The sequence below is a fragment of the Bactrocera dorsalis genome, chromosome 5, assembly GCF_023373825.1.
Source record: "Bactrocera dorsalis isolate Fly_Bdor chromosome 5, ASM2337382v1, whole genome shotgun sequence".
Lineage (NCBI taxonomy): Eukaryota > Metazoa > Arthropoda > Insecta > Diptera > Tephritidae > Bactrocera > Bactrocera dorsalis.
Genome location: NC_064307.1, coordinates 11,106,359 through 11,209,279, shown reverse-complemented (window position 1 = coordinate 11,209,279; position 102,921 = coordinate 11,106,359). Strand labels below are relative to the sequence as shown.

The 102,921-nt window shown below is 34.4% G+C and overlaps 10 protein-coding genes across 22 annotated transcripts; 5 read left to right on the top strand and 5 right to left on the bottom strand.

Annotated features, from left to right (window-relative positions):
• Positions 1 to 2,703: 2,703 nt before the first annotated feature.
• Positions 2,704 to 37,645, top strand: LOC105231440 (cuticlin-4). Its single transcript, XM_011212744.4, has 3 exons — positions 2,704 to 3,245; positions 28,288 to 28,505; positions 35,038 to 37,645. Exons 2-3 carry the CDS (start codon positions 28,443 to 28,445, stop codon positions 36,766 to 36,768), a joined length of 1,794 nt encoding a protein of 597 aa, XP_011211046.1. The 5' UTR covers positions 2,704 to 3,245; positions 28,288 to 28,442; the 3' UTR covers positions 36,769 to 37,645.
• LOC105231439 (adrenodoxin-like protein 2, mitochondrial) lies at positions 37,568 to 41,753 on the bottom strand. The gene is made up of 2 exons (XM_029552421.2): positions 41,361 to 41,753; positions 37,568 to 41,300 (listed from the first exon to the last, which is right to left on the bottom strand). Exons 1-2 carry the CDS (start codon positions 41,537 to 41,539, stop codon positions 40,961 to 40,963), a joined length of 519 nt encoding a protein of 172 aa, XP_029408281.2. The 5' UTR covers positions 41,540 to 41,753; the 3' UTR covers positions 37,568 to 40,960.
• A 277-nt stretch (positions 41,754 to 42,030) lies between these two features.
• On the top strand, positions 42,031 to 43,416 carry LOC105231437 (hypothetical protein). Its single transcript, XM_011212739.4, has 2 exons — positions 42,031 to 42,234; positions 42,291 to 43,416. Exons 1-2 carry the CDS (start codon positions 42,153 to 42,155, stop codon positions 43,250 to 43,252), a joined length of 1,044 nt encoding a protein of 347 aa, XP_011211041.2. The 5' UTR covers positions 42,031 to 42,152; the 3' UTR covers positions 43,253 to 43,416.
• LOC105231438 (nibrin) lies at positions 43,211 to 45,877 on the bottom strand. Its single transcript, XM_011212741.4, has 4 exons — positions 45,738 to 45,877; positions 44,851 to 45,684; positions 43,408 to 44,783; positions 43,211 to 43,337 (listed from the first exon to the last, which is right to left on the bottom strand). Exons 1-4 carry the CDS (start codon positions 45,763 to 45,765, stop codon positions 43,269 to 43,271), a joined length of 2,307 nt encoding a protein of 768 aa, XP_011211043.2. The 5' UTR covers positions 45,766 to 45,877; the 3' UTR covers positions 43,211 to 43,268.
• Positions 45,878 to 45,986: 109 nt separating this feature from the next.
• On the top strand, positions 45,987 to 49,628 carry LOC105231436 (integrator complex subunit 7). Its single transcript, XM_011212738.4, has 2 exons — positions 45,987 to 47,813; positions 47,874 to 49,628. The coding sequence occupies exons 1-2, from the start codon at positions 46,278 to 46,280 to the stop codon at positions 49,452 to 49,454; spliced, it is 3,117 nt and encodes a 1,038-aa protein (XP_011211040.2). The 5' UTR covers positions 45,987 to 46,277; the 3' UTR covers positions 49,455 to 49,628.
• LOC105231435 (probable 28S ribosomal protein S6, mitochondrial) lies at positions 49,499 to 50,246 on the bottom strand. The gene is made up of 2 exons (XM_011212737.3): positions 50,107 to 50,246; positions 49,499 to 50,037 (listed from the first exon to the last, which is right to left on the bottom strand). Exons 1-2 carry the CDS (start codon positions 50,149 to 50,151, stop codon positions 49,639 to 49,641), a joined length of 444 nt encoding a protein of 147 aa, XP_011211039.1. The 5' UTR covers positions 50,152 to 50,246; the 3' UTR covers positions 49,499 to 49,638.
• A 913-nt stretch (positions 50,247 to 51,159) lies between these two features.
• LOC105231433 (myophilin) lies at positions 51,160 to 69,033 on the bottom strand. 2 transcript variants are annotated; one of them, XM_011212735.3, is made up of 4 exons: positions 68,656 to 69,033; positions 52,795 to 53,014; positions 52,287 to 52,408; positions 51,160 to 52,191 (listed from the first exon to the last, which is right to left on the bottom strand). In XM_011212735.3, exons 1-4 carry the CDS (start codon positions 68,707 to 68,709, stop codon positions 52,021 to 52,023), a joined length of 567 nt encoding a protein of 188 aa, XP_011211037.1. In that variant the 5' UTR covers positions 68,710 to 69,033; the 3' UTR covers positions 51,160 to 52,020. The 2 variants fall into 2 exon arrangements, with proteins under 2 accessions (XP_011211037.1, XP_011211038.1); XM_011212736.4 differs by lacking the exon at positions 68,656 to 69,033 and adding an exon at positions 53,141 to 53,299.
• Positions 69,034 to 71,145: 2,112 nt separating this feature from the next.
• Positions 71,146 to 94,178, bottom strand: LOC105231432 (ensconsin). 12 transcript variants are annotated; one of them, XM_011212722.4, is made up of 15 exons: positions 93,968 to 94,176; positions 92,159 to 92,209; positions 87,446 to 87,702; positions 87,172 to 87,305; positions 86,441 to 86,562; positions 84,819 to 85,181; positions 83,237 to 83,380; positions 80,603 to 81,184; positions 78,555 to 78,728; positions 78,142 to 78,317; positions 77,212 to 78,060; positions 76,882 to 77,136; positions 76,303 to 76,814; positions 74,791 to 74,957; positions 71,146 to 74,711 (listed from the first exon to the last, which is right to left on the bottom strand). In XM_011212722.4, the coding sequence occupies exons 1-15, from the start codon at positions 94,014 to 94,016 to the stop codon at positions 74,695 to 74,697; spliced, it is 3,852 nt and encodes a 1,283-aa protein (XP_011211024.2). In that variant the 5' UTR covers positions 94,017 to 94,176; the 3' UTR covers positions 71,146 to 74,694. The 12 variants fall into 12 exon arrangements, with proteins under 12 accessions (XP_011211024.2, XP_011211026.2, XP_011211028.2 ...); XM_011212724.4 differs by having other exon boundaries at positions 80,831 to 81,184; positions 93,968 to 94,174; XM_011212726.4 differs by lacking the exon at positions 84,819 to 85,181 and having other exon boundaries at positions 93,968 to 94,172.
• Positions 94,179 to 94,726: 548 nt separating this feature from the next.
• On the top strand, positions 94,727 to 98,767 carry LOC105231430 (ras-like protein 2). Its single transcript, XM_011212720.4, has 3 exons — positions 94,727 to 94,976; positions 96,421 to 96,508; positions 96,570 to 98,767. Exons 1-3 carry the CDS (start codon positions 94,863 to 94,865, stop codon positions 96,977 to 96,979), a joined length of 612 nt encoding a protein of 203 aa, XP_011211022.1. The 5' UTR covers positions 94,727 to 94,862; the 3' UTR covers positions 96,980 to 98,767.
• Positions 98,768 to 100,588: 1,821 nt separating this feature from the next.
• Positions 100,589 to 101,328, top strand: LOC105231429 (adipokinetic hormone). Its single transcript, XM_011212719.4, has 3 exons — positions 100,589 to 100,743; positions 100,811 to 100,951; positions 101,035 to 101,328. Exons 1-3 carry the CDS (start codon positions 100,675 to 100,677, stop codon positions 101,074 to 101,076), a joined length of 252 nt encoding a protein of 83 aa, XP_011211021.1. The 5' UTR covers positions 100,589 to 100,674; the 3' UTR covers positions 101,077 to 101,328.
• The last annotated feature ends 1,593 nt before the right edge of the window (positions 101,329 to 102,921 follow it).

The window sequence follows — 102,921 nt, the reverse complement described above, 5'->3', positions numbered from 1 at the left end:
GAGAAATATTGACTGTCATAACAAGAAAAAGAAATATTTCTGAAATTACTAAATACCCGAAGATTCAGGGTGATTTATAGGTTTACAGTAAGCCTCTTAATACCATTTTCGAAGTTGTAAGTCTAAGATTTACAAAAAATCAGTTAATGAAATTTTAAATTTAAAAAATTGGGAGAAGATGGTAATCAGATCTTTTTTGAAATTTTAGCAGTAATTTAGGAATAAAAATATCTAAACAAAAACTGTTTGGGATCTCAGTGAAATTATATATTCCTGTGAAAGTTCATGATCCCCACGAGCACGCTTGCTGAAGGCCAGACGCTGAACACAATTTTCGACGGTTTTCAAGCATAAATCGGCCAATACTGCTGCAATATTACGTTCGATACTCGTACAAAGTTCGTCAATTTTCGCTGGCTTGTTGGCATAAATAGACTAGAGACTTGACGTAGCCCCCCAGAAAAAAGTCTAACGGCGTCAAATCGCACGACCCAGGCGGCCAATTTACTGGGCCATATTGTGAGATAACACGTTCACCAAACTCGGTTTTCAATAAATCGATTGTGGCATTTTCTGTGGGCTTGTAGCGCCGTCCTGTTCCTGAATCACATATTATTCAAGTCCGTATCATCCAATTCGAGCCATATGACAAGAAGAAATACGGCCCAATGACGCCACCGGCTCACAAACCGCACGTAATTTTTTCGGGATGCAATAGTGACTCAGGGAATACGTGTTGATTGCTGAATGATCAATAACGAAGATTTTGCTTATTGACGAAGCCATTCAGTCAAAAATTAACCTCATTGCTGTAGATGGTTTTTCAATTATTTTTGGAGTTTCAGAATTTTAAAGTTCAATCGGCTCCACCAGTTAAGCTATATTTAAAGGTATTTTTCTCAAAGCTACATTTTTCATATTAGCAGATTTTGTAAGTAGAAAATAAATCATACTATGGCTTTCCAGTTTTTTAATTGTATGTATTTAGAATTTAAAGTGGCATGCCCAAAACCATTTAAGGGTTCAGCAAATCGCAACATTTTTGCCAGCGTCTACTAATTTATTAAATTTCAATATTTTGCAAATTTAATTGGAATTTTAGAAAATAGCGCATAACTCTCCAAAAATTAAATTTTCCTAAAATTCATTGTGTTTATTCATTATGTGGTTATAGATATATAGTAACTCAAAATCAAAAAAAAAAATAATAATAATAAATTAAAAAAATGTCATGCCGTAGTTTTAGAAAAATAAATTAGAAAAATGGAATTTTTTTTAGACAGTTACACTACTAGGTGTGGCCCTTTAATAAACCTTTTGCATTTAGAATGGCACCTGTGGCTGTATTAGCATATAACTTTACATAAAGGTCAGAAAAAAAATTGGAATTTGAATTATCAACTAAATTAGCCATAAGGGTTTAACAATGTTGATAAATTCTACAAATTTATATGTCTGAAGATTTGAGATGAGCTCACGATAAAATTATTTAGGTCAAATCTGACTAGCTGAAAGCTTTCTAATCAGAAATACACTTCTTCTTCTTTCCTTCTTTATAACAATAAACAAAATATGTACCCTCAAGGACGGGTATTCATGTGGTCATCATATTTAGCTCTAATAAGCCACGAAGCTTACTAACCGAGGTGCAAAAATCAAAAATATCAATACTATTACTAAATTTTTACATTAGTAAGCAATTCGTCATATGAATATTGCATAAATGGTCGAAATAAACCAAAGAATACCCTTACATACATTTGCACTTAGGACTGAGTCAACATACGGCCATAAGTAGCAGAAAGGTAAATATTGAGTGCCTCTACGTCACAAGTTACCTTGAAAGTATGTATAACCCAACGATGTTGACTGAATGGATGCGATTTCGGCGAATTTCGTGATCGGCACACCCAACGAGCAACGTGTAATGAAAGCGAAAAGCTCAGCAACTGGCAAGGACGGCAAACATTGAGGAGTATTATGGGCACAAAGTTGAATAGCGGCTTATGTATGAATGAGTAAGCCGAGTGGTATTTAGGGCTAGGGTAACTTCCGATAGCTTAGTGGCTTAAACTAATGGTTGCTTTGTTTTTACCTAGGAAAAGACATGTGGGCACATCGAATCTTATTGAAAAAGCTACAAAAGAAAACCAAATAAAATATTAAATTTGAGAAAGACTGCACTCACGAATAGAGTGAAGGGAGAGGCGTGCCATCATGCGACTAATTTTAACTCTCACTTACAACAATTGCTAGCTAAAGTACACGCGTATCGCATTAGTGAGAATTGGTGAATGTCATTTCGACTCTCTGCCACAAATATGCCTCTCCGTTGGAGCTGGTGTTGAACTGTTGAAAGATAGTGTGCTCGCATCGCCGCCAATCGAGCGTCATAAGCTCTAGTTGAGGGGTTGTGCAACAAATGAGCATATGAGAGGGCTCGTACAAGCCAGCAAGACAAGGTCTGTTCGCTGGCGAGCTTAGCGCTTTTGCAACACTCGCGCAACAATAGTGCGATCACGAGTTGTGCTCTCTCGATTGCAAAACGGCGCGCGAAGCTCGTTGCGCTCCAAGTGGCGCTCAGACAGAGAAAGCAAACGCGAGATTGTAAAGTGAAGAAAGAAAGGGGGTCACAACTTTCACGCGATATAAAAATCATGATACCAATTCGGCCGGACCGCATTTTCACGTCAACGCTGCGCCTAATGAGAGGTCGTCTGTGTTTTTGGTTTCTATTCGCTTGCTGAAACTTGTGCAACCGAGTCAAAGTGTAAATTAAAAGCGCTTGTGAATTTTTGACGTCCTTCTAGTGACATTAGACGAAAAGTTAATTAAAAAAAAATTATTACAAAATTATAAAATTCATTTGACTACCAAAAATAACGGTTATTCAAAATTTAAAACCAAAAGTGCAAAGTGCAAAATTTCGCTGCTAATTTCCAAAACTACCAAATGCAATAAATATTGTGCGTGCGAAAAAATACAGTGTTTTTGATAACGAAAAATTTTGAAAATTTAGAACCAATTTAAAACAGTTATTTGAATTATTCGAAACGAAAGTGATTTGAAAAAACACGATACGAAAATTGAAGCAGTTGAAAAACAAATCAAAAACGCTAACGTGCCATTTGGATTTAACGAAACACACAGTTCGATAGTAAAGGAGTAAACCAGCAGCGCGAAGAGCAAATCTATTGCAAATCCAGAAAACAGCACTTAAAGGATTACAGCAACTGCCCGAGCAGGTGAGTTGTTCTATGCAAATCGTGACGTTTGCGAAAAAGTTTAGTTTTATATATAATAATTTATTTTTATAAAAAACAGTAATTTAGTGAAAAAAATTTGGTGTTAATAATTGAACCAAAGGAAAAGAAACTTGAAACATTGTGGTTACGACAAATTTGGATCACAATATTTACTCAAAAAGCAATATAAATAAATAACATTTAAAAAAAATCTAAATTTCATAAGCCTTTGAAACCAACCAATGAAAGGAAACATCGAGGTTTTTGGGAAAATTTTGTTTACTTGATTGCCACAGCCGATAATTGCAGACTTGTTGTATTATACAACAAAAAATAAAAATATTTATAAGCAAGTGGTATTATATGGTCAAAATTTTCAGATTTAAAACTTGTTTTACTACTGCAAAATAAATTATTCTTATCTGATGTGTGGAAAAAATTTTAAAAATTTAACTATAGCTTTTCAAAATTTTGAACCTATTCATTCTGTAACTCTTGCTCTTGTTTTAAAACTCTATCTAAAGTTGAACAGTTTTTATTTTTTTTTCTTAAAAATTCAAACTTAAGGTTTTATGTAAACCAGTTAACTTCAATTTTGTATGAAAAATATACTTACACAAATATATTTATACATTTAAAAACAATTCGAATAGTTTGGTATTTTTGTATAATTTCATCTTTGTTTAAAGATCAAATCTGATACGCTATCGTATTGAATTTAAAGATTAACAGATTTATAATTAATAACGAATTTTTGAACTATTCACATATAGGATATTTAAATAATTGATTGCTGTATATGTCCTGATATTTATTCCCTGATTTAATTATTGTTTGTTAACGTCAAATATTCTTAGAAAAATCGTATTAAAAATTTTCAAAAAATTTTTTGTAAAATATTTGAACATTCTTTAGTCTAAAAGTTTGCGTAACATATAATGGTTGGGATCACTCGAATATGGGATTGAAATGCTCAATAAACATATGCCTTCTTAAGTAAATATTTCTTATAACCTCAAATAGATGAAACAGACGAAAACAACATTGATGACTTCAGTCCAATTTAGCAAAATTTCAGAAGACTGTAAGCAAAGGCTGTAGTATTTAAGGATACTTGCACTCTCTGAAGATCTTCTAATGTCACAATTGCTACGATATGACACTCTGATAGGAAATATCTGGTGTTTAAAAGCACCACTGTTTTTATATATAACGTAATTGAAGGAAAAACATTAATTTCTCGAACAAATAAAATACAAATTTTTATTACAAATGTTTGAAAGCAACGATTCGAAACATAATAAGATTTAATCCTATCTCATAATTAATGTTCAGTGCGTTCAATCTTTAGGACTGTCTTTCAATTGATTTAACTACCGTTTAAAGCAGATATTTTTATGAAACATTGAAGACTGTTCATTTTAACTGGTATTCAAAGTTTTGTTTTTGAAAAAAAGTGGGTTTCCTACCATCGTACATACCTACCAAGTTCAAAACCACCCCAACAAGTACAACTAAGGCAACTTTTAACGAGAACTATTACAGTTATTATGCGACGCATAGAGCTTCGCGCAAAAGTTGCAACGCATCTGCTGTCTTACAAATATAACCACATTCATACATACATATGTATATGCAAGTGTATAGTTGAAAATTTTCGCTGCAGTAGCAATATGTTAGTGCGAGCGTTTGCGTTTTGCTCTTAGTTGTGGTGAAATTTCTCCACAACTTTAATACGCGCGCGTGCTTTCGTGCGAATGAATGAAAGTATGGAATTATCCATCGCTCATTGTGGCTAAAAGACTGATTGTGCTGTTTTTTTCTCGTTCGTTTTTTATTTTTTCTTTGCATTTATATCTTACTTGCTTTTTTTGTTTTTGTCTTTCTTGCTTTGCTGCGTTTTGTTTCAACAACGTGGCCATAAGATGCCTGAATGGTGGGTTATATTGACGGTGTGGTTTATGCCAATTTTCTCTACTAGTTTTCAGCACTGATGGCAAGACTGCCGACATTGTCAATAACAACAACAAGAATAATCGCAGCGACAACAACAATACACAGCTGCAGCATCAATTTTCTTAGCTAAATCGCCTTGCTGTATTGTGGTAGTTGTTGGCTGGTTGGCTTGAAAAAGTTGCTTGGTTGTTTTTGTTTTAAGTTGAGCCCCCACTGTTGCCACAATTGCTGCAGCGATTAAAAATCGTCGACACAATCTCGCGAAATGAGTTTTGTTTGCAATTTTGCTCCACTTTGTGTGGCAATTCAATACGTTTCTATGTATGTATGTAGTTATGTATGTGCGATTGCGCGCGTGCGCTACTACAGGTGTGTGCGTTGCAAAGGCAGAAAATTTTAAATATACTCGTTCGTTGGCATGTATGCGACGCTACTTTGTGCCGTGTTGCGTTACAATTCACATTACGATCCAATTGTCGGCACTATACTGCCGTTTGCTGCTGCTGCTATCAAGCGCCAGTTGGCAACTTTCATCGCCAAGTCGGTTAAATAGTGCTTGTGTGATGATGAGCGCGCCACCAATTGTTGCTGCTGCTGCTGGTGATTTTGCTGCTGTGGGCAACCTGAAATCGTGCACCAAAGTGACAGAACAAGTGCAAGTTACCAACGTCTCGCACAAACCAATAGCATCGTGGACATACGAGCGCGGTGATATGTCCATAAGGTATATTTGTAGCTACAAACAGGGTTGTATGTGGCACCAAGTAAAAGAAAGTAAATGCAATACCGGCTGGCGCCACTGCATGCATTAGATTCATAAAATTTAATGCGTCTATGCCGCATATGAGGACACAAACAATGCGCGCAAAGCGCATCGCAAAAACCACACGCATGCGCACACGCGCACTGATTTTTCCACAGCAGGTGTCATCTGACTGTGTGTAAGGCATGAGTTGCCTCCGGACGGCCCTTCATTTCGTCGGCTCATTGTTTCATTTGACTGCGCATTACCGTTACAAATTTACAACATTTGAGCGCCAGCTTATTGCTGCAACATTTTTGTGCAGTCAAGTGTTGCGGTGCTTTGTTGCAATGAAAATGGAGAAATACTCTTGTTGTCTATCAGTCGTGGGCTGTTCGGGTACATAGATCTGCCATTGTTTGAGAAATCGAGCACAAATATCTTAATAATATTAATTAAGCCTTGAGAATTGTTTACATACTTACACATACATGTGCATATGTGCATGTTAGGTATCTCCGGCTGAGTTGCAATCAAATATAATTATGTTATGAATAAGTAAAATGTATATTATAGTTAAAGAAGTCGGTCAAGGCTGTGAAAACGCTCTTTTATTTCAACTTATTGTAGATAATATTCAAATAAAAGTGAAATTGTAGGTATTGTTTTAGAATATAAATAGGGCTTAGAAAGTTAATATCGAGTTGTAGGATTGAAATAAAGTATAATTTTATGTAGTTTTTCTTAAAAATTATATTAAAATTATTATATTTTATTCAGTTTAGAAGCAAAATTATAATTTATTCAACTTAAAGTTTATAGTGTATGTTTTTTCAGACAACAACAAGCAAAATTTTTGTTAAAAAACTTGGATTGAAAATTTAATTTACAATTTTTAATTATACTATATAGTAAAACAATGTTGGAATTAAAAATTAATTTTCAAATAAATCATAAACAATTAAAAAATTTAAAATATAACTTTAAACTGCCAAATCGGAATAAAATATTAAAAATTTAATTTTTATTCCCAAAATCAGAAATAAAATTAACAATTCATAAATCGTTTGAAAATGTCTAAAAATTGTTAATTTATAATAAATTTCTTTTTTCATTTTTATTTATAAACTTGCTATTAAAAATTTTTTCAGTCCGTTATTTGTGGTTCAAAATGTTTTTTTTTAGCTTTTCAATACGGCATTTATACTTAGAAATTTTAAAAGTATTTTTAATTAAGATTTTCGGATTTTTAAATAAATAAAAAATTATTTAAATGTTAAATCAAATGAAAAAAATAATGACGACAATATAAAAGTGAATAAATTGCTCTGGAACCATTTTTTTGAATTTATAATAATTGTTTTTTTTTTTTTTATAAGAAAGTATGGATTTCCAGAACACACCTTACAAGGAACCTTATTATCAACATTTGAGCAAGTGTAGAGCAGTGCGGAGCTAAGTAACTGTATTTTTGTAAAAGTATTATCAATTTGTGGTCACATAAAGAACACTTACTTCAGTTTTGGATCTCTGGCAACACTTTTTTAAACGTTTTCTCACATATGTATATACTATTCATTTATAATTTTTGTTGAATTATATGAAGAATTTTTAAATGTTTTGACAATAATTCTGATATATTTATTCTTAATTTTTTTTTAATTTTTCTTATACAATTAAGAAAAGTTTCAGACAATATTAAAATTATTTTCCATGCAACACATCCTTTAACGGATCCAAATAAAAATATCTTACTTCGTTCTTTTTTCAAATAATATTTCTTTGAACGAATATATTTACTTACAAACTTTTTAAGAAAGACTAGATGAAAGACTATACTCGTATAATGCCTTGAAACAAAATTGAGAAATTATTTCAATTGGAAATAGTGGAAGTTGTAAAAAATGTTGTGAGAAAGAAGCATGCGCCACCGGAATAAGCACATTATTTTGACATTTCCTACGCATTACTGCCACTCTGTCTCAAACGGCAATAATTATACAGACATACCACTATATATTACCTTTATTTATATATGTATGTGTGGCAATTGAAAGTGCGAAATTACTAGTTGATAGTTGGTGGGCTACACGCTTAGCTGGTTAAGCTTATTGTTGTTTGCTAAAAATTTCTTTTTTGCATTCTTTCATTTGGTGGTGGCTGTTGAGCACTTGCCACAGCACCACACAAACACAAAGCTAGCGAAAAAAGCAACCGAGAGCAAGTAAGATTCATATACGTCGGCATAGTAATTGCACTTACTGTATACATACACACACACAAACACATACATATACAAGTATGAGCCATTCAAGTATGTAGTATGCAGAAATGCGCCAGCACTTAAAGCCAGACCAACAACGCCTTCGACTTTATCACCCGTCGGCGTACGTTCGCTCGCTGCCATCATCGCCAACATGGACGACTTGCTTGTCTTTTTGTAATTTAATAATAAAAATGAAAACCACTTTCTTCGCATGCCTGACAAACGATCCGAGGAAAACCTGAGCACTGCAGCGGCACTGTCACTGACTATATTGTTGTTGTTGTTGCTGTTGCACCGGCTATTGCTGCAGTGTTGTTGCACTTGTTTTTTTGCAGTTGATGCGCTGCATGCGCATCTGGTGCACAATGACGGCCAACAAAAGCAGCAACCACACACATACTTACAGACGAGAGTATAAAAATAGTAGCAACACGAGTAATAAATTTCAACAGCCGAGCACATAACAGCAAGAACAACAAACAGGCACAATGGACACAACAACAACAATACAATAGTTCGCTCTAAGGCCGGTTGCAAATATGCAGCAAATGCCAGCAACAATACCGATGTTCAGATGCCCGTGCTGCATGTGCATGCCATACAAGAAACGGAACCAACAACAACAACAGCAATTGCTGAAATTGGGTCAATAATTAGTGCGATGAAATGCAGTGGCATGTTGTTGTTGCTGTTTTTTTTTTTGCATGCAACGAACGTAAAAATAACGGCAATTGCCTGCTACCGTATGCCGAAGACAGCACAATAATCAACCGGTTTGCCATGCAGCCGTTGCTTCCCTGCCACCTCGGCTGCCGCCATTGTCGCGGCCGTTGCTGCGTAACGAAGCATTGCAGCGCCGCCTGTGGTGTCGACACTCGCCAGTTACGGCCGGTGACTAGCAACAGCAGAGGATGCATGAAAAAAAAACTAAAAAAAATACTAAAAATAAAGCACATAATCAATACCGTTAACATTGGCGAAGTAGAAATAGTGGTAGCAAGGGGTGAAGGGAATTGCTTGCATTGAAATTTAATGCCATGCCTGTTTGGCACCGTGTGGCAGCCGTCCATGTGGAAGTGGCAGAAAAAGTGCAACGAGCCCTTGAGTTTTTACTTTCATTTATTCATGAACCGGTTTCTGGGTTCGTTAGCTTTACTACGAATGGCCAACAGTAACAGCAACAATAACAAAAGCGACAACAACCACCATTGCTTGCAACATTTGCCCAAGCTGCTATTGAAACAGAAAGTATTGTCCGTAAATGGTGAAGTGATTGCCTTTTATCGGGTTACTTTTTTCCATTTATTATTTATAACTAACGTTGCTGATGTGTTGCTGTGGTTGTTGTGTTCATATCATACAATTGACTATCACTGCCATTTCACACACTTTCTTAATATAACTGTAAAGCGTAAACACTTCACATTGGCAAGTCAGGTTGCGCGCTTAAGTCTTTTGTTAGTTGGAAAAGTGATTGCGAACTTTAATTAACGGTGTTAAAGGGTTATGCATAACTGCACAAGAAAGGCACGTATTTAACTATTTTGATATATTTGACTTTGATTGCGCGGTTCACTGCATAAACTATAATTGTTAATAAAAAATAAACAATTTTAAGGGTTTTTGTTGGTTTTTTTTATCAATTATTAGTATATTTTCGAACTCTAAATTCAAGAAAATATTTAGTTTATTATATTTATAATAATAATTTGAAGTTATTTTATTATTATTTAGTTTATATATTAATTTACGTTGGCTATATGAATATAGCAAATATAAAACAAAACAATATAAAGAAAAATATGAAAAATATTTGTCAAAATTTAAGAAGTGAAAGAAAATAAACATTGAAAAATATAGTTTAAGTAACAAAATGAACCAACCAAATACTTACATTATGAACATGAATTTAAATCCAAAATTCTGAAAGAGTTTTAATATTTTTTTTTACTTTTAAGCTATGAAGTTATAAACTTCTTACTGGCGTATATCTCATAGCAGAAACGGGTATAAAACGACCTTCGTCTACATATTATTGTTATTTATTGATCAGTATGAATATCAGCTATATACTTTATTTATCTGATCTGAACAAATTATTCGAAGTGTCTTTAGCACTAAAATCGGCTAAATTTCGTGAAGATAATAAGTCTATTAAAAAAGTTTTCCATACAAGAACTTGGGTTTGATCGGTCTGTAGTAGGGCAGCTATACGCTGTAATTGTTCGATATAAACAATTTCTTCAGAGCGATGTTGGGATGCCTTGGATAAAATTTGGTGCCAATAGTTGTGAAGACAGTTTGTTAGATAAAAATCAAGGCAATGACTTGAATTTGATCGTCCAGTTTGTAAGGCAGCTACATGCTGTAGTTGTCCGTCATCTACGGTTATTAAGGAGAAAAGAACGTCAGATCGGTATCTTAAAAACTAAATAACTAGTCGAATTTATGGACAGATGAACATGGTTAAATCGACACAACTCATCATGATGATCATTTATACAAGGTGTGTTCCAAAGTAAACAGGACTTTTTCAATCTAGCGCTGGTGCGTTAGAATCTGCTATCTTTATCGATTATCCAGTGAGAATTTCATGACATTTCATTGATTGGAAGTGAAGTTATTGCGTTTTAAGTGTCAGTATGTTTGTGTTATCGGTGCGAAAATGAGCTTCGAACAAAGAGCCAACATTAAATTTTGTTTTGAAATTGGTAAAACTTTTACCAAAACGTTTCAATTGATGAAACAAGTTTATGGCGATGATTGCCTATCCCGTAGCAGAGTGCACGAGTGGTTTCAACGTTTTCAAAGTGGTCGTGAGGACATAAATGACGATCAACATGTGGGCCAATCAAAATCCGTGATCACCGGAAATTCCATCGAAACTGTGCGTGAATTCATCAAAAATCAGCCGAAATCATCATTGAAATTCATGGAAATAGAATTGAACATCTCCAAAACATCGATTTATCGCATTTTGACCGAACATTTGGGCTTACGAAAGGTGTGTGCACGGTTTGTTCCGCACAAATTGACTGACGACCAAAAATTGCTCAGAATCCAACATTCGAAGAAAGATTATTTGATCAAAAATCACATTTTAACCATTAACCACTCCTCGTATTCACCTGATATGGCACCGTGCGACTTCTTCCTTTTCGGAAAAATACATTTGCCCATGAAAGGAAAGCGTTATGCAGACGTAGAGGCCATTCGAAAGGCTTGCATCAGCATACTGGCGGCCATACCGGCCAACGAGCTAAAATAGTCGTCCGACATGCTTTTGGACCATGCAAAAAGCTGTATTGAAGCAAAAGGAGACTTTGAATAAAATAAATTGATTTTGCCGAAGAAACCATTGGTTCTTTTTTTAAAAATCCTGTTTACTTTGGGACATACCTTGTATATATACCTTTTACGGTCTTCGACAACTTGTAACGTCAAGAAAAAACTTCGTGACAAACATAATGTTCAGGGTATAGACATTAAAACAAAAATTCTTCGGAGCTACCTTATGTACCATACATATAACTATGAAACTCTATAATATGGTCAGCTAAAATGCAAAACAACGTATCATCAAAAAAGAAAAACCAAAAATGCTGTACGATATAATAACCATTTTATAACCAAAACTGCTGGTTTCAAAACCTTATAGAATACATTTTTTCGAAATATTTTAGTAAAATAAACCACTAATTTGGCTTTTCTAATTGTTGAAAATATAGTCTAGTAATCTTTAAAGATCTCCTTAGTGTTGTTAAAATAATTAAAATTTAATCGATGTAAAATATGATATAAAACAACATTTGCATTTACACGAAACACTAATCGCTTATGTATGAGTGTTTGGATGTGCTTGGCTAGTGCAGGATTTTTCACTTTCCCTATCGAAATAAATGAATAGCACCGTTTTGTAAATAGGCGCAAGCGCCAACGCTAACAGAGCACGCCACGCCTCGCCTCACAGGGGGCGACTGTCTCTGGATAACTGCGCATGCATATTTATGAGGCGTCTCTAAACATACCAGCCGCTGTGTACATACTACATACTTATGTGCGCACGTGTGTGTGTGTGAATTGAAAGGCAGTAAAAGTAGATTTTATTTGGGCTTTGCGGCAATTCGTCTGCTTTAACTGCAACTGATTCGCTTTTCATCGTTAGTCTGTGGCTCACCTGTGTGCGTGCATACAATTGTGTATTCACTGGTGCACTGACGACACTTGTTGCATACAACTCACACGCAAATACATATATGTTCACAAGTTAACTTGAGTGTGTGCGTATTATCTTTTTAACGACAATGTTGCAGTAATTGTTGGCCGTTTCGTTGTTGTTGACAAAACTGGAGCAAAGAAAATTAATTGTCGTCATGTCTATTTTACATAATTCAAATGCTTATCGGGTGGCATAAGCGCAAGTACACCAATCCATGGGAGTCACACAGCACCTTGCCATGCTCCAATACCCCGGCACGCCGTGCTCAGTCGCGCCGAGTTGAGTGATATCAGCTGCCAACGGCCAGGCAATAACAATGGCTCAAAACTTACAGCTTGGCTTAAATGCTCCTGCGCCAGTGGCAGTGGTTACTCGTGTTGTTGTAGTTGCTGCTGTCAGTGTGACTGCGTTTGCTGTGCTTTGCATTTCGCCGATCGCATAGACGATAGCAACAAGCGATTAGGCGTTCTTCGCTCGACGCTCGATGTTGGCTTAATGGCCGACTGCTGGTTTGGCCTTTGCTTTGGTGCGAAAACGGGTTTACAACGCCACCGGGTCTCTCTGGTGCTAGTGAATGCAAAAATTACTGGCAATTAGTATGAAAGTTTTCAACTATATTTGCTATTAAAATGTTGTAAATTTCCAAAATAAGTTGACTGACTGGCTGTTGGCCTAACTCTGACCGTCTGGCCGGTGTTGCCTATTGCCTATAGCCTGTTGCCTGCATAACAGCACATGCAGCATGTCAGCGCTTACATATTTACAACACTTTTATTTAAATATGTGCACATAAATATGCTGCATATACATAGATACATATAGAGTACAACAATAAGACGTAACCTGTGTACGTGTGCGCACGCTCGAAGATGTAGATAGTGAGATGTGTGTAAAAATGCACAGTTATCAAAAATGTTTTGAATTACTTTCACGAGTTATTAAAAACTAAATGTCTAACACTTGCACAGGTGCAGCGCAAATGGCTTAATTGATGTTGTCTTGTTTTTGCCTCTTTATTGGCACAACTTTATAATTGTATGCGCACAAGAGGCGCATGTTCACACAGTGGGATATTGTGCACGGCTTTTAAACTCCACGCTAACTAACCAAAACAGTTTACTATGTTTTGCTATGTTAAACGCTAAGTATTATGTTCACATTATGGTGCTAGTAAAAGTGGTTCATATACATACATACATATTTTAATTAGATCTGATTCACTCATTTTTTCCTTTTTATGCATCAAAATAAAAATGCTTGAATAAACATTTCTCCTTTTTATGTGATATTGGGTAGTCGAAAAGGTTTTTTCGTATTTCTAATCAAAGTTCAACTTATTTTTTTTTTCATATTTATAATGAACTTTAATGAACCAAATATGTACCATTTTGGTCAACCACTTTTTGGCATTTTTTCGCTAAAGACATTATTCCATTAGTGTAAAACTATTCTGGTTTCTCGGTGATAAACTGCGACAAGTAATTTTTACAGGGTTCTCTTGAAGCCAACTTTACTCCATTAAAGGAGTTCTGCATTGACCGAAACAAATGGTAGTCCGATGGTACAAGGTCAGGGCTATATGATGGATGCATTAAAACTTCCCAGCCAAGCTCTTCCAGTTTTTGCCGAGTCTTCAAAGATGTGTGTTTTCCTGATGGAAGACGAAGCCCTTTTTGTTGATTAGTTCTGGTCGTTTTTTTTCGATTGCTTGCTTCAATCTCATCAGGTGTTGACAGTAAAATGTAGAGTCTATCGTTCGACCAGGCTGGAGCAGCTCATAGTGGTCGATTCTTTTCCAATCCCACCAAACACTCAGCATAACCTTTCGAGGCGCCAATCCTGGCTTTGCAACCATTTGTTGAGCTTCACCACTCTTGTACCATGATCTTTTTTGCACATTACTATCGTATTGATCCACTTTTCGTCTCCTGTTAGCATTCGCTTTAGAAATAGTTCGATTTCATTTCGTTTCAGCAAAGGTTCAACGATTGGTCGTCCAGAGCGAGGTGCATCTTTTACATCGAAATTTCCGGAACGGAGGCGAGCGAACCATTGTTGTGCTACACGAACTGATACAGCATCGTCTCCGTAAAGTTCACAAATTTCATTGGTGGCTTGCGTGGCATTCATCCCTTTTCATACAAAATTTTCAAAATATAGCGATTCGTTATTTTCACTCATTTTTGAAGAGCTTCTCCAACTATTTAAGGTTTATCCAAAGGGATTCCTGTTTGATAATAACTTCAGGTATCAAATCGCTTTTTCTTGAAATTTTGGGTCTCCAATTGAATCGCTTCTACGAAATCGTTGAAAATGTGGTAGAAGTGTTCTGAGAAGGCTACTTCATTAAGAACACAAATATTTGTGTGCTCTAAAAGATCAAAGTTGAGGGTCGGGAAATCAATGAAAACAGTGCTTTAAAATCGTCTGGTTAGCAACATAGACATATCACAGGGTCTCAACATCTTTTATGGATTGACTCAAAATATTTTTGTTAATGTTATATGCAATATATTAGTATAAAAATAGAATAGCATAATTACATTACTAGACTCATACCCAAAGACCTCAATCTTTTGCAAAAATAACAAGTAAATGGTAAAATTGGAATGCTTGATTAACTCAAAAGGGGCCGGTTAGGAAGGCGGTAGTTCGATTTGTATTAAAATGCGTAAAACAATTTTTTTTTGGCAGTTCGTATCATTTTTGGCCTGCTGTTGTACCTGGAACTGTATATGATATCAGAAAAAAATCGAAGTCAGTAAAATTAAAAAAAAATCGACTTATGAGCAATTTCAGCTGCCTCTTTTTCATCTCATTAGCATAAAAAACGTTTAAGCTTAAGCTTATTATTTTTACTAATTAATACTAAAATAGTGAACAGATTAAACTAATAGATACCAACTGAAATATTTTCCACGAAACGCATATCAGCCGTTTATTGACCTATGCGAATAAACCGTTAATATACTTGGAGATAATTATATACAATATGTAGACATATTTAAAAGCAGCAAATGGCAAGCAACAATTTTAACAAAGTCAAAAAGACATTCCAAGCATTCTCCAACAAAATAGCAATTTCACTTTCACAGCAACCAAATGACGCGTAACCACACATCATTATCCACCTGCATACATACATACAGACCGGCATACAAATAAACACACATGCATATATACATATTTGTTTGCACATTTCCACAAAGAAACAAACAAATAAATATGAATTTCTTCTAAAAGCATTTCAAGCGCTGTTTGTACGCAACTGTATGTGTGTGCGTGTGTATGTTGCCAATGTCAAAGCGACATTGCTGTGTGCAGCAGGCGCGCGCAAAAATTTCTAAGCATCGATCGACAATGAATGATAACTACGAAATGACGCGAACGAGCAGCAAAGAAAAAAAACGAATTTGACAAATTCAAAAGAGCAAGTTTATTGGCAGCATCCATTCGAAAGTAAACAACAACAAACACATGTGCACGTATGTGAGTGTGTATTTAGCAGAAAAATAACAATAACGATTAACTGACTTTAACCAAAATTGGATTGGCATCGATTGGCTGCGACTGTGGCTGTGGCTGCCTCCAGTGACATAGTGGCATTTTTCGCTGCCGCCGGTTGCTTTGGTCTCGCATGTACGAGTATATTGAAAATCAGTGGCAACAAGTGGCACGTTCGAACAAGCAATCATTGCCTTTTATTGTTGTCCGTCCGCATGTAAGATAAATCGTATCGGCATGGTTATCTACGCGCTGTGATCAGCTAGATCGGTCGTGATGGCGACAGCATCGTAGTTGTAAACTCGGACGGTTGGTGATTCAGCTAACTGTTGTTGTATACATATGTATAATATTATGTATGTTGATACATTTATGTATAACAAGTGCGGAGAAATTTGTGTATACATATTATCTTATATATCATATACATCATACATACATACATATATATACGAGTATATACGTACATATCTAGCGTTTGTATGTGCACCTGTTTATGCATGGATTATGAATTTGAAACTCGCGTAAAAATGAAATGTTGTATAATGTATGCGTGGCTAAACCGTTATTTCATTTGACAGCCACAATACAAATGCGAAAAATAAAATAAATAAAAATGCCCAAATACATTCAATGAAACATCGCTTTGGGCAATAATCGACGGCTGGCGCAAGCTATGACGAGAAGAAATTCCGCACTCCTCTATGCTATTAACGTTGTTTCTTTTCTCTTTTTATACGTCGCTCATTGTTTCACATGGCTTTAAAAGTGCCTTTGCAGACATTTCCATAAAAACGAAACGGCACCCGAGGCGCCTATTTTATTTGCTTTGAAACAATTAGCAAACTTACGCACTTTAGCGAAACTAGGCGTAAACCAAAAGAGACAAAAACAAAAACGAGCAACAAATTTACGTTGAAACTATTTTTAGAATAATTAAAAATAAAATGGAAAGTATGTATACAAATTGTCAAATTAGCAACATTAGAGCAGGTGCTTTTGGGGTGGCAATCAAATGCTTAAGCTGTAAAGTAAGAGTTTGAAAATAAAAGAAAAATTACTAAAGTAAAAAAAAGTATATAATTATTTTAAACTGATATAACTCCTTAATTTATTTTTGTTAATAAAGATTTTTATTTAGTTCAAATATATGTACATTGTCTAAAGAGTTTAGAGACGAATTTAAAAAAATAATTTTTATAGTTTTGCAACATGTATAATAGCTCTGTTCACCTAACGGTTGTACATATCACCTAATCGGGATATATAAATAATAGGGTTATACGTATATATATAAATGATCAGGATGACGAGAAAAATTCGGGTGACATTAAATTTTACGAGATGCCGTGCGAGAGCTTTATGGAAGCTGCTGTGAAAATTGAACGATGGGCGTGGCACCGCCCACTTTTTGGCGAAATCATATAACTTACCGATTTCGACTAAATTTAGTTTGTAGCATACTTCTTTGTCACAGTGTGACAACAGATGAAGAGGGACTACACCCACGCCTACTTCCCATATGACAAATTCTTAAATTCCATTTGATTCTTTCATTTTTCAGTACATAAATCAAGAAGTAATAAATATGACGGGATACAATTTCGTAGTAATAATTTTTGTAAAGTATCCCACTTATGACAAAAAATTGTCCAAATCCAACCAAAACTGTTCAAGCTCCTAGGTACCGAATATGTGGAGTATCTATTCGTATAGTTTAATTTTGATCGAAATATGTGAGATATACATTTGAAATTCAGACAGAATTCTTTCCTGACAACAGAAATGTTGTGTATCAAAAATAAGTTAAATCAGGTCAAAATGATATGTCAGTATAAAGGTTTTCGAACTTCCAGTGGACTTTATGCTGGATATATCGTCCAATATTTGAGTTATCTTCATTAAACTTTATCTGCGTATAATAATTTTCGTTTTTCTAACAAACCTTAAGCCGAATATGTGGGTGAGTGTATGAGTTATATAGATTATATATATAAAATTGCTTACATTCCGATCCTCTTGTTGACGTTTTATATTTAAAGGTATTTCCCTTTGACCTTTTAAGCTACTCAGAAATGTAATTTGTTTGCCAACAATATTGTCAAAATCAATCCTTCTAACCTTAACTGTATTCTATATTCCATCTATAGTATTATAATTTTGTCTGGTTTCCGCATTTTAAGCCGATAACTCTTCCTCACCCACAGACACCGCCTTTTTGAGTTTCTCCTAGAGATCGGAATCCAAAACTTTTCAAAAATTAATAGCCGACTATTAGAGTACATTATATTCTAAAAATATGCATTATTCTTATTTATTTAAGAAACAAAATTACAATAATGTTTTATAAATTACAAAGTGAAAATATCGACCGCGTGACAACAGCAACCTGAAAATAAAACTAATTTTCTCTCTCTCGTATCCGGATTGGCCACTTCCAATGGCAGATAAACTAACCGTTTTAAGAAAAAAGCGAACAATGAGCGCGAGCAAAGAATAAATAAGCGAATGTGAATTATTTTAGTATTCTTTGTCACAAAGCTACTGCTTGCGGTAGCTCAGCCAGCTCACTCTGTCATACATTTTCTAATAATAAATCAGTTGAAGAAATTATTGGTACTGGCTCACCTAGTTTGACTCGAATGGCGCCTGCTGCTTAGTTGATGTTGATATGTTTGTGCGTGTGTTTGAGTTCGCTTGATTAACCGATGCGTTAAGCCATTTGGTTGACAGATTTAGGGGACTAAACATGGATGAACGTTATAACATATATATGTGAAATATGTAGAAATAAAAAGTTGGTTGAACATTCATGATATCGATTATACGAGGGTGTTTATGAGAGGAAATGAAGATAAATATTAATGTTTCAGTCTTAAAATTTTTTGGAGTTTAGAATTAGAAAAAGCAAAATCTATACATATATATATTTATTTATAGTAAAAATATTACTTTAATATTATTTCTATAATTTTTCAGATTTTTTAAATTTCTATCGAATATAATTAAATAATTTATATTTTATCTTTAATTGTTTTTGCTTGCTTAATTTGTTCAGCCATGCACTAAAACCGAAATTTATTAACCCCGCTAAGCTTAGAAAGCAATAAAATATATAGACAGCCAAGATAAGCATGAAAAATAGTAGACAGCTAATTAACCAAAACTCATCGCAACGCTGCACCAAGCACATACACAACAACAAATTGCAAATGAGAAGGAAAAAACAAGCAATAAATCGCCAACGCATGAAAATTAAAGCTACAACGACACACATACATATATATTTTTGTACATACTTATAAACATATTGTTTATATAAATTTCTTAGCAAAAAAGAAACGGCGGAAAATCGTTGCAACGAAGTGGCGAACAACAATGGCTGACAACAAGAAAACGAAAGACTTAAGAAAGAAACTTGCGCTAAGAAAAATTAGTTTTTCCACTTCTTCTTGAGAAAATTGTTATTGTTGCTGTTGCTGTTGTTTTGGTGTCGTGTGTTGTTTGCATTGTTTTTGAATGTTGCAAGTAGTTAACTTGTTAATGATTGCACATTTAGGTGAATACTGATTTCAAACTGTGTTTGCCTAAAAGTTGTTGCTCTTATTATTGTTGTTGTAGTTGTGATGTTAAACTCAATGCCGTTTTCACATTGAAAATTGAGCGAAATTTAAACTGTGCACCAATTTGCCCCACATCGCCTCATACCGGCTGTGGCAATTCAAATCAATAAGTGAAATTAAATTCGCCTGGCGCTTGATGATGAAGTAGAGTGAAATTTCAGCTGGCGAATGTGGGTGCTGGAAAAAAGTTTTATAAAAAAAAATTGTAAAAAAAAATTACAAGATTTATGAGGCATGCTATGAAGTATTTGAGTGAAATATTTTGAAGAATAATTTAAAAAAATAAAAAATAAAATCTCCAATCTAGCCTCTGTGACGTAGTGTTCCGTGTTTTCAGGGTTGCAATTGAAGGAAAAGAAAATTTCATATACGCAGCTTCTCTAAAGCTTAGAACTACCTAGCTTCGCCCTCACTACTACTCTGTTCCAGTGACTTCTCTTTGTCCACAATTGGACCAATGTAACATAACGTACTTGTGTAGTATAAAAGGATATAAAAAGATATTTATATAGATTTTGATCGATCTGTTTGAATAGCAGCTACTTGCTATAGTCGTAGCGTGATATTTTGGCAAATAAAAAAGTTTTCCATACAAGAACTGAATTTTTATCGATTTATCGGTATGGTATAGTCATCCGATATCTGCGGTTCCGACAAAAAATCAACTTCTTACGGGGAAAGAAACGTGTGCAAAATATCAGCCTGATGTCTCTAAAACTAAGTGAATAATTCGTGGACAGACGGACTTTGCTAAATCGACTCAGCTTGTCACGCCATTAATGGCGATATTGAATTTGTGTATATATCAAATATACCCATTATATTTATATTATATGTATGTACGTATATATGTATGTATGACCTTCAAATAGAAGATTCATTAAGCTCACAGAGAAATGAGTAAAAGTGAAATTTCCTTTAAAAGCCAAACTGAACAAAATGCTAAGTGCTTGTACGTGAAATGCCAATCTGTCTAAACAATTTAGAACATCATCAGCCGAATATCCCAAAAGCACGTATATTCTCAGTCACACGCATGCTCAAAAGCAATAAAATGTGCGCAGGTGTAAAGCTACACACAAACTACATTCTTACATACCTAGAAATGCAGCCACTAATTACTATGCAAAGCACAGAGGAAGATTCTCACGTACAGCGGAGAGTGTCTATGGAATATTGCTGCACCGAAATTGCCATAATTAAAGAGATGCGCGTTGGATATAAAACCTACAGATAACCTTATCTGCACGCAAATTAAGATACACACTCACGCAATAATCAGCATTGCCGCCACATATACACACATACATTTACAATAAATGTACACACACAACAGCGTTAGTGCTTCGGCAACTCTGCCTTCAACCGTTTCGAACAACTTTCACTTACGACAAACAAGCAAATAAAACTTAAAGACATGCCGCGAGAAAAAACCTCACACAAACTATAACAACAACAACAACGACCACACGATCGACGTCTAAATTTACAAAAAAAATGCTGTGAATGTGAAAGAATAAAAAAAATTGTTGAAAAATGAGAAAGGTAAACAGTAAATAAAAAGCAGCAGCAGCGTGGTATAAACCCCAAGACGAAGAAGAATAGTGAAAAACAAAGTATAAAATAATAAATATAACTGCACAAATGTGGCCGTTACGAGCACACACATACACATACCAAATGGCATGGAGGCAGCGCGCAATATTTGCTAATGTTATCATCAAATTGTAATCGTGAGAGCCAACCAACTCAACAATCGGCGGCTCTCTATCTTAAAATTCAAGCGCAGTGCAAAGCAGATGAGTGCAATTGTGTTTAAAATACAGTTATGTTTTGTGCTCGCTCTCTTCGAAGCATAAGATTATGGCGCTTTAACGGCTTGTAAACTTGGATCAGCTTGAAAGAGCGAGTGCATGCTTTATGGAGATGTCGGGAGAGCTTTTCTGCCATTTCTTGCTTATTAGCCTCACTTAAGTGTCACATCTGACAGATTGTGTGGCAGCTGCGAGTTAGTGGCTTAGCGAAAATATGTAGTTTGTTAATGCATACAAATATAAAATAATATGTACATTAGCTCGAAATATAAGAAAATAATAATTAAATTTTAAATTTTTTAAAGAATAATTAACGAAAAAGGTTAGAAATTGAGAATTTTAATCAAATTTTAATATATTAAAAATTTTATTTATTTGAAATGTATGACTAAAATATTAGGTTGTAAGATCATGTCAGACTAAAAGCTGCTATCGTGCCATGAGATGCTATGTTATGTTTCAAAAAGAATAGATAAAATAAATATAAATATAAAAGTTTTATTATTTTTCGGCTATAAAATCGCGTAAGCGGTTTCTACGCCAGTAAAGAAGAGGAAAGAAATTCTTTGATGTATTGCTGTTTCATGAAAATGCTAGAATGGTTATGCGATGAGAACCCACGTTGATCTCAAATTACCTCAGACAAGTGCTCAATGCCCAGCTTAGCTGATAATAATCCTTTTTATTTAAAACCTTTTTAAACTTCGCTTTCGATCTCTATTTAATTAAAGAAATGACAAAATTAATTTAAGGCACAACTGAGGAACTCAAATCTGGAAGTATGTAATCTAAAATATGGAATAACATATGTATATCAACTCGAACAAAGTTTTTATAAAAAAAATTTATTTATATATACTACTTCAAAACATACTACATAACCTCAATATGTTTCAGACAAAAAGTGACATTTAAATGAACTAAATTTTTTCAAGCGCCCTCATAAGTTACTTAAAAGAATATACATCAGTGAAATTTAGCAGTATAGCTCATCATAAAGGTGTAACTATCGAAAAAAAAAATGAAAACGCTGTCCACAACATTGAGCATAATTACACTCATTACAAGCTTTGCAATCATCACACCAAGTCTTCAAAGGCACAGACGCCAGCCGCAATGTGGTCAGTCAGTCACATTACTTGCCGAGTTCGTCGGCTAGCTTGTACTGTTTACCATTTCAGTAGGTTACTAGCACAGTTGCTCAACAGCGCCAACAGCTGGTGTCTCAGTGGCCTCATCAAGCGTGCATATATGTATGTGCATGTGTTTGTATGCTTGCCAGTATGCATGTGGTATTTGGTTATCATTTGAAGATGTCGCTCCTAAGGAACTGGTTATGAGTATTCACATGATTTACTAAATGTATGTACATATGTATGTATGTATGAACATCAAGTAGATATGTTTCAGCGTAAATGTAGAGTGACATTGTCTGCTTGTAAGAGTACATTACCCGGATTTTGTTAATTTTTTCTCACTCTTCGAGTAATTTTGCATACGAATCGACTTTTCATAGCATTATCTGTAAAAATTTGGATAACCAAGAAGTGATTATTTTACTTTACAAGGGTTTAAGGGGTTCAAAACAATCGATCGTTTTTCTCGAAACTAGTTTTAAAGTCGGTTGGCAAGATTTCTCTTGAACTATTCAACCGATCGTCATGAAACAGGTCTTTGAGATACAATTCTTAAGGACTTGGACGAAGGAATTATTTTTTTTAATTGGAACTATTTGAAAAAAAAAAAAATCTCGCGAAATTTTTCCCGAAATTTTAATTATTTTGCAAAAATGTCCAAAATCCAATTTTCATTTTTTTATACCTTCGTCCAAGTTCTAAGTTAAGGGTTTAACTAAAGCAGGTATTTTTTTGCTTTAAATGATTCTGTAAAGAGTTATCCTGCCAACGCGGGCGCATTTTTTTTCGAGGAGTCGTTGGAAATGACGTCACAATGCCTTAGTTTAAAATTCTTTTTCAAAAATTTCAGAATTTCTTTGGTAATAGTGTATGTTTTTAACAATAAAAAATTCTAATATGATATTTAATTTTTTTTTATAATTTTTTTGTAATAAACTGTTGAAAAAATGCTGTTTTTACCCGAAGAAATCCATGTAACCTCTTAATTTAATTAACCACACCAAAATATTAACCAAACTGTATTGAGTCGATCAATAAGAGATGTTGAGAGATCCTCTGCTATCTCGCTGATGCCAAAAATGTCACGACGATGTTACAGCACTGTTACAGTGATTTTTGTAGTACACTGCAGCCCGAAAATATTGGTTCCAACGATTCCCTATTATTTACATGAGTTTATTATTATAAACAACAATAATATTTGTATCATGTTAGCCACATTGTTTTCCCTTAATTTTTGTGAAAAAATAAACTAATTTTCATAAAGTATAAATCTGTGACGAGTGAGTACTTGATCCCTTATTTTTTCTTTGTCCCGTGCGACTACTACGTACCTAAAACTTTTTTATACTATTCTCTTTCGTTATTCTAAAAATAGTTAGCATCTGGTTTTAATGGTGACATTAAAATTTTATGTTGCAAGGCATACAAGCGTAACTTTTGTACATAAATGAAGCATAATGACACATAACTCACTGCGCATGCTTCTCGATGTATTAGCCGCATGCCGGTCGGTCATTGCTGCTACAAAACAATTCCAACATAAACATATGTGCGCTGACTGACCACCAAATAGTCGCGGTAATTAAATTTCCTTTCAAATAAACAACCAAAAGGTGAATGAATAAACAACAGCTTTCGTTGCTAAAAGTTTGTAAGAAGAAAAATCATAAAGCGCATAAAATAAAACAAAAATTACAATAAAAGTACGCCTGCCGAAAGCTGTTATGTTTGGATATACATATATGTATATATGTATATAATTGTGTGTGTATGTGTTTGAATCCGCTCATAGTTTGCTTTTTACATTTTTTCGACTTTCTTTATTTATTTTGTTGACAATAGCGCATGCATATATGAGCGTCTAATACACACATTTACAAAACAGGTTGGCACAACATTACCCATACGCCATGTACTACACATATAAGCTACCCACTAGCGGCGCGATGAATCTGCAACCGGCTGACTAGCTGGTTGGCCAAAGCAGATGCGTCGCATCTCACCGATTTTCGCAAGTGGAAAGTGACATTCCTCTCACTCAGCATGCACAGCGCACACACACATACACTATAATATACAAAATTATATTTAAATAAATTCAGTTGCACACACACATACTGAAAAATGCATATTTAAATACATGGCTGCTTATCATTAACGGTATGTATGTGTGTCGTTGCGTATAAGAAGTGCTATATGTGGCTCGGGGCCAAGTAAGCTTTGCGGCATATGCTTCTTTTATGAATTTTATTTATTTTTTCTTTTCTATTTACATGCATCTTCTTTCGTGCCTTACTGCGCTTTTTCATGCGTCTTCATATTTACATGCATATATTACGTAGATTTGTATATGCTCTTGTCTATTTAAGCGCCTTCAGTTGCACATCTGCATTTGCTACAGATTTATTGAATTTTCTTCGTGTTTTATTTTGCTCGCGTACGCAGCATCGCTAGTTCAATATCGCATCGGATCGGTCGGTCGGTCGGTCGGTCGGTCAGTGGGTAGAGTTGTAGCCTGTAGCCGTAACTAACTGTGCGTATCCAGTTAGTCATTCCGTGACTGTTAGCATTGTGTCGTCGTGATCGTGGCATGTTGCACGCGCTTAGCGGATGGATTGTCATTATTTGTGCACACACATACCTATCTCAGACAATAAAATGTTGATTTGATTAGATTTGATTGCTCTGTGTCACGTGTTGTCAAAAAAAAAAGAAAATACCGCTTGATTTATTAATAAATAAATGCCGCTTAATACTCAAATGTAAAGTGAAAACAATAAAATTGTAATTACTATAATATATATATGACTGATTCCTAAGAGTGAGTTTGTGTGTTGGTTGTAATAAAAATAAAAATATATGTATATTAAGTGTTATATTTAAACTCAACGCAATTACTCGCATTTCGTGACGCTTAGCACCAATTTTCAAACAAAATATTTTATTTTTGTTGTACAGTGTAACTAACTTGAATGTTTTGCCATAGAAGTTTAATTAACGAACTACGATTTGTTTAGATCTTTAACCTTTTGGAATTTAAAATTGTTTTGGCGATTCAAGAAACAATAATAATAGGACATTTTATGACAGAATCGAAGACTAAGCTAATTTTTAACTAGATTTTTTGTTTTTACCAGTTTACCATATACCATCTGTTCAAATTTGATCCGGACTTGTCAAAAAGTATTTTAATACAAATCTTTAACATTTCCTTAAAAAAAAGATTTTTTTTAGTCAATAGAAAGCTAATAGAAACAACACACACAAAAATTGACATAAGGAGATCAAATATCTCGCGTTAAAAATAAAAAAAAATTGTGCCAATCTATTTAAGATATACAAGTATATACAATTTCGAAATTTTTTTAACGATTCGGTTTGCGCGCGCAGTTTAAAAGGACTAGTCCGAGTCATATTTGATCAGAAGTTGTAAAGTGATCGTTCAAGAAAATTATTTCGAAAATATAACAAAAATATGATAAAAAGGCAACCACATCTTGAGAAAGTCAGAAAATGCCTTTTTTGCATTATTCAAGACGACATTTAAGGGGTTATATACAGTTAACGAGGTCGAAAAAAAGCATTTTCAAGAATTTTTTCTAAGCAAACTATTTGGTTTATTGATTTGAAACTTGGCAGGTATATTATGACAACCTTATACTATATTCACATATTTTTTATTGCCAAAAATAATTATCGGTAACGTTGATATTGCCAATTTTGCAGAGGTCCGCAAAAAAAGGCCTCTTGCGGTGAGCACGATATCTCTGGACTGGATAATCTAAAATGCAAAAACCAAATAAATTTCATTATAGTAATAAATAATCTTATGTTTGATCGAAGGAATTAGCAAAAAAATTTTTTTTGACAAAATGGCGGCTACTCAAAGCAAAAGGTTCGATTTTCGACCAAAATTCGGGTCTTTAATTGTTTATAAAAATAAGAAATTTTGGTCGGATGGGGAAATCCTTCGATTAATTACTAAAAAATATAGTTAAGAAGCTTGTGTAAAAATTTCAGACCGATCGGTTCAGCCGTTTCTGAGAAATCTTGCTCACCGACTTTGAAAACACTGTTTCGAGAAAAACGAGTTTAAAGTTTTGAAAGCTCTTTACATGTAGTCGGCGCGCCTTCACTAATGTGTCTATAACTTCGAAAATATTCGTCGGATCGACTTGAAATTTTGTGTGTTTATACTCAGATGTATATACATTAAGAAAATGCAAAAAAACAAAAATCGATTTTTTGAAAATCCTAACTGTATATAACCCCTTAAAAAAGCCAACACATAACTATAATCGCTATTTTATTTTAAAACACAATGAAAAATAGCAGAGAGCAACATTAATTAACAGTTCATACAGAAAAAATCGAAAACTAATCATACCAAATCACAACTGTAACTTCTCCTTACAAGATTGATAACATTACGATTTTTGAAAAATTAGGCCATTACTTCCATAGAATACCCATAATTTGACAAAATTCGTTGCCTACATTTAGGGTGATATGGCATGAGTTTGATGTTGATGACAAAAACAAGCTTCTTGGTGCATAATTAACTTTATCTTTGTATATAAATTTTTGTACACATCTACACACGCATAGGGCTTATAGTGATCCACGCATACCCACAACAAGTCAACGCTCATTAATGCGTCAGCTATGCAACTTGATGTGTAAGCTCATTCATTCAAGCTCTTCTTGACATTCGCGTTGGCGTTAATGTTTAGCAGTGGCTAATTTTTTTCTTTTGTTGTTGTGAGTGTTACATTGTTGAGACCTTATCTCTGCATCTATTCACAGACACTCTTGGCTTCACGAGCGTTGAATATGCATGTACATATGTACGTATGCATGTGCCAGCGACTGGCTTGTTTGTATTATCAATTGCCTACAAACTAAATTGCTCAGTTCGTGTTTTGTTTGTTGTATTTAGCTTAAGTCGTCTACCATTCAGTTAGTCGAAGGCCATAGAATACGCTGCATACTTATACATAAATATACACTCGTACATTGTATTGTTTTTGTAGTGAAAATAGAAAGTGGTCCATAGTGCTCTCACTTTGTCGCTATAACGCGCATTTGATTTGTGCAACGGTAAATTTTTCAACGTATTCACAATGTGAATGCCAAACCGCAAATCGTGATTTCAGCCAAGAAAAATATTCGCAATTGATTACATATTTTATATGTATGGTATACATACATATGTACCTGTTTATGTATGCATCCATATAAAAATTTAGCTGGGCTATATGGTATTTACGAATATATGAAAAAAGAGATTTTCAAATATTTGAAGTTAAACGCATTTTTAGTTGAAGCCTAAATGAGCAAATCTTATCGAAACAAAAAATTCGAAAATGTGACCTTAGCAACTCAGTTATTATTTTGTGAACTTAAATTGTTTGAATTCAATAGAAAATATATTTTTGTTGCATTTACTTTTCTTTTCGCCTTATAATACTTTATCAAAATTGGAATCTGATCTCTTTATATTTCAAAAAACCTCTTTTTTTAAATACTACTCAATCAGTGTAAGATTTCCAGGCCTTTACCTCTCTATTTGCTACTGTTTGGGAATAATAAAAAAATTTTAAAATTTTTTTCTTTAAAACAAAAAGAGTTTTTTATGTAATAATATTGAACTAAATTTCTTGAACATTTTTATTTGTACCTAGTTTAGCAGCTAACTTTTCTTTTTATTCAACTGTCAACAATTTTTATTTGAAATTTAACATTTTTATTAACATTTATTTGTTATTTCTCATTTCAGTTAACTCTTTAAACGGTGTGGTGGTTTCCTTCCGCCTCGCTGTCGGGTATATGTGCATGTCGGAGAAGTACAGCTAAAACTTGAACAAAGCCTACAATTACACCCAAAAATAATAATCAATCTCAACAAAACCAAAACACAGTAAAACCAACAAAATGGGGCGACAATTGCGGCCTTCTGTGCTCGCAACTTTATTCTGTTTAGTGTTCATAGCTAAGGTGAGTATAATATTTATTAACACATTTATCTATCCGATGACAATTCAGAGGAAATATTTCAAGATGGAATACAAATTTACGAAAATAATTATGATTTGAAAATCTTCACAATACATTTTCCCTAAAAACACTTAAAAAATAGGCTCTAAGAGTTCAATATTGAACTTTTTTTTGCTGTGAGTTGCTAGGGCTTCATCTACTTTATCTTCCTCCATCGAAGCACCATGTGAAAAACTACTTGGACCGAAGGCATGCAGTATCTTCAGAAAATTCAGAAAATTTTGGTTTATTCGGTTTCGATTAATTTTTGGAGTGCCATTTGCTAGGTTGTTGGACAACCTCATACTTATGCAAGGTGCGTTCCAAAGTAAACAGAACTTAAAAAAAAATTGGCAAAATCAATTTATTTTATTCAAAATAGTCTCCTTCTGCTTCAATACAGCTTTTTGCACGGTTCAAAAGCATGTCGAACGAGTTTTTTAACTCGTTGGCCGGTATGGCCGCAAATATGCCGGTGCAAGTCTTTTGAATGGCCTCTACGTCTGCATAACGCTTCCCTTTCGTGGGCAAATGTATTTTTCCGAGAAGGAAGAAGTTGCTCGGTGCCATATCAGGCAAATACGGGGAGTGATTAATGGTTAAAATATGATTTTTGGTAAAATAATCGTTCTTCGAATATTGGATTCTGAGCAATTTTTGGTCGCCAGTCAATTCGTGCGGAACAAACCGTGCACACACCTTTCGTAAGCCCAAATATTCGGTACAAATGCGATAAATCGATGTTTTGGAGATGTTCAATTCCTTTTCGTTGAATTTCAATGATGATTCCGGCTGATTTTTGATGAATTCACGTACAGTTTCGATGAAATTTCCGGTGATCACGGATTTTGATTGACCCACATAACACAAACATACTGACACTTAAAACGCAATAACATCACTTCCAATATGTAAAATGTCATGAAAACCTCACTGGATAATCGATAAAGATAGCAGTTTCTAACGCACCAGTCGACATATAGATGGCGTTAGCCGGGGGCGCTAGATTCAAAAAGTCCTGTTTACTTTGGAACACTTCTTGTAAGCCCATTATTCGTCATCACTGGTCTTGCATTTGATGAATGTAGGGTAGCTGTGTGGTAAAGCATCTCTTTTGCGTCCTACATTCGAGGTCACTTCTGCAAAAGATTCAGGTATTTTGGTACTAGTCTGGCATTGACAAGATCCATAAGCAAAAGATGAATCAAAATGTGTTGAGTCGATCCATATCAATATCTCTTTGAGATCCTCTGCCAAAAATGTGTTTAGTCGATCCATAAGATATGTTGAGATACATAGCTTCGGTTAGCGCCCGGGGTTTAAATGGACTAGTCCGTGTCAAATTTATTTGCATGGCCAATAGAGGTCATCTGCTTTATTCATCTTTTCATTCAATCAACCTTCTGTGTATACAGAGGTACAGTCTTACACACTTAACTACTTACATATGTACAATAGGGTGAGTTATGCTGTAGTGGCGAACAGAGATTGCTGGTTATGGCCGGCATGAAGATGAATATTTTTACATACATATGTATGTATATATATGCTAGTCTGCCGTGTTTCATAATGTTCTAATGCAAACAAGTTCGGTTTTCTATGTGTTCCAACTCCGTCAAATGGCCAAGAATAACGGCAAATGTTAGAAGCTGCAAAATGAGATTGTTCTGTGATATATTATCATATACATTGTATGTATGTATATCATACACATTTGTGTGTGTGCTTGCTCATATGCAAATAAGCAGTAAAGAATAAAGAAGATTAAAGTAATAGGGGCTCAATATCTATCCATAAACATGCAAAAAGTTCATCTGTAATTCAGTAGACACGAAAATCGCTTTGTGGGTAATTATTATTCTAATTGGTAACACACAAATACAAGAAAGTTTACATTTACGCTTGGGATAATATTTATGTATTTTATTTTATTTCTTTTTATTAAGTTTTTTTTATTTTTCATGAAATGTATTTATACACACAATGCCATTTTGTATGTGCAGACAAAGGCATGTGGAAATTCGCATACATCACTTGCCGGTTTTGCCATTCGTTGATTCGTTGAGTTGCTTAGCGCCACAGCGCAGTTATGCTCTAATTTTTACAAGTTTTGACTTTCTTCTGCAGATATTTTTCGCGCTTTATTAATCACAAGAGGAGCTCAGACTCTTTCAGTAGCTCAGCTCAGCTTGCGATTTTATTGTATATGTATATTTACATGCACCAGCATATATGTGCATTTGTATGTGTGTAAGTATATATATATGTATGTGTTTTTGTGCTTAATTTGCTAATTATAATTTAAGCACGCAAGCGGAAATTCATAAATTCATAAATTTAAGAAATTTTCTGTTTTCTTTTACAATGTTCATTGATTTATGTTGGTATTAGAGCCCGTTCAGTTATTTGCCGCGGTGCATTATGGTTGGTATATGCGCTTCTGCACTTACATTTTCTTCTATTTATTTTTTTGTTGTTTTTTTAGTATATTTCATGGTCAACGTGTTCTACAACATGCTACGCAAATTAAAACGTTACGATAAAGAACTTTTTTTACTTATAACAGCAGTTAAATTTTATAGTGCTTCGATCCGAACCATATGTTCGAAAATTGCACCTTTGCCTTGGAGAATATTCGATGTCAAGTTTTGGAAGATAGCTTGTCAAATAAAATAGGTTTTCCCTACACGAACTGGATTTTGCTCGTTCAGCTTGCTTGACAGCTATAGGTTATAGTGGTCCGATACCGGCGGTTCCGACAATTAATCAACTTCTTTATGAGAAAATTACGTATACAAAATTTCATATGGATCTCTCCGAAGCTGAGGGACTAGTTCGTGTATATTCAGACAGACATAACTAAATCGATTCATTTCGGACTCATAGCAAAAATAAACGAACTGTAAAAAGTGTCTTAGTAGATTTAAACGTAATTGTTTTTATTTGAAGGTGCCTCTTACCGTTTCTATTATTTTCCTTAACCGACCACACTGATATGAACTCCGTTCCCATGACAGTCGGGTCTACGTAATCGGTACGGACCTGGATTTTGTATTCGCTCAATTCTGCCGCTACAACAACAACAACACAGAGTCTTACTCAAACATCCTCTTATCTGCCTGAGAAGTTTATTCGAAAGCCTACACAAAATTTTTAATATTACAGCGACCATCATTTTGTTTCCAATAATACTTTCCATTTACGCAAATTAGGTGCATTTTTATGCATATGTATACACTCAGGGGTGTGCTTATTGGATTCGTATGCTTATGTAACGAGTTCTGCCGAATTTGACTTTCGAAACTCACACCAAAGCACAACTGAACTCACAGCTTCCATTATTTCGGCTTTTTTTCTCATAAATTTTCATCTTTCTTCGCTTTGTTTTTTCAATTATCTTTAGAGCGCTTTTTCGCTCTAAACAACTTTCGATTTTAACATTCCGACATTAAGACCGAAAATTTGTAACGCCAACCACAATTTATGCGCACCCATACCACCAAAACGACAAGGTATTTTACGAGTTGTGCGACTCACTTGTGCCTACATAGATATGTATTGTATGTATGTACATATGTAGGTGCCCAAACGCCCGTACGTATGGGTGTAAGTATGTGTGCGTTTAAGCCAAGATGCAAAAGTCACAACATCCGCTTCATTCGTACATTCCAGTAAAATTGTAACCGATTTCTTAACAAAATGTTCGGCGGAAATTTTCACAGTCAAAACAACAATGAACAACATCTCAGTCGACTTGCTACATACATATGAAATTGTATGATTGTAACTGCACACTTAAGCATGTATTGTTGTTGTTGTTAACCCAGCGCCAGTCACTTCGAATTGCACCATAACCGTATTTTTTGGGATAGCCATAAAGGGCTGAAGTAAATGTTGTATAATACTTTTGTGTATTAAGGCGGGTCGTCGTTGAAACCAACACGTGAATAATATCAATAAAATGTGGTTAAAACTTAATTCTTCGGATTTTTTTTAATATGAAAGAAATAATATTTAAATTTGTAATTTAATAAAGCATTATAAAAGGTTAGAAAAATACGCTATATTTGTATAAAATTGTTGTTGTCGAATATTTTAGATAGGTAGTTAGGATAAATCTAATATTTTCATTGCTGATTAAGATTACAGTAAGCGCGTATACCAAAACTTTGACCATTTTGTTATACTCATATTTCAAAACATCAACCCACCCTAATGTTTACTTTTAGTTGCATCTACTCATGCCTGCATGTACACTATACGCATGTATGTACATACATATGTATGTACATACTTGTATGACAAAAATACCTTTTGGGTTTTTACACCGCGTTATTTTTGTCGGTGTTCGCCTCTTTCGCTTTAATTTGTTGATTGTTGTACCCACAAAAAAAAGCTCGCAAGCGTCCGTTAATCTTTTTTCTCGGTAGGAAGATTACCTGAAGCCTACAAAACACAGCTGCGTACACACACATACACATACAAAAATATGTACCAATGCACTTAAAATCGTTTTTATTTATGGCGTATTTAAAATCCAACTCAGCAAAATTAGTGTAGCTTGAAGCTTTTCGTTTCGTTGGCTGTTATGCAACCGAAAAAGGCGATTACAGCGCCTTTGTGCACCTAAAGTTTGGACTAAACGTATGTGATGTTGTGTTCGAGTCATAACTTTTTTGTTTTCTTTTGGTGTTTTGTAACCCTTTCGTCAGCGAGGTGTAGCGAATTTGCCCCAAAGTAGCACCAAAATGCTGTGCTAAAAGTATGGGATATGTACCTACGGTATTAACATGTATATAGGTATGTATGTATCCATACGTATGTATACATACTCACATGCATGTTTTAATATGTCTCGATGTTATGGTGATTTAATCAAAAAATTATAACCATTTTCACAGTCAGCAAATTTTGATTTATGAATAACTCTTCTTCAATGTATGTACATATACAAGTAAATACATAACCACATATAGATATGTATGTACACATGGTTACGCAACCATAATGATTTTGTCGAAATGTTGACGTGTATTCGCTCCGAATATTTCCCTTTGAAACATTCAAATTCGGTATTTGTGCAATGAGTTGCTTTCAACGGCTGTCAACGCTGCCTTAACAGCTTAATCGTATGAATTTCCATTGTAAATGCCTTGCATTAAGTAATTTTCATAAGATTTGCCAACAATTGTTAATCCAATTACATATTTATAAACAGATGTTTTTTAATTCTATGGAGAGCAAGATATACATACATACATTACTGTTTATGGTGCTGTTTAATATCAATCATCATATGAGGCATCAGACTATTGCTGGCTGGCTTACAGCGCATATGTGGGCCTTCAACCTCTTTCTAGCCTTTATTAATGTTTTTCTATATAGTATGCATACTATTTAAGAAGGATATTGTAAAATGTCTACTTTTAAATAAGAACCCAGGAACTAAAAAAGAAATTTTCGGACGAGAGAAGGAATAAAACAGATGAAGAGATCAAAGAGAAGTTTTTTAATCTTTATGTTAAATTATAATTTGGAATAGACTTAACAACTATTGAGGAAAATAAAGCCAAAATAATAAAAAAAAAATTTTTATAATCATGAATTAAAAAAGAAAGCACGTTGTCTTCGAATGCACCGGAGTTAAATATATTTCACAAATAAAAAAGTTTTCATACTTCATTTTGATCGATCACTTTATATGTCAATTATATGCTATAGTCGTCCGATGGCAAGTTTTTTTCGGTAGCGATGCCTTGGATAAGGTTAGGTTAGGTTACGTTGGCTGGCTTTTATCCCATACGTATGTACTTATAGATCTAAAGTTTCTTTGTAACGCTAGATGTAGGCTTATTATTAATACGAGCTGAAGTTTACGTTGTACAAGACGTTGTTTTCCAAGTTTAGTAGAGACTCTGATAGTTCCTCCAGTCCCTTGAACTGTGAAGCTCATAGAAATCTAAGCCATGTTCTAGATAAGGTCGGACAAAAAAAGTGGAGGTGGTTCAGCGTCTCTCCCAAGCCTGCTTCTCTGCACTTGCAACGCCCTTGTGGCCTGGAACTCAGGTTATATTCAGCCGCTTTCCGGCAACTACTATATCTACTGCCTTCCAGCTTTTAAGGACATCCTTTGACTAAATGCGATGTGCGATTATTGCTTTAATTGCCGTTCGGCCATCGACGTAACAGGACATATTCAAAGCTTCAGCTCTTGCAGCAATGACAAACATTTCGCAATAGTTTTTTCTGGAATAATTCAGTATATAATTAAGTTCATGATGGGTCTGATAGTCTTTTAATTAGTTTTTTATAACGCTGGAAACTAGAGAGATAAATTTTGATCTCTTAAGGCCACTTTCGAGCTGACTTTTCCCAACAAATTCTCCAGCTTAGCAATAAATTATTTCTCTTTTCCATTGTCATTCCATTTCATCCTAACTATCTAATAATCACTATTATATACTATATTTATTTTATTTTTTACTTCATTTAGGACGTTGTCTGCGAGGGACCACACGTCGATTCAGCATCCTTACCACTGGAACACAGATCCGTTTACGGCCCACCTGCACCATCGCCTGTCTACGGCGCTCAGCAAGGTCCAGTACCCGCCGGTGTTAGCAATGAAATCTCCGACGAAGCCTGGCCACTCTCCGCCACCAATGATAGTCCGCAAATTAAACATTTGCAGGTGCAATGCGAAAAGACACACATGCGTGTTAACATCGAATTCGATCGGCCCTTCTATGGTATGATCTTTTCAAAGGGCTTCTATAGCGATCCACATTGTGTGCATCTGAAACCTGGTACTGGTCATTTGAGCGCCACTTTTGAGATCTTCCTGAATAGTTGCGGCATGACAAGTTCGGCTAATCACAATGCGGCCGGTTATGGTGCGCCAACGCCTTCGGGTAGTTATGTGGAGAATACGATTATCATACAATATGATCCTTATGTGCAAGAGGTGTGGGATCAGGCCAGGAAATTGCGTTGCACATGGTACGATTTTTACGAAAAGGCCGTCACATTCCGCCCATTCCAAGTTGATATGCTGCATGCGGTTACTGCCAATTTCCTCGGCGATAATCTACAGTGTTGGATGCAAATTCAAGTAGGCAAAGGTCCATGGGCTTCTGAAGTATCAGGCATTGTGAAAATTGGCCAGACTATGACGATGGTTTTGGCTATTAAGGATGACGAGAACAAATTCGATATGTTGGTACGCAACTGTGTAGCTCACGATGGCAAACGCGCACCCATACAATTGGTGGATCAAAATGGTTGTGTTGTACGTCCAAAGATTATGAGCAAATTCCAGAAGATTAAGAATTTCGGACCATCAGCGTCGGTTGTCAGTTTCGCCTACTTCCAAGCATTCAAATTCCCAGACTCTATGAATGTACACTTCCAGTGCGTAATACAAGTATGCCGCTACAACTGTCCCGAACCCAAGTGTGGACCAGGACTGCCAGGTGGTGAATACGGTGTACCACAAATTGGCAATAATGCGCTCTCGGCAGAATATGGCGCACCAGAACCATATGATCGCAATGATTACCAATTAGGTGGTCTGCCACCAGCCGCCTATCCAGATCCACGTCACCAAGCTGCCGATGCCACCGGTGCCTACTCTGAAAATCAACCCGATGTGGTGCCCTCACCTCAAGCACAAACTGCCGGCGTCACCACACCCGAGGCTGGATTACAAAGCTCACAAGCCACACCACAAAGCTCCAACGAATTGCATATGCCACCACCACCATTACCTGGTCAACCTGGTCTATATAGTACTGTGAAGCGTAAAGACGATATCGAGGGTGGTAATCTAGTGTCACTAGGTGGACGTCCACGTTCGGTTGAAGGACTTGACGATTTGCGTGGCGTACGCAGACGACGTGATACTATAGATATTGTGGTGAAACCACGTATCTACAAGCGCGATACGCAGGAAATGACCGACGTGAACACAAGCCGAACCATTCAAGTGGTGGCGCCTGGCGATGTCAACTTTGCGCTCAACAATAACTCCAACAATGAGACCGTAGTCATACAATCGGCACGATCAGCTGATCCTGAAACGATTTGTATGTCAGTGCCGAGCTTCGTCGGTGGCCTAGTAATGTTGTTGTTGGTGCTAGCTGTAGCATCTCTAGTCGCTGCATTCCTATTCGTGCGAGTACGGCATTTCGATCGGAAGGGTGCCTCCATGGCGTATGTTAACTAATTGAGGAAAATGTTCGATGCCCAAAGCGAAAAATTTAACCACAACCACTGTCTGCTACACTCACACTGCCCAACGGAAAGAAAGACGGTGGGGTTGCCAGTCGGAAGTGGTTGGAGCAGACGAACTGACGCTTATACAGACACGATATTTGTCATCACACATCAAATAACATAAAACCACATAAAAAAGTAAACCATACACACAAATGTGCACAATCGAACGGTAAACAAATCAGATATCCGCTAAAACGTTCCTTTTGGAGATCGTGCGGTCGTATGTCTGTGTGTGTGTATGGTACGTGGACGCAATCACGATTACACCTGTTTCTATTTGCACGACTGCCTGTGGAGGCGGAAACCGAATCGAACATGCAAATCGGGGTGGTTGTAAAGTCGTTGCGGCCCATTCTGCATCCCATCACCAAATCCGACAAACCTTATTTATATATATTTCACTGCTTCTAATTTATTTAATTTATTTATTTATTCTATCTACATATTGTACGAAACGCGTGAAATAAACACTTTTTAAAGACACAGTCTCTTTAATATTATGTTGTTAGGCTTCCCTAATAAATGCTTGAATAATTTCGACTCAACGCCTGGGGTGTGACGTACGTGGGTACGATGCTCCAGCTCAAATCAGTCGTTTAACCTAAGGTTCAACTTTAAAATAAAATATAAATATATAAATATTAATCAGCAATTGATGAATTATACGATACGAAATAGGAAAGAGATAAGTGAAAAAAGAAAAGAGAGGAGAGAAGAGCAAAAACAAAATCAAAAAATCTTACAAATAAGTTAACGTAGCAACTTGTGTATATATTAAATTATTTTTATTTAATAGACCTGAATAAATTTGTATTTGACATGAATGTGTTGTTGTTGTTGCTTTTTTCGTTGTTTGTAATGAAGATATGCCATCTGATCCAATTTATCCCGGACTGACAAAAAAAACTATATTTTCACGTATTCTAACACAAATATTTGTTATCGCCTTCAAACACTTGTTATAAGCCTCGGCTGTGTCCTCAGCAAATTTTGCTTTTTATCCGGGTTCGGCTCATTTTAGGAGCGCCTTTCACTAGAGCCACTGTAAGCTCAAGAAGCTCTAAATTAATATGGTCCTAGCTTCTTGTACAAATTGCCGGTTCTGCGACTTACATAGAGTCTGAAACACCGGAACACCTGCTAATGGACTGAACAGCAGTCTGTAGACGCAGAATTAAGGCCCTTTGAGCCATTTTTCCAAACAGGCATCACATCGCCTCAATAGCACTTAGTAAGTATATTGAAACTTATCAATGTGCTGGGGCTAGTTGAAATGTTGTGACTTAGGAGAGGGCACAATAGACCCTAGCTCGCCCTGCAGTCCTCACTTGCTTATGAAATTTAATCTAACTTGACCCACGTCTCTTCACCAGCAATGATGCGTTTGTTGTAATAGATGAATGCAGGTTTCTCAACTTCGTTGTCAAGCAACTTTTTGCAAGCTCTACTCGATGTAGGTTTTGCAAAACATTCGGGTCTTTAGGTACGAGTTTAGCATTGTCACGCTTCATATCCAAATGTGGTGAGTTTCATTAACTTTTTCGATATTTTCGTCGTTAACAGAAGATGGACGATATGCGAGCCTAAACTTCATACCGAAAACAGTAAAAAATGTGTTGAGTCGATCCATAAGAGATTCTGAGATACTGTTGTTTATCTTTTTCGTTACCGTTCCCAAGACAGTCGCTTCTACGTAGCCGGAATGGACCCGGATTTTTTATCCAGTCAAGGACTGTCAAATCGGCAGATTTTTTATGTTACAACAACAACAACAGTGGATGGACGACTCGCATGACACAATTCATCGATGACTTCGGAACCCTTTCTGAATGCTTTTTTTCACTCAAATACTCGTGTCGTGCCAAAGTAGACCCTCAAAACACTTCCATAACTACTACTTAGTCGAGATTCCATTAGAAACACAAAATTTCAAGGCGCTCCTAAATCAATGTTTTCTTCCCATGGTACAAGTCGGTAGACAAACTTTTCGCGTCACTAAGAAACAGTTGTCAAACACACAATAAATGACATATCGATATTAAACTTCACACGAACAAAACAGGCAGTACAAGCGAATAGCAAATAGATCTTCCATCAGCTATGTGAGGTGTTTCGAATGGATCGTAGTTGTAATTAGAGCTGTTTAGATCAGCTTTGAAATCCAACGCAGAATAACTCTTGCCAATAGGTGTTACTTCGGACTGAGTAGGCAATTGAGAAGTAAAGTTCTCTCTCGACGAACAAAGACCAAACTCTACAAGTCACTCATTATTCCCGTCCTGCTATATTGTGCAGAGGCATGGACGATGACATCATCTGACGAGTTTTCGAGAGAAAGGTTCTGCGGAAGATTTATGGTTCTTAACGTATTGGCAACGGCGAATACTGAATGATGGAACGATGAGTTGTACGAAATATACGACGATATTGACATATGTAACTAGTTCAGCGAATTAAGAAGGTTATATCTTCCGAATGGATGAAAACGCTCCAGCTCTGAAAGTATTCGACGCGGTACCCGTCGAATGAAGCAGAGGAAGAGGAAGACTTCCACACCGTTGTAGAGATCAGGTGGAGAAGGACCTAGCTACACTTGGTATCTCGAATTGGCACCAAATTCCGAAAAGAAGAAACGACTGGCGCGCTGTTGTTAACTCGACTATAACCACGTAGAGGTGTCTAAGCCGGTAAAGAAGAAAAATAGACAAATAATTGATTAAAAAATCTGGTAAAGTGAACAAATGTTTCACCCGACCTTAGCACTTCTTACTTGTTTACTATCAGAAACTGTTGTTTATTATTATTATAATTAATGTACAATTAATCTGTAAAAAATAGTAGGCAATTAACTTAATTTGTTTTTGCAAGGAAGTAATATGTGCATGTTCATTTTCAATTAAAATCTCAACAAACATATGAATGTACATACATATACATATAATATCACTTACATTTGTATGTACATATGTACATATATATACATTCACAATTTACATAAATATACTCAAATGTCAATATGTATGCAAATTTTAAAGCATTCCAGGCCCCTGGCTTATTTATTAACAATAAATAACACCTTAATGTGGCAGTGAAGAACTCTTAATCAGTATACATAAGTACATATGTACATACATGTATGATTAAGAAATTGCATGAACAACAAATACATTTATTTAGATAAGCTTGCATTTGAAAGTGATTGTTCACAATGATGTTGCGATTTCCTAATGCATGCCTTGTAGGAAAAATATCGTTTATCTTGTTTTCATAAATTACAACATATTTGATCACCTTTTTAGCAAATTTAACTTAATTATTCCGACTTAATTTTGATAAGAATCGCCGAGCGCAGAGACTTCTTACAGTATAATATTTTGCTACAATGTTGAAATTATGTTATCTCACAAATTTCTTTATCTCCGCCTGATAACGTATTACAACTTGTGTATACATTAACCATAATTTCCTATATACCACTTGTAGGAACCAAAATGAAAAAATAAAAACTTCTACATATAGTAGATTCATTAATAACATGAATATACAATTCAAATGAGACGGAATTTATATGTATCTAAGAAATCAAAATTAGTACATGCGGCCTTTGGGATATGCAGTAAATGCATATAAAACATACACCATTTAGGCATGTAAATATGTATAGGAATTTTGGAAATCACTCACCATGTGCTGTAACAAAGGTTGAAATGCAGAAAACAAACAATTTTTTGTTTAATTTTCGCTTAAAGCAGACATTTATTTTATAAAAATAAGCAGTTAAAATTATTATACATACATTTTTGTTTGCACTTACGTTGTTTTGTTCTTACTGGTTTAGTTTTCATTGGGATTGGAAAGATTTAAACTACTATTTATAAGTATACATATATACATACGTATATTCGGAGACTTTAACAATATGCATTGGTTTATATACAAATATTATATTCATTTATGCAAGCAACATCCGGGCCATCCGTCAATTTATTTGACGTAAAAGTGGCGAACACATTTTGCTGATCTTATCACAATGCTATATTACAATTGGTTTTATATATAACATAAAAAGTGTTTCTATGTTTGTGTAGTTAATTTGTTTCGTCAAGTGTGCAATTAGTTTAACAAGTGCTTAACCTTGGTTACGCACTGCGCGCGTCATTTATTGTTGCAGGCACACTTACAACCAGCCCATCCATATCCTTTGTAAGAGTTATTTGACAACCTAGCCGTGAAGTTTCAGTAAGTTCATAAGCTAAGTCCAACATATCTAATTCTTCATCACTAGCTTTATCTGGCAGTTTCTCGAAATCTGCTGTTTTGAAGATTAAATGACATGTGGAACAGGTTAGTGTGCCTTCACATGCGCCAAAACCGTCCAAATCGATGTGATTATTAACCACCACATCCAATAAGGTATCACCAACTTTTCCCTTTGTTTGTATTTTCTGTCCATTTGCGCGTAAAAATGTAACGTTCACACTAAACAAAATTCAATATTTATTACAATAAACATCTAATGTAATCATAAACGTAACTTACTCTTGGTGAAGTTGTGTGCCAACAGAAAATGTTCGCAAACAATGTTGATTCGTTATCGGTTTAAGATTAATACATCTTTGTAGTAAGCTAAAGTTACTTGCATTTTTCGATAAGCTTCTGGCACTTTTGACTACGGCAGCATTGATGGTGCACCTGACTAAATTTTGGGCGAATGCCATAATATCACTTCGGTGGTGTGTGAAAGACTTACGCGGTATACTCGTTCGATATTGTAATCAAGCTCGGGTGTTGGCTGTTTTGCTGCGTTTTTTATCAATATAGCGCCTATATATAAATATTATTGAACAAAACACACTCGTTGAAGTGGGAGTACAACCAACTTATTTTGGAATCAAGTGCACGATACCTGATTACAGCAGCAAATTAAACAGAAACACACATTTGCACATTTGTACATCGAAATTTACCAGTGACATTTATTTGACAGTACAGCATATGTTGAAAAGGTTACCAGAAATAAATTTTGGCTTACATCATGTCTTCATCCTAAAAATATACTATTACACAAAAATTACCATGCTTTATTATATATATGTATATTGGAGTATTTTTAAACGCAAATATTAGATTCGTATTGGTTTTTGATATAAAATAGTTCGGAGATATTATAATATATGCCAGCACGTTAATGATTTGTGTATAATATTTAATTATGAATGGGCAACTCTAAATAATTCCTGTAGTTCTCCAACACAGCTGTTAAGTTTGTAAATTTGTAGTTTCAAGACTTTTATACAAATTATCTTGTTTACATATTTCTTAATTTTAAAAATGTCTGATCTCTGGAACGAATTTGAATTAAAGAAGCCTCCCCAACTCACAGTGACTGTTCCAAATAAGAATGCACCAAGTGGTAAACCATGCGACAATCTCATTTTATAATATATAATAATAAGGAATTTTTTGCAGCACGTCGTTTGCAGTCGGCAATTCAGCAATATTTTCGACGACATCGTCCTCAAGAAGTAGAGTTCGCCGAGACCTCTGCTTTGTTGGGAAGATTAATGGCACGTCGAAAGAATTCATTTCATGGCATGAAGGGTTTTCGAGCGGTTGCAAAATGTAATGCTGCTACATGTCGACTGCTCCGCATTGATATCACGCGAGAACTTGAGCTTTTTCATGGATCTTTGCCTGACTTCGTGCTCAACTCCGCCGAAACGGTGGAGATGCCAACACAAAATATCTTCGATTATGTGCTAATACGTTTACTCAATACTCATGGTGTGTATGGGCGCATTCGCGAGTGTTGCCTACAAGCTGCTGAATACTTCGCCAAATTGATTCGTAATAACTTCTTTATGGATACAATCATACTCCTATTGGCAGTGCTAGGAAAACTATATAGCCTGAGCGCATTGTTGGGTAATAAGTGTGTTGAACTTTACAATCAGTTGCGACCGATGCGCGAGAAATTTCCACTATCAGAAAAAAGTGTGCACTATGATATAAATATGCCGGAGAAATTAGAAAATTTCTCAGAAAACCAAACACTGGATGCACCTAATGCAGAGAGTACCTTCGTAAACACTCCAACAACAAATCCGCAGATAGTAGTTCGATCTTTGAAGCCGACGAAAGTGCGAAAATCCCTTGATGTGGGCACAGAGGTGAGCAGACCTACCAATACCTCTACACAAACGAAAACTTTCAATGCGGATGTAGAATTAGCAAATGTTGAATCGACGAAACGTTTTATTGTAAACGAAAATGTATCACGGAAACAGTCTCTAAAACAGAGCTTAACTAAAGATATATTGCCTCATGAGTGGATTGGAGCAACGCGTCTATTCGAAAGGAAATTATTAGCAAATGATCACAAGAAAGCCTTAAGCATATTTAGAAAATTTATTGTAAACAAAATTTCATAACATATATAAACATATTTCAAACAAATTTACCGCATACAGTGGACGATATAGTCGCAATCACTTTATGATTTTGTGGACGAAATTTCTGCAAATAATTTTTGTTTAAAACAATTGCATAATAAAATGTTGTATAAGGTATAAAAAGTCGTACTTACTTTAACAAACTTTTTAAAGTTTTTGGTTGTGGAATATACATTAGAATCCTCTTTTCGAGAAATAGTCATATTTCTGCTCCACTCGCTCTCTCGATTTTTTGTTTTTACGTCCAGCGTAGTCACCACGCATCCTCCTTTACAAAGCTCAACATTCTCTTTACTATCACCTTCTACACCAGAATCATTGTTCTCTTTTAAACCCGCGTCCACTTCATCTTTCATTTGATCGGGTTTGATACTTAAAGCACTTAATGAACTTCCAAGCCAATTGGCCACGCAAATTTTCGCTGGCAATGGTTTAGGTTTTGGCATAACTATTGACTTTGAATTATTTTTCTGAGCTTGTGATTGCTTATTTAAATCGACGTCTATAACATCTTCTCGATTATTAAGATCTTCGGATTTAGACCCGCCAAAATTAAATAGATCCTCCTCTGAATCGTCCCCGTTATCATCAGCCCGCGCTCGTTTGGCAAGATTTGATTCTTCTTTTGTATTACTTTTTCCGCCAAAGCAAAATAAGTCATCATCATCGCTGTTATCTAAGACAGCAATACGGGGGCGTTTAGTTCCATGCTTTGACTTATCATTGTCAGTTGGTATATCGTGGGTCTCTGCAACTGTTTTCTGCAAATTTAAATTGGGGGCTTCTGCCTTTTCTAGGAATCCAGACATATTAATCAACGTACGTCTAGTTGACCTCTTATTTATTGCTATAGGCAATTGCTTATCGCAGGATTTAGGGGTTTCCTTTGCAGCGGCTGCAACAGATGTTGATGCACCCTCGTCAAGTGGTGAACTTGTCGATTTTCTTTGTTGCCTCGTTACACGCCCAACTGGTGAGGTCCTTTTATCTTCTAAATGGACCTTCTTAGCCGCAAAGTTGAATAGATCATCTTCATCACTATTCATTGCAGAGCTATCTTTATCGACAATTTGTTTAGTTCCTCTTGTACGCTTTCGTTTATTAACTTCTTGTACACTTTCGGTAACTTGAAGCGAAGACATCACCACATCACTTGGCAATGAATCTTTTTGCTCAAATGTTTGTGATTCTATGGTTACTGAATCGGTTTGATCTGCTCCGGTCGCAGGGATTTCAATAGCGGATTTATCTGTCAAATGTGTACTAGCGGTGCTTTTGTTATCAGTTTCCGGTATAAACACTTCTGTTTCATCGCCTACTAAAGGATTCGAGCAATCGGTTTGTTTACCAGAACTCTGCAACACACCAGATCCAATTGATTCTGATTCAAAATCTAAGTTTTCCGCTTCTTTGTAGCTTGGATTGCAATACATTTGTGTTGAGCAATGTATAATTGCGAAACCGATTTCATATTCAGGTACAGTACGTCGAGAATGTTGTTTAAGATAATCTTAAAAAAGAAGGTAGCATTATTCAATTTCCATTTATATGTATCCATATGAATTATTTTTTCTTACCTTCGATAGTGCTAACGGTCTGTGAACTTTGTGACTCTGTGGATGGCACGTATTGAATAACAACGACATCTTTTCTGACCAGAAATGATTTTTGTATTCCTACATTTAAATGTTTGCTCTTACCACCGGTCTTCTCCACAATCGGAGCATAAATATTAAAGTGACGAGCATTTAAAAATACAAATGTCATATTTTTAAAAATACTTTTTCTTTCCTCACGATAGCTCAAATCTAAATTCCTAGGATTTGGTGGCACATACGAGGCAGCATTAGGCAACGATCGCCGTCCACGGCGTGCAGCCTGCACCACACTACACCAGTAATCACAAGTTACAATAGGCTTCTTATCTATTATGGCATGCAATAACTTGGGGATTAGTTTAATCTCTGCTAAAGTTAAGTGCGTATATGTATCTTTCCAGCCTGTTAAAATGCTGCCTCCAAGAACTTGAATATATTGTTGTAGTTGTTTGGCAATTTCAACAGGTAATGCGGATACCGCAATAGTGGGTGTAATTTTTGAAACTAACCATATGCTCTTTAAAACACCAAAACGTATGCGATCACCCTCTGATAAAGGGATACGTTTTTGTTTAGGTACACCAACATTTTTCTCAATACCATTATTATGGAAGGTACCATATTTAGAGCCAGCATCTTCAAGCTCTAACAACTCCATGGATTTATGATCTTCGTTATCTATAGTCATATTTTGCGTTATATGTAGAAAGGCATGTGTACGACTAATTGAAGAGTCGTCGCATATCACTAAATCTGCACCAACTCGGCCAACAGCATATTTAGACTTTTCATTGATGATAATGAGTGCATTACCTATTTAGAAACCTTAATTTAATATATTTTCCAAAGAGTGTTTAAGGACTTACCGGTTGCAACATTTGTTAAAAGCCACATTTTGTTGTGAAATTTTTACACATTTGCAAAAAAATATCAAACAAACATTTATGAATGCATTTCAAACACAAAACACAAACATAAAAATTTAAGACAGAAACAGTAATGCCAACTTTTCAGTAGAGGGGGTTGAAAACTATTTTCGAGCCTAACAATTTTTTTTAATTTGTCAATTTTTTAAAAATGTTCGAAAATTATTTAATCATTTGTAGTAACATTTTAGTTAAATTATGTTGTGAAAAAAAAACATTGAAACCAAAACGTTCATTGTGCCATACCATTGTATTTTGCGCTTCGTTGTTTCAGTATAAACTGTCACGTGAAAGTTGTATGTGGATAGGCCTTTAGTGCGGAAAGGAATATGAAAAGAAGACACATTGTTTGTTTTGCCGGCTGTGACAATAAAGCAAGTGCTTTTGTTTATTAATTTAGAAGTTGTTGCAAGTCAAGCAAATTTTGCAATTATTTTGAATTTGTGTAGTGATTTTTATCAATTCGAATAGAAATAGAAAATGTCCTCTTTATCGGGCGTTCGAGTGAATCTCTTCAACGAGAATTTTCTCAATGAATCCGAACAGGATGCCAATTCCGTGTTGACCGAACTGGATAAAGGATTACGTTCTGCAAAGTTAGGTGTGCAGTGCGAAGCCATAGTGCGTTTTCCTAGACTGTTCGAAAAGTATCCTTTTCCAATATTAATAAACTCTTCGTTTCTGAAACTGGCAGAGTTCTTTTGGAACGGTTCGAATCTCTTGCGCTTTTGGGTATTACGAGTATGCCAACAAAGTGAAAATCATTTAGATAAAATTTTGAATATAGAAGCGTTCGTTAAACGTATATTTATGGTAATACACTCGAACGATCCTGTTGCGCGTGCATTAACTTTACGCACATTGGGCGCTGTGTCACGTGTGATACCGGAAAAACAGCAAGTACATCATGCTATACGTCGGGCATTAGACAGCCATGATACAGTAGAAGTAGAAGCAGCAATATATGCAAGTGGTCAGTTCGCCGCACAATCCCGTTCGTTTGCTATTTGTATGTGCGCTAAAATTTCCGACATGATTGAATCATTACAAATACCAGTTCCGATGAAGCTACAGCTCATACCAGTTTTAAGGCACATGCATCACGACTCGAATACATCATCATTGGTGAAAGATCTTTGTCTCAATTTGTTACCGAAGTACCCCGCTGAAAGCTTCGTGGTGGCTATACTTGATTCACTGACTCAACTTTCTATCCGTACATTAACCGGAGTACCAGATCAAGTAAAATTGTTGCTTGACTTTTTGCAAGATAAACGAAAACCTGTCCGAGCGCAAGTATTGAAATCACTCACCCAACTGGCCGATCCACAGTGTGTACATGCTTGGCCAAAGAAGGCAATGAGAGAACTTTTAGTAAAGGCACAAGGTTGTGAGGATTCTCGCGAACAATATCTTTACTTAAATATACTACTTAAACTATGTGATTGCCCACTAACTTGTCATGCATTGTTAAACGAAGAGCAAGAATCAGTGACGGAGTTGTGTCTTACGTGTATTTGCTTAGATGACTATGCCACCGCCAGTCAAGCCATGTCAATCTTAGCCGCTCTTCTGACTTATTCGGGCGGCGACAAACAAATTACATCCAATATTATGGAAATAGTAAATATACACATGGAAGGTTTAATTTTCTGTATGGTAGGCGAAAAAGAAAATGAACGTGAATTGAAGAAAATACTTTGTTGTGGTATTAAAATTGCCAGTGTAAACAACGAATTCGGCACAGATTTTGTTAACATGTTGGCTGACTTAATTACCGAAGAAATAGAATATCCACCACGGAATGCTGAAATGATGTGCGATGCGCTAGGCGCTCTTGGTTCGCATTTTCAACTGCAAAAATTTGCAGCGAAAAACTTGAGCACAGAAGAACCCATGGACATTGATGACGTGCAGCCATCAACATCGGCACAGGTTGCATTGTCAGCGCAAGCAAAGATTGAAGCGGCGAGTGAAGAAGCGGACAAATCGGTAGTAGCAGGTGGAGAGCCAAGCGTAAGTGTGTGTGTGCATTGTTTTTTTTAACCTAATTTTAAAAATGTATTTACTTTACAGGATAATCCAGTGTTAAATCGTCTGCTTTTTATTTTACATAAACTTAATGCCATTATGGATGCTGGCGCAAAAGAAGATCAATTGCATACAGTTGAAATTCTAGCTTCCGTCGCTCTGCAGTCTATGATTGGCTGCTTCATACCCAAGCAAGTGATGGAATGCTTTGAACGTTGTTGTAGCAAAGTAAATTGTTGGAATCAATATCGCATAGCAAGATCGGCAAGCCGATTTGGTCAGCACTATCTTGCTGCACATATGTTTTCTAAAATATCCCAGATCACTGTTGTGGACAAACTACATTTCTTTTTGATGGGCTTAGCACAAATGGGAAAAGCCGAATGTATATTAAATTATGGTGTGGAGTATGAATATATGCGCGACAACTATGAGCAGTGTGCGCCTTTACCCCCCAGCGTAAAGTCTGAAGATAAATCGTCTAAAACATCCACATCTGTGCTAAAACAGATGCCGCTCATGCAACGTTTAGAATCTGCAATCAATTTGTACTGGCAAGCGCTCGCAAGTCTGCGTGCTAGTTCATCGCCAGCCAATCCACTTACATTTCAGCTAGAGTATCTAAAGTTACGTGCACAATTTTTGCAGACACTTTATATGGCAGTTACAGTGAAAAATGCACAGATTATTGTACCACCACCGGCAATTGCAGGAAGTTTAGCGCAAAACTCTCGTGATTATTTGCAAAAGTTTGGGCATGTTACCAATCAGTTGCGCAAACTAGTGAAGGCGTTGAAAAGTTGTGAAGAATCATACTCACGGCTCTATAAATCTGCTTTCGATGCCGATCCAGTAACATTAGAGTTTTTGGAAATCGCCGAATATCAATGTGCTTTGTTTGCACACATTGTTGAGACGATTTGTTTTGCTACTCCCTCAGACCCTCCGGCATTTTTGACTAATGGCCAGTGTCCAGAAACTCGCTACTTTGCATCTTGCTGCCACCGCATGGAGCAAATGCAACGCAATTTGCCACAAGAACCATCGAATGCGAAGACTATAAGTAATCGACACTTAGAAATTATACTAAGTGAAATTGACTTGATCACTAAAACTCCACTATGCTTACCACGTTACTTCTTTCAAGTATTACAATCTACGCAGATTAAATTGTCTGTTAGCCCGCAGCCACGTAGTCCAGGTGAACCAGTGCTTGTACAATCGGGCAGTAATTTAGTAATTAAAGTAGAAGGTGTCATTCAGCACTATGGTAAGCGACGTTCCATGTATCGTAGTGTAGATGCCGTACAATTGACGCTAACATCACAATTGGTTACACCTCGTCCCGCAAGTGAAACACCTAAATCTGCAACTTCTGATACAGTTACGCTGACACAAACAGTTAAACCACAACGTGACTTCTTGACTGGCAGCTTTCTCTTGCCAATTTCAAGTGGGGGCCAATGGCAGGTTACCTTGGAGACATATGTGATCGATGAGAATGGCATCACTTGGTGTACGGGGCCTAAAAACTCGATGCTCGTGCGCTTGTTAGAAGATCCGGCAAAGGCAACAGCACCAACACCATCAACATCAGCTCAAGCTGGTCAGACACGTAGATTTTAGGACTACTTTGCTAACTAAATTATGCTTCAAAACAAAAAAGTGTATATGAAAGAAATGCTATAGGTTTACTGTAATATTTCAGTTATTTTGAGGTTTCTAGAACATACTAATTTTTATTTTACTTGTATATCAACAACTTTAATAATAATTATAATAAAAAATAATTGTTCCAAATTAGACCATCTTACTTTTGGAAAGGATAATAATCTAAACCAGAATTGTATTTAAATTTGCGTTTTTGTTTGCGTTTCGCTATATCTATCATTTCCTGGACATCCTTACGATAGGCCGGTGGCAACATTTCCTCATGAAGTGTGCATTGGAATTCTTCAGGTTCTTCAATCTTAAATATACGTCGTCGTACAATGTCAATATCACGACCAAACTCCTCCATAAAATCACTTATTTTTGTTGGTGCTGCATCAAACGATATGTTGAAATAGGTGCCTTCGCGATGCACTATACCGTGTTCACTGATTTTGTGCGGCAACGCTCTTGTACCTAAATTTTCCAATTTCCTGATTACGCAGCCTCTGTCTAAAAGTGTTCCGGCAGTGCGTTTCAATACAGAAACAATCTCCGGCTAAACGTCAAAGAAAATAAGAAGTGGATAAGTTTTCATGAATAAAAACTTTAATGCAGAAGTACTTACTCTGGACATTTGTCGCAAAACCATTGCCAATTCATAGGAAGGCATATTTAATTTAATCCAAAAAATGTCTATTTAGTAGAGCACTGTGTTATGAAAGTGTACAAAGTGGAAAAGTAACCTCAAAGACAAAATTATTTCAGTGATGTTAGGCCAATTATTTTTCCCTAATAAATTTAAGGGTAAATTTTGAAGTAAAGAAAACTGCCAAAAGGAAACGGAAAATGCATCTAAATGAATGATTGTATTATTAGCAGTTATACATTTATAAATTACCTTTAAAAAGCAAAATGGGGGCAGAAGAAACAATTTATTATAAAAAAACTATTTCAGGCGTAAGATCTTCTGTTAAAATAAGAAATATTGAGTAGAGCTTTATTGTATGAATCGTTAAACCTTGTGTAAAAGACAATGAGTTTGTATAAACATACATGTGTAGTATGGTGATCCAGTCTAAACAATTTGTTTGGAGATCATATAGTTGCCTTGGATAATAATTTTGTAATAATAGCTAAATGCTCTAGTGGACCGATATCGTCGGTTCCAATAAATGATCTTAGATAGAAAAGAATGGTTGAACAATTTCAGATCGATTTTTCAAAAATTGAGGGACTAGGAGGGAGGATAGAATAATGTGTAGAAGTTCATAGAAGTAAGGAAAGTTCTCTGAGCGCCATTCACTTCGGAGCGGCCAGAAACGATTCTTTTGGCTCAATGGTATCCGCTGGTAGTCAAATACCATCTGTTTGAAGGCGAGAAAGAGAGAAGGAGAACAAATTCTCCCCTGGGTTGTGAGCTGGATTTGAGACCCGCCATGTAAAAATTGCCCTTAATGAAAAGGAAACAACAGCCTTCGCTGTTATACACTCGGTTATAACCGCGTTAGCGGTGTCTACGCCAAATCTTTCGATTCTTTGTTTAAGATATTCTTTTTATACTTTCATTTATAAGCACACCTAAAGAAATAAATAATCGCTCACTAAAAAGTCAAGCATTATTCCAAAACTATACATTTAATACTTACTGGATTAACATTTTTTGTTTAAATTAAAAACATTTTATAGTAACTATTTGTAATAAATTTTATTTCAACATGAATTAACAGTTCAAATCAGTATACTAATACGTATCACTGTGTGTGTGTTATTGTATATGATTCATAAATACTTTCTAATTTATGTTTAACGGTAATTAAATGGGAGAAGACACTTTTGTTACAGCATTTTTTACAGGTGGTTATTATCTTGCGATTTACACTTTAAAGGCATACAATTTTTCCAAAAAGTTCTTATTGTAAATAATTTATTATTTTTTTCGAAAAATATACTTGTCTTTTTTTATGCATTAGTGTAAAAGATTTGCAGAGAGAGAGTTTCTTTTGTTGTACATATATATATGTAGGAGAATAAATATGTTCAATATAAATGCTTAATGGCACGAACGAGGCAATTATTGTATATGTTACGTAAATACATACATACACACAAACGCGCCTCTGGTACAATGTATTATTTTCCCGTTTTATGTTGTATTTGTAAGTGCCGATTTAGTACAAATCAGAAAAAGTGTATTATTAAATATAAGTATAGTATTTAAAGTTATAAATCAAATGTTTTTTTATAAAAAAGTTTGCAATTCTTTGTTGTTTACGATAGAGCTTAGAATACGTTCAATATAAGTTTATAAAGTTAAAAAAATACATGGAATGCAAAATTTTGAATACATTTGTTGTTTTTGGGGTTTTGCGTCTTTTTTAATATAATTTTGGACACTTATGGAATGCTTAAATATTAAAATGCCGCTAAATATATAACGCTGCGTGCAACCACATCCGTCCATGTAAGTACCAATAGAATTGGTTTAACCGGCCGCACGCGCATACCCGCTATACTATTTGCTGCGCAGCAGAAATAGCATTTACATGTGCCGAGTGTTGCCGAAATTGATGCCCGATTGATTGGCACCCTTGTTTGAGCCATACTGCAGTGAGATGACATTTTGACCGGCACGCAATTGTTCTTCGGAGAAGTTGCGCACATTCTTATCGGCTTCTTTGGGACCAATTGATGGCTTGCCGTAATTGTGTGCCTGTGCAAAATGAAAATTTACAAGCGTGTTTTATTATGCAATTTTGATAAAAGTTTGTGATTAGATTGAATGTGAATTCAATATGGTTTTATTACCTTACGGCCTAAGGATTGCAGGCATATGACTACAGAGTTCAAGTTTTGTCGTTCCCAAAGATCAACACTCTGGAAGGTCTCCTGTGTGGGTACGCCAAAGTTTTTAGCACAGGCCAGGAAAGCTGTAAGAAGAGAATACAATGAAATAGATAAAAGCTATTTAACAACAATAGATAATATACATATGTATATAAATAGCGTTGGCACAAACAAGGTAGTATGTTGTTTATCAATACTATTGTGGAAAAATTATTTTTTTCTTGAAGCATGAATTAAAGGTAAATTTTGCTTTGGGAAAACTTTAATATTTTTAGTTTAAATCTATCGAGTGTTAGAATTCGATATCCCTTAATTTTTTTATAATATATTCTTATTAATTTGTATGAACATTAAATTTATTCTAAGTCAGCGGTTGCAGAACTGGTTAGCAAATTGCTTTCGCTGAATAACTAGTAACACATACATATGCACAATAGCAACACTAATAAAATGAATTTTTATCACTCACCGGAAATATTCTCCATGCACTTGAAGGCCATTTTGCTTTCGTTGACTTTCTTGATCGAGCCCGGTTGCAATGAGTTGGCCAATTTGCACAATAAAACACCATCCTTCAGCACTTCGAAGAAGTTATCCATATCACCGGCTGTGTTGATTGGTTCGCCGGTAACAATCTTGATCCATTCTAGACATTCTTGAGCCAACTCTTCGCTGTATTTTGAGTTAATCTGAAAAGTGTTTAAAAAGTTAATGTTGACATCAGTTAGTTAAGTTTATGTTAAACGGTAATTGTACAAATTGAAAATTAATAAATTTATCTTTTAATTGGATCTCAAGTGAAATCACGATCTAACCTTATTTTGATACATTTCTCGCTAATTAAATGTTAAAAACGATCCTATGAATTCGATGTGCAGATCACTTGTGAAGCAAGAAAATTACTAGTATGTGCACTTAAGTACAATAGTTTAAAGGAATTTTCGCAATTAATTGGTGTACAAAAAATGGCAAGTACCGAGAATCTGTTCGCTGCTTTTTCTTGTATCATTATCATTGGAAATTGCGCTTATCAATGTGATAAGATTGGCGATTGTCGCTGTATTTTCACTAACATTGTGCATAGCACTTATTGGAGCACACCCAAAGGTAGTGCATACATATCTGCATATAGTATCTAAGTATTTTTATTACCCTTTAACTATACCCTACAATCAGTATTCTCCGTTGTGTATATTACATATTTAGATTCGATTGATCGAAATCTTTTCTCTGCCTAAAATGAATCACAACTGCTCCAAATAAGTTGTAAGTTTACATATATGTATATGAATATCTATGTATATATGTATATTAGTATGCTAGCTAAATATGGTGTCGGCTTAGCCAATTATGCTTTTTCATACTTTGCGAACTCTAGCATTTCTCTTCATTTTTGTTTTGTTTTTTTTCACCAAAATCATTTGTGTCGACTACACCTTTTTCGGTAATCAGTTTTGGAATAAGCACACACATAGAGGTATATTTGTATATATTTTCAGAAAAAGCGTGTCCGTATATGGTAAACGACCGCAGCATAATTCAAGCTTGTAAAACATGCTGACATTGCAAGTAGCTTTACATATACTTACATATAGTGGTGGACTTGAACAGTCATGTGTATGCATGTACATACATATGTATCAATAGAAGCCAATGAAAAATTCAAATCGACCATCTACTCAACTAAAATCAATTCGATTGAGACAAAATCGATTATTTGGTTTTACTATGAATTAATTTGTTCAACACTTCGAGAAATCGCTTTTGACGCTTGAGAACAAAGGCGGTAGGCGACAAACCATTTTTATAGGCCACTTTACTAAATATAAGCATATACATACATATAAGTTTTTTACATCAATAATAATTCTAATTAAGTATATCAAACAAATTGCATAATTTTTTTTTAATGTTGCTGAAAGAAGGTTTGATGGGTCTTATAAAAGAAATTTCAAGAAACTTTAAACGGAATACAAATAAGCCAAAAACTGTGGTTCGATCTCAGCCCTTCACCAACATAACCTGCTTTCCTGTAGAAAGGCGACCCATGGTACTCAATGAAAAAGTTCCGAGCTTATATGTACATTTTTGCAGTGAAAAGCTTTTCATAAAATCTATCAGCCATTCAGAGGCCGCTTAAACCATGTAGGAACCTCGATTTTTCGAATAAAGACATTAAAATAAAAGAAGGCAAAAGGAAGCTCGGCCAAAAAAATAGCGGCTTCACATCATTTAAGGGAAATAAAATTTTTTGTTAAAAGTATGTTAATGTTTTAATTATTTTGTTAATTTGCTTTGGAGAATATTTTATTTTAACATTTGAGAACTTTTGTATCGTAAATGTTCTATAAACAATAAAAATGTAAAACTCGGCTGTATCGAAGCTATGATACCCTTCACAAATGCATTTATTATCGCATAAAAGGGTAGAAAAGGATCTTTTTCTTGAGTTTAATCGGTCAGTTCGTACGACGACTATATGATTTAATGATCCGATATCGGCAATTCTGATAAATCAACAGCTTTTTGAGAAGAAAAGTATTTGCAAAATTTCTGATCGATATAACAAAAATTTAAGACAAACAGATCGACATGGCTTACTAGACTCAGCTCGTCGTGCTGATCATTTATATACTATATAATTCCTAGGGTCACTGACGTTTCCTTGTGGGCGTTACAAACTTCGTGGCAAACTTAATACACCCTGTTCAGGGTATAAAAATTAGCAATAACAGGTTCTCATTACCGATACTTAAAGCAAACCACTCAAACAATTCCCGATCACGTCAGTCACACACATCTAGCCATGAGCTTTATTAGGGCGAATGATCTCATTGTTAAAAACAAAAACTCGTACATACAGTTAATTTGAGTAAGCGTTATCGCTAATTGTAAGAAAACAAAAACAAGAATACTTATTAAATGGAACAGTACGGCTCTTGAATCAGTTACCTATTTTAAAATATTACATACATAGTTGTATGTAAATATATATAGGAATGTATGTATATGAAAGGGTGTGTGAGTAAATATGTTGGCTTTGTTGTTTCTAGGTGAGTCTGTTTTCCGTAGGTTATCAATACACATAAATAACGAAACATGTTTTTTAATCAGCATTTCATATCTGAATACTGACTAAACGACCGAGATTTATTACCAAAAGATAATAAAAAACGAAAAGAAAGTATACTCTCGACTACGGAGACGATGGCTCAAGTTACTAGATACATTATCAATGCCGAAACTATTCGAGAGTTTGCTAAGTACATATGTATGCATAGTACAGCACTGTGCATTGAAATAGAATCACTGTTATCAAAAACAAGTTCTCATTAGATATAATTTTCACAAGGCTACGTTAAGAGTTCGAATTTAAAAATTTAAAAATTTAATTACAAAATTTTTAGGTTAGAATTTAAAACAATTTATTACATATAAATATAATATCGGCAAACTAAAATGCATTAAATTATGTATATATACAATTGATATATCACGTTGAGATTGCAAAAGGTTGCCTGTGTATTCTCTAGTGTTCCATGCTGAATCTTCTCATTTAGGTGCTCGAGAAGAGTGCTGAGTGGCTAGAAAGAATATGCGTTCTCTTTGGAGGTGCTATATGCTGCTCTACTTTACGATCAAGTTTCGCTCGAAGAATAAGCGAGATTGATAGACTTGATAGTTTTTCCTCCCAGTTCTGAAATATACTTACATTATCCAGCCGGTTTTTTAAAGTAGCGAACTCTTTTTAAAGAAATATTGGAGACGTTGATGTTAGATAAGCCATCAAAAAAATATTTAAACTATGCTTGGACTTTATATGACCCCCATGTATAAAATAATAATCATCACTTCAAAAACTTGAAAGAAACTTGAAGTAGCTTCCGCTTTGTAGAATATCCACAACACATGCGTAGAAGATCGAGCTTGGCTAAATAATAATTTTGAAGTTATATTATATTTAGCATTTTAACAATTATGCAATCAAAAACAACAAAGTCATAAGCGTGTCGATAAACAAAATAAATTCTATAGCAGACAAAGAAAGCCAGGTTTCAAATTCGCCAATGCAAAAAAAAACAACAACACGAATAGTTTAGAAAAAAACACTATTATTACTCAACCATTTTTGCCTAAGCCTGAATTGTGGCTGAGCTTTAGAATTTGCTTCTGCATAATTAATGGCGACAAGGAAAGATGATTAGTGCCCGAGCCAAGCTCGGAATGTGCAAGTTCAAATAGGAGCGGTAAATATGAAACCGCATACATATACATACATACATTTGTATAAACATTTTAAAGATGTGTAAGTATGAGTAAAACAGGCAGTGGAAATTGCGTGAATGGAATCGCTTTAGCGAATGTCGATGTATGGCAATAACTCTTGTCTCTGATTGACATACTACAATTAATGTTTCAAACGGCAAAATATACATATGTACATACATACATATGTATATAACATTTCCAAACACACAGAATTTTTTATTCACACACTGATAGTATGTGTGGCTTTCACGTCAGTGTCGGTCCGCAAAACTGCCTGACTGTCTGTCTGTCTTTTCACTGCCTGTTGGTGGGCACAATACATACTCGATGACCACAATAACTGACGCCTTTAGCTGACAGTTTTATAATAAATTTTAATTTATTTATGCAGCAAAAAATTACTTGTCTTTTCCTTGCTACAAATAGTTTTCATTATAGAGAATATGCAAATTAAGCCGTTATTTCAAAATGGTAATGAAAACAGTGTAAATTTAGTATGCTAGAAGAAATTATGCGGATGACGGTAGATGACAAACAGAAGAATTTTGGCAGTTAATAAAATGTTGAATATAAATTCAATTGGCTTATGAATCATGCTTATTTATATCCACATACTCTATGTGTGTGTGTATGCATGAATGTCAAAAATATAATGTTTGTACAATATAACAAATAAGCAATTTATAAATGGCAACTACAACAAAAACGTTAAATTAATGAGGTCACAGTGCTTTTATTACAAATATTGTTATTCTCTGGATGTGTGTGTGTACTGAGGTTCGTATAAAAATTGGAATAAATAAAAACGATTACGCAAGTTTCGCCTCACTCGCTAAATTATGACAACTTTTACACATACATACATACATATGAGCGTTGATAAACACCATATATGTTATATTATATGTATGTGTCTGCATATTTCGCATACATATCTTTTTGGAATTATTATACATATGTACATAAGTATGTGTATATTCCATCTGATCAAAATTGACCCGGACTGACAACTATTGGAAACATAACACTTCAGCAAACTCGTTAAATTTTTTAATACACTAGTTTGGAACAAATTTAATCAGATGGTATATTGTTTTAATAATTTTTTTCTGAACACTTGATTAATAAAATATTGTTTTTTCAAATTCAAAATTATGCTTTTTAATTATCAAAATAATAAAAATTAATGCATAAAATGTGTTCGCAAATATTTTTATTCCTTATCAAGCTATTAATGTTGAAATATTCTTTCCCACAACATTTGAGGTACAACATTTCAAGGAAAACTTAAGGCTTAAGTTCCGCTTAAGAATTACATAATTTACTTGCATAATCAAATATATTATATACATATGTATGTACATATAAATACATATGTATGTACCATATATCAGAAACGGTCATTGAGGTTCCAACCAAAGATTTATACAATGTACATACATATGTATGTAGCTATTTTTATCGCGTTGAGACTTTTTTTTATAAAATTAGAGGTGAAAAAATAAATTTAGGAATTTTAAATCAAAACATTTATTTATTAATCAAAATTTTAGAGCTATTTTGCTCACCAAAAAGCAATAAAGAAAAATATTACTTTGTATATATGTTTAATATGTTTTTATGTTAAATAATTAATTTTTTGAAAAACGATCTAAAATTAATAGTAACGAGATTCGATGATCAAAATCAAGTGCTTGTATAAATAATTTTTATTTAACAAGTTTTCTAGCATCTAAGGTAGCGCTACAATTGCTGAACGAATTATTCAGGTCGGACAACTACTGCTTATACATACATATGTCTGTACATAACAAAAGCAATAAAAATATATTTTTACACACTTTCATGCTATAAAAAATGCACTTTAGAAGAGTATGAAAGCTTCAGTGCAGCTGAAGTTAACGTTTTTTCTCTTCAGCATTGAAAAAAAATTGTATAACCTTTAAACAAATTGTATTTAATATTTTTTCCTAATATGTTTTAATAGTGAAAAGAAAGTCGGCGCGAATGAAAATACCTTTTCAACGTTTATTTTTTTTATAACCAAATATTTGGTAATCTTTGCGCTTTTGGAAGAAAATGTAAAAGCCTAAGCTTGTCATTAAACACAAAATGAAAGTCAGAGCTGTCAAAAAACAGTATTTAATATAGTACGTTGGTCACTCTTTGTTAAATATGTAAATATTCACCCAATTTTAACCACACAATTCTGTTGTAAATCAACAGGTAGCCCAAATTTATCAGTCATTGACTGCTAGACACCCAACATGAGTACATACATACACATACATGCGTCAAATAAGTATTTTTGAATCAATAGAGCGCTTGTTGGCCACTTGCCAAAGATGGAGTGGCGACTGCCCCAAACAAACTAATACCGCTATATGATTCGAAACACAATTACGCGTCTGGTCTGTCTTCAATTGAGACCTTGTCATACGTTTCGAGGAAGGAAATGCAATAGTAACACGCGTTAGCGACTAATAAACGCACGCAGCCAATTAAAGCCGTTGGGCTGAGTAGAACTTTTATGTGAATGAAAGTGGTATGCCCACAAATGAAGGAAGCACACGCTAGCAGAATGTTTGAAAGTGGAATGCGGCATGTAACTTTATAGCAACATTCATACATATACACATATGTACATGCGTGTTTGTGCAGCAAAGACAAATGCAGGCATATATAGTATGTTATGAGCGTGAAAACAGACAATCAAAGTCGGCTTACAAATTAAATAGATAAACAAAAGAAGTGTGCTTTTTGCTTTCCAAGTGGAAAATAACCGCGCCGCACTTGAAGCGTACAAACATATTTTCCAAACAAGCATGTTTTACATACATATATGTACATAAGAATATATATAATTATGTGCGCATCTATGTAGACCCTCACTGGTGTCGGAGACCGGCCTAATTAAGTGCCTACGAGTAGTGTTGAACACTCGTGCCTACGGTCGTACACCTCATAACGGAATCTAACGACAATGGCAACATTTGTCAGTGGGTGTTGGCGATATACGTCACTTTTAATTTATATGCGCGGACTTTATATGTCATAAAACGGGCATGAGGTTTACAGAAATGTGGTGGTAGAAAATTAGACGATACTGCTCATTTCGGATTGCTACTTAACTGGTGGAAAATGGTCGCAGATTGTAAATATTCTGACTAAGTATATCTTTTATACAGAATTATTTGAGCCTGGGGAAATAATGAAATGCATTTAGAAGTGTTTCGAAACAATAAAATCCACAAAATAAAATAAATTTTCGATCTAAGGACCATGGCGAAAAATTAAACTTCCACTTCATTTCAATTTGCAAATAGATATGTATCATCTGGAACTCTACATTTTTAAGTTGACTGTAACGATCTTTGTCGGAAAACTTTGATGTACTACATATACTAATTGAAGGTCGACGGAAGCTTAGAAATTATAAAAAAATTTTCACGTTGAAATAATATGACAGTGAAAGAAATATCGGTATCAATCATTTGTAGAAACACAGGTACTACATATGTACGAGTTCCAAATGATATAATAATACTGAACAATATTGGTGATTCATTTCCAAACTTCGAGGAAACGCACAAAACATCTATTGAACACATGCAGTGTGGTCAAATGTGTCGTAAACCTACATATGGAAGTAAATATTAAGTGTTTTATTCAATACGTGTGCTTTGGCTTCAAACAAGTTGGGAAAGTGACACACAAATAGACGCTCATTTAAAGCACAAAAGACAAACGGTTGTGTAGATAGTTGTTTTTTTAATAGAAAAACGGGTATTGTGAAGTGGATCGCCTACGTAGTAAATTTTTCGATAGTTTTTCAATTTCCCATTTCAAGAGATAAAATTATTCGTGGATACATAAATAAACATACATACAAATGTATATGTATTTATGTGTGTGGCTTTTGAGACCGCCAGCGTCTACTGTGGAGCAGGTGAATGTGTAGCGGTAAAATAAAGACCAAAGAAATTTAGAGAGTAAGCATTTACAAATGCTAGCTAAAAATTATCTCTGGATCTGGGTATATCCAAAACATCGTTTTCTCAAGAGTTTAGAAATTATATAAAATCACTACCATTATATAAAATGTTGAGTACATAATGTCATTTGAATAATGGGTGTATATTAAACTTATCTAACTGAAATCATCAATCTTACAACTTGGCAGGCACTTTTATAAATAGCATGCTTTTTCGTTAAAATTCATCGACATATACATACATACGTACATACCCACATATAAGACACCCATCCAAATCGATAACGAATATAACATTCTATTAAACACCGAAGCCACAAAAACGAAGGAGGCATTGTAGACAATTCGAGGCTACTCGAGGAAAGCAATTTCTACGCAAGCAGTAATTTCCACTTCCAAGATTTTGAACAAATAAAAATTTTATTTTTAATTCAAAATTTTTTATCAAAAAAAATCACATCTTGAAGCCAACCTGTAAACAATATTCCTCAAATAATGTAAGCATATAATTCAGACTCTTGGAACTTGCCTTATAATTATATGAGGTCTAGGGCGAGTTGTCACCCGATTTTATTCATTCTAAGCACAAATATTCACCCTTATAAAAAACCACGCTTTCTAAATTTTGTTAAGATAACTCACATATTGTCCGATATATGCGGTATAAAGTCAACTGGAAGTTGGAAAACCTTTATATTAGATATAAGGGGCCTGGGAAGTTGTGACCCGCTTCAACTTATTTATAGCTCACAAAAATACTACTATCAGGAAAGCATTCCCTCTCTGAAATTCATAGTTATGTATGTACATACATATATGTATATGTATATATTTATATATGCATGTGCAAAGTTAATTAAAGTAAAGAGCAATAAATAATTAGTACCTTGACAGCCTGGTCACTTTCATTACCATATAAGCTAGTAAATATACATTTTTATTATTGTTTAAGCAACTGTAAAAAAAATTAAAATGTCAGCACAATTACGTTAATGCCTCATTTTAAAGCCATACATGTACGGGACGCTTGACAGAAATAAAACCAAACACGCCTCGTATGGGCAAGTGCAAACATAGCAGCCAGTAGGTACATAAATGAACATATTCTAAAAATGACTCATCTTCAAAGTAGTAAATAGCTCCATTATATAGTTCATACATATATTTTTCGCACATAGATTACAGATTTTGCTTTGTTCAGGGGTGGCGTTTGTTTATAAGCCGCTCTATATACATACATACATATGTACACACGTACATGTCTGTGCATTCGTATACACACAAGTGCTGTGTAAGCACAAATATCAAATTTGTTTTCACATATTTTTCCATTTCCAGCATTTAGCATTCTAGCCGAGTTTTTGCGGCCGTTTGATGTATTTTGTATGAAATCATGGTCAAGGCGAGACTGATTGCTGTAAAAAGTTTTCACGTACTCACTTAGATATGCAATGTTTGCAAGCATACAATGTGTTGCAATGTAAACAGAGTAACAGCCTATGAATGGGAAGAAAACCAACCTTTAGTATGTATTTTAGATATCACAATGTTATAAAACGGTTCACAAAAATAAAAAGAGGAGGAAAAAATAATTTATTAAGAGTTTGAGCCGTACCTAGCCATATTAGTTTCTGAGATAGTAGTTTTATTCGATAGATTATAAGGAATATCTCCTAACTTGGATTAGAATGCAAATTAATTTTGTCTTTGGGGCTCAAGTAGTGTTAACCGTGTACTCAATTTCATATAGATTCATACTGCAACCTTATATGCATTAAAAACAAATGATTGATTTCGCATCTGAATTGAGTTTTATATTTATTTTCTAATATCCAAACTCTTAATTGAAAATTACTTAAAAATTTGTTATGCCTGGATGAAAATTTACCGAAAACTGAGTTGAAAATAAAATCCAAAAATTATATTTAAAAAAAATCGGTTTGAAAATTAAAAAAATTTAATTTCGAAATTTTTAATTTTATTTTTAGTTCAAAATATCGGTTTAAAGCAAAAATGTTAAACCCAAGTTTACAATTAAACATTAATTGTTTCGCATTTGTGTATTTTACTATTTTGATTATCTTATGTAAAGTAATACTTATTTTTAATAAAATGATAACGTAGCACGGTGTTCTTTGTTTTATTTACTTTTTTTACTTTTATTAATTGAATTCGTGTTATAAATATGTAAGAAAGAAGGATTTCTTATCCTTTGCCACTAAAGTTTCAAAAATTTTAAATTTTCAGTTTTTATCCCAAATATCTTGTATGACTATATAAATTTTCAATACCAATTTCGGTACAATTTGAGAATTTAAATTGCAATCCCAAACATTTTGGAAATTTTCAAAACTGAAATTAAAAATTGGGAAAATCATTTTTATTTAAAAATTGGACTCATAAAAAAAAATATTTTTCTAAAAATTGAAAATCAAAATTTGAAAAAAACAAATCTGGATTCACATGATAATAAAGAAATATTCAAAAGAACTAGCACCATTCCTGAGATATCAACTACGAATTTATTAATGCCTATATGGTATATTGTTATTATATTATACTTAATGATGTTTATTTTTTTAAGCGGCGTATGTTTCCAACTTGTGTTTTGATTCTATTCCTTCATTTTTTAAGTATAACGAACATGTGTTTAATTCATGTTTTCTTACCCAGTAACAAATGTTATAAAACGATATAGAAACAAACACATAGCATACATATGTATAAAAATATGTTGCGTACCTAAATACGAATATGCTTTCAGAGTAGCGTACTTTGTGGACCACAGCGCCTGTCTTCTAACAAGAATTGGGAGTAAAACTCTATTTCACGCTGCTAAACAAATTAAGCGTTAATTTCGAATTGTATTTAAGCTGCGTCATCTGCATACATACATATGTACACGTGTTTGTTTGTATGAAAACACAGGTATGGCCACCCCAACTAGACTACCAGCTAGCACATAAAAAAGTCAAAGGCTACACAATCAACAGAAGAATTAGAAAAAAAGTTTTAATCTTTAATTAAAACAAAAACAAAAGCAGGAATTTAAATGACCCTTGGGCACATTGTTTCGCTATTTTTCGTTGTGATAATCATCATTAACGAATACGTTTTCACGCTGCTGTGCTGATATTCCATTATAATGTGGTGTTTTGTGAATGCTGAGCGAAACTTTTTCTGCTTTATAATTATCTCTGTGCCAAATATACACAAAATTGCAATTTAATAATAAATTATGCTCTTATATGGAAATTGTTGTTGGAAGAAAATCTATAGAATTAACTGCCGAAGCCGAAAGCCATTTTTCTAGTTAACTTATTATTATAGAAATAAACAAGTCAAACACAAGCTAAGCGCACAAAACCAATTATTATTTATTTAGTGAAATTTCACGGCATAATCGATGGTTAACTTGCGCTCGCCAGAAATTTCTGAAAATTTTAGTTTAATAAATGATGTTTTTTCGGCACATCGACAAATTCATTGGGTTTTCGGATTGACTAATTAGTTTCTTTTTCGCACATGCATACAATACGTTGAGCAAAACATTTTTTAGTCATCTGCAAGAGTAATTTGTTACTTTCGAACAAAAAATCGTTTCCAGCTAGTGCCAACAAAGCAGGAAGTATGTACATAGACAACAATAAGAAAACGAAACCTTTAGTCAATGTACAAATATGATAAATATCATTGTGTTGGCGGTGGAGTCGCATAAAAATTTGGTATCTAAATATCGCGAATTTATGGTGATGTCATCGTTATAATGGTGATTCAGAAGTTAGCGTTTTAGTGACTACCAAACATTTGATTAACAATGAAGAATTCAGTGTTTTTACGCAAACGGATGAATGGTCACATGTGTGCATACCAATGTATTTGTATTTTGTATGTGTATGAGATAAATGCAGATAGAGATACCGCCATGTGAGAGGGCGCATGCGCGCACACTTAATAATTATTTAGCAGCGTCTGTCAACATTAGCAATAAGGGTACGGATATAACTCAAAAGCAAACATAAATATATATAGTATGTACAACAAATATACATATATATGTATATATTTCACACATGCACACAAAAATATGTATACTCTATATGTATGTACATGTGCATATCTACAATAAACGGCCAACATTTGAAATATTCACTTATTGCCTTTTTTGGCGCCGGCACTTCACTATTCAATCCCCATATAAATTGTACTGTTTTTTACGATGATCAAGTAACCTAGAGCCGGCAAAAATTTTGTTTGCGACACGCTAAGTTTGATCCGGTTTTACGTACACTCATACATGTCTAAGTGTGTGCACATATTTATTTATTTATTTTCAATTGTTTGACGGTTTTTTCATCTCTTCTACGTGTTTGTCAAGTGTTGATTTTTCTGGTGAATCTGGTGATTATTAACAGTTGGTTATGCAATGCAGATCTACATTTTATTATTGTGCACACAACTTGAATGGGAGTCATATTGTCATCGCCTTTTTAAAACGCTGTATAGATATGTATGCAAGGGTATTTATTTTCGGATTTTTGTGTCTGTTATTAATACTCACACTTACCCGTATATCGGTCAGTATTGAAGGCGAGAAAAGTAGGTGAAATATTGTGAAATGTTTTGATTGGTCACTTGGCTGCTTACTTAACAGCTTGATTGAGCTTTATTTTTGTGTGTTCATGAGTACATAACTACTTGCATTTGTATATTAAGGCAAAATTAGTTTTTTGTAAAATAAGTTTTTTTTGCAAAAAAATTGCAATATTTAAAATTTAAGTAAATTTTCATTTAAATCACAGAAGCCAGAAAAATGTTCACTTTGGGCCAGTGAATAATCTACAACAATTGAAAGTCTGAATAAATTGTAAATTCCAAATTTATGAAAAATTTATAGGAAAATAAGAAGTACTGGCCAAAAACACTCATTGTATGTTTTATCAGCAGCTACATCATTTATGTATAATTCTTTTTCAAGTTTTCTCATCTTTGTGTCAATCATTGACAATTCACCTCATAATAATTTCCAAATGTCTTTTCCATTAAAATTATTATTCTTTATATTTAAGTGCAAATGGTCTCGCATGATTCCACAGTCATCATACTCGAACCAAATTGGATATTTCCCCTTTATTAGATTTTGTGTACATACTTGAAGTGGTTCCATTACCTCATAAATTTTCAATTTTTGCTTGCTTGAAATCACTATGGTAGAATTGAGAAGTGTTAAGCCCAGCTGCTCAGAAGCGGACATTTATGAAGTGTAAGAGCATTGGGCTTAATTTATTAATATAAAAGAAGTAAAATTAAGAGTTCTTGGGGGGAAAAGACGTCTGTAAAGTTTCAGATCGATATCTCAAAAAGTGAGGGACCACTTTATTGCGGCTAAATCGACTCAGCCTGTCACTGATCATTTCTATATATATATGTATACTTTATAGCGTCTCCGAGCTTTCATTCCAGGTGTTACAAGCTTCTTTGCAAACGTAATCCTTGTTCAGGGTTTAAAAATAAAACCGCATAGTCACTTTAAAGTTCTAAAGTACAATATCAAAGATTATTTACATGAATATATGACATCCAAGTCGACTAGTATCATACCAAAAAGGGCTAGTGTTCTGATAATTTTGAGGCAATTCATTTCTCAGAATGGTTATCATTTGTACATTTGCAATTACGTATGTATGTGTTCCCCTTTCGTATTCATATTTTGTACTTTGAAAAGTAAATTGTTGATAAAAATTAAATAACAAACACGTAACAGCCGAGTGTAAATTCCATCACCCAGCTCAGCGTGGAGCAGACGGTGGAGGCAGCTGACCAGGCATTCAACGAAACAAACGGAGAGATAGGAACGGCACGAATACAAATATGACTGCACACATATTTACACACATGTATATCTACATATATGTATGTATGATCTCAATGATCGTCAGTGTTGTTGTGTACCATACCTTCCCGTCCATGCCGTACTGAACTTAAATTTGCGTACATATGTATGTACATACATTGCTTGTGTAAATAGAACACACTTCCATACGTATACATATACATATATATGTACATCGTACGGGTATTAAATTTTTCGTCCAAAGGGTGTACACGCTTGGAGTGGAGTGAAAGAAAGAATTACTGCCATAAAAGTGCTTGTGTGGACAAACAGAACTAAGCACACAAATGCAAATGCATTTAACACATATTTATTTATGTACATATGCATATACAAATCATGTCTTTTACATACTACAGGTATTTATTTACAAGCTTAGCTTTCGCTAACTTGTACTGTAGACGTTGCAAAGCGACCGCCATGACGTGTAAGGTGAGCAAAGTACTCTATGTGGAATTATTTTCAACTGTTTTGTTTGGCTTTACTTGCCCAATTCGTTGTTGCCATATAGAACTGTCCGTGGCTATAGTAAAAATGAAAATGTTATTGAAATGGAAATGAAAGCTTAACGTTGAAAATTTAAAAATTTACACATTGACAGAAAGTCTAATAGTTAATTATCATATTTTGTAGTAAGAATTTGCAATAAAAAACCAGAAAAACTTTAGAAAATGAGTTATCAGAAATCATAAAAAGCACATGTAAATTATTAGAAATTTAGGTATTGGATATACGTATGTACGTTTGCAAATATGTACAAAGTATGTACATATGTATATTATCTTCAAGTGTGTAAGTCTGAGAAGGGACATGAGTAATACACAAAACAATGCGGTGACATCATGGAACTATTCGTAGTTTAAACAGCTGCTTCCAAAGCGCAAACGTGGTTCCCGCCACATTTGTGCCTGCTTATGTAGATATAAGAATATAATACGTTACACAAGTAATGTAATGCTTGGATGTAATATCTATTTCACTTAAAACGTATGCAGAGACGCGCTAACAAATACATGTTTACAACGGTAAAGTGAAGATCTCCCCAAAACGTTTCGGGCTTGGACCTTTTTCAGCAGTCGTGCAAAAACACTAATTGAAGCATGCAATAATCAGATACTTATGTAACTAAACTTTTGAATGGAGGACATAAGTATGTATGTACATACATATAAGATAGGAAACCAGTTCCCATATTGCAGCATACGCGGCTTTCATATATGTATGTATGTAAATATATTTAGAAAAGTGCACATGTCAACCATGCTAGTCTTCACTTGCATATAAAGCACGCGATGCTCTTAGTTATATTATATACTGTTTTCACTTCATCGCTTTAGTTGGTGCAATTTAAATTGTTAGGGTGTCATTTTACCCTAATTCGTAAATGTGGATTATACGATTAAGTGCCCGCCACTTTTTAGGGCTAATCGGCGGAAGACAAGCCTTTACGGAAGTTTTTATATGATTGACTTAAATTTTTTTTCTGTATAAAAAAAGAGAAGTAATTACGCTAGTAGGCGAAGAGACGGTAGGATTTGAAAGAATGTCCTTCAAAAATTTAAAATAATAATAGTAAACAAAAACAATTTACAAATTACATGTGTACGTCCATTAATTAATTTCAAGTTTACGGTGAAAGAGTTTATCGAAAAAAACAAGTCATACTCCTCAAATATCCTTTTCACTTTTTTTAATGTATCTAAAGTAAAAATATCACTGTAAGGTTCTGGCCACCGACGTACTGGATTTAATATGTATATGTATTTGTATTTACTAACTAAATTTGTAAATGTACTCAAAATACGTTCATATACTTAAATGTAAATAGAGTGAAAGGAGAAATATACCCTGCTTAATAATTGTTTGAATTTTACTTTCCAAATTAGCGAGGTCTCACTGCATTTACGTACGGAAATTCTGAAGGTCGTCCAATGCATCTTCGTGTGAAGCCAAACGCATGCCATTGGCAGTCAAAGTTTGCCGCGCTTTTGCTCATAAATACATAAATACGTATTCCTTACGCTAATATATTAAAGAAGTTTTCTCTAAGCAAGCATAGAATAAGTGCACATTTACGGCTTTATTTTGGTATAACAAAAATGTTGAGCTCCTTCTACACGCTTGTTATGGACTGTAATTTGTTTGTTCCCTTCCTAAATTTTTATTGTACTTACTTTGCGTTGTGCCTCAGCAGCAAAACCGGACTTTGGTGCACGATTCGAAGACATTTTGGCTTTAAACGGGTTTTTTCTTTAAGGTTACTCCTTTGATATTTGGTAAATTTGCTTAAAGTAGCAAACTTGTTAACGTCAGACGCTTGAAATGAGTTATTTAATTAGCGGTTGGAGTTCTTGTGACTATCTTTGATTTTTTGGTCACAATAGATACTACAAATAGGCGCAGATGAGTAGGTGTTGAACGGGATTTTCGGTTATTTTATGGTATCACAGAGAGCGAACAATCGCATCCACACGCAACGAATTTTTAAAATTTACTGTGACTGTAGTTGGAGCAGAATCAATCAACAACCCAATTCCCCCAACGTCCAAAAGATTTCCAAAGGTAAAAGCTCGCTGAAAAGCTCACTGATTGCCAGATTGTTGTTGCATTGTTGGCGCACTTACTAAATTTACCTATTTAAAATGCCACTTTTTGTTTATTCTTTGTAACTAACCAAATTTATGTCTTCATTTTTTTGTATATCATTAGAAATTCATTACTAATTGGAAAATTAATGGCAATTTTTAAATTTGTTACGAATATTTTATTAATATGGTAAATAGAAACCGTGGTTGCCGTTTGTTTGGGATAGTAAATCTTTACCAATTTATGTCAGATTTGACTCACTACGAAAGTTAAACCAATTTTTTTTAGTTTTAATTTTATTGTTTTTAATCTTTTTACGTGAACCTACATTAAAACATAAACATTTTATGTGCACATGATATTCAAAACAGTCATATTAGCGGACCGGTATTATCGGCAGCAGTCAGGCAACGCCAAATATTTTTTTGTATTCCTTTTACATTTCAACTTCCAAAAATTGTTTATTTCTGAAATAATTTACGAAATTAAATTTAAATGTCACAATCGCGCTCAGGTAGAAAATCCAGCTTTGTTTGGAATTTTTTCGATGCAGACAGCAACGAAAAGGCTCGTTGCCGAATATGTAAAAGAATTTTCTCACGCAAAGGTTGTTGCACTTCTGGTCTTATCACACATCTGAAGAAAAGGCACACGGAGGTATTTTTATTACACCTGAATAAAGGATTAGTTTGTTTAGAAGATGATGAGAACGATGACATTAAAAAAGAGCACGATCAAAACCACCATGCCACTAAGGATAATTTAAAGAAAAAGAAACACGACAGAGAAAACGTCGAAAAAGAAGAATCTTCAATGGATTTACAAAGTGTCACAAGTGAGCACTCATCCGACAGTACATTGGTTTTTCCAGAAGATGATGAGCCAATTAAAAGGCCCATCGAGCAATTGTGTCTTGAGGAGGATGAATACCCTATAGTAAACATTGAAAGGAAACAAGGTAGAGATAATCCCTTTCAATCTGCGTCAACGAACCAACACGCTACCACTCAGATGGAAACGTTGTTAACAAAACAACTCCAAATTCAAGCTAAATTGTATAAAGAAATTAAAGAAAAGTTAGAACAAATCAATACACACATAAAAGAATCGGAACGTATCAATCGAAAAAAGTTTCGTTTGAAAGTTGAAAAACTCCGCCTGAAGAAAGAAGAGTTCAAAAAGAAAGAGCTACATCGTAAAGAAATGCAGCGGCTCCGATTATTAGAATTGGAAATACTTAATAAGAAAAATGTGCAAGATCAGTTACATTTCAATCGGCTTTAGTGTGAAGAATGTCTGCTAAAAGAAACACTAACCATATTAGAATTAATATTAGCTTGGAAAGAACGACTGTTTAGTTTAACCTAAGGTTAATGTGTAAATATAGTTACCTTCAGTCCCAAAAAGTAATATACAAATAAAATTTGAATTTTTTAACAATTGGTTGTATTAAGTATTTATATTCTTATTTGTTCTTAATAATGGTTGCTGCTGTACAGACAAATCTGTAACACCGAGTGGATTGTTTTTTGGCTGCTGTAATGGGTTTCTCCTGAATTTTTATCTTTCCCAAGACGATTGGTGCAAAATTAACGAAGTTAAGAGTATTTTTATACTTGTATCATGAATTTGTTATATAGGTTTTCAAGACTTTAAAGCGTCTTCCAACTCACGTTGTCAAAGTCGGTACAGCTGATAAGTCCAAACCTACCGCACCAATCGTTTTAAAATTTTTAGCAATAATTTTTTCGAAATGTGTTTCTCTTTTCCTTCCAAATGGAACATTGAAGTTTCGAAGACCCCCTTAGCATTTCCTGAAAAAAGTGGGTATCTAGGATTACTATTTTGAATTTTGATATCATATCATTCATGATACATCACCGCAAGAGTAATTACTGTTACCGCAGTCTTGTTTTATTTCTTGAAAATTGAATAGAATATTCCCCAAATGTCATATTCTAACATATTTTAACTGTTTCAGCAAATAAGAAAAAAATTAGCTATAGACCTTTACACGGATTAACCTTATTCACACCTTAATAATCCTTGCCGCTCGTTAAAATAAAACATGTTTTACATTTATTTTCTTCTCCTTGTCTTTATTAAATTTTCCTTTCTGTGTTGCTTCAAGTCAATTTTTATAATTTATTTTCGGCATCGCTTTGTCAGTTTGCATGATTACTTGTTTTCGTACGTTAGTTACATCGATTTATAATTTAATAAATTTTAATATTATTAATAATTATTTTAATGTAACGATAACGATAGATAGACCTTTTTAATTGGGAATTACAGTTAAATAAGTTTAGATACATGCAGCACTATGCATTTATGCGGTGCACTCATGATAGTTTTAATTACTTTTTTGTTTGTATTAGCTCAATATTAATCACTCGATTTAGTTATGAAGCTGAAACTTAGGCAATGTTGGTGTAAGTTTGTATTTTTTAGTTATAAAATATATGTTGTATATTTTAGTAAATCGCTTTAAATTATACATAAGATGCAAACGGACAAGATGTAGACGTAAAAATAAAATGTGCTAGTTGACCAACACATTAAGCGCACTCATTTCCAAATATTTTGCTTTGCATGCCCAAGTGACATGCATCCGAATCTTTGCAGTTCCACTCATGTCATCGTTTTTCAAATATTTTAAATAAGCTTTCGTTTATTAGTTACATAGTACATTTTGGTGCAGATGCTTGTATGCTGATATGCAAATTATAGTAATTGTAACAGCAGCGTTATTGCAGGTGATTTGCATTTAATTTTTATACAATATTTTTGTTAATATCATATTCGTAAAGTGGAAAGCACAGCGCCAAAACAAATAAGTGCCACAGATGAAGGCTCTATGAGCGCTTCGCAAAGTTTAAACAATCAAAGGCATTTATCGGGATTACAATAACAATTTTTAGAACGAAATATATGTTAAAAGTTAATTACAACTGAATGCAATTTGAAACATTAATTTAATTAAATAAAAATTTTTATTGGTTATAAAAAATCTATTTTGGCGTTGCTCTTTTACTTAATATAACAATAATTTAAATTATTTAGCATAATTTCGTTAAGTTTACAGTTTCCGATTGCAGACTTAAAAATATATAATTAGCGGTGAACATAAAATTCAATACATGCATTTATTTAGGGCATACCTGGCGCTTGACTAACTACTCAATAGGCTCCTCTATCGTCAAATGTAAATGTGCAAACGCTCAGCGATGCACCAGTGATGTCGAAAAAAAAAAACGCTATTCGTGTGCCGCATTTTTAAAAAAGCCGACTACGTTTTTTGGTGAAAATGAGTGTGTTTTTTTTGGAATCACCAGTAACTCCAAATAACGACACACAGATGTATAAATATATTCGCAAAGCGTTCGAATATTCATAATGCGTGGTTGACTTTTAAGCGTGAAATTGTGAAATAATACAATATTCAAATATTTTTAACTTTAATCGTGAAACGACCACCATAATTTCAGTCCATGCGTTTTCTGGTTTCTTTTAAATAAGCTTTATACGCTCGAAGTTATTATATGAAAAAATTATTTTTTAATGTTGTATCAGCTATTACAATGTGTATATATAAATAAGTTATATTAACAAATTAAAACATTTTGTTTGATTTTTTTTTTTTCATTTCTAATTTTTAAGTATAAACTTTGCAAATATATGTATATGTAAATGTAAATTTAGATAACATAAAAATTAAAAAATATATATATGCATCAAAAAATCGGAAAATACATTAACTACACATAAATATATATATATATATAATCTAACTCGCACACTAAATTGCTGATATACATTACTTTGCTTCGCTTTCTTTTGATTCATAATATTTTAAAGCGCGTCCACCACTTTACTTCTGAGTTAAATAGCTTTTTTTTGTCTAGCCACCAATTCTTTGCATAATTAACTGGCTGCCCAAACTGGCTTCTTACTATATAACTGCCAAGTGTTGCCTGCTTGCGTGTCTGGTGCCTAAGGTACAAGCCAATTTAGCAGATTCTAACACTAAAAATCTACTACTTTCTTTTACCGTACTAAATATGCTCATTTAAGAGGAGGAAGCTTTACTCAATTGATTATTTCAACATTTAGAATTAATACCGTTATTTTAAAGTGACGCACCTTTAATGCGCTTAGCCTTTTTGAAAACATGAATTAGTTTAAAATATAATGAGCGAATCGACGAAAGTAGCTAAAAACCCAACAATTTGATCGGGGGTGTAAAGCATTTGCTAGATAGAAGATAAATTTCACCTATATTATATTAAAGCAAGAAATATAGATGCATATTTTTAGCCTTTGGCTTAAATCAACATCATCAAGTGCAAAATTACCAGTAAAAATCAGCATATTTCTCAGCATATCGCAAATAAGAAATATTGTCGTGACACGGGCAAACACACTTGCAGCATACAGGGTATGTATGAAATAATTATATAAAAGTACTAAAATAAGACGGAAAATACATATCCAAGTTTTACTTTAAAGCCCAATACAAATATGCATTTGTTGACTGCTTTTGTTTTACGCAGAAAGTGAACTCGCATGAACCATAGTCTACAGACAGTTTATAAAGCGTATGTAGCACTGCGGCTCGCACGAGCGTCGGCGTGTGCGTACAGGATTGCTTCAAATTTGGTATAATATATTTGCAAATATATATTGGGTATATTTAATTTATATACTCTTCCGCATCGTGTCAATGTTCCCTTAGTTACCTGAAATAGTTACTTTACGCTCTTGCTTAATATATCTCTTCCATTATATGGTTGAATATGCATGTAAGCTAAATGGACTGTATTGCATAGGTTTTTTTTTTAACTCTGCTTGAACTTGCGCAATATGGAAATTTACCATTTGTATGAAAACGTTTAAGCTTTCATAGCCGTTCTTAGGTGTTTTTGATTTTTTGCTTAATGGTGAGCAGAAAGTATGCGTTTTTTATAATAGTTTTAATGATTTTTATAAATTTAATGCGTTGCTCTTTTCGAAAGTGTTCGCTTTTCGGTACTATGCAGTTAATCGTATCTCATTTGCTTGCTCGTTTTTCTGTTTTGCTTGATTTAGCATACACAATATACATATGTATGTATTTTCAAGCAATGGATTATGTATGCTTCATATTTTCACTCCTAACTATGCTTAGTTTTTGCTTTCTTTTTTGTTACGGGAGGAACAATTGCCGTAGTTTTTATGCTTTTCCCTTTCATCATAATTTATTGTGTTTTAATATTTATATCCTAATTAAAGGTTTTATTTTTTCATGCTTATGCTTCTCATTCCTTCACATTTTTTAAATATATCAAATGAGCTTAAGCAGTGTTTGTTTTGCTAATATTTTCTTAATATGCACTTGGCTTTAGCATTTTTTTGCATCTTCTATATTATATATATATAATTTTAAATTAGTTAAACTCGTATTAATTACGCCTTAAATGTCAAGTAACCATAAATTGTCGCACATACACACAAAACTTCAATAAACGCTAACGCGCCACAATCAATAGATTTTTTTCTCCTAATTCTCACAGTTGTACAGCATTTAATCTTTGTTGCAGTTTTTAGTTTGCGCGTCCAATAATTGCAGGCTGCTAGCACGCTCAGACTCACAGTAGTGAAATATCTGAAATCGGTGAAAATACGAATTAAGAATATATAGTCCAATTATTGTTGTTGTAATTTTGATTTGTGTGATTGCAAACCTTTATTATCGTGACTATCTGCAGTGACTAGTGTTGCGGTTGTTGTATTTAACAAACTGTTGTTGTTGTTGAAGTTAACTGCATTGTTGATATCTTGTGACTCAATGCTTAAATCAATTAACTGATTTGTTGCTGGTGTTACGGCATCCTGCAGGTTATTGATATCACTTTTTAGGGAGAGGAAAATTCGAGGTAAAAGAAAAACATTAATCAAAGCGGCCAGCAAATTAGGATAAGGAAATTTTTGAAATCAATTTTTAGTAAAGTGCAATTACAAATAAGCCAAATAAACCGTAATGCCAAGTATATTTTCTTATAACATGCGATGCAAAAGCCTTCTTAGTTGACTGCGGAATCTTGGCAAATGAAGCGTTTACTAGATGGGGGAAATTAAGTCACGAATACGATTTTCTTTACAATCTGATTTAAGAACAAATAGTGGTAAAACAATCTGAGAATTTCGAATATTAATGTACCAAAGTAAATTCCTATTTATGGATAGTTAAAAACGAATTTAATATTCACAATACTTTAGCTAACGAAAAGTCTGTATAAATATTTGTATTTGTTTCGAAAATAAAAAAAAAAAATTCTTTAAAAAATATTTTGTTAAAAAATGTTTTTCATATAAGAAATAGAACTTGCTATAGTAATCCGATATCATACTACTGTGATCAAATTGAAAGGTGAATTTTGTCCATTTCATTTCCTTTAAAGAAATCCCTTTCCACTGCAATACACTTATGTATAACATCGAATTTTCCAGTCATCATAGCACTTGGAAATATCCTCCGTGGTGGCCATCAGAGTCTTTTTCGATTTATTTTTTATATCCTCAACTGAGTCAAAACGGTGTCCTCGGAGTGGTCATGTGAATTTGCTGAATAGCCAGAACTTACACGAAGGTAAATCAGGCGATTGCGGTGGTTGCGGCACGATATTAGTTGAAAATGTGGCGCAATGATCACGAATAACCAATGCGGTATGAGATGATGCATTATCGCACTTCTTTGTTCAATAAATTCAGACATAGTAAAAATCGAAGAATTCACTTTTAAAGCCTAACAAAACGACGTGTATCTCAAATACCGATTCGAAGAACACGCGAAGTATAAATTAAAAATTCACCTTTCAATATGATCACACTAGTATTTTATAGGGTGACCCACGTTTCCTTCCGAGTATTACAACTTCGTGGCAAACTTAAAATACACACTGTTTAGCGTATAAAAATTCTTATTTTTTCGTTTCTGCGCTTCATATGCCAAGTAAACTTATGAATATTTGATAAACGTGTAGCATGCGAGAGATTTTACAAAATTTTCGTGGTAAAAATGCAGAGTCAAGCATATATGTACGTAGTGCCAAATTCCTTTCACCAAATTAATTTGTCTTAGCCCAACGGGGTGAGTAACTCGAACTTAATACCTATGCAAATAATTTACAAAAGCATATTTTTCCAGCCGTGCAATGTATGTAAGAGACAATTGCATTGAAATTTCACTTGCTTACTTTTTGTTGTTTAAATTTTCGATGTGATGGCCGTTGCCGTTTGAAACGGCAGTCGTATTTATTGTTGTTGCTGTTGTGGTATTTTGCAATAGCACATCACTGTCTATTGGCAATTTTCCATTGCTCACCTCGAGAATTTGTGTTGGTTGCTGGAAATGTTGTTGCTGTTGCTGTTGATGCAGATTTTTCGCATTCTCATCGATTAGCATATGGGAGAAACTGTTTATGAGCGCAGCTTCCTTGTCAATTACAGCTTGCTCGTACATAGCCTGTGTATTCTGCGGCTCCACCTTTTCACTTGTGGGCAACACGGTCACCACAGCTGTGGGCACTACTGTAGCAATGTTTTGTGGCGGATTTGGTGTGGTCGCAGTCGTAGTGGAGCCCGATGTGGAGCTACTGTCAGTGCTGCTGACAGCATTAGTCACTGCTGTTGTTGTAGTAGTAAAGGATTGTTCTTGTGGTATTTCCTGTGGCAAATTGTCAGCTGCCGGTTTGGGCGTTGTGCTTTCCTATTGTATAATATTGATTAGTTAAATTGAAAAAAAAAATAAGTAAAAATAAATTGCGCACACTTACCTTTACTGGCGTGGAGTTGGGTGTTGTCGCGCTTCCACCACCACTGGCACCTTTACGTGTGCGCGACATGATCGCCTCAACGCGTTTGCGTCGTTCTTCGCGCTCCTTCTCCTCTCGTTTAAGACGTTCGGCAACCTCAATGCGCTGCTTCTCCGCTTCCTCCTTGGCCTTCTTTTCAGCCTCCTCGCGTTGCACGCGTTGTTTCTCTTCCTCTTCACGTTTGCGACGCTCTTCTTCTTCCTTTTGCTTTGCCTCCTGAAATGAAAGAAATTATGGCATTTTAGTTTTAGTTTATGATGTAACACATAATTGTTGCAATGCTCAACTTACTTCAATAGCTTGGCGCAAACGCTCTTCCTCGGCACGACGTTGTTCCTCAGCCAAACGATTGGCTTCCTCTTCGAAAGCGCGCTGGCGTTCGGCCTCCTCCTCTTGACGCTTCAGTTCGGCAAGGCGTTCGGCCTCCAAGCGTTGACGCTCCAATTCGGCCTGTCGCTCAGCCTCCTCACGTGCCAGACGGCGACGTTCGGCCAATGCAGCCTTCGCCTCCTCTTCGGTTGTGATCTTATTTCTGGCGATCATTGAAGCGGTCATCAAATCATTATTATCACCATTTTGTGTTGGTGGCGTAAGTTCACGCACTTCTGAATTCTCTTTGCTGCCGTTTTGTGAGCGTGGTTGTGGTTGGGGCTGTGGCTGTGCTGCTGCCGTCTGCTCTTGCTTTACTTGTGGCAAGGCAACGGTGTTGGCTTGATTCAACTCAACAGACTCAGCGTCGATCAACTGCTGCGTCTTTGTTTCAATAAGAGTTGCCTCTGACACCACCGCTTCAACATTTTCAGCTGTAGTTGCTGCAGGCTCTGAGCTTACTGCTTCAGCGGCTATTGCTGCTGCTGGCTCATTGGGTGCAACCAATGCTTCGGCCGAAGACTCAGCTTCGGATTTCGCTATATTCAATGAATTCTTTTCGTCTTTGCTTTGCACCGGAGGAGCTGGTGCCTCCTCTTTTTTGCGTTCAATTGTAGTCGACTTGTCCTTTTCACTACGTGAAAGTGTCTGACTTGGAGATGGTGAGATTAACGATTTACTCATAATATCCTTGCCAGCTCTGTTTAAGCGATCCGAACTGGACGTTTTTGAAAGCGATTTGGGTGTGGAGGCTTTGGGTGTCACTGACTCCTACAAATATGAGCGAAATTTTATTTATTAGTTTAACGTGGGTTTTAAATTTATTATGTTAAATGGCTGTGTGTGACTTACCCGTTTGGCTGGTGTTTTCTTCTCAGCGCTAGACAAACGTGTAGACGATGACACAATCATTGAGGTTGACATCAAATTTGATGTTCGTTTGGGGGTATTTTGTGCTGATGTTGTCGTAGATGAAGGTGTTGAGGCCTTCACTGGCGGCCTATTATCTTTTTTGTGTTTATTAAGGTCTGTAAGTTAGCGCAAAATGTTAGTAAAATAATGTTTTGCTAGTGTCTAGAGACATTCAAGTTTAAACTAATAGAACAAAGAAACATAACAACCAAGCATATTACGCATAATAGAGAACTACTGTTTGAAATATTCGCGCGCCTGTATATGTACAACAAATTAATATTAATGTACATATATGCATGTAAGTATGTTGTATGTAGTTATGTACATGTATGAGAAGCACATTTACTCACCCTCCAGCGACATGCCAGTACCGGCAATACTAGCTGGCCGTTGCTTACGTGTAGCCGGTACGGATCTTCTAGCCACGTAACCAGATGTGGACAAATTTGTGGATGTGGACATTGCACTACCCGGTCTTGAAGTGCTGATGTTGCCGCCTGGGGTGACATTTCCAGAACGTGAACCTAACACCGATGCAACAACACAACGACACATGTGAATAATAAATGTTAAAGAAAAAACAAAGAAAAAGAAAATACATATGTACAAAGAAATAATAAATGAATTCGCTGGTGTAGAGCGCTGATTGAACAATTAATGAAACGGCAAATGATGAGTAGTCAAATGATGGATTTATGGAAAATTAAATATAAAAAGTATTTGTAAAAGTGTGGATGTAATGAAAATAAATAAATAAATCCACCACCAAAACTGAAAACAAATAAAAATTAACTGCTTTGAAGATAAGCTTAAGAAACAAAAATTTCAAACACAATAACCGAAATTCGTTTACATAGACTACATACATATAAATATACATTTAAGCGACACCCAAAACCAATTAAAGCTAAGCAAATACTAAGCATTTTGTTGTTTTTGTATGCAGTGTGAAAGAACCACTGCTCTATCCGCTATTGGGGGGTGGGAGTAACAATGTTTGCAAACTAAATTTCGAATGGGCGCTATATAACAGTAAAGTAATCATTAAATTTGTTTAAAGAGCAAATAATATTTGCGAGTATTTTTTAGCATAAATAACAACTAAAGTTTCAGGTAAACATTTTAAATATCTGAATATATACAGCTAACGAGATTATATACGAATGGGACAATGCGGGCGAGTATACTTGTTGTTGAAAATTTTCCGATTCCTTAGAGAAGTGATATATTTTGTAGAGAAAATTTGCTCAATTATAGTTAGAAATATGTATAAATATTTTGGTAATGATGATTTCCAATTTAAGTTTTATAAAAATTAGATGAAAAAATCGTTTTGCTAGTGAAAAGGTTTCGCGCCGAAATGTAGGCCAACATTTTTTCGCATAAATAGTTTAAATTTGTTTGTATATTATGTTAGGAATGTATTTTAAGCAAAATTGTGGCATTATGTAATTTATACCATTCCAAAAGCTGATTTTAGAAATCGTTTATATTTTTATTTCTCTTACTCTTAGTTCAACAAGTATACTTTCAGTTTTGTTACGAAATTTCATTTAAGTTTTTGCAGAAATTTTTAAAGAGATCTGTACAACACAACTTATTATAACAATTAAGCCAACGGCGAATTTAAAGTTTATTAATAGGCAAAGAAGGTCGTAATTTGAAGCTGGAATTGTTGAGCAAAATTGTTTTTCTTAAGGAAAAGAAACAAAAACAATTAAAATGCTAAAAAAAATCAAAACGAGACAATTTTGTTCAACAATTTCAAGCAAATACTACAATAATGTAATATTTAAAGAAAGTGTGGTGAAAAAGTGTAAGTATGTTGTTTCACGGTGTTAACAGACGTTTCCGATGCGGTAAGTTGTTAAAATATCTTGCGCAGGAAGTACTTTATAGCTCATTTACACAAAGAATCAAGTTTTATGAAAACAATTCAAAAGTACTTGTATGAAAGTATGTGTTGTGTATAAGTCACTACCGTAAAGTGGAAGAATGGTATAGAATGAATACTGTGTGGAATAGAAATGTTTGTTGCTGCCGACATGAAATTGAGTCAAAAGTGCGTTATGTTACACAGAAGAACCACAAACAAATGGCCGCTTGATTGTAAGTGTTTTGCAGTGGAACAATAGATTGGTGATTAACACGGAGAGTAGGTGAGTAATGAGTGAAATACTGAAATACAATGTAGAGGAGGTCCACAAATACTTAGCATTTGAAAAATTAAATCATAAATGCAGTTTGTTTCGATAGAAATTTTAGTCATTTACTAGTACATTTTTAAGGAGTTTAGCTTTCTTGGTTGCTTGGTTGTTACAGTTACGAGTAAAAGAAGTGGGAGAAGTTGTAATAAAAAAACCAAAAAAAAAAAATTATAAACTTCACACACACACACCTGTTGTTATTGAGAAACTAGAATTCATGATCAATAATGAGTTTGGATCGAAACGGTAGGGGTTAGTAAGATGATTTAGTAGCTGCTCGCTGCGTTTAGTCCCAATCGCTGATGGTGATGAAGCTAATGATGATTGCAGATACTTTCTAGTAGCAGCTGTCTGTAAGCCCAGTGTAGAGCGCGGTGTAGCGCTCGACCACGAATTGTTTAACTGTGTCAAACTCTTACAAGTGGTATCACGTTGGCCACCGCTCAGCGGACGAAAACTGTTTGACATGACGCCAACGCCACCGCCGCCGCCACCAGTACTGCTGCTGCTAAGCGTGTATTTGGCGCGCCCGCTGGCCAGATGTGTCATGCTGCGCGACATAGGGCCGCTGCTACCGCCGGCGCCGGCACTACTGCTACCGCTGCCGTGACGTGGCTTACTGCCGCGCCTTCGGCCACCTCCTAGCGACTCGGTTTCGTCCAAGAGTTCCATCTGTTCGCGACGCTCACGCTCGAGTATGGCGCGTATGTGCTCTCCATTGCGGCGTATCGGTTGAGCCAATTGATCCAGACGACTCATGGAGAAGGCACGTCCTGTTTTATTATTTTGGCATTTGATTGTTGACAGTTTACGTGGTAGTTGTTGTTTATGATGCAGGAGAGGAGCAGTGAATTGAATTGAATTTTGAGTTGAGTGAGTTGAATTTGTGTTGAAATACATACGATTGATAATAAGTATTTTGAAATTATCAGAATTTATAAATACATAAATTGCAAATTGAAAAAATATTAATGATTTTAAAATATACATACTTAGCAGTAAGCTAGCTAACTTAAATTAATTGAACGAAAGGAATATTTAAATATGTTGATGTAGTAAATGTAAATTCGTAAATAAGTACATAATCTAATTTATTTCGCTCTAAGTGCATATGGTGTTTGGCGCAGGCGCAACTAACAACACAACGCGCGTGACATTGCTGCTTTGGTTCGGTGCAAATAATCAAAGTGAAATTACAAACATTGTACAGGTGAAAAAGCGAATGTGGTTGATTTCATGGGACGGCACAAAATACAGTTGTGTGGAAAAATATTGCATTGGCTTAAGACATGCAGCAAAAAATGCGAAATAGTCAGATTTCAATTCCAAAATATAAAGGGAAAAATACTATAAGATAAGAGTAATATAGAAATTGAATTAAAATAAATAAAGCAATATGTTCTTTGAGAAACAGTACTTAAAATGAACAGAAAAACGCCTAGTTCCGAGGACTAAAGATTTTCAGAAAACTTGGAAATTGTAAATTCGAGTTCATAAATGAATAATTAATGGAGTTTGCGATAGTTTGAGTATACAAGCGAAGAATAAATGCTAATACATTTTAATAAAAACAAATAGTTTTTTAAAATTTGGTTTCGAAAAATCATGTTTTAATCTAAAAAATTGTCTGTTTACTATCTTTACAATAAATAAGAAGATATAGTAAACCATAAAGAAATTAAAAATCACAACTACGAATCTATAGCAATACTTCGCTTAAAAAATAGGATCTCAAAAAAATAAATACATTAATTTTAATTTATGGTATGGTTCCAATTTTTTAATTAGTAAAAAATTATTTTTAAGTAAAAGCGAGCGGGAAAGCTTTTTTCTTCTTATTGGACCCTAAAAGTATGCAAACTGTGATGGTTAATATCACTACGACAAGTTTTTTCTTTCTAAGACCATTAAAATAATTTGTAATTGTGTGAAAATTTTGAACCGAGAGGTATAAGAACGTTTTTTCGTAAAGAAAAAAGCAATTTAAAACTTTTCGAATCAAAGAACAATATTGAACCCCCTAATATACAGAAGCAGTATAAAAAATATATATTATTCCATGATGACCCTCATTATCTCAACGAAATATTTTATGACAAGGACCAATATTAATTTGGACACGGAAGAGTAACAATTTCAGCACGTTCAGGTGGAGAGTTCTACGAGATTTAAGATGCGCGTCGAAAAGTATGCGACATTTTGAGAAGCCGAAAGCAACAGAAAGTTCAGTATCGCACCTTACGCCACAAGTAATGACTTAAGACGGAAATCGACAAATAATCGCTGACAATTATGAATATTGCAATACAAAATGATATGTACAGTAAAACGAAAGATACAACAACAAAAAACAAAAAGAAAACTAAATTAGCGAGCTGCAGGATGAAAATCGACACGAAAATATGCCACAACGAAATCAGAAATGCATTTCTTTTTAAACGCCAAAACTTAAAACTTAACGATAGAAAAAAATTAAACAATAAAAAAAATAATTAAGAAAACGCGAGACTGTTGGCAGAGAAAAAGGGATGGAATGGACGTGTTTTCTGAAGCGATGTCTGTATGATTATGTAATAGCTTGTGTTGCTGATGGATTTTGTACAAGAAGACTTATAAATTATGGATATATGTATGCATGTATGTATGTAGGTATGTATTTACTAACATGTATTATAATTATAAATTTCTTGTTTGTTTCAAAGTTTTGGTTTGGTGGATATGAATTATTTACTGTTGTTGATTGGTTTGTATGGATTTGATTAGATGTATTTTTTTTCTTTTTTTGGTTTTTGGGTTTTGGTCTGTTTAGTTAGTTATTGGCTTACCTGGGGTGCGTGGCGTGTGGCTCAGTGACGATCTGGAACCGTAATGCCCGTCCCTGGGGCTGGGTATTGTCGGCATCAAATCGGTTTTTCTGCGGGCTACACTTCTAAACACAATTTGTGTTGCATGACTATCGACACTATCGTCTGTAAAATTGTGGTACAGTGTTTTTGTTTGTACAGATAGTTTGTTTTGAGTAAGTACATAGATATTTACATTTGTTTAAATTATTATGGATTTTTTTCTTTCTGATTATGAATGAATTTGTACAAATGTACAGTATTGATTTCTCTATTTTGCTTTAAAAACGAATGAATACGTTTGAAAAGTAGGTATATTACGAAAAAAATATATGGGTAAAAGGCGCAAAGCAGCAAGATCAGCATATTAATTGCACTATATATCGGCGTATGTATGTATGTACGCGCGTACTACACACTGAACTGAGCGAGCATGCCACACAGCAATACAGCATAAATGCAAAACAAAAACAAAAATATTACGTAAGAGAATCAGTTTGGGCATTCAAAAAAAAAAACAAGTGGAACTAAGTATTACAATTCGAATAATTGAAGGGTATACTTCAGTTATCAGACTTATTAGGAGTTCGATGCGATAATTTCCGAGCAAACAATCGAAACAGTCCCACTAAAAGTGACTCAACGAGCAACACTACGATTAAAGAACATGCAATCAATACAAAACTAATCAAATCATGCTGGGATTATTTTTTTTACAAATTTTATAAAAGGAATTTAAGTTTTAATTAGCGAAAACGTTTCATTGTTATATCTCATTCATTAGAAAAAAATTACGAACAAACAAAAGAACACAAAAAGGTTAATGCGAGGTTATGAGCGTAAAAACATGTTCAAAAACAAATAGTCCAGTTTGTTATGATTGATTTTTAGGCCTAGCAGGAAGGATACTGAATTGGAAGAGAACCTAAAGCCGTTCTGGCGGCAGTCATGTCATGGTTGGATTTGTGTCTGGCGATGTTTCTTGATAAAATTGCTGTTTTCTAGTTTCGGGTGGGACACAATAGACCTAAGGTCGCGGTGCATCTCTCATTTATCAATCTATTTTTGGGTGTGGGTGTTAATATACTGTTATAATAGTGAAAACTAATGATGTAAATTTATGGAACAGCCGTTGGACTGGCGATAAGGATATAAGAGAGTAATGAAAATGCAAGAATTCTTTCTACAAAACCTTTGACCGTCAAGGTGCTAGAGAAAACTAAATATACTTAAATTCTATATTTAAAATGATCATCATCATACAAGTATCAATCAAGAATCTACTTTTTCGATTAAAAAACAAGTGATGATTTAAAATATTGTATTAAAAATGTCCATTTATCAGCATTAAATCGCCTAATACTTTAAAGAATCTTTTTGTTGAAAAATGCAAAATTTAGCAACTAAACTAAACTGGACTATTCATTATTAGTAGGTACGAAACGAGAAAAAAAAAAAAACAGAAAACAAGTTTTTACGAAAACATTTTGAGCATTCGAGCAGAGCAGAGAGGGTGTAAATCTTCTCTTTGGATTAGTGTGGCGCACAGCCGCACTCGTCTTACTAGAGTAATTAAATGTCGTTGCTGCTGTAGCCGATTGACTGCTTTTGCCAGCTGTGCTTGTGGTTGTTGTTGTTGTTGCTGCTGCTGCTGTAGCTGCTCTTGCAGAGTCTATTGCAACATTTTGTCTGTGCCCACTTGTATTTGTTATACTTTGGTTGTTGTTGTTGTTGCCGTGCTGATGCTGCTGTGCCTGATGATGAGCAGTATAAGTGCGTACATGGCCTGATGTGGCTGTGGCAGCTGGGGGATCATCAATATTGATTTCACTGCCCACAATGGAGAGGGAAAAACGTTTGGGTGGCTCATCGTTCGAGTATCCCCAATTGAAAACTTCATACATGGATGATGACTTACGACGATGATCTGTGTGGTGTATTGATTGTATTGTATTTGTACAAAGGGTGATTGTATATTGTTTTTATACAAGTTAATTACATATTTTTTATTATTTTTCTTTCATATGTACTAGTATGTATGCAGATACGTATATAATTGCATACTAAGTTTATAGTATATACAGATATATATTAATCGTACAAACAATGCTATATAAAAGTGTACATATGTATATATGTGTGTGTAGTAAATGCATATGCGGTTGTAAAATCATACACATGTATACTAATGACCTTCTGACTGCATGTACATTATAACAGTAGTTTTTTTCTTTTTTGTTTTGAAGAAAAAAAAATGTTGGAAAATTATAAGAGAGTAAGTAAAAATGAATGAATTGATGCTTGGTAGAAAATAAATTGTTTGTTTGATAGCTGCATGTATCATTAATATTGTATTGAGATGCCGAAACAGTAGAGAGAAGAATGGTGTAATGCATGGCACATACTTTACTTTATGTGCATACACACACGCACACACCTATCAACCAATTATAGAAGAAAGAAAGTTTCATGTATATCAACCAAAGCATATGCGTTGTAAGAAAATCAAAAGTTAGAAGAAGAATTTTCAAACTAAAAAACAACTCAAAATAAAAAAATACTTCTTGCACATTGGCTGCAATACCGCAAACGAATATGCAAATAATATATTTATGCATAACATTTTAATATTTTACGATCTGCTATTTAACTCGCAAGAGTATACGGGAGGGGGAAATCCAAAATAAAGCAGGAGCGAATTCACAGTGGGCGCTAAATCAAAATTATGTATGTTTGTATATACTTCAAATATTTACGTCATAGATAATACGAAAAATACAGAAATTTATTTCAATGCACACACGCACACAATTATACGCAGTAAATGCAGCTCGAAACTATAACGAAGAGTGGAAAATACACACAAGTAAAAAAAAGTAAATTATAAAACATATATATATGTATATAAATAAATGTTTCTCGACTGCAAATTATTAAAAACCATTAATAAAATAGAGATAATTTATTAAAGTGTGAAATTAAGTAAGACACTTGTTAATGGTGACGTGATTCAACAAACTTTTGCTTTCTAAAGCAGTTAGGTTGCAGCTGAATACGATCACCATTGCATTGTGCTTTCTTAATTTGTGATACTGTGAGAGTTCCTGGCGTTGACTAACTTGTGTGCTTTTACAAACTGCAAACGTGATAAGTGGCAATGAGTGCGAGTTAATCGTCTACACTTACCTTCATGCCGATCCGTGCCACCGGCCGATGTTGCACGCTTCTTGGCACCACTGTCGGTCAGTTCACGTTCAGAACTACGACGTGATAATGAAGCACCAGTAACATTAGAGATCGACGTCGACCTGTAGAAAATTAAAAACATTTGTATTTGGTGTTAAACAATTAAAAAACTTTATATATGCATTTGTAGCAAAATAGTTGTGCTATGAACCAGGGTACATTATTTTAGAAAAAAAAAATTAATAATAGTAGGATGAAAATCGTTGACAAAGGAGGAGAAAATAATAAAAATAAAAGAATAATTTATTTATGGGCGATCTGAGGTTGGTAAATGAAAGAAAATTGGTGTTTGAGTTCTAAAGTGTAAAAAACGGTTTATCTTGATTTTTGGAAAACTACAAGTTTATGGTTAAATGGCAAAATTATAGGTAATAAAGATATCTAAAACTTTTGTGTTCACATCTTTTTCAAAAAACCTCAAAATTTAGGTGAATATTTCAAAAATTCGAGTTTTTGGTTTTTTGTTTCCAATTTTTACAAAAAATATGCTTCTTCTACGAAATTTGGAGTGAACTAACCTTTTTAAATCCCAAATACACTATAATTTTTTTAATTTAGAATATACATTTCGTCAACTTTTTTATTTCATGCCTCCTATATCTATACACTCCGCAGAGTCACAAAAGCACAAGCAGATTGTTACATTTGCATAATTAGTTTGAATTACTCACCGTCGATGACCCAGATAAGTGCTTGGCGATACCAGTCCAAAATCGGGCTCCAGTAGGCGAGGTGTCGACGAGCCGAAAGCAAAGGCCACTGTACTGCGCGGACCTTTCTTTGTTTCCAAGCGGGATTCGCGTTCCTAACAAACGAATAAAATATTATTTGCGCTTAATTAACAATTTCACCTGCAAACACTAAATGCAACAAATTCCGAAGCTGCAAGTGCATTAACACTTGCGTTCTTGCTTTGTTTACGTTACATTTTCGCTGCCAGCATACCTGATTCTTCCGCAATATATATTCGCGGCGCTCCTTTTCCGCCTCGGTTATGGCGCGTTTACGTTCTTCGACTTGGTGTCGCTTCTCCGTGTCGCGTTGTCGTATCTCCTCTATGCGGCGGCGACGTTCCTCTTCTTTTTGTTCGCGATATCGTTGCGCCGCTTCCGCTTGCGCTTTTAGCTCTTCGATTTTCCTTTGTCTTTCTTCATTTTGACGCTCCCGTGCCAACTTTAGCTTCTCGTCACGGTCTTTACTCACTAAATATTCGCATTCACATTCGAATTGGCGCAATGTGTGGTTTTTTGGATACGGTTTTCGTTTCGTTTCGATCCGGTGAGTGGATGGTGCGTTGATTTTGTTTGTGTTTTTTGATTTTTGGTTGGTTGGTGCATGGAATGTTGGAGAATTTGCAATTAGTTAGGCAGTAGAAGACACAAACACATATTTACATATATGTACATATATTTATGTAGCGCTTAATAATAGTGTGTATGTTGTTGACTCTTTAACTGTCTGTATATTTACAATAATAGTATATATGTATGTATGTGTACCACCACGTTCAATGTTATGCATTTGCGGCAGTAACATGCGAAACCGCAAACAAAAAAAATTGTATTAATAAAAACGGAATGAGTGCAAATAAAAATAGTAAATCCAATGTCTTTTAGCGGTGGAGAGTAGCACTTGCTACTTCACGATGTGCATGTAGAGTTCAAGAGAGAGGAAAGCGAAGCGGTTGGGGCTTTTAGATTCCACATGCAAACATACATATCAAAATTGCATTAGAATACGTATGTAGTAGGTAACCAAGCACCGTTTACAAGTTCACACTCAAAGACTGAATAATATTTACATATGTAGATATGTATGTTTGCAGTTAAGTTCATTTAATAGATTTCAAGTGCATTTAGTTTGTTAAATTCAAATTAAACGCCGCATGCAACGCAAATACGTGAGGCGACTTTGTATCCAAGATGTGGAGAAATGCCGTTATGTGCACATTATGAAAACGAGGAAATAAAAAGTAATACATTTTAAATAGACCAAACAAATCGTACGATATGTGAAATTCTAATTATATTTAAATTCTTAGCCAAAGGTCGATTAGAGATAACAATATCTCGTATCTATTAAATCTACTCCAAAAAGGATGAAACTTTTTAATTAGAATGATATAGCATCTGATCAAATTTAATCCGGACTGCTCCATTTAAGCTGCATGCTCAAACCAAAACGTTAAATATTTTTTTTTTAGATTAGCGTAACCCTGGGTCGACACACACATTTTGGTTACACTCGAATCAAAATACTTAAGCTTTGGCACACTAGAAGTCGAGTATAATTTGCATACGAGATCATTACTAATGACGAAAGCTGATGACGTTATGAATATGACTTCGAAACTGTGCAACGATCTAGTGAATGGCACTATAAAAATGAGCCGGAACGAAAAAAGGCTTATAACAAGTGTATGGAAAATGAGATTAAGAGTTGGTAAGTTTGTACTGGCTCAGAAGTCTATTTCGAAAGCGATAGTAGAGATTTAAATACATGATACATGAAAATTTGTGTAGATTTTTGTCAATTCGGGTCATATTTGATCATATAGAAGGTTATACAGTGTAAGTGTGTAAGTAAATGTTCATTTTAGGTAACACTGGTTACAGTAATTGACCACAAAGTTTTCAAAAAGTATACTAAGAACTTAAAAATAGGGCAGGAACCTTCAGTGTGGGCATTTTTTCTCTCTAAAATGTATGCATACCCTACATATTTGTATTATTAGTTTACTGCCAAATAAATTTAGATTCAATATTATTTCCTCTTTCAATGCTTTCATAATTTATTTATATACACAAATAATACGTTATCAGTTTATAAAACGCTAATCATCCTCATATCGATATCAAAATAATTGACCATTCCAAACAATCGATCAAAATCGCGCCTTGTAGTAACTAGGTGCTGTTTTATATCGCAAATAATAGGATAATATATAATATTTTTAGGTTTAGATAATATTTTTCGTCAGATTTCCTAATATTAAACTCACATGTCTTAAAAGATACATGATATCTGAATGAAAGCATAATTACAAACACATGCAAAAATATTTGTTGTATTTAGGAATTATCAATTGGGTGCAATATAATAGCGCTTCTACCATATACTTTCGAAATGTTCTACCACCAACAACTTTCATGTCAACTTTCAAACTGTTCAAATTGATAAATATGCGGCAATACGTATTCAACAGGCAGGTACGTGAAGAGCCAACTATGAAACTGACGTCATCATAATAAATATGTGGTATTTGCGAGCAAGATATGTACATACATATATACGTATACTGTAGATACCTTCCTATCATACTACTCGGTATAAACTTCTGTTCGGCACTTAAATGAAAATCCCGATATTAAGTGATAGGAGTGGAGTGCTTTCCATTGTGAAAGAAGAACATAAGCAAAAACAAAGAATACAAAAAAATATAAAAATGCAAAATCATACGAGTTCCAAGACCCAACCCACGTTCTAAAAAGTCCGAAAGCTACTTAAAATGGAACAGCGAACATACAGAAATCGAATTATGAATAGGCGGCCGGCATATGAGCAGACAAAGTGTGAGCAAATTGAAGCACTTAATTGTTTCTTTGCCTTTTATTTTGGGAGCTAAAAACAAAGAAGACGACAAACAATGCCAAGCTTAATTTAAATTGCTAATACGTAAAGCATAAAATAGCGATTTCGGAAAGAAAAATAGCAAAATGCGTCTGGAAAGATACAAGCGCTCAATCAATGGCTATGTGGTTAAACTGACAGCATGTCAGTAGGAGGTATGGTAGAAATTGGAAAGTGCTGCAAACAAACACATATACTCGGTTTTAGTACTATATATGTATAAGGTTGCTTTTGAAGTGTTATATAAGTTTTTAATCAATTTGCACGCTTGGTAATTCGCTAACAACATACTACATACAAGTGTATATACTTTCATAACCGACCCGGTTGATTTGAAAAAAAAAGCAAATACCTTTAAAAAAAATAATAATTTTCAAACTCGAATTTCTTAATAAATAAAAATTTACTTCAATACCTATTAATTTGCATTGAATGCCTTTTTCACATTAAAATATTAAATAACTTCAATTTAACGACCTAATCAATGAAAAAAATTTAATGATATAACTGCACTTTGGTTCCATTTTTTTGTATTTTGAATAACTATATACATATTTATGTGCATTTACAAATGTGCGTGTGTATGTACATGCATTCTTCCAACATTGTCGCGAATATTTGTGTGATTAATAGGAATTTTTGGTAGCTTTTGTGGCATTTGCCGGCATAAATCGGCTGCTCTACCTTGCGTTTCCAGTCTATGCATAAACAAAAATATATATGTACTTACACATATGTGTAATATAAAAACACGCTAATTTAGCTAGCATATAGTTTAGTACATATGTATATTACATTGTGGAGATTGGGAAATAAGAAAACTTTGTAGACAACCTGACTGGTAGCAACAACAAAATGTCAATTATAGCTATTGCACACTAACATACTTAATAAATGCCAAGTAAATAAAAAGTTGTGCACATGTATGTAGCACATATTAGCTAGTATGTGTAACATAGGCGTCTTCTTTGCTAAATGTCGAGCGTTTTACTTGCGTTTATGTTTGTGAATTCCTGCTTAGACGTAGTTGAGGCGCTTGCATCATCAACAAAAATGTATTTCTAGTAATTTAGGTCGTATTTTTTATTGCCGGTTTTTAGTAGCATTTCGCAGATTACATGATATAGGCTATGCAGAAACATATGTTCTAGAAGCGATGCATAAATGAATTTAAATTTTCAATTATAAAGCTCCACGTTTTGCATCTTGGTAATATTTTGCGTTCGTATAATTGTGACAAAGTCAAGTCAGCTCAAGTGCAAAAGTCAATGGAGGGGAATAGGGTGGAAAACCAATTGATAGCCATAAAAACAATTGTACATTACGAAAGAGCTATACTTGAATATACTGTATGAAAAGAGCTATAATGCGCATTTACTTACTTAAAGTATTAACAAGGTATAGGGAGGACAATTAAAACCCATGGGTGTGCAAAAATAAATCTAGGTTAAGAGTCAAAAATTTGGCTGGAAAATAGGTGTAACGTAAATTTTAACAATCTTTATATTTAGGAAATTTTGATATGACAATACTTTTTATGCATTCTGCAAATATGAGCTATTTTTATAAGTAATTATGTGTATTTATTTACAGTTTAACTTAATTTTTTTCATGCACTTTGTAATCCCTTATTCTTGTATCGGTAATAGGCATTTTGCAATTTTATGTACAAATTAGTAACTTGTAATGGGGCATACTCAACTACCTTGCGCTTCAGTATCATCTCCACCCACTTGCGCAAACCAATGTAAAGTTGTTTTCTTAGCATTTATACTTTCCATGGAATGGGGGGAACACACAGCAAACGGTGCAGAAAACGGATTAAATGCGAGATTGGCTTTTGAATTCAATTTTGAGTTAATGTATTTTTTGGCCAATTTTGTCACGTTACGGTTAAAAGTGGAAAATGGAATGTGAAATTATTAGCATGATTGTTTAGCAAAAGAAAAATGCGAATACGTGTACATATGTATGTATAACGTATATTGAACTTGTGTGCGTGCAGTAATTTTAAATTATAATAATTACCTTTGCGTTCGACACTGCCTTCTCGACTATCGACTTTCTGAACTGGTTCAGCTGCAAAGAAAATGCACGATTAGTAAAAAATTAAATCAGGAAAATAAGAGAGAAAACATCAAAAGATATAGGCAACGTGTAGGCAGACGATATTAAAAAATCTAGGAACTTTTAATTCCACAAATTTTCAATGGATCAGTGGTGGATTAACAAATTCGGTGCTTATTGTCGTTGGATCACTATTCTTAGCTGTTTCCACATTAGCCATACAAATACCGAGGCATATACATATATGTATATATACATACATACATGTGGGTAAACATTTTTCAAGCACAATTCCATGTGTTAGTCAAATCAGCTGTAAAGTAAAATAAACATAAGACAGAGAAGTAAGGGAACGAAAGAAAACAATAACAAGTAGTTATCTACTAATAAATCAAATATAAGAGAAAATAGTGAAAATATATTTCAACTACACTTTCACAATGCCCTTCAAAATACTGCGTCTAAGCGATAAAGAAAATAATCGTGCTGGCATTTCACAGTAAATATAAGAAACTGTGATGAACAGAGTTTAACTAGACATGTACACTATGGGAACAAATGCATCTTATCTTTGAACAATTTCGTTTAAAGAATAATTTCCGATTGTTAGCAAAATGTCATATCAAATCCTTTTGTACATGACTAATTATGATCTGTCAATATTTGATTAACTCTAATTTATCAGTAAATGAGTATATTGCTTGGTTCTTATGTATAACCAATGACTTTCACTATAGCACAATTTATATTTGAATGATACTGGTATGTATAAAGATATAAAATATGTACCTACTACTTTCTTAAATAAAAATATATTCTCTTTTTAACTCCAGATTATCATAATATGCATGAGTGTGAGTGTTTATACAATATTCGCAATAAATGAATTGATTTGATATTTCTGGAACTTTCAAATCCAAAGGCTAATTAAACTTATATTTCGGCCTTTAAAGGTCAGTAACCTACCACTGTAGTAGGGAGCGGCCATACCGCTGACACAACTAGGACAAAGGAATTACATATTTTCCGGTGAACACTAAAAAACATTTGTGGATGATTCAGCACTGGTGTCTATGACTGCGCTGCATATCACAAAAAAATTTTGCCACTTATATATACATAAATTTGCCACATAGTTGCGAATTTTCATATACACAATACACTATTTGCTAACATTTCTAAAAATGTTGAACATTTAAAAAGCACCTGACTCCTTTTTATATATAAAATATATTTAGTGTTCATCGATTAATTTTCCCAGTGAACAAATTAATATTGTTTTTCGACTCAAAAAGCATTGCCTTAGCTTTACAAGAAATGTAAGTGCAACACACCAGATGGTTGACATAATGCAATAGCAAATCAGTTTTTATTCTGGAATAACTCGGTTGACTTATTTTTAAACTCTTCGGCTCCGTAATCTGCTATGCTGAACACTACACTGCGTTGGCCCCTGCACTTGGCAGTTTGTCGTATCATATCGAGTACGTTTTTTTCTGCACGCACTCCTTCCTGGAGTGGTGCACCTTGATGATGAGAAAAAAAGAATTTTCTTTTCAGGTTCACACAATAGCAAATGTTTGCTGCGCGGCTACCGCTGTCTTTCGCTCAGCTGCGCCGCTGCCCTCAAGGTTGTTCGTCAGCTCTTCAACAATCGATTGTTTTTTTCACACATGAAAAGCAATCAATTTTATAAAATTTCTATGCGAAAATGTCATCTGCCTCCACCGTAATATTTAGGTAAGATTTTTTCCTGAATTAGAGGTTTACCTTCTTGGTTATTTGATGAAATTTGCTGTTCGCCCACAAGACTCGCCATATTTTTCACTTTTACATCAGTCACTTGGAATTTTTCACAGTTTTAGAACTAATAATGACGACGACTGCGAAAGCAAAAAAACGAAAACGGCAAACGGCACAAGTTCGACGAACGAACAGACGAATAATTGCCGCAAAAAGAAATGACTAAAAACGTCTTGACAGAGATCCGTATGTTGACGTTGGATTGGCTATGCTTTCTATTGCCAAAGAGTAGAAGAGATGGCCATATTTTTCTAGTGCTAAAGTTTTTAGTACACTGTCAATAGCAGGGTTGATAAGTTGTACTATAATTAATAATAAATATTGATTGATATAGTTTTGTAAAATGTTTTAAAATTTCAAATAAACAAAAAGTTGACGCTTGTAATTAAATATATACATGCATTTCTAATCTTAATTGAATATTTTTAAATAAACTAACTTCCTAAAATAAATTATTGTTTATAGAATCAGTATACATCATAATTTTAGAATATTAATTTTAGTTGTAGTCTTTGAAAATGCATAGTTACTTATTATTAATTAATACTTGAATATGTGTAATAATTACTTGTTTGTTTATAATGAGCGTAAATGAATTTATATAACTGTTCGTACTACTTTTTAATTTATTATTAGAAAGTAAAGCGGTTGGCATCTCTGTAAGTTGGAATTAAACTGACAAGTTCTTTCCAACGCTGCCTCAGTCGACGTCGTCTACTGTCAGCATCATCATTGTGCATTAATGTGTTCGTTGTTGTAGTGAAATGTTTTTCGGGTGGAACCATAGCTAAATTGTAAACGTCAGTCAGTTTCCTTTTGAAAACATTGTACCGCAAATAAGTAATTATAATATTTTAATAAAATGTCGCGAAATAATACGGCCCAAGGCAGTGGATCATCTGTACAAACCTACAAATTAGTAATTGTTGGAGGTGGTGGTGTGGGAAAATCGGCATTAACAATACAGTTCATTCAGGTATGTTTCAAACGGCAAATGAATAGACATATGATGAGTGGTGTGTATGGGGGAGGTGTAGCCAGAATACCAAAAGCGTAACAAGTTGATTTGGATAACAGCTTGCCGATTGCGGAGCACTATCCCCGCATTTCCATTTGTGAATATACGCACGCAAAGACCTTGGACGAGTGTAGCCTCACCAAAAAACTTGACATTCGTTGTCGTTTAATATTAGTATAACTAGTTGCTACCATTTGGGGCAGCAGCTGTTGTCTTCTATGGGATATCGCACTCATAAGTGCGCGGTTTTCGCTGCTAACGCACCTCGAGTCGTAAGTTTCGAGCAACGCCCACATTGTAGCGTCATCTTAAGAAAATGTCTAATTCAAAGCATATAACTTTGAGATATTGCTACTAAGGCTTATGCTGAAATACACATATTTATGTTATACTTGTATGTAGCTCAACACCCACTTTAATATAAACATTATCATTGGTATATATAGGTATATACAATTATGTAAATGTTAAAATCTTTATACTCAGTATGACGCATTTGAAACTCTTTAATACACTGCTGTCCATCAATTCTTATAAAAATATCAAATATTACAAAGCGCCAAGCTCTTGAAGGCTGTGAGATCTCTCCCCCTAATTGAATTTGAAATTTATGAATACACATACGTATTTATGCGTTTATGTGCACATATGAAAGAGGGTTAGTGCCAGTATGTTATTGTAGGCTTTGGGCAAATAAATTTGTCTTCATATTTACTTTCCTTAAGTATATACATATGTGTACAAGTATGTAAAAGATTTGCTTGCTATAATAACCTTATTTATGAGCGTATTTTTAGAAATTTACGTCATTTGCAATATTTGTGTATATTTTCATTGGATTCTAAATTAAAAAGGAAAATTTTTAGTATGACGGCAATATTTAGTAATAGATATATGTGACGGATAGACCAAATATTGTTGACTTTAGGCATGAAGTCAAGAAGACTCCTAGCTGTTCCTAGACCGTTGTACTTAAATATATGTATGTATGTGCTTAGTGCTTAAGTGTCTGAGGACTGCCATTGTTTCGTTCGAGATAAAATAAAAAAATACATACATATATATAAAATATGAATGTTGTATGAACAAAACGCGAATAATTTTAGTGAATAATATAGTTGGCTATTGCAAGCTTTCATGTGTCTAACGTGTTTTTATCAGTTTGTTAAGTAAACATTTTTCTTAGTAAATATTGTTAATTAAAAGAAAATTTATGACAAGTATGTATATCAAGTGTATGCGGAATTTACATATGTACACATATAAAACTGTATACCACTTACATTTAGTATTGTATTGTAGTAATTATAACTAGACAAAAATGAACATACTTGTAGATGCCATCTTGTATAAAAAATGTAAACGGTTATATTATTAACTTCTACTCATTTTCCGATTTCAGAGCTACTTTGTAACGGACTATGATCCCACTATTGAAGACTCTTATACCAAACAGTGTGTCATCGATGACATCCCAGCCAAGTTAGATAGTAAGTATATCAATAGTTTTTTTTCATTTTTGAACGCTTGCAATAAATTTGTTTCGTATAGTTTTGGATACTGCCGGTCAAGAGGAATTTAGTGCTATGCGTGAGCAGTATATGCGCTCTGGCGAGGGTTTCCTGCTTGTGTTCGCTCTAAACGATCATTCCAGCTTTGATGAGATACCGAAATTCCAGAAGCAAATCCTACGCGTCAAGGATCGTGATGAATTTCCCATGTTGATGGTTGGCAACAAATGCGATTTGGAACAACATCGACAAGTGTCATTGGAGGAGGCGCAAAACGTAAGCAGAAATCTCATGATACCGTACATTGAATGCAGCGCAAAGGCGCGTGTCAATGTGGATCAAGCTTTTCATGAGCTTGTGCGAATCGTACGGAAATTTCAATTAGCCGAACGTCCATTCTTGGAGGAGAGCTACAATAGGAAAAGCAAGCGAAAATGTTGCGTATTGTAATGCGATATTAGGAAACATTTAAAAGCTAGACAGAAGTTAGAGAGTGGAAGACGGTACATGATTTTTTCGAAGATTAACAATAATTTTCGATATCGAAGTGGAATTGATGAAAAATGCTGCCAATAAACTGAATTAGTTCTTCAAAAACATGAAAACACACACACAAACATAAAAAAATCCATACTAATTGTATAAGTGAGTGGAAAACAAGTGTAACTCATAGTAGCAGCAAACAACGGTACATGTGCAATACGAGAGGAAGGAAATATTTTTTCAGCGTACCACTTGAAAACTTGAACAATCTGTGTGTACACATAACTAACAACAGTTTATGATAATACATTTATTAAAACGCTACATTTATTGTACAAAAACGAAATTCTAATGCAAGCCACCAGAGTCCATAGTATATACCGAACAGAGCAAAGAGTATGCTAAATGTGCTTTGCCACACTAAATCAACGAAAATATCGAATACCGCCAAAAATATTTAATGTTTTTTATTAATCAAATTAATATGTCAGTGAAAAACTTGTTAACCAAATTTACGCTAAACGCTAAAAAATCAAAACACCAATTAAAATTTTATACACATATTAAATTAAGGAAATGAAAAAAATAATATATATATGTTTGTGAATTTTATAAACTAATTATGTACAACGTCAGGCGATTAAAATGTTTAACTAATAAGTATGTGAGTTTTGTATTTAATATTAAAATAATAGTTTATTTATTAAGTGATAAAATTGCATTGCGAAAATCGTTACGATTATGCCAAAAGAGATTTGTATTTTTATGCTTAATATTGAAAAACACCATTTTTTGCTAATAATTGTCGAAAGAAAATGTATAAATAAAAATTAAAAATGTAAAACATTGTTAATCAAATCAAAAAATCTAAAAATTATTAAAGAAAAGGAAAAAATATTAAGGAATCAGAAAAAAATTATTAAAGAAAAAGAAAAAAAAAAAAACAAATATTAACTAACAGTTGAACAAAACGAATAAAATTTTGAGTGCCTACGTTTTTATATGTACAAACGTATGTATGAGTGTAATGTATGTAAAAGCAAACGCAGCCAATCATAAATCGGTTGCAACTGCTACACCACCCTGATATTCTAAAAGTCTAAAAATAAATAAGAACGTTGTGTTACACTTATTAAATGCTAAAAAGCTGAAATGCTAAAAGTTATATCGGAAAGTTAAAATTCAAGTAATATTTACATTTTTCATTTATTATTATTTATGAATAAACAAAGTGATTGCCGTATTTATTAATTAATTTCACGTATTTGCAATGGCTAAACACACGCTGATATTTACATATCTGAATTGCACAAATCTCATACAGACGGACAATACACCGAAAAATTTCACTGCACAAGTTTGTTTGTAAGCGTAATATTGAAGATGATGAATATTTTCTATAATATAGCATAACGGCATGTCTTACATATGTATGTATGTGTGTGCAGTAAAGGTTGTTTGCACTTATGCAATATGTTTTGAAAGAAATATGCATTTCGAAAACGCACAAGCGCATGTCGCAACATTTTCGAATGGCAAAAATAAAATTGAAATCATCTGTTCACATGCCCAGTATTCGCAGCGTTTGCATTCATACAACACACATACATGCATACATTGTTGTACGTACAATTTTAATTAAATCAAATATTTTAGCGTTATATTTATGTATATGTATACATTTATGTGAGAAAAACAAAAAAAATAAAATACATTTAATAAAGCAAGGTCTAATTTTTGTAAAACAAAAATCAAGTCGACAAAGTTTTCATTTTTGCTTTCTAAAATCTTTCGCTCATGACCCTGAACACTCCCGATATTCAGTTTGCCACGAAGTTTGTATTAGTCAAAGGGAAACGTCGGATATATCGATCTCAAATTTTGCACATGCCCTTATATCCACAAGAAGCTGCTAATCTGCCGATACCGTCGTTAACGGACCACTGTATCATACAGCTGACATGCACCGTTCCCACGACAGTCGGGTCTAAGTAACCGGAACGGAATCGTGTTTTTATTCAGCCAAGGACTGTTAAATCGGGACCATTCCTTGAAAGGTGTTCAGGAGAGCAAGTTCGGCAGTACTTAGACTTTGCCAGCAATCCCCGTATCTATTGTATAAATACACTAGGTTATTCTGTCTGTTACCTGAGTATGAGCAGGATTTCTAGTCGTCGATACCAGAAAACAATCTTCAATTAATTCACACTTTCTTCTCATACACAATATCTCTAACCTAATGCCTTGTCTCGTATCCACCACGCTCTCAATAATACCGTAATATATTCCTAATTGGTTAGATTCAGTCGTGACCTTGTTGTTTCGAGATCATTGTAGCACCTGTCAAATGCTTACCTTTTACCTTCCCTACACATATCGTCTCTGATAGGAATCACTAAAAGGTGCAATTCCTGTTGTCTGAAGAGAGTCTCCAGAGGAAAAACATCTAATTTGGGAGGGTAAAATAGCTCAAATTCCTAAGTATCGTTTTCTCCCCAAAGCTTTTTAACCTTTACTTTTAAACATGATTGTACCTTGGAGGTAACTGGACACTCCTAGACGAAAGTAAAGATTTATCTTAGAAACATTTTAAAACTACTTTCTAGGCTGCAGCTAGTAATCACTTCATTAACAGTGAATTTCTTTCCTAACTGTGAATTCAAAAATGTTAAGGCCGAAGACGCGAAAATTCCAAACACACAAGCTCTGTAACAGTAATAAACTCCTTTAGTAGCTCTCCGTTGGGAATTGTGGTAAAAACCAAGGAACGGTTTTTATGCATATGAAGACTGCTCTCTCTTACCTTAGAGATCAATAAAGAAATTTCCAGTCTCGGCATCGTCATTGGATTCCTTCTTTAAGTAATATCTCCAAGTGACGGTGAAATTTTTTTCTTATCTACGAACAAGCAATTCAAGCTAGCGCGCTATAAACTACAGCGCCACTTTTTCTGCCTGTCACTGATATCGAAAAAAATTTATTCACCTGGGAAACCTCTTCTAGCCTGATTTGTCTTTTGAAAGACTTCGTCTTAAATAAATCCGTTCAACCAATGAAGAGAAGTGCACTTTATTCTCTGAAACATGGGTCGCCCACTTGGCTGATCTGGTAGTCCAAGTTCTCTCGGATAATCCCTCAGGTGACGTGCGGAGTTGTGGTACCCTATCTGCAGAGATATCTGCATATCCAATCCCTCAAATACCAACAATTCAACGACTTAACCCCAAAAAAGATTACGTTGCTCAAGTCTAAGGCTGGATCAATAGAATGGGAGGATAAATATACTTCTAACGCAGCTATAAGAACATCGGAGTTAATATTTTATTTGCATCGATAAGAAGGTTTTTTTGTGAAAAGTTCACGTATACCCAATCCAACGCTATTGTTCAACTGTTGGGCCATTACAGAATCTGAAAAAAAAGACGCACAAATGTTACCCGTGTTCTCATTATTATCTACTATTTCCAATCAAACCCTACGAGTGAGACACACATGTTATTTTGAGTGAAGCCCAAAAAGTGCTCGGCTAATTAAAAAAGTAATAACGGACATACGGATAAGGACAATGCGTATGTCCTGCAAGCAACACAAAGAAATCGGATCCGTATAAAAAGCCTCAATAAAGTGACGATAAGCAAGCAACGTTTCGCGCAGTCTTCAAGATGAACTCAACACGTACACAACTCTTCGCCGCCATGTTCTTGCTCTTCTTGGCTGTGGTCAACTGTCAGGTGCACACATAGCTCATGAAAAGCGGCCAATGAATTGGTAAATAAAACAGTTACTATCTATTTGCAGTTGACCTTCTCGCCAGACTGGGGCAAACGTTCGGTGGGCGGCAGCGTGGGTGGCGGCGCAGCTGGCTTCTTCGACACACAGCCCAGCGGCAATTGCAAGACTTCCAATGAGATGCTGCTCGAAATATTCCGCTTTGTACAGGTAAAGACTGTCAGGGCGTATGAGTGACTTTTTATACATCTACATATGAATATTACATAACCCTTTGCCGTAATTATTCACAGGCAGAGGCGCAACTTTTCCTGGACTGCAAGCATCGCGAGTAGAAGTCACGGCATTAATCACCACATAAATACTAGATATTTTTAATATATACATATGTGTAATTGTTTTTGCATTTTTTATTTGGGGTAGTCGGCATTAGTTTGGATGAAATCCGATTTTCAATACTTCAAATGCTCATTTGAAATTCATTAATAAAATATAGCGTAATATCAATGAATGTATATTATATGGTAATGATATGTAAAATACTTATTATAAATAAAATATTAATGAATGCATGCCAGTAAAGCAAATTTGCGTCGGCTTTCTTCTAATCCACTGCAAGGGGGGAATTACCGGTTTTTATAAGCGATTGCAAATAATTGGGCAAATACAAAGTTATTAATTGGACAATGAAATTTGGCGTTGTGTCAATAACTGTAATTGAGTTTTCAATGTCAATGCTACTTTCGCCTGCGAATATATTCATAGCAAGTTGGAAAACCCTGTGGGAATAATGGAACATATACACTTTGACTATATTCTAAATAATTAATGTTTGAAAATATGTTTTTTGAAATTATTAATATTTTTTTTTACATGAGCTAATAATATCCCTCATGAAGGTTACCTCCATCTTCTGAGAAGTTCAAACTGGGATCAAAAATGGTATTTTAACAATCAATTAAATTTTTTGTCTATAAAGAGTAGTGAGATATAGAAACTCCATCTGGTAGAATCTTTCAAAGTCTTTTAAAACGTTATATTATGTGAATTTAAAATAATGACATTTTTGTTTACAAATTGTCACAAAAAGTACCCCGAAATTGTACATAAAACTCAAAATATTTAATTATTATCAATAAGTATTTGGTCGCCTTCAAACGCCAACGATTTTTCCAGTCCTCGAAACACTTTTCATAAGCACTTTTTGGGATGGCCTTTAGCTCCTTCCTCCGATCGACTGAATAGCGGTAATTTCAGTTTAGGGAAGAAGAAAAAATGACACAGCGTTTTTAGCTTTAAATTCGGTTACAACCATGGCTCGATGCGATGGTGCATTATCAAATTCATGAATTGTTCTTCCAAAATTCCTACCGCTTTCAACGGATTTCTCACGCAAACGCCTCAATACGGCCAAATAGAACTCCTTATTGACAGTCTGTTCAACCGGAACAAATTCATGACGCACCAAACCCCGAATGTCGAAAAAACAATGACTATCACCTTGATTTTGAGCGGATTTGACGTGGTTTTTTTCGTTTCGGCTCGTTTTTTTCCTCCATTCCGATGATTGTTGGCTTGTTTGCATGTCGAACTCATAAAGAAAGGTCTCATCGGCAGTTATAAAGTTCTGTATTAACGTGGGACCAGAATTCACACGATAAAGCATGTCCAAAGAGATATGTTTAGAAATGAAAATTTGAAATTCAGGGATAATCCTTTCGTAAAAATGGCATGTGTGTCAAAAATAGGTAGAATCGGGCCTATGGCTGGCCTAGTATTTACCTAATACAATGATTTTCGAACTCCCAGGCGTATAAAAACGGCTGAAAACCTCTTAACCCCATAGAACTAACAAGTCTTAGTACCTGAAGGTATTTCCCCGGCTTTAATTCTTGCAAGTTGTAAGAATATAAAATATTGGGTTACAACCGAACTTGGCCCTTCCTGACTTATGTTTTTGTTTTGTTTCTGAAGTTAAGATAATTTTAATCGAAAAAACCTTAAAAACGGTATACAATTTTTTCGGAGGTTCTCCTGGAGATCGGCTACCACATAAACGGAATCCAAAACTTATCAAAATAAATCGCCAATAACTAAAGTAAATTAAATTCGGTAAATGTAATTATATTTATTTATTTATCAAATAAATTGCTTAAAAATAACGAAAAATACGTTTTTCG

Excerpts from the sequence above, each read along its gene's own strand:
- LOC105231440 (XM_011212744.4), top strand. The coding sequence starts at position 28,443 with ATGGGGCGACAATTGCGGCCTTCTGTGCTCGCAACTTTATTCTGTTTA. Across the intron at positions 28,506-35,037 it reads GTTTAGTGTTCATAGCTAAG|GACGTTGTCTGCGAGGGACC; the intron begins GTGAGTATAATA and ends TACTTCATTTAG.
- LOC105231439 (XM_029552421.2), bottom strand. The coding sequence starts at position 41,539 with ATGGCATTCGCCCAAAATTTAGTCAGGTGCACCATCAATGCTGCCGTA. Across the intron at positions 41,301-41,360 it reads GGCACACAACTTCACCAAGA|TGTGAACGTTACATTTTTAC; the intron begins GTAAGTTACGTT and ends AATTTTGTTTAG.
- LOC105231437 (XM_011212739.4), top strand. The coding sequence starts at position 42,153 with ATGTCTGATCTCTGGAACGAATTTGAATTAAAGAAGCCTCCCCAACTC. Across the intron at positions 42,235-42,290 it reads AAATAAGAATGCACCAAGTG|CACGTCGTTTGCAGTCGGCA; the intron begins GTAAACCATGCG and ends AATTTTTTGCAG.
- LOC105231438 (XM_011212741.4), bottom strand. The coding sequence starts at position 45,765 with ATGTGGCTTTTAACAAATGTTGCAACCG. Across the intron at positions 44,784-44,850 it reads GACCGTTAGCACTATCGAAG|ATTATCTTAAACAACATTCT; the intron begins GTAAGAAAAAAT and ends TTCTTTTTTAAG. Across the intron at positions 43,338-43,407 it reads ACTTTAAAAAGTTTGTTAAA|AAATTTCGTCCACAAAATCA; the intron begins GTAAGTACGACT and ends AATTATTTGCAG.
- LOC105231436 (XM_011212738.4), top strand. The coding sequence starts at position 46,278 with ATGTCCTCTTTATCGGGCGTTCGAGTGAATCTCTTCAACGAGAATTTT. Across the intron at positions 47,814-47,873 it reads TAGCAGGTGGAGAGCCAAGC|GATAATCCAGTGTTAAATCG; the intron begins GTAAGTGTGTGT and ends TTTACTTTACAG.
- LOC105231435 (XM_011212737.3), bottom strand. The coding sequence starts at position 50,151 with ATGCCTTCCTATGAATTGGCAATGGTTTTGCGACAAATGTCCAGA. Across the intron at positions 50,038-50,106 it reads TTTTGCGACAAATGTCCAGA|CCGGAGATTGTTTCTGTATT; the intron begins GTAAGTACTTCT and ends TTTGACGTTTAG.
- LOC105231433 (XM_011212735.3), bottom strand. The coding sequence starts at position 68,709 with ATGTCTTCGAATCGTGCACCAAAGTCCGGTTTTGCTGCTGAGGCACAA. Across the intron at positions 53,015-68,655 it reads CTGCTGAGGCACAACGCAAA|ATTAACTCAAAATACAGCGA; the intron begins GTAAGTACAATA and ends AACACTTTTCAG. Across the intron at positions 52,409-52,794 it reads GTGCATGGAGAATATTTCCG|CTTTCCTGGCCTGTGCTAAA; the intron begins GTGAGTGATAAA and ends CTCTTCTTACAG.
- LOC105231432 (XM_011212722.4), bottom strand. The coding sequence starts at position 94,016 with ATGGCGAGTCTTGTGGGCGAACAGCAAATTTCATCAAATAACCAAGAA. Across the intron at positions 81,185-83,236 it reads CCACACGCCACGCACCCCAG|GACGTGCCTTCTCCATGAGT; the intron begins GTAAGCCAATAA and ends ATAATAAAACAG. Across the intron at positions 78,061-78,141 it reads AGAAAACACCAGCCAAACGG|GAGTCAGTGACACCCAAAGC; the intron begins GTAAGTCACACA and ends TCATATTTGTAG.
- LOC105231430 (XM_011212720.4), top strand. The coding sequence starts at position 94,863 with ATGTCGCGAAATAATACGGCCCAAGGCAGTGGATCATCTGTACAAACC. Across the intron at positions 94,977-96,420 it reads TAACAATACAGTTCATTCAG|AGCTACTTTGTAACGGACTA; the intron begins GTATGTTTCAAA and ends TTCCGATTTCAG. Across the intron at positions 96,509-96,569 it reads CATCCCAGCCAAGTTAGATA|TTTTGGATACTGCCGGTCAA; the intron begins GTAAGTATATCA and ends TGTTTCGTATAG.
- LOC105231429 (XM_011212719.4), top strand. The coding sequence starts at position 100,675 with ATGAACTCAACACGTACACAACTCTTCGCCGCCATGTTCTTGCTCTTC. Across the intron at positions 100,744-100,810 it reads TGGCTGTGGTCAACTGTCAG|TTGACCTTCTCGCCAGACTG; the intron begins GTGCACACATAG and ends ATCTATTTGCAG. Across the intron at positions 100,952-101,034 it reads AAATATTCCGCTTTGTACAG|GCAGAGGCGCAACTTTTCCT; the intron begins GTAAAGACTGTC and ends AATTATTCACAG.